Source organism: Athene cunicularia (assembly GCF_003259725.1).
Source record: "Athene cunicularia isolate RWA chromosome 4 unlocalized genomic scaffold, athCun1 chr4_part3, whole genome shotgun sequence".
Classification (NCBI taxonomy): Eukaryota; Metazoa; Chordata; class Aves; order Strigiformes; family Strigidae; genus Athene; species Athene cunicularia.
The window spans coordinates 813,239-920,364 of record NW_020799100.1 but is presented as its reverse complement, the minus strand read 5'-3'; the positions used below and the strand labels follow the sequence as shown (position 1 = coordinate 920,364).

General features: G+C 48.3%; 1 protein-coding gene across 3 annotated transcripts; it reads left to right on the top strand.

Moving 5' to 3' along the window:
* Nucleotides 1-25,233: 25,233 nt before the first annotated feature.
* On the top strand, nt 25,234-92,965 carry GABRA3 (gamma-aminobutyric acid type A receptor alpha3 subunit). 3 transcript variants are annotated; one of them, XM_026848460.1, is made up of 9 exons: nt 25,234-25,361; nt 29,685-29,806; nt 55,638-55,705; nt 59,507-59,727; nt 69,356-69,438; nt 73,063-73,206; nt 74,859-75,011; nt 77,622-77,833; nt 84,571-92,965. In XM_026848460.1, exons 1-9 carry the CDS (start codon nt 25,273-25,275, stop codon nt 84,898-84,900), a joined length of 1,422 nt encoding a protein of 473 aa, XP_026704261.1. In that variant the 5' UTR covers nt 25,234-25,272; the 3' UTR covers nt 84,901-92,965. The 3 variants fall into 3 exon arrangements, with proteins under 3 accessions (XP_026704261.1, XP_026704262.1, XP_026704263.1); XM_026848461.1 differs by lacking the exon at nt 84,571-92,965 and adding an exon at nt 83,199-83,479; XM_026848462.1 differs by lacking the exon at nt 25,234-25,361 and having other exon boundaries at nt 29,721-29,806; nt 55,642-55,705.
* Nucleotides 92,966-107,126: the final 14,161 nt, after the last annotated feature.

Genomic DNA, 107,126 nt, shown 5'->3' with positions numbered 1-107,126 from the left:
TCTGCTGCCCCCCCATCCCCCGCTGCCCCCCACTCTGCTGCCCCGCTCTGCCCCTCTGTCTCCCCCCGGTCCCCCTCAGCTCCCTTGTCACCCACTCTGCTGCCCTGCTCTGTCCCTCCTGTCCCCCTCAGCCCCCCGCGTCCCCCGCCGTCAGCCCGCGGCGGGCCCAGGGACACCTTTCCCCTACGAGCGCGTTGGGGACCGATCAGAACCTGGGGGTGGGCAGCGCCAGGAGCGGTTTTCCAGCCCCCCGGGCTCCCTCCCCGGGCAGCCCTGCGCGGGCCGTGCTGCCCCCAGCCGCCCCTCTGCCGGGATGGAGGTACACGAGAGCAGCAGGACCCGGGCCGGTGCAAATGCGCTTGTCCCCTGCGAGAGGAATCAGCCCCAGAGCAGTGTCGGTCCCCAGCAGGACTGTGGCCTGGCTGTGAGAGAGAAAACCAGGCCTGTGAGAAACAGGGGCTGAGAAAAACAGCCTGAGACAGAGAGAAAAGCGGAGGCCCTCCGAGCTAAGGAATGCCTCAAACACTCGCAAGACAAAACTATAGTCAGGGGGTGGATGGCGTGGAGGTCAAAGCTGATAAGGCTGTCCCAATAAAATTTCGAGGGCCGTCTGCCCGGTGAATGACCTTTGCTTCATTATCCACAAAATGCATGTTAAAGTTAACACCCCCCTGAATATGCTAACAAAGACTAACAACATCATGCTGATTACATCATCCCATGGAGCACCTTACCCCTCCCCATCCATGGGATATGTGGGTATGTGGGTTGACCGAGGGGATGGACCCAAGGAACGTGGGTGTAAATCGAGGGGAGGAAAGAGGGCAGGGGGGACTGGAGAGTGCAGTGAAGCGCAGACGGACGGCTGCCTCCTGCAACCCTTGCTGGTGGGATCAACGCAGGAACCCACACCAGTGATCTCTGTTCCTCTATTCCCTCCTTCTCCCTCCTTTCCCTTTTCTCCTTTCCCTTCACCACCATTAAGGAATGCAAAGCAAACTGTATTGCTTGCTACAACTTGTGTATTCAATAAGTGCATCGTGGGAAATTAATAAATAAATCCAATCATATTGTGGGAAGTTAATAAATGTTTGGACTTTGAGACTTGTCTCACCGTTGTCCACTCTGTTGGGGATTTATGAATCTGAATCACTTGTCTCCCTCATCTGAGCGGGACATGACACCGGCCGGTCCTTCAAACCTCTCTGTTACTGCCATGGCTCCTGACACTACTGCCATTTAGGACGCTTTCCTTGCATTACAAGTAAGTCCGCCTTCCAGCCTCATCTAGGAACTAGGCATGAAGCAGCTGGTTTTGGCAAAACAAACTTCCCAGTGCCTGGCCAGTCTGCGCAGTGATGCCCAGGAGGAGGTCTGTGGCACTCTGGCGGGCAGCACTGCAGCTTGCTGGCCACCAGCTGCCCTGGGACCAAGGCACAGTCCTGCCCCAGGTGTGGGAATGGGAGTGTGGCCAGCAAGGGCTGTGGGCAGAGCCTGGGAAAATAAAGAGGGAGTGCAGGGGGGAAACCTCAGCACACTTGGAGAAGTGGTGCAAACCCCTGGGCTCCCCTTGGCGTGCTGCTCCCTCGCTGTGTGCTAAGCAGGGCTCTGGGACACTTTCCCTTGGTCCAAGGGCAGCACAAAGAGCCTGGCCTGGGCTTGGCTCTGGATGGAGCTTTTTCTCCCCAGAGTAGCTGACTCGCATTGATTTCTGTTTGAGTCAGACACTTCTTAAAAGCCCCAGAGGGAGCTTGCACAGCATCTGTATCTCTGCAGTTTCCAGAGCGAGCAACTTGCCAAGTATCTCGGTGTGTCAATAGCTGAGGGAATCCCTCAGTAACCTCCTTTTTATGGATGCCTCTTTTTAGGTCTCCTGAAACCGGGTATCCTGGTGCTGGTCATTTCCAAAGGACAACAGCCCCTTTTGGGAAGAGCTCCTCACCTGCACAGCCCAGTGCCACCCCAGATGTGGCTTTCCTTCCCTCAGCGCTTTAGGAAAATGTGCAGCTGTTCTCACGCAGGTTATAATCTCCCAATAGCTGGGTGACTTGCACAGGTGTTTAATCCCACTGTAAGGCACCTCTTGCGGATTGCAGTGGTGTTCCTTGGCCCCATCCTCGCAGCCAGGACCAAACCTGGGGCTGTTCCTTGCAGCCCAGCACTGCCTGGCTCTGGAGGCTCAGGGGTTTGCCTGTCAAGGCACTTTAGTGCTTCTACTGTCTCACCACAGAGCTTTGTTTTGCAAATTGGCTGATATTATCAGCCTAGGTTTAAAAAAAAGTACCTTAGCAGCAAGTATTAAACACTTTTTTTTTTTTTAAATAAATGTTTTAGCACAAGAGTTGAAGCTGGTTCAAATGGGTGGTTTCTTGGTGAGAAATAGCCTTCTCTTTCTTTGAATTTTCTCATCCATTTTCACCTGACAAAGCTTTTTTGTTCTGGTTTAATTTTTTATTTTCTAATGGGAAGACTTATCGGGACTTTCCACCTTCCTCAAAGTGATGGAAACCCCTCATTGCTTTTCTAGCTGGTAAAATGGGAATGAAGAAAGGGACTAAAGGCAGTAGCTACTTGCTCAAATATTCTGACATCTTTGTCGCTCAGGTGAAGATAGAAGGATGAAAAAGACAAAAGAACTGAAAGAGATTGTTCTGTTTCCTCTGAAAAATTAATCTTTCTTACTGCTGCTTTATCTGGTAGGGAGCTTAAAGTGGAATTGTAAGACCTTGAAGAAAAATACAGTTTTTCAAGTTTCATTTTACTTTTTTAAAGTCACAGTTGTTGGTTTTTGGGGAAAAAAAAATAAAAGAAGGTAGAAAATCCAGCAGAAAATATTTTAAAATTAAAAAGTGACCAGCATCACATCCTTGTAACTTCTGGTTCTTACTTAGCAGGGCAGTGCTGAAGCCTGTGCAGCTGATGTGCAGCGTGGTCTGTTTAGTTCCTGGCAGTGGCTCCTCAGCTCCATCACACCTTTGCACTGTGTTTTTTCCACTTGATTCCTATCTATCTCCTTCAGGGGGATTTGGAACACCCTCACCTGCTGGTCTTGCCTGCATGCCCCAAAACCAACCGATGAGCTGACCACCTGCTGCAGTGCCGTGCCCCATGGAAGGGCTTTGGAGATGAAATCAAGACAAAATTAAAATTAGTCCAAAAAGATCGTCTAAGTTTTGGTGTGGAAACTCAGTGTGGGGGGTGGGAAAAGGTCAGTTGTGTCTCCCCTCATGCCAGACAGGAAAAAGGCCTCAGGTAATCCTATTTCTAAATGTATCAACCAGTATCCTGAGGGCAAGCTTGAGTTCCCTCATGAGGAAAAGCCTTTGGTGGAAACAGCTGTGGGTTGTGCTGCCATTCCATAAATGTGAATGAGAAGTCTGTTATTAGTTTCCATGGGATGAACTTTTTATATAGGAGACAAAATACTGGAAAAGAAAGTGGGCAAGATCCTCTGGAAGCTGGGACATAAAGTCAGAGCTTCAGCTTGCATCAAACCAAACCACCTGACAAATGACTGGGATGGAAAGAAGTCTGCCTGCCTGCAGGAGGCTCATGTGAGAAAGACTAAATTCACTGAAAAAAACAAGAGCCCAGCCTGTTGCAGTGGTTCAGGGGCTCCCAAGCACAGAAATGCCAAGTCTGGAGCAGAGGCCAACCAGATGGCTACATAGGTGACCACAAGTGTATGTGTCTTACACTTCGAATTAAAAACATCACAAGGAATTCTGTAAAGTAAATTCACATGATGAATTCTTTCTTGGCCAACAGCACTTTGCCATCTGCAGCTGTTCCAGATGTGTTTGCTGTGGGCTGGAGGCCAAGGACAGCTGGCTGCTGATCTGTAAGGCTCGAGACACAGCAGCAAAATGTAAGCCAGCAAAGGCATCAGACAGCTGAAAATTGCTCCCCAGCATCTGTGGTGAGGCCTCATGGGTTTTGCAGTCACAGGAGGGGTTAGCAGTGCTTGCTGAGCGTGCTTTGTACGGCTCTGAGGATGCCTGGAGTCACTCTGATAGCCCTGCTTTCACCTGTGTGCCTTCCCACCAAGAGATACTTGCCCACCTTCCCTGTCCCCTGACCTCTACACTCTAGATAGCTTTTCTTTGACAGCTATAGTTTTTAGAGTAAATTAAGTACTGGCTCTTAAATCAGCCTTTTCAAGAAGCTGTGCTTCCTTGTAAGAAGCCAAGCCTTTATGCAAACCTAGTACTCTCTACCTTGATTTTACTAGTCTTTTTGGCCCAAATTTTTCTTTTTCCCCCCTTAGCTTCATTTTTAACCTTCTGCTCTTTAACAAGCTTGCCTCTATTACGTACTCCGATGTTACTGAAAAGTCCAGGCAGTGAAGCCTGATGTTCAGGAGATGAAAATTGAATCTGTCTCCTTTTACCTTACCCACCCCATGTTGTGCATACGCATCCATACAGCCCAATTACCTGACCCCCATGGATCTTCTCTCAAGCACCTCTGCCTCACTAAGCACACAGGATACCCAGTGCTTGCATTCAATATGGCTCTTAGGTTTTTTTCTTTTGCTGATTGTAGGATCTGCTTCTTTGCTGCATGGTAGTACTCATCACTATTGTATCAGACTGCTTCACACATGGTAATGAATTTAATTTCACACCACCACTACTGGAAGACAGGTTATTTTTATCCTCTCTTTAAATCTGTGAGAATTGACATGCAGAGTTTAAAGCAGAAAAGCAGTGAATGCTTTTGGCTGTCAAGATGAAGATATCAAGGGTCAAGATTTTGGAATACTTAACCCCAGAGGGCTCTCTGCAGTGCAGCTGCTCCTGAGTAACAATAGTGGGTGCCTGGCACATCTGTAAGGCAGAGCCAGGAGATCTCATACACCTCTGGGAACCAAAGTGGTTCCCTATGAAACTTGTGTTTGAGTGGTTCTGTTGGTACACCATAAGAGCCAGGGGCAGCACCTGCTCCCACAATATGCCCTCACAAGTTGAGCATCTTCTACCTTTCTGCAGCTTTATGGCTGTCTGCTATTTGTCCCTCATCATCTGCAACAAATAGCAGTTCCCTGTAAACAGGAACTGCTGCTATTTCATTGTGCTAATTCAGTCTGGGATAGATGCATCTGGCTGGCTGAAAGAGCTGGAGGTCCTGTAGTGAAGTAATAGGATTATATAATTAAACTATGATAATTTGCTGCTCTTCTATCTGTAGGTAAGGGCATCAGGGCTTCTCTGAATTCTGGCACTACAGATTTGGTTGCTTGACTCCACAGCCTTGTGGGTATTGCTGTTGGAGAGGCTTCACAGACTGTTGGCAGCGGACACTTGTGGCCATAGCAGTGTTTATGGACTTTGGTCCCATCCTCACATGCTTTGGCTGATCTTTGTGGCCCAGAATCCAATGTCTTCAGCCCAGCATTTGACCAGTGTGGCCTTGGCACAGTTGTTGCTACCTCCCTAGCCAGTCCCAACATCCCTGACTTGACAGGTTAAAGCTGCCAGCCACTGAACTCCCTCTTGTCCCTTTTAATCTGGAATTCCTACTGTGTATGTTCTGCATGTGCTTATGCCCTTGCTTTTTGAAGGGCATTCAGAAAGGTTGCTTGGGGGCTGAGTGGAGTCCAGATCTCTTCAGCAGTATGGGAGATACGTGTTTCTTTGTCCTTTGCATTTCTGCTTCTGTTAATACTGATGCTGGCCAACAAAATCAGGGATGATGATGAGCAATGCAAATATGGACTTCAAGCAATACCATGATCACATTTTCCTTGTGGGTATATGCTTGGGCTGGCTCAGCAACACAGCCACAGAACATGCGTGTGAGCAAGAAATGAGAGATGAGTGCAAGAGAAAAGGAAGGTGGAAATTCCTGCTGGCTGTGCTTTGAATTCAGGGGATTTGAGAAATGCCCAGGATGGAGGCTGATTAATTAGTGGTGATGTTATTCCATTAGCAATTCCAGGGCAGGCCAACTGAGACATCACCTTTGGAAGTAGGTACTATATTCAACAAAGTAATCTGCATTGAAGAAGTTTATAATGTATAGAAACTTTAAGACAGCCATAGCAAAGCTGGAAATGCTGTCACTATCAGGGCAGGGAAATGGAGTTTGCTCTTTTGTTTTACAACTTGATAGAGGAGTGTGTGTCTGTGCCCCTCTGAGGGTAGTCACATGGGCTCTCTGAGTATATCTCTGTCCTGGAGAGGTTGCTGCTTCATCCAGTTATCCTGCTGCTCAGCAAAAGCTTTTAGGCAGCATGCCACTCCCTGGCTTCCTTGGCACCCGAAGACTGCTTCACTTATAGCTTTTTGTAGCTTTTGAACTTCTCAAAGAACCACGCCCCCCAAAAAAACCCAAACCCAACCAAAAGAAAAAAACAAAAAAACCAAACCAAAAAACCCGAACCAAGCCCAAAGGCCCACGTTTTCCTCCTTAGGAAGGGTGAAGTTTTGCACACATCTTGTGTTTGTCTGGGGGCAAGGCTGCAACGCTGTTCTTTATTGCCATGCCCTGCAGCAAGAGACTTGAATTTGGATGAATATTTGCAGGTTCCCAAAATGGCCCTTTGCTAAAAGTGGGCAAAGTTTCCCATCTTATCCAGGACAAAGCTTCCATCATTGCCTCCTAACAGTACAGAAGTAAAAAACTCTGGAGGATTTGTCTTCCTACAATGGTGTGCCAAAGCCCTTTTTGCCTGGGGGCTGCTTTGGCTTTGTGGAAAAAGGCAGAGATAAGCAAGGGACTTCTGGGGCATTGGGGTGACATAGGGTTGAACCTCCTCCTCTCCCCCCAGCCTCTCTTTAATGTCTTTTCCTTTGCTGATCTTCTCTGCTTTCTTCTCACCTGATTTCTTTTCTCTTCTCTTCATACACTTTTTTTCAGTTTTGTAATTGGCAGCTCCTCTGTTTCAGATCCTCTTCAAAATTAATTAATGTGCTGCTTATTCCCTCTTCCAGATCGATAATTATTATACTTAATAAGACCAGATCTAGTCCTGATCTGTGCATTACATCCTGCTCTCTCAACACTTTTCAGTTTGCCCTGATGTTACAGCTCACAGTACTGCAATTGCACATCAGTTCATGCGAAAAGGGCCCTACCAATCTGGTCAGAATGGCTTTCTTTCCAAGTAAAGAACAAAAATATATCAGACCTAGGAAAAGAGACCTCTGCTTGTGTTGTTAAACAAAAGGTGGAAAGAGAAGCTGCTGTAGTGGTACTTTTCCTGCCGCAGCTCCTGGCACCTTGGATGGCTCCAGATCTGCAATCCACAGAGCAAGGTCTGCTCTGCTGCTCCTGGCAAACCGTGTGAGCCTGCTCCCTCTGTGAAAGCTGATTGTGGGCTCCTGGAATTTAGAAAAGCTCTTTCTTTTCTTTCTGCCTTCCTAATTATCATCTCTGCATCTGCAAATTGTCAGGTTTTCATCAAAATCTTGGGGGTTTGTATGTGAAGAAATTTCCATTTATGAAAGAAAAAAAAATGTCCTATTGAAAACCTCTGGCTGGGGACCTTTCAGATTTGCTCTAGAACATGTGCCCTACTAAACACCACCTCCACAGCCTCCCTCCAGACAAGGGAAGCTATCTGGGGGCTGCATATCTAATGCCTAATGCTTCCCACTGATCACTTACCCTTTTGTATAAGAAATGTAACAAAGTAGCCTGATTAACTGGGATTGAAGGAATTAAGCCTGTGTTTGTGGAGATAACAATCAATGAGGTCTCTTTTAACACACTTGTTACTCTGGGCTTCCTTTGATTGGCATATCAGCAGCTACACACCATAAATTACCTTGATGGATTCCCCTGTGCATCTGAATTTAAAAGAGATGAGGCAGAGGGTTATTTTAGTTAATATTCCAGTGTGTGATTGCCAGGTGCTGTGCAGCTTCTGTCTTGACTCATAACTTCTGTTCTTTCACTTCTAAAGTCCTGTCCACGGAAATAGCACTGCAGCTGCCCTCAAACCTGCCTCTGGGCTTCCTCTAGCTCCCATATTCCTTGACCCAAGAATTCCTTCTGCCTGGACCATTCCTTAAACAGTACATGCTCATGGCACCTGGAGGAGAGAGCAAGTGCTGTGAGACTGAGGCAGTTTAATTACTGACACAAACTCTTGCAGGACCTAGCATCTTCTCCCAGGGGACCAGCTGGGCCTGCTGTCATGGATCCTGGAGAGAATTGGCTAAAAAACTGGTCCTGGGTGCATGTGGGTCCACAGCAGAAATTTTGGTGCTCCTCACTGCAGCCCATTAGCAGTGAAGTGAGAGGCTGCCTTCCTCAGATTAGAAAGCACTTGAGGATGTCAGTTACTCAGGCAGATTTCCCATCTGACTAGTATTCTTATTCTACTAATTACAAATGGAGAGGGTGGCGTGTCAGTGGCTCCCAGACAGGAGGAGCTCTCCTCCCTAATGGTGGGCCTGGCTGGACTGGGAAAAGCAGAATGGATCCTGCTAATTATTATCCTCTCCCCTCATATCAGCTGGAACAAAGTAAAGCTTGCTCTGATAAATCCTACAAAGTGCAACGCTCAGATGCTACAGCTGGTGGCCTTAAACATCTGGGGCCCAAGTCCAGCCCTGCAGGGGCAGCACATCAACACGGGGAGTAACTCAGAGCCAGGACCCTGGCTCACACTGCCCGCTGCTTTGGAGTCACCTGAATAGCCCAGGACCTGGGAGGTATATGAAGGAAATAACTAACCTTATTCTTTGGTAGGTGACAAAACCATTGTAGGACTGTCTTGTTCTGACTGTTTTCAGCTGGTGTGGGAGGGAGAAGACTTAGAAAATGTTGCTCTTTCAAATTTCTCAGTATTGAAGGCTGGTGTGCTTTTGGATATGGGGCTGGATGGAAGCAGTGATGCTCATCAGAGTCCAACCAGCCTCAGGGCTTCCCTCTGTGTAGGGCTGTTCTGGGTTGCACAACTTGGCCTGTTATGAGTATTGCTGGTTTGGGGACAGTTACAGAATCTCTTTACTCATCTTGAGTGTCCTTTGATTCCCTGGGCCTGTGTTTCCCTGTTTGGCGGGGGCTGACTGCATTTCCAGAGGCTCCGTGTCCCGTTGCCAGCTGATAGCAGCAGCAGAACATCTCCCTGTCTCTGTGCCCTGTGGCTCTTCCTCCCGTGCATAGCTGCTCTGCTCTGCTGCGTGCCTTCCTGTCATCAAATACACAACTCCTCTTGCTGCTTGTCGCTGATCTGTTTACTTGAAAAAACCCTCCTGGAGCAGACAGGCCCTGGGAGAGCATTGACTATCAGTGGTACATTTGTAGTCACAACTACAGCTGGATTCTCCATAGCTCTGTGCCAGGAAGGAGAGTCCCAGCTGCCTGCCCTGAGACCCGTAGCCTAATGTCTGTCTACCTCAGTGTGGGCCCAGTTCTGGCAGGAAACTAGTGCAGTAGTTTCCAATGCATATGTCTGAAGGTGTTTCTGAGAGTGGGGTTCACCATCAATCCTAACGAAGTTGGAGATGGACAGGACCTGGACGGATGGATAAGCCAGCCCTCCAGCATGCTTCCACCTGTGGCACCAGCTGTGCATACATGAGCAGATGCATGAGTGACAGGGAGACAGGCTTTGGGCTTTGAACTGCCTGTTTTTTTGTGCTTCACCACATGCCAGGACAAGGCTAACACATGAACCATTTCTGAGCAATTCCTCCTTTCATTAACTACTGAGCTTCTGGCTCAGCCTCAGCTTCCCACACAAAAGCTTCCAGGAATCAGCAGCTGGAGTGTCCTGTCTTTTGCAGCCACCACTCACCTTAATATCATGAAGAGCTCTTATTACCTGGGTATCTGCTGTTTTGTTTGAGCTAATTAGAGCTGATGAGATCCACTCAGTGTTAGGCAGTTGCCTGTCCCTCAGCTTCCTGCGGTCCCTGTAAAGTTTACCAAACACAGCAAGATATGAATCCTTTCAGGGACCATAGTGCAGGCAATATGGTGACATTTAGAGCTCTTGTTGAAGTAGCAGGTTCAGCTGAAGTCTTTAGGAAACTTCTGTTCTCCTGCTGACAGGCTCTATCTACAACCATATTGCGTGGCTAACTATCCTGCTTGATGGAGAGGATCCTAAAATTGCTGTTTCAACGAAAGTACAGTCAGTCTCCAGATGTGGTAGGTTTTCAAGTGTGCCAGGGTTCATACTGCCCTTGGGAATTATTCTCTTAATGGCCTTTGCACCTGAAGCTCAGCAACATCTTTGTGTCAGGAGGCTCATTGTTTTTTGGTGTGCAGCTGTAAACTGAGCTCAGTTTATCAAGCTATGATGAGATGAGATGAGGGTCTCCTCTGAGTTGACAAAGAAAGATAAGGAAGGGATTTGGAGGGGAGGGAAAACCTGGAATAACATGTTCCATGCAATATGAACATAGGCCGTTTTCCAAACACTTTCCTGCAATTTTCAGTGTGAACTTCCTCATATCTGGCCCTGTTTCAAGTTCCAGGTTTTGGCTTCATGCCACTCTCCACTTGCTTCTGAAACAAAAAATGAGTTCACAGCTTTGTGGGTGCAGAGACAAACTCAGAAGAACCCTGGATCAGAAAAGCAAACAAGCAGGACTCTTAAAGCCAGCCTTCCTAAGCACTTGATTTAGGTAAGCATTAGGTACCTAAATTGCCTAAACATATTTGGACTTGACAAGCATGCGCAATGTTAGAAATAGAAGTGCTGAGGCATCTAAAACCTTATGACTCCACAGGGGGATTTTTGAACTGATGCTGCTATTGTAACTGCAGAAGAGAAAAGTAAGAGTATGTGAACAGGTCTTTCTCTCCAGGTTTATTTTTGCTCTTGCCAAGGGACTGCAGGACAAATACAGTCTCAGGCCCATTAGCTTTTATGAATTTGTTCCACTGCCAGCATATAGTTCTTGAAATTCAAGACAGCTATCCCTGCTAAAAGAGCTCTGGTACTTCTCCATGTAGTTGGACCTGGCTTCTGGAGAGTTGGATGGACATGTTTTGTCATAGAAACAAGCCCCCTGATCTTTGCTTTACCAGAATCTGCTGAGACACAGACTGCAAGCTCTGCAGTGTCCCTCAAGAAGGGCTTTTTAGCTCTTTGAGTTGTGGCGCAGCGATACCCCCTGAACATCTATGTAAAATAAAGATATATAGCTCTCCCAGTGCCCACTTCTGTATTTTCTTGGGCATGTCTAAGCTGTGGGTAAAACACCAGATATACTGGAGCCCTCATCTAAAGCAGCAAGGATTATGTGATCTTGTATAGAAACACCATGTTGTGCCTCAGACATCCCTTGGGGTCATATGTGTAGATCAGTACCTCTCAGGGAATGTGGAAAGGTGAGGAAAAATTATCATCCTTTCCATTAGTGCATGTTAGACCTGTCTGTTTTGTCACAGATTGTGTCTGTGACCTCAGGTGAGCCATTTGATGACTTTGCCTTAGCCCGTCCCCTTCCTCCTCCCACCAGCACAGCCCTGCAACACCCAACAGCTTCTAAAGATGATGCAGCTTCTAAAGATGATTCTTCCTTTCTCACTTATTTGCCAGGCTTCTGTAGACTAAACTGCTGATGGTGGGAGACACCTTTGCATCTGTGTTGCCAAGATTTAGCCCCAGCATTAATAGATGCTTGCTAAAGATGTGTGGCTGAAATGACAATCACGTGGGATACAAAGAAAAAGTTCTCTCTAAGTCTCAGGTTTAGAGATGGAGAATTTCAGCAGCGAGAACACTTTTTGCTGTGTGTTTGAGGGTGAAAAGAGCAGCATGTTCTGCAGGCCCCTTCCTGGTGCCACAGGGAAAAAAGTGTGTGGGAAAGTCTGCTCTCGTGGGGACCTGCAGATTCTTACCAGTCACCTACTTTTAACTCACCAGCACGTGTGCGATAATGGCCAGTGGGTTTACTGGGAAGGTGGTGCCCAAAGGTCAGTTCTGATGAGAGAACGCTTTGAAGGGGAGCCTTGCCTTTGAATTGTGCTAGGGGAAAGGTTAGTTTTGAGCTGTTTCTGGATACCAGGGACAGCACAGCATTTTAGGTGGCTCTTTGTTCCCTCCTGGCAGGCTTTGAGGGCTTTACCATGGACAAAGAGGGGAGGCTGCGTTGCCACAGGGGAAAGAGATGCTGCCTGGCTGCCTCAGCCCAGTGCTATGCCTGTTTTCTGGAGGCTGGCCCAGGGCTCTGCTCCCTGCCCAAAGCAGGAGGAGCACCAGCTCATTACTGGTTTGTACGAGTGGCTCCAGTTTGCCTTCAAACTGGGAGAACCACCAGGTTTTTGGTACTCTTTCTTTGGCTGACTATTAGACTTTGCTTGAGAAGTGCAAACATGGGGCCAGGGAGGGCAGACCACAGCCCTGTGGTGCCTGCTGCCCGCATGGGACAGCCCCAGCAGGGAGGCTGTGAGAGCAGTGACTCCCGTCCCCGACCACAGAGGCAGGCGGGTGGCTGATTTATGGCCGAGGCGAGATAGGGGTCTCTCCGAGTTAAGCTGTAGGCGAGTTGCCATGGAGATGGGTTAATAAAGCATCAGGCAGCAGCCGGCTCTGAGGCTGCTACGGTTGCAAGGAGCAGGCGGGTGGGGAGAAGGGGCAGCTGGCCCAGTGGGGATGGAGAGTGAGAACAGGGTAGCACCAGGAGAGCGGGGCCGGAGTTGGGTCCGTCCAGTACTTTCAGAGAGGAAGGGGTGATGGGAGAAGATCCCCCTTCTCCCAGCAATTTGGGAGGGGGGTGTCAGCACGGTGCTTCTTGGGGGTGAGTGGGACCAGCAGCTTTCAGGGATGGGGTTGGACCCCTGTGCAGCCAGAGTATCTTTTGTTCTGGTCTCCTGCCCTCATCAACCACCTGTCTGCTTAGTGACTGTGAGCTGCCTGCTCCCCCTAGCAGCATGAGAGGGCCTCAAAGCCACTCTGAATGTCAGCTTGCAGAGGCCACCTCACACAGGACTGGTGCAAAGGACTCTGCTGTGCTCAAGGTTAGCTTATGTGTGGGGAAAACAGGACCTGCTCCGTGCTGAGGACGGTGCCTGCACCCAGACGCTCAGGACGTTTCTAACCGCAGTTCCCTCCCTGTGCTGATGAGCCTTCAGCCTCGGAGCAGGTCTCCACCACCCAGTGACCCGGGGAGCCGTGTGTTACTGGGGCATATCTCCCTCAGCATGCTGCCCTTCTGCCTTTCAACACTGGGAAGGTCACCTCTTGCCTTCCCTGGTCTTTCATGCCAGCCATTGCAACATAAGTGCAGCCAGCTCCCCTGGATGCCTGGGTGGGATGAATGGTGATGCCATGGACTTGCCTCCAAAGAGGTGGATGTACTGGAGCTGTGCTGCACATCCCTGAGCTCTTGCTCCAGCCTGTACCTTCAGAATGGACCCCCCTGCTTTGCTATAGTCGGGGTTAAGTCTGCAATCCCATTCAGTTCAAGGGCACTGTAGCATGGATCTAAAACTAAACACACTTTTATTCTGGCTAGTTGAGCAGGGTGACGGGAGGGAAAGGCTTAGCTAATTATTAGCAAGATATTCCCAGGCTGCTTTACTTCCATTTTGAGAGATTACTCTTCAATAATATGGCGACAGCCATACTTTAACCCTGATCATCATAAGAAGGGTTTTGCCTCAAAGCTGTCAGCTCCTGGAGTGCACTAGAGTTCAGGTAATTGTTCCAGCAGGTAAAGGAGAGCAGGAGGGGAGGGGCAAGGGGTAGGGAGGGAGGTTATATATTTTAAGAAGGAAATAAAAAACCTTGTGATGGAGTGATGCATTAAAGATAATTGCTTACAGGTTTCACAAGATGTTTTTATGCCTCCTAAATTGATGGATGTATCCTCAGAGACTGATGCTCTTAGTGGAGGGTTACCTTTCCTTCTGAACAAAGCAGAGATCAAGACAATTCCCGATAGCTAATGCCAGCTACTGATAACACTACCCCTACCCCCACAAATTAAAGGTTCTCTAATGCTCGACTTCTTGAGTTAGCTACTGCCTTCTACCCATGCCAAAGCCTCTCCCCATGACAGCATCCCTTGTTGTTCAAAGCCATCCCGTGCTACTGTTGAACAGCCCTTGTGTCCTTAACTCTGTCCTCGTGCTCTACCCAGACGGTAGGAGTACTCCCCTCCCTACGGGTCAGTTGGCTTCCAGCACTGGCTGGGATGAAGGAGGACTTCCACTGCCTCCATCCTTAACAAGGCCTCCCTTGATGTCTCTGCAGGGCTAGCTCGGGGGGGAGCCAGCCAGCCCTTACTGTTGTAGTGAAAACATAAGGGGCACAGACCATGCAAAGCTTTGGAGACTGTCTGGTGCAGCCTCTGTAATCCAGGCGGGATTTGACTAATGGAGATTTTGATTACTGCTGTGGTGCACCATGCCTGCTGTGCCATGGACTTGCATGAGCTGATATGGTGTGGATCAGCACGTCTGGAGGGGCAGAAAGGATCGCAATGTGCATGTCCACTGATCTCATTTAGGGTGATTTTTAGGTGCTGTATCTCTTGGTCTGCTCTTAGCAGCTCACAGTTCATGTGGCTACAGCCTTGTAATTCCTTACCTTGTGCTTTCTTTCCTGTCTGACCCCAACTTCCCTCAACTTTATAAGGAGAACTTGGCATCTGGTGTGGCTACAAGGGGAGGAAATTTAATGTGATTTTTAGATTCTTGGAAAAACTTTTGCAACAAAGGGTCTCATGCCCAAGACTATTTCAGGCTGCTGGCAGTGTCAGGGGAGACCTCTGAGTGGAGGAGGCAGTCTTTCTAGAAGACATCTCAGAGTGGAGTGAGATATGTTGCTACTGGGGAAATCTGTATGGCTGTTGCTCATGGATGAACAGGCCTCGAGAGAACCATGGTTTCCACTGCCTGTGACTATTGTTAGTGCTACTTAAATCTGTAAATCTTGGAATGTTCTTCAATATGAGCCATTTAAAATCCTGAGTCATTTCTGTCTCTGGATATGCTTGTCTCACTGATTCTGTTTCGTGTCTGTTTTCATATCCAAGGCAGTTCCTGCCAATATAGCTGAGTCAGTTTGGAAAGGGGGAAGAGCAAGTATTAGGGCCTCTTCTGCTCTTAGTCTCCAGGCAACCAGTGTTCTTGAGTTAGCCAGGTCCTGTGGGTCCCACCTCTGGGTCCCACCTGTGGGCATGGTCATCTCAGTGATATTCTCCAATGGAATGCCACTTTCCAGTGGGAAGATGGTGGACCAGATCCTTGGGGCTTTTCGCCAAGTGAATGGATGTGCCTTGGGACTCCCTCTGAGTTCCTCACTGTTCCCTTGCCAACGCTCTTGTGTTCACAAGCATATAAATCGGGAACAGAAGATGTGCCTTGGGAGGAAACTTAGATGTAAGCAGAAATTCAGCGTGAATAAGTATGGCCAACTTGTGCTGCTCATAGGGCTCTTCCTTAGCTGACCATGCTTTGAGTAGGAGGTTGGACTAGATGATGTCCTGAAATCTCTTCTAATGTGAATTTTCCTGTGATCCTATGATTTTCCCCAGTTGTGGAGACCAGCAAAAAAGCTCCTCTGTTGGCAAGCACACACAGCTGTCTTCTTGAGTGATGTTTAGGATTATGATAGGAGGAATTCAATGCAGAAACAGACTTTTTAAATGGGAACAGCCCCACACCATGTACCGGTTGCTGTCATTCGTGCATGAGCAGTCTAAGGACAATTAAAATGTGAGCTGTCCACACAAGAACTCAAAAGTAAGGTCCCTGCAGCTCAGGCAAAATGTCTTTCAGAGATCGGAAAATAACAACTTGAAGGCCTGGTTGCTGATGCTTCAGAATTGTCCTGTGAGTATTTAGTCTCCATCAGCTAGGGTTGGATGTGGTGCTGAAGGCTGGAGAAACTTATCCTGATTACATACGGTTTGTGGTAGCCACAAAGTTCCTGTAAGAGAGCCAAGTGTTGCAGTAACACTAAAGACTATTCCTCCTCTGGTCTAAGAGATGCCAGATTTGATTGCGGGGCACTGTGTTGGACTAAGCTCAGGTTTTGCTCAAGATGTTGGTTTTCAGATCTTGTGAGGCTCATCAGATCTTGCCTATGGCCCCTATCCAGCAGAGAAATGTGGAATTTACTGGTATTTGAACCACTGCAAACAAATGTAGTCTGGATACCTGGATTAGACCATCAGATCTAGGGGAGCTGAAATTTTGCTTTGAAAGTCTGTCTGTGTTTTCTTCCTATTGTCCAGAAAGAAGTCATGGTGGATGCTCCTATCTTGCCAAAGTCGGTATGGCTGTGGTCTGTAGGGATAAGGTAGAACCGTGATAGCCTTTAACTTTCTCTTAGATGCAAGAACTGGGTCATTTTCCAATATCAAAATGAAGAGAACTGACAGTTAAACTGAATTTAATCACTCATGCATTGAGGGGCCTTGCCCTGAAGTATGTTTGCATGCTATTTTAAGTATTCAAAAACAAGAGTATTTTGGAGGAATTTTGGGGCGGTCAGTAACGCCTGCAGTCATGATCCTTCATCTCATCGCTCGTCCTCAGCGCTGGAGGAATGGTTATGTACCTTGGAGTCACAGCTGCAGCAGAGTTTTGCAGTGCGTGGTTAACAAGGAGAGCTCTGCAGGGACAATATATTTTGAGTGCGCTTTACTGTCAGCTTTTGCCTTCCCAGCTCCGCTGCCGTGTGGCTCCGCAAAACCTCCAAAGCCCAGCCAGCTCTGCCCAGGGCATCCCGCATCCCCCTTCCTGCGGGATCCCCGCACTGCCACGCTGGAGCTGCCCTGGTCTTCACTGCCTACTCCTACCCCTCGCTGCGTTTTAACCACTCTCCCTCCTCCCCCCTTCTCCGCATGTGTTTTCCGCTGCGTGTTTTATTGAGACAGAAGCCGCAGCAATTCCAACTTGCGGGCCAAACTTCCCGGGATCCGGCCGGGCCTCGCAGGGAGGCGGCGGGTTGGCGGGGGGGAGCTGGGGCGCAGCGCATCTTTTGGGGTGCTGGCCACCTCCTCGCAGGGAGCACCAGCGCCTCGGGGAGCCCCCCCTCCTTCAACCCTTGTGGGGAGCGGGAAGAATTAAAATAACAGGTGGTGAGGCAGGTCCAGCCTACAACGAGAAGATACTACGCGTGGTGCAGGCAAGTGCTCTCCTTTCCGTAGTCTGTCTCTTAACTTTGTCTTTGCCCTGGAGGATAAAGGGTTTCAGGCTGGTTTGAGGTGATGCTGTTGCCGTGGAGTTTGCCATCCTGCCCTTCAGCCTGTTCCTGGGGGTGGTGGGTGCCCTGCAGCACGCACACACACACACACAGAGGCAGGAGTGCACGAACCCAATGCTCTTGCTCTTTTCCGAGAGCTGGGAGCGGCTGGAAGGGTTGCGGCTACACCTGGGCCCCTTGGTACGTGCCTGGCTGGAGGCTGTGTCCTTTTGCCTGGAATCGCCTCCTGGTTCGCAGCACACAGCAGAGCTCAGCGCATGGGGACGTACAGATGCATTGTCTGCACCGCTGTGAGACATGCTCTGCACTGGGAGGCTGCCGCTTTTCCTCGCTTCTGGAGCTTCTTATCACAAGTCTGCATCACACAGCTTTCCTCCTTCTGTTCCTTCTCCTTTCCTCTTTCTTTGTCTGGAGACTGCCACCACCTGTCCCACTTCACTCTCAGCTTCTCCTTCATCTTCTCCTGCTGAATCCATTCCTTCACCTCAGTTTCTTTTTCTCTAAGTAGACCCTGTCCTCTTCAGCCTGCTTCTCAACACTGGAGAAGCAGCCCAACCCCTCATCTCAGTAGGAGTATTCCTGCCAACTGTTTACAAAAAGTAGCACAATACCCAGGCTAAATGCTGACATAATTACATACTCAGCCAGAGAGTGTAGTAAATAATCCTGCCTTTCAAGCTTTTGCCCAGTGGTGAGTCTTTTGCCATCTCCTTTGCCCGTGGGCTAAATGTATTACACTTGGCTTGCATTTACTTGTATTCTGGAAACATAAGCCAGTGCAGTCGGCGCACAGCTATATGGTATCAGAGGGGATGTACGCTGATGCCTTGCGCCATATACACTTACCGTGCCTGTACGCATCGTCTGTCTGAATAGGTGTCACACGGCTCTGCTCCTAGGGTCGGGCTTTGACAGTCCTGCTTGGCAAGTGCAAGTGCTGTCAGGGAAGGAACAATTGCGGAGGTGTGGATATTGTTCCACCGGTGAAGGAAAGATGGCTGTGAGGTGAAGGTCAAGAGTGCCAGCAAAAAGTGCAGGGCTCGGCTAGCCGTGCTTGCGTTGGTTAGGGTGCTAGCTAGTTTTCCAAGGGTTTGTGTGTACATAGGATTGCAAACTGTGGGCACTGTCAGCATGGTTGTATTTCCAGTTGTGCTTGTGAGCCTGAGTCTGTCTGCAGTTGCTTTGGTTGTGAGTCAATCTGTCTGCAGTTGCAGTAGCTGTGAATCAGTGTCTGCCTGTAATTATGTGGGTGAATCAGTGTTGGCTTGTTACACTTTGAGTGCAAACGGTTTCCCATAGTGGTTGTAGGTGTGAATCACTCTACAGTCCCTCTGGATGTGTTTTTGAGTAGAGATGCAATACTGGGATTAATTTTGTTTTAATGAGGAAAAACAGTCAAGCGGCTTCTTGTTTTGAAAAATTAAAGCTGGGTCAGGAGTTGGGCACAGAGCTTGCTTCTCTGTTACCAGCTTTCTATGGAAGAGATCCACTTCAAAGCTTGCTCCCGTTGATCCAAACCTCTAATTTCTTTGTCTTGTGCCTCTGGTTTCGAGTGTCGTCTTCTGCTGGCATCTCTTGCAGAGCTGCAGACAACGCATTCGGTAACCATCACGTGTGCCTCGTGCCTTATGTGTGTGGCAGATTCACGGGAAGGTTGTTTATGGCTTGTGCAGTGTGTGTGTTTGTGGGGACCAGCCAATGTGTGCCCCTCGGGTAGGGAAGCACGCACATTTTCACGCTTGTGAGTCAAAGACTGCGTGGTTCCTCTGCCATGTGCCTCTTGCTGTGAGCCAGTGCTGTTTCTCTAGGTAGATGGTAAACTGCAAGTTTGATTCAGGTAGGTGGAGGTACTGCTGCCAGTTCTCCAGTTCCTATAAAATACTGTAGTAGCTTCTGGCCTTCAGCAGCATCTAAACAAAAGCAGCGGTAAACTGAGAGGCAAGTCGGAGAAATCCGGGCTCTCTCAGCTTTGGAAGCAGAGCAGTCTCTTCAGTGCAGACTAACAAACAGAGCCTTCCCCTGCACTGGCTGGTGCAGGTAGAGCACGATGCTGGCAGGGCTGGACTGTTTCCAGTACGCACTGGTTTGGGTGTCTCTGCCTGCACTGTGCAGTGCACACATCCATCCCACTTAGCTCAGTTGAGAACAAAGGGATGCAGTAGGACAAGGGTCTTGTGAAACACCATGGTCTCTTATTCCATCATTTCCAGGTTTCCAGGTGAACCATGTCTGCTCCTTGCTGCTCCTCAAATAAAAGGGTGGTTTTGTTCCAAGTGACCCTCCTTTTAAGCTGAAGTGATTGAGAACTGAAGCAAAGCCTCCGCAAGAGGAGCATAGGGCAGCATGTGCATTGCCTGCATTTACTGCTGCTGCTGCTGCACTGAACACTCGCTGCCTGCCTGTCTGCATAGAGAGCTTCGAGCTTTACCTGAAGAAGTGCTAGAAGAGGCTGGTGTGCTTGTGGAGGGCTGGGGGTGTTTGGGCAGAGCACAACCTATACAGTTTGAACTATTTTGGAATCCTTGGGAGGTGTTGGAGGGACCTCTCCTGATGCCTGGGACCTGTTTTGCAGAGGCTCCAGTGCAAGGAGGAAGCTTTAAAGAGCTTCTTGTGCTGTGCAAGCACACCTGACTTTGGGGGTAAATATGCAGGTGTTGTGAGGTCACCTATAGTTCTGTGCTTGCCTGTGCTACTGTGCAGGTGTGGTGGATGTGCTTGGCAAACCCCCAGGTCTGTATCACCCTCTTCTCCCTCCATGGAAGTGCTTGTATCTGGGCTTTTGGGCTGTGGCTGCCTCGACTTCCTGGTCTGTTTTCCAGCTGGCTTCCCAGCATCAACTCCTCGTTGCTCTATCTCATATCCCTGAGATACCTGACTTGGCAAGGACATGGAGCAGCTGCAGGTCCTGGGGGCTGGGGGTTGAGTGGGAGCTGGAAGTGCTCAGCACTCCTTCAGCTGGTGCCACTGGTGCAGGTGCCAGGCATGGGGGCACGCTGACCTACTGACACTGCAGGTACACAGCCTCGGGGCACAGCGAGGAGGCAAATGCATCCTTGGGGCTGCTTCGTAAATGCTGCCTGTATGATGCAACTATTGCTAGGGGAATCAGATTGTTCCCTTGGCTGTGCATCTTCCAAGGAGGCAGTAATTTGGGAGAGACTGATGTGACTCTCATAAATGTACCCAGGTGGGTTTATGGGCCTTGCTCTTACCTTTCTGATGCTTGCAGTCTCCCCCTCTCCAGGCTGTTCTCTCAGATTTTTTTGCAAGCTTTACCTTTCAGTCTCCACCTCCAGAGCTCTATCTGTCTTTCCCTTGTCAGCAGTAAGGCTGTGCTAATCACTCTTTCCTAGGAAGGCATTTCGGAATATTTAATAGTTTCTAGAATAGGGATTTCTGAAAAGATCAGGCTCAGTATGCCAAGTCGGGAGATACCCAATGTTAGCATAGTTACTAGGGTACCTTGCTGATCTGTAAGAAATCAGCAGTTTTTTGGTTCCCGAACCCACCTCAGTAGGAGCAGGGGCTGGTGCATGGTGCTGTCTTGGGGAGAAGGAAGCTTTTGCAATTTCTCATTCCAAACCTGCACATCCAACAGGAAGGCTGTATTTCTCAGGGGTGTTGTTATGCTATGATGCTCTGGAGATTGGACAGACTGCATATGTTGGAGAGGAGTCAGTATGTTTATGATGCCTTTAGGTATGTGGTTATAAAGAGACCTGCCAAAATCCAGGGTGCGCAGAACTGTAAACTTCAAGTATTGCTGGATTCCAGCTGCAAAGTGTTAGCAGGGCTCCTTAGAAAATCTGCATTTGATTCAGCTGTGGAGGTTACCAGCAACTACAGAATTAGTGATGAATACATTTGCTAGCTGTGCCATTAAGAAATGAGCAATGGACAGATGGAGGAAGGAAGTGCAGAGCTGCTTTGAACACGTACCATCCCTATAGGCTCCATCTCGTGTAGGCATAGAGGAGAACAGAAGCTATGGGGTGATGTTCTTCAACTTACATGAAAGAGGAGTCAGTCTAAGGAGTTGTACCACTCTTTTCTGAGCTTAGGAATCTTTGCATTCTGCTCTCTTCTTCATAGATACTATGCAGTTTCCCTTCAGCTCCACCTGGTAAGACATTTTGGGGTTTTTTCTTCTTTGAGACCATTACCATACAATTAACATTCCTAAACTCCCAATCAGTTTCATGCAGTTAAGTGCATGTTGCCTGCATCCTCCCTCCCTGCAGTTACTGAGATCGAGGCGTTGATTGTTTCAGTGCCTTCCTGAGTGGGAAGTGACAGCTGACTAGCACCTCTGCAAGGACAGCACCAGTTTGGGCTGGAGGAGCCCCAGTGTTGCTTTTCCTGAGACACATGGGTGTTTCCATTATTTTGCATTGCTTCAGATGGTGCTGAGTGCCAAGGCACCCCTTCCTACTGCTCTGCCGCTAACAGCAACTGCCACGGGGCCAGCAGTCTTCTCCAAGAGTGACTCTTTTGTGCTAAAATCTGAGGAGCTCAGTTGCTGGGCTGTTGAAACCAGGACTGGTTTTACAAACCTGCCAGGCCAGAAGGCCAGGTACCTCATTAGAGAGCCTGTGTGGCCAGTAGCTATTTGGCTTATAAAGCACTTGCAACGGCTGAGATTTTGTGTGGTTCTGTGGTTGGTGCTGGGCCTGGGTAGCAACAGCCCCAGGAAAGGGGAGAGGTGATGCTGAGAGCTGCTGTGCCATGGGGACCACGCTAGGCTTTGACTGTGGGGAGCTTTGGAAGATCCCTTAAACTGTATGAAGGGTGAAACCTCCTCCTCTGCAAAGACTCCTTGCATCCTCCAGAGATACGTTTCTTGCTCAGCAATGGGGTGATGAGCACCAGCGCTGGAAGAGGTTTTTTCCTTCTGCTGTTCCCACAGCACTGCCTGGCCAGTCCCGGCTCAATGTCACAAGGCTACCAGGGTTCATCACCAACAGTTAAAGACTGTTAAATGGGAATGTCAACCACAGTCCTCAGGACCAGGTCTTCTTCTCAATCCATCTCTAAGTGTAAATTAGCCAAAGAACAAGGAAAATGCTGTGCAGCCTCTTCTATCTTGCTCCCCAGGAAAAATACAATATGACAACCAAAGGAAAGTGGTAGAAAACAGTGCCAAGGTATTTTCCATGCTGTGTTGTCCTTCCGGAGTCTGTAAGTGCAGCCCTAGCAAACCAGCCATCCGTGTACTCTCACCCCATTTTGGGGGCATTCTCTGTGCCAGCAAACTGAGCTGTGGCTGGCAATCACTTGGGCCAGTAGTGAAAACAGATTTTTCTCCAAGTGTGGGTATATAGAACTGGTTTTCATGCTTAAAATGAGATTTAAGCATGTATCTAACTTTATTCGAGGAGCCCTGTTATCCTTGGCTAGCACCTTCTTCAACAGAACTATCCAAAGTAAAACATTCGCCCTTCATCTCCATACAATATTGAAGGAAAATTGTATGAACAAAGTTTGGTGGAAATGCAGTTGTTTAGAGCTTCTTGGCACAGACAGGCACATCTTATACACACCTACATGGACGATGTAAGTGCTCCTGGCTTTTGTCGCTGTTCCTGACCCTATCTCTTTCTGAATTACCTTGCTGCCCCATTTTCTGGTCCTCTTTTTTTTAGCTGCGCTGTTCCACCTGGGATGTAGTCTCCCCAGGCCATGGTCTCACCAAATCTAATAAAGATGGTCTAAAAGGTTCTAGAGGAGTCAGAATAGTTCCTGCAGAGGCAGGAGGCACCTGCTGCAAAAACAAAGGGTCCTTGTTTGTGGGTGTCCCTGGTCAAAATCTGCTGGCAGTGCAAATTCTGCCAAAACAAACCATTTATTGAAATCAGCAGTTGAATGGAAAAGTGTTGATTTCAATGAAATTTTTCAATGATGGTGTGAGGAGGGGAGAGGGAAGCCAGCAATTTTTTTTTCCTTTTGACTAGTGTTTGAAATTGCCTTAGGAAAAAAAAAATCAATTAAATCCTGTTGTATAATTTGCAAGTTTAAGTGAAATGAAAGGGAAAAGTTGAAAGGAAATCTGTTGAGGAGCTGCTAATTGAAGGAGTTTTGAATTTGCCTTGTAAGAAACATCAACATTTTAGCTGTCCTTGTTGTGATTTGGAATGAGTCTCCCCTAACTGTTGGAATTTCCCACAGAACAGATGTTCAGACTCTTAATTTGTGCTTCGTCAGCAAATACTTGAATTTCCAAGACTGCATGTCCCTTCTCAGTTGGAGGGTGGCAGGAGCCGGGAGAGCCATCCCAAATCAGGGCTTGTCTCACCCGAGGTGTAGGTGTGCCCTTGCCAGAAGGCTCCTGCAGCCTCTCTAAGTGTGTGTTCCTTGGTGTGAAGGCTGTGCTTCCCTGGGCAGCATCCTGATTAAATAAGGCCCGAGCACACCGGCAAATGCTCACATGCGCTGTAATTAATCCATGTGCTGATATTTGCAAGGATTTTAAGTGAGTGATGGGGAGGAAGATAAAAGTAACACGTCTGAGGGATGCTCTGTGCAAGGCAATGCTGGGGCTCAACGCTGTTTCTTTTTTTCCTGTGCCTGCCATTAGTGAATATCTTGCCAGAACAAAAGCTGAGGTGGGTGGATAAGGACTTGTAGTGTCTGGCTCTTACCTTCTGCCTGCGTGGCAGCTCATGTCCTCCTAGAGCTGTACTGAGCTAAAAAGCAAGGATCAGGCACAGCATCCAGGAAAACTCTAGGGCCAAAGGGGTGTAGGATGAATAGGAGTGGCTAAGTGCAGAATTATGGTGTGAGACACGACTCAGCCTGGCCTTGTGCCCCGTCTCCTCCTCCAACCAGCTGTGGCAGGGCTAGCCAGGTACACATCGCTCTACACCCCCCATACACATCATCTCCAGGCGTTTCTATTCTGCGTGGCTGAGCTCCCTGCTCTCTCTGTGTGGGATTTCTGATGGGGGTTCCCATCTCCAACGTCTGTGTGCAGAAACCCCTGCTCCTTGGTAGCACTTGCATAGCTCACCTGCCCCCTTCACTCTGGGGCACCCTCCACTCGCTGAGAAACGCTGTTCAGGTGGTGGGGTTTGGCTTTCAACCCAGCATCTCCTTCCGGGCTGAAAGGAGCTGCCTGAGGCACTGCGGTGTTGGTCCCTACTGAGCAGGGAAATCCAGAGCTCAGATTAGGCTGGCAACAACGTCTTGCCCTGGTTTCTGCAGTCTGGGATTGAAGTGAGCCTTCACTGACGTCTTTGGGGTCTCACACTGGCCGGTTGTGCCTGGCTGCCACAGCACTGAGCCTCTGCTGGGCTGAATCCTGTGTATGCCAGACGTGAGGTGTGCTGGGGAGACGTCACGACAAGCTGTATTTATACAGGCTGTTGCTTGGCAGTGCTGTTCCAAGGTGCATCAACATAATGAGATACATAAAAATGGAAGGCAGTTAAATGTGCAATAACATCACAATAAAAGTAAAACTGAGCATTAATGAAAAATCTGAGCACACTAATGCAATACAGTTGAACACTCCCACTACCTTGGGCCTCGATGCCCAAACTTAATAATTTCTGGCAGTGTCATTACCAGAATTAAATGAGGGTCTAACTATCCAGGAAAAGATGTTTGGAAAAAGTGGGTGTTGGGACTTTGCAAGTGGTTTTGCTCTGTGGGCGTCCCCAGGACAGCACAGGTAGCAGGGGATCTGAGACCTCTGCACGGGGAGGGCAGTGACTGGGAATATTTGGTGAGGAGGAGGAGGAGGAAGCGATGGGTGGAAGAAGAACCGGTGTGGTCATTTTGGAATTGGAGAGCTCGTTGCCAGGTGCTGAAGCAACCGGGGAACTGCTGTATGCTGTGAAGATGGGATGAGGGTTTGTATGTGTGTGTACACATGCCTGGCTGTGACCCCATGCTGTGACTTCCCAGGGCCAGCAGTGCTGCAGGGGATGCTGCTGCCTTTGGTCCCTGGGGGGCTCTCTGGGACTTCACATACAGGACCCCAGAAATACTGACTGCTGGCTAACATGCATGAACTGCCGGGAAAAACTGAACTAAGCAGATTGCTTTCCTCCTAGTAAATATAATCTCTTTTCTCTTCTCTCCTTCCTCTCTGTGCCTACCCTGGCAGGTTTTGGAGGCTTGCTTGCCAGTCACTGCGTGCTGACGCCATGGCGCTGAGACTCCCGGGAATGGGGTTGCTCTCCCGCTTTAGCCTTGGAGTCCTAGTCCTGGTTTTGGCTCTCCCTGCTGATGCTGGGTAAGGTGGTGAACGCTGAGGCTGTTGGCCAAGGCTGTCGTCCTTTGTTGTGTTTAAATGTCCCGGGGCCAGTACCTGTGTGAAGTAGTCCAGGGCAAAGCACTAAAAAATGTCTCTGCTGTGTTTGACTCTCCCTTTGTCAGCATCCCCATGCCTTTCACCCAGGGACTGTTCAGTCCCTCGTGGCTGAGCTGACTGATTACATTACCATTTTTTGAGGTGCTCTCAGTAAGGACAGTTGTCAGCATTTTTTGCAACAAAACCACTTTTAAAATTTGGCTGCTGCACAGTTCACTCTGAGCAAGGACTTGGCTTGGATGAGTTATTAACCTGGAAGAGAGGCTCCCCCACGCTTTAATTTTTTAATACTCTTTTAAAGAAAAGAAAATGAAACTGCTTCAGCTGTTTGTTTATGTTACAATGGCCAGCCCTGGCTGGGCATGCTGCTTGCCCTCTGCCTGGGTTGGTGTCCCTGGGCATGCAAGCTCCGGCTGTCCCGGCACAGAGCGCAGTGCCACCAGCCCTGCCTTCCCAGCCTCTGGGAGCTGTCAGGAGAAGATGAAAGCCTGTTAGTCTGTGACACGCTCTGTAGCTATCCTCTGCATCCCATCGGAGCCTCTGCAGAGGCTTGGTGAGCTCGGAGAGCCCTTTGTGGAAGGGAGGCAGAAACACCCCCAGCACAGCCTGCCAGCGGCAGGGAGCGAAGAGCCCTGCCCAGAGGGAGAGAAATGCAAATAATACATGACTCCTATAAAAAATTTAGAAATGCCTTTGGAGTGCCAGGTGTGGACACTGAAATGCTATCTGCTGAGTTACAAGTCCAGCAGAAAATCAAGGATTTTCATGCGTGAAAAAATGTCAGCGCTGTCACTCCTCCTTTCCCCGCGCACCCCCCTGTGTGCAGCCCTTTGCCAAGCTGCACGCTCCTGCCCTGTCCTGCCCACGCTGCTTCACCTGCTTGGATCTCACTTTGGTATAATATAAGCAAATGCATCCCGAGCTGACCCTCATATCGACGTAGGGCTGCCTGCTCCTCCCTGCCTGCGTAGGCAGAGGCAGCTCCAGGTGCTGGCTTCTTGACTTCCCCCCAGGCTCGAGGGGACGGGTCCCCATCCCCATGCCATGGGATGTCAGCAGCCCCTGTGCCCTCGGCCCTGCCTCTGCCTTCCTCACCGTTGCCGTTTTGCTTCCCATCACGTTTTCACTGATGCCGCTGCTCCCCCGCTGCCATGCAGCTATCGCTCTGGTCCACGGGAGGATTTGTTTTCCTAAATTGCATACAAGGGACCCTTGTCCGGAGGTCAGCGTGCCGATGTGGCAGCCAGCTCTCTGGAGAGCATGCACACAGGGACAGGTGACGAGGTAATGACTTTTCCTCAAGCCTATCCTAATTAAATTTGCTGTAAACCTCTGTCTTCCCTGCCTAAAGCCTTTAATTATTTTAAAACCATGATACCTCTTTGCAGTTCCTTAGAGTTCTTCACTGGGGCTTTGAGAGATAAATGAGACCTGGTTTTATGCCTTGTTAAAGGGCAAGTTTAGCTTTATGTTGAGGTTAGGCGAGCCAGCCCAGACCTCAGCTGGACTGGGGAATTAGCCCAAATCAGGTGCCAGGCAGAGGTGCTGCTGCCTCTCCCCTGCTTGCCCCTTTTTCTCGCCCTGCCTGCACCGCTTTTTCCCCCAGCGCCTCCTGAGTGAATCCCACGCTGCTCACATTGAAGTCGAAACCTCAAATGTCAGGCTGAGCAAAACAGCTTTGAAATTTGTAAACTAATTTTTCCCATCACCGCTGAGCCTCCACCAGGAGTTCCTTCACAAAAATCTGTCCTCTCACTCTTTATATTACCAGTAATTTTAAAAGATAGCTTATAAAACATTAATGAATGAGCTTTCACGAGCATGCTAGCTATTCATAAGTTATAGACGGTTATATACCCATCAGCAGACACTGGTACAGATTGCTTTTAACCATGACATCTATTGAAATCTGGTACAATTGAAACCTCACTAATTACAGTAAGCATTTGTTAAATTCCTCAAAATTCTACTTACCTGCAGGGAGTTCAGCTATTTCAAATGTTTCAAGTCCAGATGAAAAGCCAAAACCAATGTTTTGATTTGAATGGGAAGTCTTGAAGGCTGTGATGCAGTTTGTAATACCAGGTTGGTGTTTCAGATCTGACAGGTTGCACTAGGGCTGGGACAGGTGTTTTCCCAACCATGCCTCACCCCCCATACCCTATGGGACCTGCAGTTTAAGCACTTTATTACCCTCATTTGGCTCTTGTAGGCTGAACCATTGGCTTGACCATTTCTCCCATGATAGCAGGTATTGGTTTGCTTAAAATCAGAGGCCAAGCGGCCTTGCGAGATGTGGGATCCAATCCCTGAAGAAGCAAACCTCCAGCACTTGAAATGCAATTTCCCCAAGTGTTTGGTCATTGATGCCGACGCACATTAATGTAAAAATTGCCCAAAATGGAATATTTTAATTAGCTGCAGCATGCTGAATAGTATTGATTCAGCCTGACTCTAAAAATACCCATGCCCTGCTCTCAATTTTTTTCTCTTTTGCTAGAAAATACTTTTTCCTCTTCTTTTATCTTACAGAAGCTGGGGTTTCTGTTAGGAGAACATTTTGATAGAAAACTCCAAGCCAGCTCTGCTACTTGTCACCCTACCCACCCTTCACAGGATATTTACAAATGGACCAGTAGTGTCAGGAGTAACTAGACTAACCAGATGTAATGCAGCAGGATTAAGCTTTGAACTCCTCAAATGATCTTCTTTATGTTTTGTGGTTTTTTTTTTCCCTCAATGACTTCTTGATGCGTGCTTAAACCAGTGGCTGCACACATCAACTGGAGCAAGAGAAAATGAGGCTGGGAAGGAGAAGGAAAGGGGCAGAAGTGTTGGCAACAATTCAAGGGCTTCTCTTCCCCCTGCTGTGGGGAGTGGGACCCTGCTACACAGGGTCATAGGTGCAATCCCGGGAACTGTACCCACGTCTTGCACCACCAGTGTCTCTCTAGTTTGCTGCATTCATGGTCTTCACCCAGGCAGTGGCACAGGGCTGATTTGCCAGGCGGGGCTGCCTCGCTCCCGAGGGGTTCCTGGTGCTGCTGCTGAGGATCCCTCTGCTCCAGCAGCCTGTTCTCCCCCTGCCTGCCTGGGCCATATCAGCCATCCCTCTGCCTGTCCATGCCTCTCAGTCTTGTTTTGGCCTCATTGGTGTCTGTTTTATTTCCTCTTCCATCTTCCTTGCAATCTCTGCATCTATAGATTTTTCTTTTGGTTTTCTGTTACTTAATCTTCTGCCTTTCCATTTGTTTTGGTCCTAACAGCTATTTCTGTTGGGGAAAGCTGTGCTTGAAGACACAGCACTGGTGCTCTGTGTTGTCTGAAAACTCTTTTAGAGACAGACAGTTTCAGAAGGTTTCTCAGGCTCCTTTTCTGTTGATTGAAAGGGAGATGCAAAATGCAAATGTATTATTTGAGCCCCTTGGGCTTGCAAAACTGCATTGAAGATTTTGTTTGGTGAGATTAGCTTTGTTTGAGAAATTTACTACTTATTGTATTCCACCTGGGGCAAAAAATGACCTGAGGAAATCATTTTATTTGGGGGCTTCCAGGCTTCTAGCACCGAGCAGAGATAGGAACGTGAAAACTCATTTGATTTTATAAACAGGGAAAGTTCAACAAACTGCAGAAATGGTTCACAAAGAGTTTTAATGATGGACTGGGGCTTCAAGCCTGCTCTACTGAATTCCTACTTTTCTGCCTCTCTTCCTTCTTCCCAGGAACTGAGAATTTGGACATGGCTTGATATGGTAAACAGCTGGCATCACTTCTTCCCTGCTGCCTATAAGGAGATACTGGCCCTGCTGCCTATAAGGAGATACTGGGAGTAACTGAAGCTCCCACACAGCCTCTGTTCATAAATGCCCTTTCTTAGGGGCAGGTGGGGGATGCTGGGGTAGGAGAAGGCTCCCTAAAAAAACAGGACTCTTAAACAGCTACACATGGTGCCCCTGGCCCTGAGCATGGAAAGGTGGGGAGGGAGCAGCAGGGATGCCTCAACTTCCACGACAAGGGCTGTGGTGGAAGAGGCCAGAGGGGAGTTGATCTGAGATGCCCTGTGGGGAGTCCTGCAAGCACATCACCTTATCAACAGGCATGGCCCATCCTGCGGTTCAGGGGCCACTGCAGCACAGGCTGAAAAATGAACCAACATCCCTTCATTTCCAATAACTGATCAGAGCATGTAAAGAGTAGGTTTCTCTTCTGATGACCTTTTTTCCTCTTTTTTACCCCGCATGCCAGGCTTTCCCAGAAACACGTTTCAGACGTTGTTGATGACAGCAAAGATAACATCACCATTTTCACCCGCATCCTGGACAGGCTGTTGGATGGATATGACAACCGCCTGAGACCTGGACTTGGAGGTCAGTTGGTTGGAGAGATGATGTTTTCCACAGCTGTGTAGCTTTAGAAATGAGAGGCTGCATGGATGACTTATTGATAAGTCTGGTGCTGTCAGAAGGAGAGGCTGGTTCAGTGCCAGTCAGTCTGCTGCTGGTTTCCCCATTTTGAGTCTATGCTACCTGGTTTGATATTTTGCGAGATCAGAGGTGCAAGTCTCTGACTGCTGTGGTCCTCTATGACATTACATGGATAGGCCTGTAGATGGAGCAAATATGATTAAAACTTATTTCTGCTACTTTTGTGGGCATCACCATTTCAGAAACGATGATACTACCCGTTTTCAGGACCTTCAACTTGTGTTGGCATTGCTTTTTAGTCAGTGGGCTTTGCTACAGACACTATCTCGCCATCTTCTCTGTTATTTCCTATGTAGATGCCACCTGGCAAGCTCTACTCTGCATGCTGGTCTGGGCACCGGGCAGCCAGCCAGGCTATGCTGCCTCTTGAGATGTTTTTAACACAGCTGCCATTATAGCTACTGCTGCTGAGTTTCTCTCCAAGCACCTACAGATGTTTAAGGTGCTTTAGAAAGCAAAACCATGGTAGTCACCTTCCCCCCCCAAAAGCTTATCGCGTGACGTAAGGAAGCAGAAACAACAGGGAGGTGTGTGGGGAAGACAGATGTGAGCTTTCTTGGTGAGATGAGGGAGATGTGTGGTTTCTTGGGGTGCTGTTGCCAAGGGGCATTGCTGTGGCAGAGAAGATGACCCCTCCCAGGGGCCACAAGGACTGCTGAGGTGATGTCCCTGCACTGCTCTGAGCTCTCCTGCTCGGCTGCAAAGGTGTGCTGCCAGACCACGACTCCTACCCACAGCTGGAGTCGCCGTGTGTGTTCCCTGAAGGTCCCACTGCCAAGAGAGGTTGGGAATGAGCTTTCCTGAGCATGCTGATGGGGCTCCAGTGGTATAGTGCTAGCCTGGAATTGCACTCTGTGTTCCTCAAAGCAGCCTTGTTGTCTCTTCCCAGCCCCATGTCCACCTCTGTGCCATGGCTTTCTGCCCTGCACCTATCCAGGAGTACTTTGATCCCAAGCAAAGACCATGCAAAATCAGGGGAAGAAAGGTTTCTCCAGTGAGCATCCTCACCTCTGATGGGCTGCCATGCTGCAGGACCCAGACAGGAGAGGGTTACTATGTCTGCATAAGCCATCCATCAGTTTTATTGCTTTTGTTGCTTGTTTCTTTCCCCCAGAATTAACTGTGGTCCCACTAATAGCTTTTCTTCTTCAAGTCTCCCCGATGATTGTATTGATTCAACTGAAACGAGTCCTGAAAGGGGACTGAGGGGGCATTTATGTTCACCGTAGGCTCAGTTGCAGACAACCCTGTGCAAAGTATTAACAAGAGGACTCCCAGGAGCCCCTTGCTGGGGAAGTTAAAGCCTTTCTTGGAACATCTCTGCTCTGTTGCTTTAGATCCTTTAATAACGTACTTAACATAATAAATTGCTTTTGCCTGAACCAGACTTGCATGTTTAAATACTGCTTTCACCTCTGATTTCCCCTCTTGGAGCACTCTTGTGGACCCAGATGGGAGGTTTTGACAAGGGCTACAGGTTTTGGGGGCTCACGGCTAGCAATGAGTTATCCTCCATGTGTGTATGTGTGTATGGAGCAGCCTGCTGAGCCAGGCTCTTCTCAATTTTATCTAGGCCTGTTTTCCCCAAGTCTAGGCTTTTGTTTCTTGGAGGTGTGTCAGGGCTGCTATCAGTAAGAACATTAGAGGGAAAGACCTTTCCCACTGCTGCTGGTGGACAGAGAAGCAGAAATGGTCCTGCTGCAGACTCCAGACTTAGGGGTTAACCAAATAGCCTGGGGTGATAGTCAGTAAGAAATGGGTTCCTGCTGTCCAAGGTTATGTGAGACCTGTGAAGGGGATTGCTTTGCTTCAAGGTAGCAGCTGCGCTGCTGGATGATTTCAGTGACTTAGAAGGTACCTTGGTTTTCCTGTGAGACAGTACTGGGCATTCCCTGTTAACCCTGCACTGGCTTGCCCCGTTTCCCTTGGGAATATCTTCCACGGGCTTTTCTGAAGATGTCAGGTGAGAACATCCATTAGTACCATGCAGGCCTGCTTTGGTGCCCATGGAAAGGGCAGATGGGGTGGGACTGTGCCCATGTGCAGGAAAGATGGATTGGCCTAGGTTGTGAGTGAGCAGGAAGCAGGACACACAGGCTCCCTTTCCTGGCCTTGGTTTCCCTGCTCTGTATGAGATGGAGCCCCCTGAAGACGCTGGGTTGCGGTCCAAGCGGGGTGCAGGGCTGCAGCACCTCTCAGGGCTGCGCAGTACCGCCTGTGCCCGGGTGCCTGTCCCCCATCTTCGGCAGAGCCGTTTCTTTGTGTGCCAGGAACCGAGCAATGTTTGTTTAGGCTTTGGGAAGAGAGACTGTGTAAGCAACAGAGTGTTGATGTGGCGACTTCTCCCCTCAAGATAGCCTCTTTGTATTTATTTTCTTATCCCCTCTGTTTTCACCATCTGCTGCCACCCACTCTAATAGCTCCCATGCCAGAGCTCCTCTTCCTACCAGGATGCTGCAAACACAAACTGAAGCAAACCAGTGTTGAGAGGCTTGGGAGTGCCAGGCTCCAGGCAAGGGTGGTCCTGTGCTTTGCTGCTGCTCGTGCTCCCAGGAGGTGGCCCAGGACATCCTTTCCAGCAGTCTTGACAGCTAGTAGAGGTTTGGGAGCATAATCCAGGCTAGCTCAGAAGTGGCTGTCAGACTTCTCCTTCTGCAGGAACACCCCGTAGCACTGGGGACACAACCACTGGTGTCACAAAGAAGTCTTCCGTGGCTGGTAGGAGGTTTCTCCCTGTCTCTGCCAGGTGAGCTGGGGCTGGCTTGCTTTAAAGGACAGAGCTGAGTCTTTTGTTTGACCCCATGACGACTGAAATACAGTCTGGGCTAGGGGAAGGGGTAGCTGCATAAACAGATCACGTTATAGGACTCAGACTGGGAGAGGAGAGGAAGGAACTGTCAGCAGATAACCTGTGTTTCCCTTGGGAAAACACAGGGCAGATTGGTTATTAAGTCAGAAGAGAACCCCAGGGGATGGAGACATCTGTTGTCATGGCCAACCTTGTAGGATAAGCAAATCTCCTGCTGGGAGAGTTTGTGTGGACAGTGCTGGCCTCCACTCCTGGTTTGGAGCTGTGCAGTCATGCAGATCCTCTGCCCAGCCCTGCGGGGGCTGTGGTGAGGGACATCTATTTATAGCTCTCAAATTCTCTTTTCTGGGGCTCCCTGTAGAGCTGCTACATGGAGAGGCCTCAGCTTTGACCCTGGAGCTTCCCTTGCTTGCGAGAGTAGGAGAGAGGAGATGTGGCCAGGAGAAAGAGGTAGAACTGGCTGACAAAGGGAGAGACATCGTATACCCAAAAAGAAGAGATGCTCAGGGAGTGGGATGTGAGCAATGGGAACATGAGCGATCCGCCAAGAATGAGCGATGCACAGAAATACCCACATATCCCTGTGCTGCTTACTGTGAAGAGCGATTGAAGTTCTGTAATTCTGACGCGGCCAGTGTGATGCCCAGCGGTTACCGTGAGAGGGGTTGTGGTGGTTGGGTTGTTTGAGGTTCAGTGATGAAGTGATGTGCTGCAACTGAAACACAGGCATCTTGTGAATGCCTGGGAAGGGGCAGGAGGGCACGTGTCCAGACTTGCCCCAGCCTTTTCCTTTCTTACAGCCTTGAGAATCATTTCAACATGCTTTGGCAATACAAAGCTATTGTGGGGCACTTTACTGCTCAGGGAGGAGGCACGTGGGGCCTTTCTGTAGCTGTTTGCAAAACTGGGTAGGGATTTCTGCCAGCTCAGCCAGAGACTATCTGCTTCACGGGGGCCGAGGTGAGGTGCTACTTGGTGTACAGAGGGCACCTGAAGCAGTGGTGGCTTCTGTATTGGGTGGTCAGGGGAAGCCTGCACTCCAGACAACAGCTGGCCTTTTCCAGAAGACCTGAAGGAGGAAAAGATTCTGCCCCAGGGAAGAGAAAGAGGGAGGAGACTGTTCAGTTTTCTAAAAGATGGGCTTTCCAGATAAGCCTATTTTTCCAGTTGCAATTAAAAAGTCATTTGTACCATGTTAAGCAGCTAGGCTAGGATCAATTGGTGTTATCCCTCCTGGGTGCAGCATTGCTTACAAGGTAACTCACAGTATTTCCTTGAAGCTTCTACTACATGTCTCTGGAGTCCCAAACAGCAGAGTCATCCCTGCTGCGGTAGCGGTGGCTGGTGAGTGTCCTGACAGTCTGCTTCTGGACAGGGGAGGGTTAGGAGCCTGCTGAAGTTTTCAGAGCATGGGGTCTACTGGGACCAGCAACCACATGATTAAAGCAGTGCAGTCCCCTAGGCAGAACAGGCACTTGGCCCCTTCGAGTTCTTTCTCTTTGGGGACAGGGCATGGCACCCATTCCGCATCCTCAGGGCTGGTCCCATCCAGGCAGAGGGGAAGCCCCAGTTCGTACCTTCACAACTGGGTATATCTGGAGAGTAAAAGCAACCCAGGTGCATGGCTGCCGCCCTTCCATATCTCCAGTGAATTGCTCTTTGTGGCTTGGTGTCAGCACCTCCCTGCCCATGTCCTGACACAGATGCCTTTGGACTCGAGCAGGTTTTGGTGTGGTCAGGCTCTGCTGCTCACAATAGCATTCAAATCAGGGATGCCTGACATGAGCCTTTTATCTGGCTTTACCTTCTAATGGTTTTGATCTGTAGCCACTTGCTAATCTTTATCCTGCTGATTTATTTTTTTGTGAGTAAGTGAGGTGCACCTCAGTTGGAGTTTTTCTTGTCTCTTCTTTCTTCGGTGCAGTGTTTCTACCTGCTTATGTAATGATGGTGTAATTTGGCAGGATGGCTTCTGAGCAAGCGAGAAACATCTGTATCCCTGTCTAGCTGCCAGGTGCTGATTGATGGTCAAGAGGTTTTGGTCTTAGGTTCCGAGCAGATCCCTTTATGTTGAGGCATTCTTACGATATGCTTGGTGTGTTACACCTCAGTGCATCTGTCATTTTGTCCTGACCTGCAGGTAAGTGCTTGTCTGTTATTATGTGAGCATTAAGGCAGGGGGGGGCTGGAATAATCAGAATAATTAAATTATAGAACTTCCTTCTCTTGAAAGTACAGAATCACCGAATCAGCTAGGTTGGAAAGGACCTCGAAGATCATCCAGTCCAACCATTAACCCAGCACTGACTGTTCCCAACTACACCATATCCCTCAGTGCTATGTCGACCCTACTCTTAAACCCCTCCAGGATGGGGACTCCAGCACCTCCCTGGGCAGCCCATTCCAACACCCAACAACCCCTTCTGCAAAGAAATACTTTCTAATATCTAGTCTAAAAGTACAGTGCTCCTGAAGATGAAACAGTGAAGGCTTATCTGCCTGGCAAGATCCAAGAAGAAATCTGCTGTGAAAGTAACCTGTAATAGTAGCAGAAATGGATAAATTGTCCAGATTGAAGTTTAGAGAATTTTTATTTCCCCAAATCTTGATATGTTGAAATTGTCCTTTTCTTCTGCAGATAGGTTGCAAAGCCCTGGGGAAGGGACCCTCCCAAGCTCTGGGTGCATGCAGAAGCCCAGGTTTTGGTGCTCAGTGGTGAGCAGAGGGGTGGAGGTCAGTCTGTTCTTGGTCCCTTGGCAGAAGCATCAGGCGCTGCCTGATGTCCCCACAGACACCTTGCCGAGTCCCACTCCCCATTGCAGCAGAGCTGGTCCCAGGCACTGAGCTCTTCTGCAGGTTTTTCACCTGTGCGTCATGAAGCTGCCTGTAGTTTGTCATAAACATTATCTAGATCTACTGTTTGTGCAAGAGAAACATTAGATGACAAACCCAGTGGCCCTTTGTGGTTTGTTATGATTTCCAGGGTTTCAGGACTGTGTTTAATCTGGTTTTTCTGACTTAATGTTCTACCTCTCCCAACTTCTCATCTCTTCTCTCTGATCTGACTTCATGCCTTGTATTGATTACACCAGGGAGGAATTTGATCCTGAGAAAAAATCCATGTCTTATCTCAGATTTTTGTCTTTGTCTGAGATTCCTTGATGAGTTTTAATTTGAAACTGAGACATTGCCTCAACAGCATTTTCTACTATTTACCTTCCTGGACAATGGGGACCCTGCTCTGTCTTGTCAAACTTCTGAAGTTAAGATCTATGAGCAAATTTAAAAAAGGTTGTCTTCCCCTTGGGTGCAGCTCTCCAAAGGCAGCTTTGCCATGGATTTGCACAGCCCTGATGCTCTCCTCTCTCACGCAGAATTCCCAGTTGTGCTGCTGTTTAAACCCACGGCGTACAGGGAGAGGGAGCTCTGTGTGAAAAGGCATGTACACATCAGAAGGCAAGTGAGGAATATGGGCTTGACAGCTATGCCTAAGGGTGAAAGCCTTCTCTTAAATAAGTTATGAATTTGCTTAGGGCAACAAGCCTGAATCAGAGCTTCAGGGATATCACAAACACTCTGCAGGGGTCAGGAACCCATTGTGAAAGGAGGTTCAGAGCTTTTGGTATGAAACTGCACCTGGGCTTTGGGTCAGCACCAGGTATTTGGGAGGATGTGGCAGCTGCCTGTGCCCCTGCAGCACCACCCACCGTGGCGGGTCCCTGCCCTCTCCATGGGGCAGAGCTGATTGACAGTGACCAGGCTGTCCTTGGGCTGCTCCTGGGCTCTCCAGAGAGGCTGCAGTCAAGCCCCTGGCTGCCAGAGGTGTTTCATGCTTCTTTGGATGCCTTTTTTTCGACAGTGCCTTTATTTGCTGTGTGTGGTTCCAATGCGGAGCCTGCCCCAGGCTGCTGAGCCCTCCATATATACATGCACATAGGCAAGAAGTAAGATTTTTTCCCAAAGGGTGAGAAATTTTTCAAGGAAACTGAATCCATTTGGAGGAATTTTTACCCCAGTAATTTGTACTGATAACATCTCAGAGCAGCAATGCTAGATCAGACACCTGCAGTGAACTGGTGTGAATGTTAGGGAGCTGATTCCTGCCCAAGGGGAAGCTCGTGGGTACATGGTGGAGACGGGATGATGCCATTTGTTTATAATGACTTTGGAAGAGGGGATCTGATGTTTAAGCATGTTGAACATGTGTTAGATGGTTTTAAGAACATTAGTAGATGATGTTATAGATGGCTATAAACTGCTTGCAAGGATGTCTTTATTGATCTGTTGGACTATGACAGCTACACATTTATTAGAATTTCCATTCGTTTAGTCCCATATAAAGGATTTATAATGTGTCTTTGATATGGATTGTGAAATAAGGTTTTTTTTTATTAGGTATTGGTAGAGTTTAAAAACCACTTTAATTGGGTTATTCTGGGAAGCTGGTGGTGAAACAACCGGTCAAATATTGAGGAAACAGCAGTTATTTTATTCGTTGAGCTAGAGGATAAAAAGTTTGCAGCAGTTCAGGTACCTATCAAGCACTGATTATGTCTGATGAGGCAAAGTCATTGATCATGTTCGTGGTGAATTTCAGCCCAGTTCCATCTGAAACAAGCAATCAAACCACATCTATCCAGGCCCCCTGCAGTGGGGGGATTAATGCTGCTGATTCAGACCTGTTAGACTGTTAATGCTGTTTCATTTATTTAAAGGTTATTGTTTGGTTAAATAAAAATATTGGAGTGTTTGTGAGGCTCTGAAAAATGCATGGGGCTTTGGGGAGTGAGTTGCTGCAAGACTACAAGGCTGAACTGTGCAGGGTCCCTTAAACAAATACTGTTAAAAGTCAGAGTGAAATTCTCACCCTGTTGCAGTAGATGCTCTCACTGGGTCTGGTGGGGCAAGAATTTCATGTGGTTATTTGTCTATGTGTACTAACCTGTAGCTTACTTTAAAAATCTGCCTCTGAAGGATATACAGCTAATATTTATTAAAAAAAAAAAATCTTTGTGAAAAGTGGCAATTGTAAGCATAGAGTATAGCCTAGAGTTAGTTTTTAATCTTCAATTTGCTTTGTGAGAAAAGGACACCCTGTTCACTCTGTCTTCTGGAAAAACATAATTCAAACCAAAGTTATGAGAACAACAGGCATGTAAAAAGCATATGATTTTTTTTTCCTTCCAAACCTGCTGGAAAATCCTATTGATGACAAAGTTCAGAGTGATTCATGACTGGAGCGAAATAAATTGTGTCTGAAAATTCAAGACACTATTTCAACCTTGCAGAAGTCATTTCAGATGCCTCTTTTTTGAAAGGATCAATTTTGAAACAAGAAGCTTTGTCAAGGAAAGGATCTGATGACCATCAAGTAAAAAGGCCAACACAGAAATTAGCCAAGGGGAATGTGGCAGAGGGAATTGCTGCACCCATCTGAATTCTTTTTGAGGAAGTTGCTGGTATCCATACAGGCCAGATCAAATTTTTGCAGTCCTGCATCCCTACTTACTTCCTACATGTCTTCTGGAGGGATGTGAATGTCACTTTAGCCAGTTAAGGCCACTGTCTTGGAAAAATAAAGTGCAAACTCTCCTTTCCACAAGTTGTGTTTTCTGTAGAGGGTCTATGCATTTGTGGGAATTGAATTACAGGCTTTTGTGCTTAAAAGATTAGAGCTCTTCCCTTTGGAGAGATGCAACTGATCTCACCTGGTATTTGAAAAGGTCTTTTTCTGGAAGAAGACCCTGTCTGCTTGCATAAGGAAGGGTTAAAGAACAAAAGCATGAAATCTCCTTCTTTCCTGATCAATCTAGCCATCATTATGAGAGAGGCTTTCTGATAGTTTCTCTTTGTCATGTAACATTAATACCATTAAGTCCACTTTGGCAAGGAAAGCAACGTATAATTAATTTGCAAATCAGGGAAGTGGATGTGATTTTTATACAAAAGAGAAGGTCTTTAACTGCAGAAGTCACTGTGTGGGCATGGCAGTGCTGCAGATGGGACCTCTCCTCGCCAGCGGGGCAGGGGTCCCTCCTTGAGCATCCCCCTTCCAGCAGTGATGTTGGGACCCTGAGGTCCCAGGCTGGGCTGGTTCCCCTACGTGCCCCCCTCTGTGCACATACCTTCAGTGGGTCCCAGTTTGCTGACAGCCAGAAGAGGGACTGAATCTAACAAATAAGAGTGAGGAACCAGGTGGGGCAGGGAGGAGGTTAGGAGTTAGCAAGTTGGCTGAGCCAGGTGAAAGTATCTTTCACCTCTGCCTCCATCCTCTGTTCTTTGTTTAAGGCCTTAGCTCTATTAGAATTATTATTATTTTGATGCAGAATGCATTAAAAAAGGAAAAGGAAAAAAAGTCCCCAACCCTATCCAGACGGATTTGTTCCCAGAAAGATGTTTAATTTTGTATGTATAATTGAAAGGGGCTAAATATAGTTGTATTAATATTTATGGGCCTTATGTTGGAGTCAATACAAGAGTTGCTGTTCAAGGCAATTAAGCTTTACCTTTTCACATCTAGGATTTCAGCATTTGGAGATGATACTAGTTGTGTGACCTGCATCAAAGAGAGAAAAAAACTAAAAGCATGCCATTTTCTGTCAAATATGATACCCTGTATTTAATGCTGCTTGCTGACAGGCAGTTTGTCTCCAGCAAGGGTGATCTCTCAGAAGCAGTACTGCTATCTTAATAGGGGCAAAACTGGAGGAATCAGGAGGCTCAGAGGCTTGCAGTAGAACTGTCCCCACAAGCCGACTCTCTGTTCTGGGAGGAACTGAGTGTCTAGACTATCTCACAGCATCAGAAAGTGGGCATTGCCCACCACAGCTGCACAGGTGGCTGCTGGGGATGAGGGGAAAATGATTATGTGACTATGCCACTTTGTGGACTCCGTTTGTCTTCATACCACCTCCACCCTGGAGCTGGGGCATAGGAAATAGCTGGGCCATCCTCAGTAGCTCCTCTGCAGAAGCCTGTGGGGCAGGGAGGACTGTTTGCACCCTGTTCCTGGGCTCGGGCTATCTGTGCATGTCTGCGGGGCTAGTGACAATCTTCATGTCATTAAAGCACTGGGAAAGCAGATCCAGTCCAGAGATCTGAGCTGCTGTAGGCAGCGCGTGCACGGGGAATTAGGTCGAGGCTGTAATGATGAAAACAAGTCAGTTTGCGTTAATAACAAAGGCAAAATGATGATGCACTTGATTTCTAAAGCACTGCCTTTCAGGAGAAGGGTATCACTAGGATAACGTGACAAGAGTCCTGGCAGTGGTTGAATTGCCCTGCACTGCTGCTTTTTGGAAGCTGCAGCTCCTCACTGCTCCAGTTAACAAATAAGCTCTTCGACGCTGTAAAATCTCACACTGATAAGGACTGTCTGAGTCCTGCCTTTCTACTAAATTTGATCAGTGTGTCAGATTTTTTCTTTCTTCTGTCTGGACACTATTAGCTGCCTTTGAGAAGGAGGACTGCACCACGGAGCCTTCTCAGGGAGCAAGGGATTAACCTGCCCTTCCGAGGGCAGATGCTCACAGCCGGGGCCGCAGATGGAGGTTGTCCCAGTGAGGGTGGGCTTGGTGCTTGTCCCTTCTCCTAGGACTCATGCGCCCCACACGTTTTGAAGTTTTGTGTGGGTGTGTTTTGGTTCTTTCACTGGTGCGTTGTATATTTTGGTAGCTGGAAGCCTTTTAACTCCCCTTCAATAAGCATCAGGGGAATGTGTTTTCTGATGGCTTTCATTGGCTTTTGCTGTTGGAACACAATAGCTGCTTAAACAGGGAGGAAAAAGCGGAAATCAAATGGCACACCTGCGGAGGTAGAAATGGTGGCCATGCTCTTAGTGGTTGGAAATGAGTTTTCAACTCCAAATGGCCCTTCTGAATTCAGCCTTGGCTCTGGGGATTTGCACCAGGTGACGCTGACCCCAGCAGACCGATATTTCCAATTACAGATGGCAAGATTCTTGCCAAAAGATTTTGGCTTGATGGCGAAGGATTGTTCCTTGGTGTGCCTGAGAGTGAGCCAGAACAGGGCAGAGTCCCACCCCGTCTCCATTCCCGAACAAGGGCAAGCCAAGCTATATATTAAGGAACAAGGAAATTACACCAGTTAAATTAAAAAAACTCATTTAGCTAAAGCAGCACAAGCTTCCATGAATATTTATCTGATGTTATAGAAGCATGTGGACTCCCACCTACTTTATTAAATTGATTTTCAATAAAAATGCCAGTGGAAGACGTTTGATTAATGGCTGGTGGAACGGTGCAATTAATGTGAAGGCTGGAGTCAGCAAGAAGTGTCCCCTATGCCTGTGTGTGTCCCTGCTGGAGGCTGGGCTAAGAAAATGTTCCTGAAATTCTCTGAGGGACAACAGCAATGTTTATCTATGTGGTTTCTGCGACAGGGGGACAGGAGCTGCTGTTTCACTGATGTTTGGCTGGTGCATGGGTTTGCTGTGGGCTGATGTCCTGACCTTGAAGCTGGTGTGTGGCTTTTGCTTCCAGTGCTCTGCCTTTTCTTCTGCTTTTTACACCCCTCCGAGCTGGCTGCACCTGAGAATTAAGCACAGCAGTGATCTTCAGTGATCATGTTGGGTCTGAGTGAAGCTCCCTGGGCCTTTGCATTTAAACATGCCTGGGATTAGCTCCATCGGTGTCCAGATCTGCTCAGCTCCTACCAATTTACCTGCCTGGATTTGTCTCCTGAAGGAAGGCAATTTAAAGCTGTAATGTTACAGCTCTATTAGAGAGCTCTAACGCAGTTTCTCGACGGGGCACCCCTCAGGGCTGGCAGCACATCTTTCCGATGAGCTGTCAGGAGCTCGGGTGGGAGATGCTGAGCGTGATGCAAGTGGGGGTTGCGGGCGCTGCGGTACCCGGGGCCCCACTGAGCCCAGGAGCCTGGAAATCCCTGCGGGGTGAGGGGCCCTCCCTGCCCCTGGAGGGGCTGCCTGCACAGCCTGAAATAGAAAATCTCCCCAGGGGTCTTATGAAAAATCTTTGGAAGCCGCTGTAGGTGGGATGTTACATTTCGCTTTCTCTGCAGGGGGGTTCTGAGCCAGCGGCGTGGGTTGTCCGGGTGCCATGGTTAGGCGAGGGCTGCGTGGGAGCGCAGGCGGGCGGCGTGCCTCCGTGCGGCAGGGGAGGCAGCGTGTTAGGTGAGGAGGCGGCTCCGCCTCAGCACCCCTCGGCTCCATGGAGCCCAGAGCGGTACCACAACTCTGTCAACTGCTGCCGTGGGGGTGCCCGAGTGGCACCAGATAACCAAGACACAGGTACGAGTCCTCCCCCTAGCCAGTGTGGGAGCCCCAAGCCCAGGGGAGCAGGATCGGTGCTCGGACTTGCCCACCCCTTCCCGGAGGACACGTGGTCGAGGTGATGTCGAGGTCTGGAGCGAGGGTAGAGGAAGGCAACGAGGCTGGGGAAGGGCCTGGAGAATCAATCCTGTGAGGAGCCATTGAAGGAGCTGGGAGTGTTCAGTGTGAGGAGGAGGAGGAGGCTGAGGGGAGAGACCTCATCCCTCTCTGCAGCTCCTGACAGGACATTGCAGAGAGGCTGGGGCTGGGCTCTGCTCCCAGGGGATCAGGGACACAACAAGGGGGAACGGCTGGAAACTGCAACAGGGGAGGGTCAGACCGGACATGAGGAGAAAATGTTTCCCAGAAAGAGTGATTGGAGAGTGGAACAGGCTGCCCAGGGAGGGGGGAGTCCCCATCCCTGGGTGTGTTTAAGGGCCGTTTGGATGAGCTGTGGGGGATGTGGGGTAGGGGAGAACTTTGTAGAGTCGGGCTGATGGTTGGACTCGATGATCCCGAGGGGCTTTCCCAACCTGAATGATCCTGTGATTCTGTGGTGCCCAGCAGGCTACAGCCAGATGGCACAGGGAGAGCAGCCGGGGCAGAGATGGCACAGATGCTCCAGATGCTGCCCTCCAAGGCTGAGATGCTCTTGTAGTGGTCTCTGGTTTGCAGTACCTCAGGTTTTTCTCCGTGTGCAAATGTATAATAAGGCCCGTGACAGCTCTCTGCCTGCAGGAGAAGAGGGGGTCCCCGGGCAGCGCCTGTGCCAGCAGGGAATGAGCGGGTGCAGATACTTTCAGCATGTGCTGAGTCGGTTGGGCACTCCCCTGCTGCGCTTGCATTACCAGGGAGCTGGGCCAAGGCTGGGCATGGGGGAGAGTGATGGGAACAGAAAGGAATTTAAAAAAAGGGAGCAGGTGCTGGCTAATATATATGTGGCAGAAAAAGAGAGGAGAGTTCTGGTTGAAAACAGAAGCTGAGAAAAGGCAGATTGGCAGCCAGCATATTTCTGGAGACAGCTTTCTCCTCTGTAGGCTGTGAGTCGCCTTAAAAAACCTGTCAATAAAGCATACTCACAGGCACTGTCTCTAATAAATATATATTTAAAAGAGACATTTCTTCAAAACTTCTGCTAGGAGATGTCTAATTCTGAAGGGATGGCATGAAAAATGACATCTCCAGTGGAAGCAGAGAGTTGCCATGGGAACTGGAACGCTTTGAACACACGTCACTAAAACAAGAAAACATTCTCCCCACCAAAGGAAATTAAAAATTACATCTGGAGGCATCTGCCCTCTGCTTGTCTCTGATGGGAGTATTGGAGTATTATGTAGCATATCATAATTCATGTAGTGGGCAGAGCTGAAAATTCGGTATTTGTTGCTGAATTTTTGTGATTAACTGTGATAAAAAGCCTTCCTGTCCGTGGGACAGACAATGCTGGTGTCTGAACAGTGCTGGGGAGGGGAAGACTTAGAACCATAATGAAATTTCCTCTAAAAGGGTTTTGCTCACCTCTGGATAAAACAACAGCCTGAGTGCACAAATAAGCCCATCTCACCATGTGTGCATCCCCCCATTGCTCCCAGGGTTTGCTGGTCCTGTTTGCTGTCCAGGGGCTTACCTGGGAGGTGCAGGGAAGCCAGGCATGAGGGGTGTGATGGAGGGGCACGGTGCACACCCAGGGATTTACCTTGCGCTTCGGAGGCCCTGTTTATCCTCGCGAGCCCGGGACAGCGAGCACAGGAGGAGTTCTTTCCGCATGGCAGAGGTGGACTCGCAGCTCGTGCTGTCTGATGCATTTCTTGGAGTGGAGATGACATGGGGAGCTGGGTGAGCCCGGGTGTGAGGAGAGCTTGACCATGCTGTCCAACAGGACCCCAGCGTCAGAGGAGATGCTGAATCGACCAGTGCAAGGCAATGTGAATTAAGTAAGTTTATTTCTATGATGTATTGGCATTGCCGTAAAATAAATAAGCAGTGGCCATGCAGCCCAGTGACCCGTGGGGGACAGGAGACCCCTCGGTGGAGACCTTGGCTGGTCAGGCAGCTCCGCGGTCACAAAGCCCACGCTGGGGAGCGTGAGGAAGGGGAGGCGTTTGTCTGCGTGGCCCTGGCTGTGGTGGGGAAGGATGCCAGAAGCGTCATCAGAGGCACACTGTCGCAGGAGCTGATTAAGTTCTCCTGCTGAAGGAAATGCCAGCCAGGAGCTAACGGATAAGGGAACCAGAGTGCAAATTACTGTGTTGCTCCCTGCTATGGTTTTCTTGTATCTTGTCTCAGTACCTGGCATTGGCCTCAGGGGACAGGCTTGAGAATTAAATGGACTCTTCCTCTCAGCTAGCCCCAGGAGCCACTTTATTTATTTATTTATTTTCCCCTTTTTTTGCACACCACAGTCCATCATGTGGTCTGGCAATCCTCAGCCTGCAGAGCAACCTGGAACAAGATACAGCTGGAGGCATGGGAAGGCAGCACTAGAAGGCAGATGGGGAAACTTGGGCACAGCAGAACTGCCCAGTACCCATGGTGGGATTGGAGCTCAGAGCTCAGCCTGAAAACCTCACACACTTGATTTCAGACATCTTCTTTATTTTATGACATAAAATTAATGCAATGCAGTGTGGGTCTCATTTGATTTTTCTTGCATCTCCCTGCTTGCTTCCTAGCTTACCAGTCTTTCCAGTTATTTTCTATGTATCAGTGAGTATCAGGTTAGCATTATCAGTTTTGTATCGCACCCTTGTGCTTATCTTTTTCCTGGGGGTCTGCCTTGAGCTCTGATGAATTACAGATCTCAGTAATTGCTTTACAAATGCTTAAGAATTTTACTGGCACTGACCTGAAGTGTTTGCAGCTCCTCTTCAAGCATATGAGTCTGTTGGGAGGTTATTTCTGTTAAAGAAAGACTTGCTGAGAACGAGTTAACAAAAGGTTCAGTATCTTTAGGACAGACCTTCTGGGGCCAGTCTGTGAGCTCCCTGATGGAAAAGCTTCAGAGGGGCACCATGTCCATGGAGGTTCTGGATAAGCCTGGTCTTATGACTGAGTCTCTCAGCTAAGTTACACACATGTGAAGGGATACAGCAAAGGCAGCAGCCCCGTTGCTGCTTTTTTTTCAGTCTCTTATCTCTCCTGTGTATGTGCAGCTTCAGCCACAGTACTGGGGAATGGGACCTGCTGCAGTGTTTCCCTGAGGGTGCTGTTCACCAAGATCCCTTGATATGGTCAGCAAGAACATTGTCACTGACCCCTCAAGAGGGAAATTAACTGAAGATGAGGTCAGCAAGGCAGGCCCAAAACGAAACACGGGTGTTTTGCAGGTAATGTGGAGAGGTTTGCCAAATGCTGAAGTACCAGTTTGGCATTTTTGCCCGCATCTCAGTGTTCCCTCCAGTGCGTACAGACCTGCATTCACCCTGCAGTACTGTGGTCAGCAAAATTCTTCTGGCTTTGGTTTCATTAGGGTCACAGCAGTGTGTACCAGCTGGCAATAGTGTTGTCTGAATGCTCTTCCCCTAACCACTGGGAGTGGCAGGGATTCCCTTCCCTGAGCTCCTCTGGTGTAACCATCAAGGACAGACTTTAATACTGAATATGTTAAATTATACATGATAATTTATATTCACACATTTTCTCATTGTATTTATAATATATAACAAACAAGTTTATGTAGCATTTCTCTTCCATTACCACAGGGTCTCAAAGCACTGTAGAACCTTTAAAAGCATGCTCATACATACATATTCCTCCTCTGTCTTCACAGCATCTGAGGGTGTCCTAAGTCCTTAAAATAGTAACTACAGTAGCTTTGTTCATTCTGTCTTTTCTGTCTGTAGCAAAAATAGCACAACTAATTTGTAGTTTGTGTTTGTAGTCTGCATGTGTGAGAATGAGGGGTGTGTGTAAAGCCTCCATGACAGCATGTCCTCTAGCAGTTGCTGCTTCTGACTCCCTCCTCTATCAGACTCTCTCTTCTATTCCACCTGGACTTTATATTGGTCAATAACTTGCACCACATCCTGATTCTAACCTCTGGATGTGTATTTTATGTCACTTAATGAAGTAATAAGTATACCTGCGTGTGCATGCCTGCATGGGGCAATGAGTGAAAGTTAAATTAAACTATGTGGCGCCAAATGCATTGTTCTGTTGAGTCCTGCAGTATTTTTTGCCTGGGCTCCTAATGCAGTGAGGCCTACCACATCTTTCTTTCTGCCTTTTCTCTTCTAAAAGCTTTTGAGCCTGTTGGCTGATCTGAACAAAACCTGACAGAAGATATTTCAGAGATTTGAAGCCCCTGCAAGATTTGTGGAATTAATGAAGCTGAGTGTAAAAAAAAGACCTGAAATAGAGAGAGGTAACTGGATGGGATCAACTGGTGTTAGGCATCAGAAAAACAGGCAGGAAAAGCTGATCTGTAGGAAAGCAGCATTTGTTGGCTCCGCTACTGGTAGCATCATCTCTCCTAGGCTGTTCTACTGGATAGAGCTCTAACCTGCATCCCCCACTCTTGGTAAATGTGAGAAAACAGCTTTCTCCATCACGGGAGTGTGTGAAATCCCTATAGCACCTTCTACTGCAATGTGTGGACTTACCCACTGCAGCAGGTGTACCTAGAGCCCCCTCATCCACTGCATGTTGAGACCACAGGGCAGTGTAGCGTGCTCTGTGCAGGGAGTTCAGGCCAGAAAACTGGGCTACCCTGTGCTGTTATTCATGTGGAAGTGCTACAGAGGGGGTGCGGTTTCTTGCCCGAAAGGGACTAGCAGATGCCCTGTGTACCTCCAGCACTGTGCTGGGACACTGGCTCCCTGCTCACTTGGAATCAAGGAGGAACAAGCTGTGCCTGACTCCTCTGCTTTCAGCAGTAGTTATGCCTTGATCCAGACTCTGTAGCCAACATGTTATGTAGGTGCAGAGAGAGCTCAGACCTAGGTCAGAGTCACAAGCACATGTAGAGTGCATTTGGAGACTGCTTAGGGATTTCTCTTTCAAGAACTGAGCTGATCTTCCCTACATAACCCGAGGAGTGCGTGCCCCAGGGACCGCCTAGGAATCAGACATCCATATAGACTTTACAGTGTGCCATAAATCCTAGACAAGCCATGCTCAAGTGGTAACTGGGTCACTTCGTGGTCCTGCATCTAGTTCCTGCAGAGGACACTGGATACAGCCATGTTTGTAAGCTGTGTATCTGGCAGGTAAGACAGAGAACAAATCTCTTCATTGCATGAGCTCTCCTCTGGCCCTGCTAAGAAAGAGAGCCAGGGCAGCAGGCTGTCTCTTTGAAAGCATTTGACAGGCATCATCTCACGTCATCTGGGCTGAAAAATTAAGCACATGTAATCGTAGACCATGCTGATGCCTCTCATCATGTGAGTGGTTTCACTGTTGGCTGTGTCTTGAGAAAGCCCCTGAAATTCTTTTGAACTTCTTGCTCCCCCCATGCTGAAATATCCAAATGGGGGGGAGAAAGGAGGGAGAGCACAGCTGGAAGTGATACTACATGCGTATCTGTGTTTACAGATTTGATGACTTTTCTCTAGTCTGGCTGGAGGACATGCAGTTGTAGACACTGATGTGCCATCACGCCAAGAGAGAAGGTGGTGATTAATCACCCTGGCTCACAGAGCAGCAACTTGGGATCCGGCTGTGCAGCAAAGACTGGCAGTCCCAGGGGGTTCGAGCAGCAGTGGAGAGTGATAACACAACCCCTGTGAAAAGATGCCTCTGCACCCCAGGGTGGGCTGCTTTCATGGAGAGCAGCAGATAGCCTTGTGTCCTGTGTAAATGCAATGCCTTTTTGATCACTGGAAGTGTAACTGAGGGGACCAGATCTGTTACACAGAGTTATTTCAGCTTTACGAGTGAGACGGGGCGACCACTTCTGGAAGCAAACAAATAGGCCAAGCAAAACTGCATTAGACAAATAGTTCATGACACACAGGCAGAGCTAGATATGGATCTGACCCAAAGGTCTCATTGGCAATCCACCCCTGCTTTTGCTAAGACATTTGTTTTAGACATTTACACTGTTTCTTTCCTCACTGCATGGTTTATTCTGTGGGTACAAATTTCCCAGAGGTCAGTCTTTCGCTGACCCTACTTCACAGTGGATGAGTATTCTGTCATCTTTAAGCATGTTGTCCCAAGTGGGAGCATGAGCTAAGGTCAGCCTTCATCCATGGGACCCTGGTCATCCTCATCTCTACACTCAGTAGAGAGAGGCAAATGCCATCAGAGGTGGCGGGCTGACCTACCTCTGGGATTAGCCTCCCCCCATAGACAAAATGGAGCTAATGGAGTCTGTTGTATCTTGATGCTTCTGCCCAAGTGAGTTTTCCTGGAAATGTGTTGATGTTTTAGGTAGGTCAGGGAATTAAACCTGACACCACCGTTATCTCTGTCTGGCCTGCAAAGGACTGGGTGAGCTGCCAGCCCTCCTGGTGACGCTCTTGGCCATGATCACTGCTGTTCAGCATGGACTTCTGTAGGCTGTGTGGTGTGCTACCACAAGTCTTTTCTTCTTACTGACTTCAACTATTTCCATTCTATATAATTCTATATATGGAGGCGGTTACAATTTATTCCTATGTAACGAAGGCTGTTGAGAGGACTGAGATACTCGATGTATGTTCTGGCTTCTTCTTCTTCTGAGAAGAACATGGACATGCTGCCATCCACTTTTGAGAAAGATGCCCAGGCTGAACTTGTCAAACCTGGGTGAATGTGATGTGAGACTTGACTTTTGCTTCTGAACAAGTGATTTTGTCTTCACATATGCTGAAGACAGCCAAGCAACATCTGAAAATATGTATTTTTACTTTGGGACTGGGAGTTTGAAGAGGTTGACTGTGACCTCTCTATGTGTTGTCTAAGATCGCCAAGTCAGAAACAACTGAGGAGAGAAAAGGGGCAGTACTGGGAGCTGCCCAGATCTCTGCACTCCAGCTCATCTCTTCCTTTTGCAGATGCTGGAGGCAATGTTAATACCTTGGGTTTTTTGCTGTCTGTTCCCCAGTCTTCCCCTCCTGACTCCTGCACAGCCTCTGCTCTCGGGATGTGAAAACAACCCAAGTGCAGTAGGGATATTTGTGGTCCTGACTTTAGTAATAGCTCATGCTGCTTTGTGGCCTTTGGGTGGCGGGAGCTCCATCAGTCTATGTCCTTGGAGTCAGCTTTATCCCCTGGCTGGGCTGGACAAGCCTTGGAGGCATTAACAGCACTGCAGTGATGTTCACCAAAATGTTTCCTTCTGTGCTGCTATTCCTGAGCTCCCTAGCAAAAATTGCAAGTAAAGCATCTCTAAAGTATGTGGGAAAGTCTTGCTGGCAGGAGTGCAGCAGTAAAGGCTACGTCAAGGGTTTTTTGTGTGTGGTTGGTGATGTGGAAGATGTCACGTCTCCATTTCTGCAGCTCTTGCAAGGGAGGTTGTGGGGAGAGGCAAGGTTACCCTCTCCCCTCAGGCACCTACCTCTCTGCTCGTGCCTCCCTGCCCTCTCCGAGTACTGGCACAGCAGTCCCAAGGGCAAAGTCAGAGGTACCCTGCACCATACCATCCAGAGATGTGCCCTTCCTTCCTCAGTGCCTCTCTTCTTACTGGAAGGAGACACAACGCAGCTCCTGCTTGCCCAAACAAGGCACCACAAGTCGAAATGCCACCTGGGAAACCAAGGTAGGAACTGGCAAAGTCAGCAGCCCTGTTGCGATGGGACTGAAGCTGTCAGAGAGGGACCTGAGGGTGGAGTTTCTGGCTGGGGGCTGAAGTGTGCCTGGGTTGTGGTGCGGCTCAGCTTCAGCAGGCTCATGGGACTTGTAGCAAAGGTCACCGAAGCCTCTTTTGTTCCAGAGGCTAAAATTGGAAGGAAAATTAAATCCCCCTAGTGAGAGGCTGAGAAAACAAAGAATGAAACACCCAAAAAGCTTCTGTGTGCAGCTGCAAAAATTACCTTCTGCTTATTAATTAGTATGGCAAAGATTTGGGAAAAGGCATGAGGTGGAAGTTTTTTTGTGTTACCCTTCCTGGGGATGCTGGCTTAGATGTAAAGCACCATCCTGCCCTGTGTGCTCACTTTGGGTTACATGATGTGGGAAAGAGCTACGCAGCATCCTCTCTCTCTTCATTTGACACTGTTCTCACCGCAGGCCGATGAGAGTCCTTCCCAAAGGATTTTGTGTATTTGAGGGTTCACTGAACAGGTCCTTGGAAGAGGATCACTGAATAAAGGGGATCTGCTCAAGCTGAGAAACTTTTGAGCTTGTATCAGCACTAGTGTGACCAGCAGAAGCAAGGAGGTGACAGTCCCCCTATGCTCTGCACTGGTGAGGCCACACCTGGAATATTGTGTGCAGTTTTGGGCACCTCAATATGAGAGAGATCTCAAGGGACTGGAGCGAGGGCAGAGGAGGGCAACGAGGCTGGGGAAGGGCCTTGAGAATCAATCCTGTGAGGAGCCATTGAAGGAGCTGGGAGAGTTCAATGTGAGGAGGAGGTGGCTGAGGGGAGAGACCTCATCCCTCTCTGCAGCTCCTGACAGGACATTGCAGAGAGGCTGGGGCTGGGCTCTGCTCCCAGGGGATCAGGGACACAACAAGGGGGAACGGCTGGAAACTGCAACAGGGGAGGGTCAGACCGGACATGAGGAGAAAATGTTTCCCAGAAAGAGTGATTGGAGAGTGGAACAGGCTGCCCAGGGAGGGGTGGAGTCCCCATCCCTGGGTGTGTTTAAGGGCCGTTTGGATGAGCTGTGGGGGATGTGGGGTAGGGGAGAACTTTGTAGAGTCGGGCTGATGGTTGGATTCGATGATCCCGAGGGGCTTTCCCAACCTGAATGATTCTGTGATTCTGTGAGCTGAAGCTAAATGTGGTTGCAGTCTAGGAGGATGTTAAGGGGCTTTATCAGCTTGTTACTGCACTTTGTGGGTTATGACCACAGTTGGAGATGGGATATTGGGTTGTCTGGAGTCCAGAGCATTTTATAGAGAGCCCGGTGCAGAAACATATATTCCTAGGAGTGGTATAGTAGGTGGTATTGAGGGTTTGTACTCCTGGGTGCAGTAGAGCCTGAACAGCACTGTCCTCCTTTCTAGTCTCCTCCATGCCATCACGCACAGAAACACCAGTACAGACAGGCTTGTCATCTCTGAGCTCCTTAAGGTCCCAACACAGCCCTGGGGCAGAGCTGGAGCACAGCCTCATGGAGGTCCCCATCCCTTCGCTCACCCAGTTTATCTCCGAGATAAGGCTGTGCAGCCTCGGTGACGTCAGCGCGGCAGCCAGGAATCCCCAGCACAAAGCTGCAGTGCCTTCTCCCCTGTTTTAATCGTGTACATCGTTTGGGAGCCTCCAGCGCTTGGATGCAGGCACATCATTTCTACTAGCTTGCGGCATAGCCTCTGGGAACCCCCGCCCGGGAAATGTGACTGTGTTCAGCACATCCGCAAACCTCAAGAGCTGAAACACAACCAGCCGAGTCGATTATATTACGGCTGAGATTCTTAAATAAACAGCACTTGATGAGTGCAGCGGGATGTTTAATAAGAGCCTCCTCAGCCCCCCGTGCCCCCCGCCTCCCATAATCACTTGTAGAGGCAGCCCTACAATCTACAGTCGCCGAGGGGAGAGGCAGCGAGGCAGCGTAATTTGTATTCCAGCTCTGCTACTGCTCCTAGTGCTTCCAAGAAGCAAGTAAAAATAGCACTCCGTCATTTTGTAAATAATAGCTATCTCCTCACAGGCCCAGGGAGTCATGAGCACTGAAAAGGGAGATTGTGGGAAGGGGGGGATGTCTGCCCTGAGCCAGGGCCAGGAAGATGTGCCATGCACACTCGGAGGGGGGAACAGAGGAGGCAGAGTGAAATGGAAACCCTGAAGCACCTCAGCAGCAGCCGCTGCTGCTCTACACCTTCAGCGTGCGCAAGGGAAGCAGCCAGCCCTGCGATGGGGGGCTTGGGGTGGCAGGATCCAGCCCTCCACACATCGCTGATAGGAACGTTTGTTGCCTGCACAAGCAGGAAGAGCTGGTGTAGCCAATTCTTAGAGAAGGAGCGGGGTAGCTTTTAAAGAGCAGGCAGGTGTAGGGAGTACCATGGTAACACTGTGGGAAGGGATGTTACAGCTTTTGTTTTACATTTGCATTGCAGATCTGCCCAGCTGTGGGGGATTTCTGCAGGCAGGAGCAAGTCAGCATTGCCTGGGTGGGCAGGGACCAGTCTTTGTACCTGGTGGGAGAAGGGGCAGTTCTGATCGACTTGCAGCACCTTGCTCCTGTCACACACTTGCTCCAGACGGTTTTAGAATCACAGTTGTGCTGAAGCTTGGGAATAAGCTGAGCTGATAAATGGGAACAGCCCCCAGACAAGGGATTCAGCATCAAACAAATGTCTTGGGAACATAGCATGCCGCTCAGGTCTCTAAATTCTGCCCATGTCAAACACTGAAGATGAAAATCTCTTGCTCTTCTAGTTTCGTGACTGCTTCAGGGTCGTTTTTTTCTTTCCTGCTCCCCAGGTAGCAGCAGCTTGGGGCACACTGAGGCTCAGCAATGTGGCTGGAGGCTGCTTGTGTGGCTTGCCAAGAGCAAGACCCACCCTGTGCTGGGCTTAGTTCCCCAGGGCAGCCGGAGCTGGGCTCTGGTCCTTGTGCCACTTCAGCTTCCTACCTGAACCAAGTCTCTCCTTTTTGGTTTCCCCAACTATAAACCAGGACTGGCTGCATCCGCCTGCCACCCCAGCAGGCTTGAAGGCTCAACTCATTTGTGCATGTAAAAAACTTGAGTCATAGGGAAGGATGATGTTAGGAAAGGAAAAATGCCATATAATGTTCTGCAACAGCTCTAGGGAAAGTGCCTAACACTCTACAGTACAGTTCTTAATAATTAAATCTCTGGTGAGAACTGGGCAAGACAGCCAAGCTGCAGTGTGAGCGTGTTGGATTGAAAAGGAGATAAGGATTTCCCTGCCATGTCTCTGGGCGGAGGCAGATGCTCCTCTCTCAGCTTTCACTTGCTGCAAAAGTAGATGCAGTTTCTTCTTGTTCAGGCTCAGGGTGGGTAAGTGTGAGGGTAAGGAGCGGGGAGGCTGTCTGAGTAGCTCCTAATTGCTCTGGAGGAGATCTCAACACAGAGCTGATCAGCTTGGGCAGAGCCACAAGCAGTGCGGATGCTCTTGGGCTGTAGGATCATGAAGGAAGCGAATCCCTGAGGCTGGAGCTCATGCTGTTCTGCTGGTGTTTTACTTATCTCTGGATTTCTCAGCTCTGCTGAAATCCCTGCATGTGTAGCAATGATTTAATTTCAGAAATCCCTCCGGATCCCAGCCAAATCCTGCCCTTAGGAGCACATATTAACAGAGAAAGTTCAGTCTGGCTTTTGCCATGAAAGATGCAGGGAGCCCATTTTTATAAGTGCTGGGGAACATTAGTAAGCCAGCGACAGAGCCAGCCCCCCCAGCTCGTCCCTGCACCGGGTGCTGCCTTGCAGGCACAAAGGGTTCCCACTGAGCTCAGCAGTTTCGCATGATCTGGTCCAGAGCAGTCTGGAAATGGGGGATCCTCTTCAGACCCGAGCTGTAATTAATTATTAATATTGTTTAATTATTAATTGTGTTCATTGATGCCATTACCTTTGTATTTGCCAGTAGATTGAAGGTGTGGGAAGGTGTTTCTGGAGTTCTGTGACAGCCAGGTCACAGCATGATAAAGACGTAAAGGCTCATGTAAAGATAGCAGGATCATATCAAAAGGTGTCCAAAACTAGTTCTGCCTTTTTACCTTCCTCATTGCTTCCTGAATGCCTTCTGTCGTGCTTGGATCACACTGTAAAGCACAGGTCCTTTCATGGACTGTGGTCCCTCTGCACCCTCGGGGTTCAACTCATTCTGCGCCTCCCAAGGACTGGCTTCTCTGGCCACAGTCAGCGTGGATCCTGATCTGATAATCATGGTTGTAAATTTTTATCTTGGGCAAACTCAATGCCAAGAAGGGAGGAGGGGAGAGAGTTTGTGTTTTCTCTAAAACATAATTAGCTTTCTCTCGCCACATGTGTGAGCAGAAAGAGCCTTGCTTCACTAAATGTTCTTCACTAAATGTGTATCTATCTCAGCTGGGTACTTGTTTGGAGGGAGACAGAGAGAATACCCCGAGTGTTAAAGTCTTACAGAAGTAACTCATTTTGTTTAGGACGATGTCTTCTTGGCTTCTGGGTGTTTCAGAAAGTGTACTGCATACATATGTCTCTTTAACCTTCTTTTTATTGCATCAAGACGAGATCAAGGGTTACTTATATAGCACAATAATATCAGCCACAGGCTGCGTCAGAAGCTTTCCAGCCATAATAACTGAAGACATGTATACGTATATTTTAGCCATTAAGGAGAAAACCCTGCCAGAATGCATTATCTTATTTTTGGATACAAAACTTTGAAGCACAAAACTAAGCTTCATAGCTCTGTAAAATAACTGTCAGGGGACAGAAGGATTTCCATAACTGAGTTGAGCAATGGGCAATCCAGGCTACTTGCAAAGCTGCTGCAGTGGCCAAAAAAAAAAAAAAAAGTTTCTTTCATTGGGAAAGCAACTCTGCAACTCTGAACCAGTTAATGCCATCCAAAAGACCACAATGCCATGATCTACCCCTAAAGTAGTGAGGACTTACAGTAACGTAGTGCTAAACTGAAGGCATCTCATCCATCATATTTTTCAGTACAACACAGTGGGCAGAGCATAGGACCGTGAATCTCACAAATCACTGTGCCTTGATTTCCCTACAAAATGGGACAGCAGCAGAAATTTCAATTAGGAAACACACCAAAATCATAATGAATCAAGAATGAGAGCTGTATGTGCTGTTTGGCATATGTGCTGGTGGCTGTGTGACCGAAAAGCACTTCAGTTTATCTGAAGGCAGGCGGTTAAGACTGAGCCTGGGTTTTAGTGCCTGGGGCAGGAACCGTGGCAGTTTTGTGTGGTTTTGCTGGGGCAGTGGGGCTGCTGCTTATCATCCATGAGGGCGATGCAGCCTGGGATGCAGGGGAACATGTGATGCAGTCAAGCAGCAGCTCGCCAGGAGCCAGGCACTTAGGAGAACAGCAAACATGATGACAGTAAAAGGCAATCAGAATATTGATTCTTTTTACATACAGATAAGCCTGAAGCTGTAACAAACCCTGGGTTTCCTAAAACTGGGGAAGATTGCTAGGCTGTTTATCAGGCTGGGAGACACAAAGGGATTTCAGATTAAAAGGAGTTTCAAAGCAGCAGGGCTTACCTCTGTATTGAAAACGTGGATCTGTACCATGTTATGTATTGTGTAGCCACATATATTTTGTAAATACTCATTGTTTGGCTGTGTGGGATGTATTCATCCTTGGTGTAAGTGTGGAAAGCAGCAGAGCTACACCAGAGATGAATTTGCCCAGTTGAGAGTGATAAAGCCAACTGTTGTTCAGGGCACAGCAGGGAGCATGATGCCGACTTGCTGAGGGCTTGGGCTTGCCAGGGAGGCACCTGGCAGGAAAAACCACCATGTAACAAAACCCAAACCCTTCCCTGTACAAACTAATTCACTTCTCTAATTGCTTTTTCCTTTTTTTTTTTTTTTTTGTCCTAGACAGCGTAACTGAAGTGAAGACAGACATTTACGTGACGAGTTTTGGCCCTGTCTCGGACACAGATATGGTAGGTGCCACTGGCTGGTTGCCTCACAGGGAGGGATGGTTTCTGCAGCCCCAGCAGACGTGTCCCACCCTTATTTCCCCAACAACCTGGGCAAAAGCGGGATTTTCCTAAATTACAAGATCACAAGCAAGCATCCCAGCTTTCTGCCCAGGTACAAGTGTGCCTCTTCATCTTCTCTCAGGCCAGGGGGAGCTCAGTGCGGGTGGTAGACAGGGATTGTTTCTCAGGTGCATTTGGGCTTTAGAAACCAATTGATAATGCAGCCTTGGAGGGTCAATGCCTTTGCACTGCTCAAGCATGCTGCAGGCTTTAGGGTCTTCTCTTTCCTGCAGGAGCAACCTAATGAAATGGGGAGGTCTGCCCATGGGACCAAGACCTGTACCTTCACTGTAGCCAGCTTTCCTTGACCTGAGGATGGAGGAAGGAGAGTACTTCCTCTGGAAAATGGAGAAGATGCCAGAATCTGACCTGTTTTGGTGGCAATGCCAGAAGAGAACAGTTCACCATCAAACTGTCCGTAGTGCTTGAACCAGAAGAGAGGAGAAAGAAAAATGAGTGGCAATATTTTGACATGTTCAGGGAAAATTATTAATGAAAAGGCCTGAGGTCTGAATTTAGGCATGTATTCCCACAACAGTTTGTCTTCTAATTAAAACAGGGCTGTGGAGCATAATTAATAGTGAGCTTTCTCAACTGCATTTCTTGCAGCTTGTATTCCACACGCACCCAGGCGCACAGAGAAGAGTTGGCTGTTGATGGTTACTTAACATTGCAAGGGTGCCACATGAGGACAGCCATACATTCGGGATGGAGACCCTTCTGCGCATCCAGTCCCAGAGGTGACCTGGTGCTGGCATAGCCCAGGCCAGCGATGGGCAGTCCTGGCCTCGGAAGGAGAGGGAGCAGACATTGCTCTCACCAGCTGGGTCAGGCAGGAGCAATCTCCTGTCTCTCTCATGGCCTTTCCAGAGCTGGGATGGTTTCATTTTCTGTGCTGACTTGGCCATGAACATTTCTTCAGCTTCCCCACTGACAGTCCTGTGCTAGCAAGTGGAGGAGAACAAAATCTCTGTGTTTCACTGAGGTGCTAGCCCCGTCAGGCTTTGGAAGGACCTCTCACTCCAGGGTTAGAAGTTAACTTGATGTCAGCATTAGCCAAGAGTATTAATCACATCTGAGTTCTCTCTCTATCTCACTTGCTTTCCTACTGCAGCAGAGATCCATAATGTATTCAGCGATCTTAGCCCTTGGGGAGTATCTGATAATTACTTCCAAGGTGGAGCATATTTGATTAAGGGAGTGTGTATAATGAACTGTGAAGAAGAAATATGAGGTATTGAAAAGAGGAAGGTATTCTCTAAAATGTGATTTGACAAAATGAATTTAAAATTAGGAAGACAGTTAAAGAATAATAAATTATTTTCCTTTCGTGTGCTTTAGTTCCGTGTACTTTACAAATGCATAGCGAATGTGTTTTAGCATGGCGTTCTGGTGCTGAATGCACTCAGACGTGTGAGAGGGAGAAACTCTATCTCCTTGGGAAGCGTGGGGAGAGCCTGCTCTTCCGAGGTAATTTCCTTTCATCTCGGGAGTGGGGAAGTCCCTCCTTCCCTGCTCACATCTGCCTGGTGGTCTTGCTCCTGTCCCTCCCACAGCCATTACTCATTGCAGTGGAAAGCCTCTCCTGTGCGTCTTGATGCAGACAGAGACTGTAATTATGATGATGGAGGAGAGACAGGTAAAGCTGCTGTGGAGAGTGGAGGAGAGCAGCTGGTTATGAAGCCTGGAGGAGGATGTGTAGACCTTTTCCCTGAGATGCTTCAAGGGACTTCTAATCTCTCTTTCAGTTTGGTTTGGGAAGTAGAGCCTGATAGGACCTGACATACACCCCAGTCTTCAGCAGTGAGTTCTTGAAGCTTTGCCTCAGTCCCCAGGAAGTTGGAAAAAAAAAAAAAAAAAGCTCAAGGGAGTTTTATGTTTTGGTGGGTGGACTCTGGAGACAGATTCAGTCTTGATGGTTTTGATCACTTCTATAAGGTGGAGAAGAACAAAACACAGAAGTAAGTGTGCTCCTTGGAAGGAGTGATTTGGGAATTATGACCTCATGGAAAGAAGTATAGAAAAGAGGAGAAGATGATGAATATGATTTCTCTTCAGGAATTATTCTTAGCATAAAAGAAGAAAAACAGGGCTTGGGAAGTTGCTATAAAAGTTCTGCTTTTTTTTTCTTTTTTTTTTTTTTTTTTAATAGCTCTTCTCCTGATAAGGACTTTTCCCAAACCTACCTCTTGGGACTGCACACAGGCTCATTCCTTTGGGTTTCTCCCTTTAGTGATCTTCAAGGCACAAAGTGAAGATCGCTCCCATGAAGGGGCAGAGTATCTTGTACAGGGCAAAGCCTGTGGGAATGTAGGTTCTTCTCTTTCTTTCCCCCAGACAGACCAGAAACTTCACATTTGAGCAGGAGTGGCTCTGTGGCCAGGGAGCAGGGATGAGTTTCTTTACTAAGATTTCTTTACCAAGTCAGCTGCCATCTGCTGCAAAACCTGTAGAAATTTCTAAGACCTACAGGAAACTGATGCGTGGCAGCTTTTAAATGCTGCTGAGAAGAGCTGCAGGAAAGAAATCACTCACAATGATAAGTTTAGTTGGTCCTGCAGCCTCCAGGAACCCGTAAATAAAGACTATGAGTCTTCCATGGCGGGGAAAGAACAGCTGGGACAGACAGATTTTTCTGAAGCCCCCATCTCTCTGAAAGCCTCATGAGATAATGAGATCCTTCATTAGCAAGAGGAGGTGTGTGTTGTAGAGGTTAGCAGCAGTGCAGCTCATGCTGACAGGCTGAAGACTTTCCCTCAAGTGAGATGGACCCTCAGAGGATACAGGGGGGCTCAGGTTACAGGGAACAGCAATCCCTTGTGCCAGGCACTGGGCAGATTGGTTTCATGTTGCCTTAGGGTGGCCGTGGAGCTGTAGCACCTTTGCTTCTTGGTCAAGTGATTTCTGAGGCTGCCTTCACTGAGTGAGGAGCTGGCCCTGGCTGTAGGGTTTCAAAGAGATGAGTTCTAATGGCCTCAGATGGAATTTGGTCTAGGACATGGGTTTCTACACTAGCTGAAAGAAGGAAAAAGAAGAAAATTTAAAAAAAAAAAAAAGAAAATCCGGGTATAAATAGGAAAAAGAAGAAAAAGAAAACAAAGTCATAGGGTCTTGTAATGCAAGTTTGTGAAGTCCTTCAATGCTTTTCTAGAGGTGGCCTGGGGAACAAAATTACATTAAGACAATGGCATGAAACTTCATTTATTTGTGGGTTTGTTTTTTGTTTTGTTTTGGTGTTTTGTTTTGGTTTTTTTTATGAGCAGGGGCATAATGACCAGTATCCTAGCCAAATTCCATCTCCAGGAACTTTATTTTTGCCTTTTTAAATTCCTGTGTAGCTGCATACAATGGTTCCCTCCTCTGAAACATCTGGATAAAGGTGGTGGTGCAGCAGGGCTACCCCAGGACTGGCCACTGTAGGCTGTACTGCAGCTTGTCTGCAACGGTCAGAAGCACTGAAACACAAATTTTGGCATCCTATGTAAGTAATTATACAAAATGTGTAAATGCCCTCTATCCTCCACACATTTCTCCACTGCCATTAATGCCTACTTCTTGTTGCACCATGTTTCAGTCAGCCAAGGTGTGCCAAAATACAGTATGCTCAACAACCGAAGATATTTACCATTTCTTGAAGCAGCTTGTTTGCAATGAAGAGCTGAGTAAAACAAGACCTTATTTTTTTCTCCTTTCTCTGCAAAGGAATACACTATTGATGTCTTTTTCCGACAATCCTGGAGAGATGAAAGGCTGAAGTTTGATGGTCCCATGAAAATACTTCCCCTAAACAACCTGCTGGCCAGTAAGATCTGGACTCCTGATACCTTCTTCCACAATGGGAAGAAATCTGTCGCCCATAACATGACAACACCCAACAAGCTGCTGCGCCTGGTGGACAATGGCACTCTCCTGTACACCATGAGGTAAGGTTGTGTCTCCTGAGCCAGGGTCTTCCAGGTCCCTGTACACATGCAGGCAAGGGTGGGACCTCAGGGTACATCACAGCAGGGTTTTTGACGGCTTCCACTGACTCTGTTCACACACTTGAGTTGTACCCTGCTGCTTTCCCTGCTGTCCTTGTTTCCTACCTATGTAGTATCATTGATCCTCAAAGCATGTTTTTAAAGGTAGCGTTTTTCTCATCATTCACGTTGATATTTTTCTTTTATGTGATGATGTAGAAAGTGCTGGAATCTATAGCTTGTGGAGTTGGTGCGCCACCTCACTTATTTTTGTTCCTGACCTCTGATGGGATACAAGGTGGGTCTTCCAGTATTGGTAGGGGAACATGAGGATGGGAGAATTAGTTATTCTCCAGCAGCTTGAGAATAGATCTGGTTTTGTTCAGCATGTTACACTGGAGCCATCTGAAACATTTAAGCCCAAGCTTGCTTGTGGGAACAATGCGTTTTTTTTTTTCCTACTTCATGGAAACAAAAATCCAAATCTCTGTAATCGATACACATCATTAGGGAAGAAAAAAAAGCTTAGTAAAAACTGTGCTTTGGAGGTGCCGGGTTTGGAGAGGCCACTGGAAGTTCCCTGTTTAACCCAGTCCATGTTGTCCCCAACTGAGCTCTCAGTGGGAGCCCTGAACATCAGGTAGCCCTGCAGCATGAGACCCCTGGCAGTGATACAGCCTCTGCAACCCTGCTGTGAGCTCCAGCAACTGGAGCCTTCCTTCTCAAACACAAGTCGCTGTTGGGGAGCCATGCTTGGGCAGTCATCGTCTCTGGATTTCTCAAGAACAGCCCTGGTACATACATTTATCACTAAACTACAGCAGGTGGAGAGCATGAAGAGAAATGCCTTTGGGTTAATTGTACGTTTGTTCCGGAACTATTCAGATATTTTTATATGCTTATAAGCTATTCACCCATGTAAACAATGTTTGCCACCTGAGGTTGATGTACTAATTTGCCTTCCAAGGTAAATGGGCTTATAAACGAAACAACAAGCTACTCATAGATGCACAAGGAAAAGTGTTGAGTTGGTTTTGGAACATGGCAAATCTTTGTTTTCAAGAATTATTTCCTCAGCCTCCATCTTCAAGCCAATCTTAACTAATAATAGGCTTCACTGTGGATTTTGTGTGCTGAGATGCTACCCTTTCACCTCTGTTTTTTGAGGACCAGACAGAATTTCATCTCTTCATAGTTAAGCTGGCTGTGAATCTACATAGCGTCAGCAAGTTTTACAACCTACACTGATAAACAATGCTCTGCTTTTGTGCAGCAGCTCTCAAATATGAGCTAATCCTGCTAGAGCCCCAGGGGTTTAGATCTCCACACATCAGTGACCTCACGTTACTGAGGCAGATGGGGTAAATGAAGAGAGAAGCCCAACTTGAGTTAAGGGCTGGGTTCTGCTCCTGGCTCTCTGACCTGCATGTGGATGACTAACACTCCCCTCATTGGTATCACTGTCTGACTGTAAAGTATTATGGGAGCTACTGGCATAAGACAGCAAAAAAAAGGACTCGATTTCAGCAGTTTTATATCATTTCACTTCTTTATTCAGCAAACAGCTATTAGCTTCGGCAAGTTTTGTGTGACTGAGGAAGTATTGGATTTACTTTTCCATTTAGGCCTGGGCAGGTGCCAGGATGGCAGCATTGAGAGGCTCCTGGAAATGAGATTCTTGAAGAAAATGGACTCATGGGATGTTTTAAATAAATTCAACACATCCTTCAGTTTAGCTGTCTCCCCAAAACAGGGGAGGATAAAGGAGAGTCTGGACCTCCCTTTCCGTGTGCTCCTGCCCACCTTAAATGTACCATTAAGGCTGTGTGAGAGGTGAAGAGCCCACTCAGAGATACCCAAAGGTATGGGTTGGATATTTTGTCATGTGTTGTATTGCACAGTATGAGGAGCTGTAGTGCATGGAGATCTTTTCCTCACCCAGCAGAGATTGCTGCTGTGCAGATGTGTGTGAAGCTATCCTGGTGGGGCTCTGGGCAGTACTGGGCCAGCCTGATGCTGGAGATATGGTTAGAGCCGGCCAGATGGCCACCTGGAAGGCACTGCCCACTGCACAGGACAGGGTGTCCAGGACAAAGCAGGGCTCCTCTGGGTTTGCAGTTCAACATGTCCAGGATGGGACATCTGTCCTGGTGCATCTGATGATTGCCCTTCTCCCTGCTGCTGAAGGAAATGCCTGCTTGGGGCCACACAGGATCTTTTGAGCAGGGGCTCAGAAAGGAAGGACACAGGCTGCATGGTCCAGGACTGTGCACCTGGCTGAGGCTCAGAGACCAAGTCCTACCTGGCACTCACACCCCAGTTCCCCTGTAGAATGATGATGATGGTATCACTCTCCCTTGTTAAGTGCTTTGAAACCTCCTCCGAGGAAAAGGCTGGAAAGAGACTCATGTTTTATATCCAAGTGGCACATTTTCTGTTCTCCCCCATGCCCAGGGGTATGCACATGTGTCCTCAAAGGAAAGAGTAGTATCAAAAAGCCAATCTCAGCCCCACACAGCTGACATCCAGCAAAGTGCAAGTCCCAAAGAGGCACGCTCTGTCCTGCTGACTACAGAGCAAGTTTGGACCTCCACCAGATTTCCCCTAGACTTAGTGGGACTGCCCAGGTCATCCTTTGCAGGCTCAGTCTAGACTGGTACATTGCCATGCAGTTTGACTCCTGAGACATATCCTACTCCTTTACCTTGTACCAGCCAATATCCTTGAGGGATCAGTTCTGCTGATGTGCAATTAGAGGCATGTCTCTTGCTATTTATCCTGCTGTGAAAGCCAACTTCTCTTAGTCAAGGCTTACATTTATAGATGAAGTTGCTCTGGTGGAACAGCAACTCTGACACATGCATCCAGCAAAATTACACCTGTGTGACAGTATTTATAGCTCCTGGAGAGAGCCTCTTTATCACTGACCTGAGCTTCAAGGAGTCACACACCAGCTGTAGCTGAGTGTCCAGAGATTTCCTTTAGTCACGGCACAGCCTCCTCATGGATCAGTGCAACGTCACGGTGCACGCATCAGATCACTGACTCAGGCCCTGGCAGCTGGGTGACAAGATGGCCTTTGCAACCACAGCACAAAATTGCATTTCTCTATTCCCCTCATTCAGAGGAAGGGACAGAATTACTGATGCCTTTGCCTCTTCCCTGCTACTCCAGCTGCCTTAGAGGGCATGAGGAACACAGCTTTATCATGTAGCACTGCCTCTGCAGTCTTGTTTGTGGAGCTCCTACAGGATCAAGCAGTTCAGAAAAGTTGAGCTGGGGCCTCAAAGCTCTGGTGTCAGACCTCAGTACAATGAAGCAGGAACTGTGCACGGATTTACATAAGGCACAGACAAAAACTCAGCTGCTGCAGCAATCTCTGGGTGTACTCTCTGGCTTGAATTGTGTGGCACACATAGATAATGTTATGGTTCTTCCTGGTCTTGCAGCATATGAAAATAGTGAAAGCTTAATGCTGTGCTGATGGGATTCAACTTTGTGAATCCAGGCTTTAAAGAGCTCTCCTGTACTTCACAGGGACTGTCAGAGGGGCATGTTGAAGCTTTGTCGTTATTGTCAGAGTGGTTCCCAGACAATATGTGCTCAAGTTATGCACTTAAAGGATGTTTTCTTTAACTGCCAGGCTGATGCATTCAGCTGCATGCCCAGAGACTTTGCCTCAAGAACCTCTATTGCTAAAGACAACGTGAAGCCCTTTGCAGCAGTGCACAAGCACTTTGGAAGGAGGGTCAGTGAACCCCTGGGTGAGGCAGAGGTAGAACAGAAGGAAAAGCTGAGTACAAAGGCACCCAGGACATGTGCAGTCCTACCGGGGCTGTTGAACCCAAGATAACAAATCTTGTACCTCCTGCAGCATGCTCAGGGTTTGAGGTTCCCAGGCTGCCTTTTGAAATCACAGAACTTCACAGAGTCTCTCCCAGAAAAGGCTTTGTGTTGTCTTCACTGCCTGTTTTTTTTTAAACCCCGGGCAACTTGAGAGAGCTGTAGACTGGAGCTCACAAAACCCTTCCACACAATGGAGGTGCAACCATCATTCTTTCTGCAAGAGCAGCAGCTGGGCCATCCCAGCACCACCTCCTCTGGGTAGTTTGGACTGACAGCTGCATCCCACATCAGGGATGATCCTAGACAGCAGTGTAAATGGACCCGAGCAGACCAAAGCTAGACTGACTACTGAACATGCAAGCAGACAAAATAGATGAGATTTGCATAGCCTGCTTTTCCCTGCCTTACGGATTCCAGAGTGTATCCAAAGATAGAAATTATCTTTCTTCTAGGCTTGGTTTTGTGCAGGCAGACTTCTGTAAGGAAGCTGTCCCAGGAGGGAGAAATCTTCAGAGATCACCTTATTTCGCTGCATTTCTGCCATCATGGGCTGAAATCTCCAGGGGTTGGGGGAGAATGCAAACTGAATTCAGCACTTTCAGATCCAGTACAAGGATCCTAGAAGCAATTTGGCTTTCAATCTCAAACTCCAGCAATTAAACCTAACCTAGATTCTCACACAGCCTAAACGGTAAACACTATTTGGCCTGACTGTGGTTATTAATGAATCTCATAGAGGAGAAATCAGGACAAAACTCAAGCAAATATCCCTGGCATAAACAAAGTCAGTTCTGCCGTGCAGGGTGCTGTCATGTTTTTGTACCACACATACACCAAGGGATTATTACATTTGCGTCCCAGAAATTGGACTGAGACTCTCGCTCATCCTGCAGCAAGACGCAGGTAACGACAGGGGCTCTAATGACACATCAAAGGCTTTGCTAAGCTCCTGGTAACCATGAGAACGCAGATGAAGTGGTTTGTTGTACCGTCAGCCCTGGGAGAGGTATGTTTAGCCTGATTCACGCTTCTTGCCATTGTGTTGAGCAGTTCAAAGGACTTCCCATGACTTTAAAGAGAAAAACATGGTTTCTTTCCTGGATGTTCCACTTTTGGTGCCATTGTGCCAGCAAAGTGAAGAGAAGACATGAGGAGCTTGGGGTGTGATTTCAAGACAGTTCTGTGTAAGTTACTGCTAGTGCCTGGGACAGCTGAGCCAAAGGATACAACAGCTGGATTATGGGATTGCTGGCAGCTTGGCTATTTTTCACATACCGTTTAGGCTTTATAATGACATTTTAGGGCTTGGATGTCTGGACCTGAACATCGGAGCAATGAGCAGACCTCTGTGGCTAGCTGGCCATGAGCTACCTTGCACAGGGTAAGGGGCAAAGTTGAGAATTTCTGTAGCATGCTCTTTTACCTAAATGCTGTAGAGGCAGTGGTAATTGTCTGGGAAGCAAGATACATTCCTCTTAGTTTGACATTTTGACGTTTCATTAGGCAAAGCATATGGTGCTGAGGAGTCCTTTGCCAGCAACAGGAGGTGGCGGGGAAGGCCAGCAGGCGGGGGAGTGGAAGGGGACTGTGAGCACTCTCCTGAGCAGTGATTGATTCCACAGCTCACCTAAATACCTCTCTAATTAGCACCCTGAAAGATGAGTGTGTGCAAGAGAGGCTGCAGGAGGGGGTTGAAGGATGGCTGAGGGATGCGGGGGGCAGAAGGGTGAGCAGGAGCGAGCAGCAGGAGAGCATTGCAGGGAGCCGGCACACCCCGGCATGCATGGGGGGCAAAGCAAAGAGGCTTGAGGCAGGGGAGAGCACTTGGGAGAGGGAATGCCTGTATTGCTTCCCCCCTTGGCAGAGAAGAGATAACTCCCTTCTGAGTTATCTGTGAACGTGCTGACTGGCTGAAGTTGCTGAACCAGACTCATCTCACAGGAATGATGTGGCATTTTCTTTTTGATTTAATTTCAGGAGATTTAAAAGCTCCTTCAGTTGTAGGTGGAGAAGTGGCAGATTAGGTTGCCTTTTCAGTGGTTTGTTGATGGATTTATTGTGTTATTTACTGGATCAGCTAATAAAATACACTTTAGATTTAAAGTGTGACTGTTGCATTCCCACACACCTATGGAGTCATCCAGCATCCATATAAAGTTGTCTCCTTCTCTTGACAATACCTGTTCTTGTTGGCCATGGCCAGAAGAGAGCAGGAGGGTATGGCCAAGGCCATTTTGTGCCCAGCTGGTGTTTGCTGCCATCCTGGTCCCCTCTGACGCTCTTTCTGTCTGCTCTAAATGGCACTCAACCACCGGACCTATAATCTGCAGTCCTTTCCTTATTCATAGTAGCTGTTGATCACATTCAAGACTTGCAAACAGTACAGTGGATGAAGAAGACCTGTTTTTTTGGGGGAGTTCAGGATACATCAGAAGGAAAGCACTGATCAGAGGAGAGGTCCTTTGGAAAAGCCGACTTTGGGAACACCCAGCTAAGAGCCTTTTGAAATAATAAAGTAATTAGTGAAGCCAACAAAGGAATAAGAAGGTAAGAAAATGTCTTGTGTGGCCTGCTGAGGAAGATGGGGGGAATGCATCAACATTTCCTTTACACAAGTGACAGTGACAAATATTAGAAGAAAAAAGTCCATTGCACTTGGAAAGTACACAGAAGGAATAGAGTGGTAAGATTTGTGAGGACATTCTTGACAAGCTTGCTAACCATGAAGCTCCCCCAAGTAAATTCTGAGCTGACAGAAGAAAGCATCACAAAAGAAATAGAACAGGAGGAGCAGGGCTGTTGACTCCACACCTTGCTGCCAGATTTTCATACTGTCTTCTTGAAATCCTCATCTTCAAGCAGATTACAAAAGAGAGGTGTTAGAGCAAATGAACAATTTGTTCATAGTGACCTTTGAGTGTCCAGAAGAAAGTACTTCCAACGATGTGCTTGTAGGCCTGTCAGAATCACTGTCAGTCTTTCTGTTGACTTCAGTGAGTCTTGGTTGAAGACATAAAGATCAAGTCTCTCTCTCTCATGTAAAACAGGTACATTCAGTCCAGAGATGAAGAAGAGATCAGCAAGTCAGAGTGATTTATTCCCAAGGAAGTTCCACTGGCCACACAGTGGTTCTTGGATTGGCTGAGATAGCCAAGCTGGGGCCAGATATATTGCAGGACAGTCATCACCTGTTTGTCAGTAGAATGTTTACTACAGGACATAGTGGTCCCTGTTCATGGACACGGATTCAGAAAGGACTGGCAGACTCTGAGTAGAAAAGGTCCTTGGTCTCTGGTGCACTCAGTCACCTGGATACAGCCTCTGAATCATGGAAGCTGTAAACCACGAGCTGCTGGGAGATGACAGCAAAGTGTGGTTTTCTCTGAATTCACCCATGTTTCGTGCTTCTCTATAAGTGTCTGTAAATATCCACTGGCCTCCTCTACTGGAAGTGGAGTCAGCCTGCATAGACCCAATAAATCTTCTGTGATTAATGTGTTCGGAGTACAGAGCATCTGTGCTGTGAGCCCATGGGACCCAGCAGTGAATGGTGACTCAACAGCCCAAGGACTCCCCATGGGGTGTATGGGGACAACGTTCTGCTGATGCTCAGTAGCTGAGAGCTCTTTATCAGAATCATAGCTGTCCTGATTGTGGGAGCTGCTTTTATAGGATTTTTTCTCCACTGTGGGGTGGCTCTTGGGGCACAGGGGGGTGGATGTGCCCAGTGGAGACAGGACAGGGGTACCTGGCATTGAAAAACTGCAGAAATGAATATGGGCTGCTGTTGCATTAGGGAACAGAGACGTACCACTGAAACACTGTGGGTCTGTGTTCAGAAGGTCTGCAGGAAACTCACCGCTTTCCTTTGCTAGCTGGTGCAACAAGGCGTAGACTTGCCCATGGTGCAGTCTGCTCTGCGGCACTGTGACCCCAGTGACCCCTGCAGAGGAGATATGTGCCTCACCTCCCAGACACTCCCAAAGGCTGGGTTAACTGGGATTTAAATCCCTGCTGTGGGTGCTACAGGGGCTGTGGGTCACGCAGGAGGGTTTTGGCCACCCAGCCCTGCCCCGTCAAAGTTACAGCAGCTTCCAGCTCTGCTCCTCCAGTTCTTGATTTAATGCTTCTGCCTGTCTCTCGCAGGATGCCAGTTTTTCTAGACCCTCTAAAAGAAGCAGATGAGGCTGAATACAGGTCTGAAATCGTGAGGTTCGTTTCCTCACCTGGCAGAGTAAAATTCGCAGCCAGCACAGAGTTTCCAGCGCAGCCTGGGCTGCTCTCACAGCCAACATGGAGCATCTTTGCAGAAATTTGTTGCTGCTCCGTCCGTCGCCTGTGCAGGTGTCCGCCTGTCACAGCACCATCTGCCGCCCGCAGCCACCATCACTGCAGCCTCGGAGATCCTCTGCCACCTCCAAGGGGATTCTGCTTTGTTTCCCCCACAGGAGTTTTTAGAGCGATTTTTGAAGTGCTTGGTTTTGTCCCCCCAATTTTTTAATGCCAAATTTAAAAAAACAGTCCTCTCTTTTTTTTTTTTTTTTTTTTTTTTTTTTTTTTTTTCGATTTTAGCAAACAAATTCTGAACCCTTTATTTTTTTTCAGGGTTTGTTTTGCATTTGACTAAGCCTCAGTATTTTCTGTGAAGAATAACTTAACTGAACATTTTTCCAGCTGAAGGAAAATATCTCAACAGAAGCTTTCCACTGTGCTTCTTGGCTTGAGTTTTCCACAAGGCACCTTCAGCCTTAGGTCTGTGCACTTGCCCTTTGCATCCACATGTTGCTTCTGTCATGGTTTATTTGTTATTTTGCCGAGCCATCAGAAGTGGGTAGTTTTTTTCTACAAATGGTTCCTTCAGAGACGATTGTATTAGACATCTCCTGGGAAGCCCTGTCCTGGCTCCCCCTCCTAGGCTGCAGGCTTTGTGGTACTTCAGGAACATGAGCTTAAAGCTACGTTTTTTAGAGCCTTTCATAACAGATCTTTGTATGTCTGGCCCCATGTTCTGAAACACACTACTTTTATGGTTGTGCCTCTCTCACAAAACCTCTTCCTAACGAGGTATCCTGTTGGGATTTGGTGGATGCGTAGAGCACACAAGTTGTCCTGCACCCCCACCCCCCCCCAAACACCCCCAGGACATGCAGCTCTGCATCTGCGCACAGCATCCTCTGCAGTGCCACCAGCGAGGAGAGAGCCAGGGGAGGTGGGATGAGGCACCCCACATGCCTCATCTATGCTGGTGCAACACCTGCGACTTCATGGCTCTTGCTGACTTTGCTCAGCAAGCCCGGTAGTGCTGTGGCTTCCTGACTGAACAGTGTGCCAGCTCTCAGCTCCTTCCAGTCCACCAGGAAGAACAGGCCGTGTTCCCTGGAAGCCCTTTCCCTCTGCTTCCCAGCATGGTCCCTGAGATGTCCCCATTAATGAGCTCTTTGTGCACAGTGTGTAAGCAAACAGAAGTGTTGGGCTTTGGCAGATTTTCTGATTGCACTGAGCAATTGAAGATGAACTCAGTCAAGAGGGTTGAGTTTATGCAATGGGAAAGGTTGCCAGACCTGTGTGCCTGCTGTTCTCTCCACAGCTGATGGCCTTCTGCCCAGACACCCAGAGGTTAGTGACCACATTGCAGCCTTTGTTGCCTTTGATGTGTGCAAGGCAAAGATGCTGTGGCAGAAGGACCAGGTGGGAGCCTCTCCAGCCGGGCGTTTCTGATCATGCCCTGTGTTTTGTCTTGTAGGCTAACGATTCATGCAGAGTGCCCCATGCACCTGGAGGACTTCCCAATGGATGTGCACGCTTGCCCGCTGAAATTTGGGAGCTGTAAGTACCTTGTTCAGCCTCTGTAAGGAGGTGGGTACAGAGCTGAAGAACAGTCCTTTGTGTGGCTAGTATTTTATTAATACAGTATCTTAGTAATAGTGTTATTAGTTATTACTAATGATAATATGATCAAAAATTTGTTTCTGGTATCTCATACATACAATTCCTACCATCATTAGAAATGGGCAGCAAGCAAATCTGTGGTCAATTCAGGCTCACAGGATGGGTGAGACACCTATGGTTCTGCTGTAAGGTTATTAGAGAAGTGGGAAGAGCAGCTTCCCGTTGACCACCCTGCCTTTTGTGGGCAGTGCTGCCTCTCCAGCGCTGCCTCAGAAGGACCAGCATTGGTGGAAAACTCAGAGATGCTTTTCCTTCACCACAAGGTGATCCTGGGAGGACAGATTTGGGAAGACAGCAGTGGTGTGGGCTGCTAGGTTCAGCTTCCCTACACCACTCCTGCTAATCTGGGGAGAGTCTGAAATCTCTGGTTGCTCTGGCTCCATGCTCCAGTGGAGCTTACAAACCCCTTGCTCCTCTTCAGTCTGCCAGGCAGGCTGCTCTCAAGTTAAAGTCTTGGAAACTCTGGGAAGAGCCGCTCCAAGACCCAAGGGTCCTGGTTTAGGGCAGATTTGCAGGCTGCTGGTGAGCTGAAAGCTGCTCCCAGCCTTCCAGGCTTGCAGCTGCTCATCTGGGCTTCCCATACCCTGCCTAGGAATAATTTCCCTCTTCTCTCCCATACACAAATTAAATTTCTTTTGGTTTTGTTCCTAAAGTGAGTGGGGACCAAATTCCAAGCCACTGGTTCAGGAAGTAAATGTCCTTGTCCCAGTCTGCCTGGAGTCTCCTCCAGGTCCAACGAACTGAGCACCACTCCCAGTCTATGCACTAGATGGAAGAGTTACCCACCTCCAACTAAAGAATGAGCCCCCACCAGTAATGTCCCCTTTTGGACTCTAAGAAAACAGAGAAATCACAACCTTTCTAAACTGATACTTCCTTCCTGTAGCCATTTGGGAGTTAACTAAGGAGAAGCTGAAAAGTTTGATTGATACCAGAAGAAATCATGTTTATCATGTGCATCTACTCCTTTGCCTCATGACAAAATGCATCCATGAAACTGGATTATTCAAAACTACTAAAATAAATTTATTTCTTAGGCAGCACCTAATTAAATGTAGAACTCATTGCCACAAGACATCACTAAGGCCAGTAAAATAGCAAGCCTTAGAAAAGGGTGAATTATTAATGCTAATTGACCTTGTGAGGAGGGATATAAAATCTCATACCTCAGGCCTAAACTCTGGAATTATTACAAGACTTTCAGGAAGGCAGATTACTCCACATCTAATTGTTTAGAAGGTTTCTTGGTGAGGAAAAGACATTAATGTGCATATTTCTGCTGGAACACCCTTTGGGGTTCTTTGGGTATTTTTACTGATCTGGCCTCTGAATGATGGGAGTTTTGATAGAAGCAGCTCAGAGAGCTGTCCCTGGTTGACATTAGTATGGCTTTTTCTAAAGCACCCATCCACATAGCATCTGAGCTCACCTCTCCGGTGTTGGAGCAGCATTAAACTAGTGTTTGCACAAAAAGCTGTTGACAGCTGGAAGCTGCTCATTTGCAAGAAGCTTAGAGTAGATCAGATTTGTAAGTAGGAAGACAATGCCAGGGCCAGACACGTGCTGTTCAGAGGACAGCTGAATTTGCCTCAGTGACCACCTTCCAGTGATCCCCACAACCTGAATGGCTCATCAGTGGCCTCCTGTCCCTGTGCCACGGCAGCTGCCCAGGGAGGGAAGGCAAAGTGCTTGCAGGAGAAGTTAGACACCACTCATTTCAGATAGCTTCAGCTGTCCACCATGAAGGTGATGGCTTTACCTATCACCCTGCTCCCTAGAAGATGGTTGTATGCAGCAGGGAACAACTGTTTCTAAGCCAGTCATAGCACGTTTGTACAGCAGCTGTCTGAGACTAGTCTGGCAGAACATGCTGCTGAAGTTACCAGCTCCACTAAATGTCAGCAAGCTGTCCCCATTTGAGTTGGAGTAGACTGCATTGCAAGTGAGGCATTGAGCAGAACCAAAACAGCTTCGTGGCATTAAATATGTTCCAAACATCCACGCCATGCCTGTGTGACACCAGATACACTTCTGTCCCAGACGACCAGATACGTAGACAACTGTGTTTTCAGGGCTGATGGCAATGAAACTGCGGGCAAGTTTGATTTGTAGACTGAGAGTGGCGGTGGGTGAACCGTGACCTACTGAAGCAGAAGGTGCTGCCCTTCAAGGTGAAAGAGCATTGGCAGAGCTGTACAAACCCAAGCCTGACGGAGGATAGAGGTCTCCAGAAGCATGTTGAGAGCTGGAAGGAAGGGTTGGAAAAGCAGAGCATTCCACATCAGATGAGAGGTGCCAGCCTGCGTCAGAAGTGCTTAGGCAGCACGCTGGTGTGCTGAGAAACATTGGCTGATCATCAAAACCAGCCCCCCCACTTTGCATAGCACTTGCTTAGTATTTAACAGGTTTGCCAAAACCTACAGTGCAGGGATAATGGTGGTTGTTTTAAAAAGATCAGAGAAATCTGTTTGTCTCAGGATATTCTTCCACAAAGAAGGAGCTGAGCCATTTTTGTCGTAGACCTGACCTGTTGCTTGACTTGACCCCAGTCAAAGAACTCTTTAATGTCTTTATATGAGAAGCTGGTGGTAAAAATGAATTAAAAACTTGTTCTAGTGAACTTTGTTCTTGCCAGAGTGGCTCAAAGTGGATATGGACAGGACACTTGGGCATTATGGGGAGAAGTAGCTCCTAGTAGAGTCTGCAGAGCCTCAATTCCTGTGTACCATAGGGCTGGCAAAGCCAAAAGCATGCAGGTCCTGTTGGGAAAGGGAGTGGCTATGAGGACAAGCAGGGGTTTGGCCACAAAGGGTTATGAAGGTGATGGTGACTGTATGTGTTAGAGAGAGGTGTTCGCATATCGGGAGCTGGGCGGGTGGGATGGAGAGGGGACCTTTCAAGCTCCTGGAAGGATGCCCTGGCCCTGAGCCCAGCCCTGCCCCAGGCAGCAGTCCAGAGGCTTCCCTCAGCACTGCCCTCCCTCGCTGTCTGGCAGGTTGGCCTGTAGGCCAGCAAACACAGGGTTGTGCAGGAAAAAAAGCATCTCGGTGGGAGGGCACACCACCTCTAAAGCCAAAAGGCTGGGACAGGGTTGCTTCTGAGCGAGGGTATAGATTTTTAACCTTTTTCCCCTTAACCTAAAATTCAACCCCATTTGCATTTAGCCTTTCTTGCCAGCTAGCTGTCAGCGTGGCTCTCCCAGTCCCTGTCATGGCAGGGCTGTGACTGTCCTGCTGCCCCAGCAGCCAGCTGGTCTGGACAGCGTGTCTCTCAGCGACAGTGCTCTGCCCCTTCTTCCAGCTCCCTTCTGAAAACCCCAGCTCCTTTTTGCTCATTCGATTTAACAGTTGCTGAATTGCCTCGGTCTCTGGCTGTGCTTGGCTGCGCTCAGCCATGTGGCTCTGAGGAATGCACAGAAAGGATTAATTTGGCTACAGGCTAATTTTGGTATATTCTAGGTCAGGCAGAAGCACAAACTTCATTCTTCTTTCTCCTCCACAGATGCCTACACAAAGACAGAGGTGATCTACACCTGGACACTGGGGAAGGATAAATCAGTGGAAGTAGCGAAGGGTGGATCTCGCCTGAACCAGTATGACCTGCTGGGCCATGTTGTTGGGACTGAGATGGTTCGATCCAGCACAGGTACTTGTGGGACCACGATGCGACGCGTGGACCAAGCACACTGTCAGATGAGATGGACCCATGGGCATTGAATGCTGTGATCTGGCATGATTAGAGGCAGTACATGTGGTCAGTGAGCACCACAGTACTTCCCAAGTCACATGCTGTTGGAGAATATGTCTGAGCGTATCTGGAGCAGTCACCAAGAGGCATAAAGGGTTTAGCTTTCAGTGGTTTCCACTGAAAGCCTTATCACACATACCCTCTAGAAAACTCCTTTCTAACATCTAAAAATGATCTGTTGTGTGGAAGATTTGCCCCACCTTGCTCAGCTGGTTCTTGGTACTGTGGGTTCATTTGTCTTGGATCCCTTTACAGTCCCTCAGGAGAGCACTGCAGGCAGGGGAGGTGAATGCACATAATGTTCAGTGTGATTTTCACTGCATCTGCTTACACAAATACTATCACAGCTAATAGAAGATTATCCCAAACAAATGTTTCCGCTGATTAATGACCAATATTAATCATCTTTCTCTCCCATCTGCTGCTCCTCCCTTCTCCTTGGAATCCAGGTATTGATAGCTTCTGTTATCTCATGTGTTTGTCTCATCCTTCTTCTTTTCTTTTATTTTCTTTTTTTTTTTCCCTCTGTATGCACCAGTAGTTCTCCCATTTGAGGATATTTCCTCTCTGGTGCACTTGATTTTAATAGTGTCTGTCTGTAACAAGTCATATCACCTCCCTTGGGGAAATGTGGGGAGTCCAGGGAACTAAATGTCATAATATCTGGCCCATCTCTCTACTTAAGTTATAGTAAAATGTTCAGATGAATAACCTGAGGTGGCAAGAAAGCTGCTAAAGGCTCCTCTGTGTAATGATTTACCAAAGTCACGTTCACAACAAAAAGGCACAATAATCCAACAAAATATCCAAAGCTTTGAGGGGAGGAATAGGTCAGTGAGGCAAAATAGGGACAACTGGTTTGCAGCCCAGACTTTAACAACAGAACTTGCCCTGATTTTTGAGATGGTTACAGAGAGGAAAGGTGGAATATTTTCAGGATCGTCAGAGCAAATAAAATCTTTTGTCCTGAAATCCTACTGAAGCACTGTTAGTATCTCTAGGCTTAAGGGATCTTACCCACAACTTGGCTTCCTAGGCTGGAGCAGCAAAGGAATAGGAGCTGGATCAGGAGAGACCCCCAGAGGCATCTTGTGCCTGGGATGAAACAGGAAAAGTCTATTGCCTGGCTGCTTATTGGTGCTGATTTGCCTTTGTCCCACAGCAGTTTTCTAGTGAATTAATGAGGCCTCCAGAGAAGTGTTGTGAAAGGACAAATACTATGTGGAAGTCACCCCAGCTGCACTGGGGCACGCTTCTGGCATGGCCCAGCAGTTGTGTGCATGTGAGTGCAGGATGTGCAAAGTCAGTGCTCACAGTGTGCTGCAGCATGCACCCCTCCTTCACACAGCTTTAGGGTGGCCTGCAGCACTGTCAGATGCCAAGGCATGCCAGCCAGCAGCAATATCAGACACACACACTGCAATTCCATCTAAGGACTTGAAAGTTTGCTCAGGACAGATCTTTAGTGGTTTAGAGATGGATTGGTGGTCAGCTGGCCCCATCCTGGAAAGCACTGGTGGCTCAGCATCTCTAACGGGCTGTCTCTGCAGGGGAGTATGTCGTCATGACCACACACTTCCACCTCAAGAGGAAGATTGGGTACTTTGTGATCCAGACCTACCTACCCTGCATCATGACGGTCATCCTGTCCCAGGTCTCCTTCTGGCTTAACAGGGAGTCTGTTCCTGCCCGAACGGTTTTTGGTGAGTCTGGGAGTATGGGGCATCCTCTCAGGTTGGGGGAGGAAGGCACCACAAATGACAGCAAATAGACTGAGCATCAGAGCTGGTCTGCTCCAGGCCTTGACCAGAATCAGTGAAGCTGGCCATTTCCCAGAATAGCTCTCACTGTCTTCCCAGTGCCCCTGCTTCCACTGAATCACTGCACAAATACTTCTGTCCATGTTTCTGCTAAGCCAAGCCATAAATATTAACTGTAATCAAGGTATTGATCATCTAATTATATGCATTTGGCTGTGTCTGCTTATCTATATTGGCTTTTGAGTGGAGGAGAGGACCAGTACATGGGGAGGCATTTAAATCTCTACCTTTGAAATTGCTGATGTGCCCCTGGTCAGAGCTCCACATAACTGGGCTGAGGCACTATAACTGCGTGGTAAATATATTGTTATTATTTTCTTCAGCTGGCTTCAGATGCTCTCTCCAAGGCAAAGTGTCAGACTGGAATTGCACGTATATTAATAGCTTTTACAAACATTTAATAACAGAATTGCTTTCTGCTTTCCTGCCAAGACCTTTAGTTCACACACACACACACACTCACAGACAAGGTGTGATGCTGCAGGATTGTATTTCCTGGAAATAACAGTGCTCAGCAGACACCACTTAACAAAGAGTATACTGGACAAAAGAAACCAAGCAGAGAGGGGATACATGGTACCACCTGCTCGTGTTTTTGAATAAGACAGAAAGTGGTGTGGTTTCAAAGATCATGAAGCATTTTCTCTGTAGCGAGAGTCCTGATGGAAATAATCCCACAAACCCAGCAAGGCTGATGTCCTCCTTTCCAGACCCTCTCTGCAGGCCTGGATCTTGTTCCTGTGCTGTGGACTGGAATGGGATGCAGGGATGGTCACAGGTAGTTCTGCATCCTTCTAAATGAGCTAGAAGGGAATCATTATGGTTTTTATGTTCACTGTGACTTGTGAAATGTAGGTCATGAATAAGCTTTCAAATTTACAGTTGACCCCAGCTTCTCCCAGTTAGGATCAGGTTGTCTTCCCTTCCCTGGTGAGGCAAATCCTACAGTGATCCCCGGAGCAGAGTGCGGCTGCGGGGAGCTGGGCAGCTAGTGTGACCAAACTGGTTTGTGTGATCCAGCCTGCCGTTGCTGCATTGAACAGTGATAACAGTGAGGAAGAGGGGGTGCAGCCCCTTAGCACCCACTTTTTGGTGTTTGCATCCAACAGAATGGAAAAGCGGGGGCTCAGACAGAAATCATGTGGAAAATAGGACCAGCTCAGGCATACAGTCACTGGTGAACTTTCCTCACTCGTCTGTCTGTGAATAATTTGCAACTAAACCCCAGAGTGCGCAGCTGAACCCGGTGTCTGTCCACGCCCCAGGTGGGCTCTTACATCTGTAGTGGTTCTGGAGTATCTCTGCATCCCTGACACCGGCAGTGAGCCCTTCTCTGAGGGTATTTGATTCCCTCCTATGTTGTCCTGAGATTTGCAATTAGACAGGTTTCCTCGAGTAGCAGCTCTGATTGAGAAGGAAAGAGCTGACTGAAAAATTAAAACCTACCTTTGTGAAAAATGTCTTTACTCACAAATTGCCTTGCTTTCCTATTAAGAAAATAATGAGAACTTCAATTGTTTATTCCTTTTTTTTTCCCCTCAGAAAGTGTTGTCAACAATATTGTTGAAACTCTTCAATTACCAGGAGTATGGCTTAAGGGAAGTGAAAATTAGTCAATATTTTTATAAAGTTTTTAATGCATTTTTAATTGAAAAGCAGATTATTGGGGAAAATGGATAGCAAGGGTTGCTTGCCTTAATGAAAAAAGCTTTAAAAGGCATTTTGCAACAGATCATTTTATAAAGATAAATCATTGTGACATTCATTCTGGCAGTTTGGGCCACTGCCGGGTGCTTGGCCATGCCAGCAGGACCCAGGATCCCAGGTGTCCATCCAGGCAGGTCACGACACTATTTCCAAAATGTTGAGAGAACCACATTGAATGAGTGACCAGTTTCTGGTCCCCCATGAAGTTCCCAACCATCTAGCTGTTCTTTTTACTGCTATTTTATTATTTTTTACTGTTATTACTATTTTTTATTGCAAAAGCAACCAGAGGCTTTTCCATGGCATATTCTATGTGAGGGAGGTGGGTCTAGCATCACACAACTTATCCTGCTAGCAGATGAGGAGCTGAATGCGGGTGCCTACCTGTGAGCTAGGACTCATAGTGAGCAGAGATCTAGTTGATGGAGTTTGGGAAAGATTAATCTCATCCAGATGCAGATGTTTACCATTGATTATATGAATTGGAGATACTCAAAACTGAACCAGAGAAGGCCCTGAGCAACCTGAAGTTGGCCCAGACTTGAGCAGGGGTTGGACAAGCTGACTTTCCTTCCAACCTGGACTGTTAAGTCATTCTATGAATTGCACCACGGACTTGTACTGGGTAAGGGTCCCTTAATTATACTGGGAATGTGGGCCACTTGGCTGAGAGGATGGCTCCTAAATTTGCATGATGGAAATGCCAACTGTGTGGTTCGAGAAGAAACTGGGTGGGTGTGAGCTTATAGTCTCAGAGCATCCTTGTCTCCTGCTGTGTTTCCACAGGTGTCACCACTGTCCTCACCATGACCACACTAAGCATCAGCGCAAGAAACTCGTTACCTAAAGTGGCGTACGCGACGGCCATGGACTGGTTCATAGCCGTCTGTTACGCCTTTGTGTTTTCTGCGCTGATCGAATTTGCCACCGTCAACTACTTTACCAAGCGCAGCTGGGCTTGGGATGGCAAGAAGGTGCTGGAGGCCCAAGAGATGAAGGTCAGCCCTGTGGCCAAGGCCAGGGAGGAGGGGTGGTGAAGAAACGCTGCACGAGAGAGCTGCGCTGGGGCCAGGAGTGGGTAACATGCAGCCCCGCAGCACTCCAGGAGGCTGGATGCTACTTACTGGGGTCCCCAGCTCAGGTCTCGACTGGAGCGGTTCTTGAGGGTCGAGGGAGGAAGGGCTTGGAGGGCTGGTTGCTGTGCTTAGCTGGAGGACACCCAAGCATGACTGCTCACTTCTCCCTCTGTCCTTCTGCATGACCATTTGCCGGTGGAAATGTGAACGCCTGCCTGTTTTGGTCTTGATCTGCTGGTGGTCTCTTCTCTCTTTTCCCTCCAACCCATAAATGCCCCGCTCCATGTTGCTGGCATGCCACACAAACCCAAATATGCCCCACCAGTGGAGACGGTCCCACTCTGCTGCATCCCCTGCGGCTCGTAACCCCGACTGTGGCTCTGCCCTGGCACGGGTAAGCGTGGTGCAGCAGTGGGGAGCTCTAACGCTTGTGCTGTTGCCCACAGCTGCCGGCAGCTGCTGCTTTGTAAGCTCGGGCAAAGAGGGTGGGTGGGAAGCAAGCAATCAGAAACAGCAACTGGCAGTAAATTAGGGCCTTGGCATCACCCACATTTTCCCTTCTCACTCAGGATCAGCCTCTCTGGCAGCTTCCTTCCTGACAGCTACCGCTACCCCTGCCTGTGCCCCCTCCCTCCTGACTGATTTAATCTCGTCTGTGCAGAGAAATCGCTTACTGTAGCATGCTGCTCCTTGTTTATATTTATTGAATCAATTTGAAAATCAGCTTTGTCCTTGTTCTTGCTTCTGGAGCCTTTATATTTTTCTCCTTTGCATTTTAATGTGTTGTTTAAAATTGTTGTGGGGCTGTGTGCAAATACGTGGCAGAATTGCAGTAACTTTTGGGAAGACAACAGCCAGTCATCTCTCTGGTATGGAGGTCAAAGCAGGAGAAAGAGGCCTTATGGAGAGCCACAGCCATCACTGGGTGTTGAATGCCTCTCTCTTGTGTTTCCTAGACTCTCTATCTGTTTGCTTTTGCAGCTGTGGTCTGAACGACAGACTCATGGCAGAAAGGCTCCACAGGAGGCCAGTTGGTGGTCTTCTACTTCCATCGTGAACAATAATGCTAATCTCACCTCTAGAGATGAGAGAGGCCTTTCCTGGGTCATTGGCATGAGCAAAGGATCAAAACAGGTCCTCAAAGCAACCATGTCCCTTTCAGGGTTGGACAAATCAGCACAAAGTCAGGATTCACACAGCCTTGGGCAATTATGTGACCTGGGCACAGCTGAAAAAGCAGCAAAGGCTCAAGAGCTTCAGTTTGTCATAGAAGAAGCATGCTCCTTAATTTATTCATTGATCCAGCACTGCAAGGCTAACAGTGCTGAAACAATAGGGTAAGAGCATTCACAGTGTTTGCACATGTGGTAACCAAACCAGAAAACAAATCAGGACCAGGAATATTTCAGAGGCAGTGCTCTTTGTGAGTTCACTGCAATTGGTATCAGGCTGGAGAATCAGGAAGGACTCCAACTTTGTGGATGGTTTTTCAAGCTAAGCCTGATCTGTATCATAGAAGGCTAACCCACTCCTGGCCTCTGTGTCTCAGAGAGCTCCCTCAAGAGTGGTGGGCTTTCAGGGAGCTTGGGGTTACAACGTGTCGCCAGATTTGCTTTTACATCTTTGTTCCATTGAATATTTACAAGCAGTGAATTTGCCACTCAATGAAGGTACCTCATTGGCTCAGTTTCAGCTTTTAATTAGCTCTTCTTGAAACAATTGACAAGCCAGGTGGTTGAAACCACAAAAGAAAGAGGAGACAGAAGAGTAACTATTGGCATTTTAAAGTGTTTATACCAGGAGTAAAACTACCAGTGACAAGCCCAGGCTGAGCCCTGGTCTCTGGAGAGCCTTCCTCACATCCAAAAAGAATGCTTTTTATTGATGTGATGGCAAGGATCCTCACTCCAGGTTTGATTGTTTCCTTGCATGGACGTGAAAAAAAAATCAATAAGCATCAGCCCTTCCCTCACCTCAAATGTAGGCAGCAGCAATGCTTCCCATCCCATTTGAAAGAAATCACTACCTTGCAAAAGCTGCTGGGTGCTGACAGGAACTCAGCATGTTCACTCCCTCAGGGCTGGTTCCATTCTTCCTTTCTCCTCTTCAGCCAACCCATCAGTTCAGATGGGAGCAGAGCATTTTTTAAGGTAGAATCTAACATGATGGGCTGACCTTGGTGAATGGCTGATCTCTGCATTGTCAGTGATCATGATGATGTTCTGGCTATAGCCACAGTTGGGTTCTGGTTCTAGCCAGGAGCCACTCTGCATGTTCTCTGAGTTCTCCTCTAATAAAAGGTAGGCAGATTTACCATAGATGTACTAAAACCTGCCTTTAGCACGGGCTCTGATAAGGTTTGACTAATGCTTCTCAGACCCAAAGATTTTCCAAGTCTTCCCTTGCCTGCCACCAGTAGTCACTAATTGTGGATGAAGGATTTCCTCTCTTTTTGTATGGCAGAGTGGCTGCAACCAACCTAGAGGTGTAATTCAAATTGGAGAGACGTATCTGGATCCAATGTGGAAAACTTGTTAGTAAAGATGGTTTTTAAAAAAAACATCAGGAGGAGAAAAGTGGGAGATGGCAGTAGTTCGAGCCAGCAAAGTTCCCTATCTCCAGCATCTTCAAAATATCTTGTTCAAAGGATCCACTTCAGGACAGAAGGGCTGTGTCTGAACGTTGATATCCATCCGTCCCATCCCATCCATCCATCCACCCATCCATCCATCATCCATCCATCCATCCATCCATCCATCCATCCATCCCATCCATCCCAACCGTAGGGGTGGCCATCTCTGGAGCCAACAAGGTCATTTCCTGAGGATCCGGGGAGACAGCCATTAACAGTGACTTCACCACCAGGAAATTCATGAAGTCTGCAAGGATGACATTTACCAGGGAGTTCCCTGCAAAAAAGTGTTGCCTGTTCCTCAGGGTGCAAGATGCTTTGGATCTTTGGAATACACTTACTTAAACTCGCTTTGGCCTCCAACATCATGTCTCTGCATGAGATCATGGGCTCAGTCCCACATGATCCGAATGAAGAGATGGGAGGGACAAGTGATGCCAAAGGTTATGCCAGCAGCTGACAGTAACCTGGGACTGATGTAGGTTATCTGTTAACGCAAGATTGCATCATTCAGAGCATCTGGCTGAGCTCAGGGTACAGGCATCTCAGTGTAAAATGCTTTGCTGCTATTCTCTGGTAGGATCAAGTCTCTGGCACACTGCAGAGGGGAACACTGGCTGGCATGAAGAAGGAGTGACATGTTTGCTGGAACCACAACTGCAGTTGCTGGGCTTTGAATTATAGGATACAAGTGTGTTGGAGACTAGAGCTGCTTGGAGGTCATTAACGTGAGTTTTCTCTAGACTGGCAAGTGGCAGTTACCTTGCATTTCTCAAGTACTGCAGATATTAGTGATGGTGACTTTCAGAGTGGCCTGTCAGAGGGATAGTGCTTCCAACCCAAATTTCTATCCAAGGAGCGGGTGCAGAGAACTAAATCTCCAACAGATCACAGGCAGAACCAATAGTTCCCATAATTTAGAGGTTCAGCCATTAGGTCCTCAACAGAGAGGCTTGAAGGCAAGAGTATTTAACAAAAATGCTATTATTTTCCAGTATGTGTGTTGTGGAAGAACTTGTCAGACTGCAATATCCAGGGAACATATGTATCTCTAGACCAGCTTTCACAGTTTTTCCCTCAGGAGAGCAGCACAGGGACAGCTTTGTGCAGTGGTTCAATCTCTCTGTGCCCAAACTGGGCCATAAATGCAGGAATTTCTTTGCAACGTAGACATTCTAAATAGGACAAGATTTCAAAGCAAATGTTGGGGGTTTCCTCCTGTTTTTCCACTCTTTCCTTCTGTTTCAGTAGGACATGGAACTACTCACAGAGTAGGAGGAAGGCAGAAAGCTACTCTGCAGCTGACAGCAATAAGCACATTTTGTTTTGTTTGATTGTCAAAATCTTGCTTGAAACACTTATTTGTAAAGCACAGCCCAGTAAACTTCAGGCTGAACCATTTTTTCTGACATCTTGGGAGCAGAGCACGTAGAGGGCATAAGCCTCTGCATTGCCTGAACAGCCTGGTCTGAGCGCCAGAGAAGCCCTAGCTGATGCTTGAGGGCTCTGGATCACACTAATAAGAGCAGTAGCTTGCTCCCACCACCCACAGCATTCATACTTGCCTGAATTTACTCAATTTCAGCCTGCTATTTTCAGAGGCGTTTGGCCAGGCAAGACAGATCCACTTTCCAAACTCTGGGGCAGAAAAGCTAGCCAGGTTAAAAATGTCATGCCACTTGGAGTCATCTTATTCCTGTAACAAATAATGTGGCTGATTAATACTAAAATAATCACAGGGCACTTCAAATTACATTCTGTGAACGACAATCTGGTTTTCATTTCATTACTGATTATTAATTATTTTATTACCTCCCGTAGCTGTGTTAGTAAGTAATCATACTTAAGCATATTTAAATGCTTTAGAAGGTGAAACATCTTTAGTCCTTTATTTGCTTCTTGTCAGCTCTTTAGCAGGAAAAGTTCACCTGCTGTGCTGGGGATACAAGTTAACATGGCTCTAATGATTGAAGAAATCAGTCGCTCAGTTAATTGTTAAAGATCATAACACCCTCTCCCATAAAAGACTATGAGTATGATCTGATCAGTGGTTTAGCCTGATCTGGAGTCTGAAGACTTTTAGACCTCCTTCTAACAGCAAGTTAATTTCTGTAATTGATGGCATTATTATGAGACTGCAGGCCTGGCTATGATGTTACTGGAGAGGAGTTTCAAGATTGCACAGAAGTATGCTTTTAGTGTCCCTCTGAAAATCACTGTGGAAAATTCATTTCCTAAGGTAACCAGAAATATCCGTAGTGTTTGTAGAAACATTTAAAATGGGAGTATAGCATGAAAGCTAAAGCCTTTGGAATAGCTCTGCAGAGCAGACTGGGCAAATCTGGCCTTTCTAACTCCCAGTGCTACCCAGCTGGCTGTTACCAATTCCCAGGCTTGGGTGGGGAGATGAACAGGACCCGCTGGCTGTACACTTGCCCCTTCTCCTGATGATCACTTTATACATGGTTCCCTCACACATACATTCAAGACTGTGCCAAGCACCCCTGAGAAATGCCTGGATGAGCCTTACCTTGTGTTTTGGTTGCTTTTTAATAGAAAAGGAAATCCGAAGGCACACCTTGTTCTGAGTTTAGATACTAGATTCCCACCATGAGTCATTACTGTGTCTAATGCTAGCTCTTGGTGTAATTACAGTGGACACTGCATGGAATGCGAGTGCTGGGACGTGTAGAGTGCCTGATGTCTGCACGTGAATAGATTTCATTCAGTGGGCTTCTCCTGGTAGACCTGGATTGCTTTATACCATATGGTGCAGCTGGTCTCAGGTCCCTGACAGCAGCAGGAAGATCCCCAGAGTGGGGGCAACACCTGTCATCACTTCCTAGCTCTGTTTTCCTGTCTGCTCATGACCATTAACATCTGAACTGTCTCTCTTCATCATCTTCCATCGTCCTTCAGTACATCATGTCTGACACGTAAGTGCCTCTTTTGCCGTTCGCTATGCAAGCTCTCTTCCCTTCAGCATGGGCAGCATGGCTGTCCCTGGAGCCTTGTGGGAGGGGTGCACTTATCTCCTTTGATTTGCAGCAACCCTTAGATATGAAGGCAAGATAAAAGGCTTACCTCTGCCCTATAGTGCTGTGTTGAGCAATCCTGAAATGCAGGGTTAGTGCAAATGCCTTCAATCCGTTCTGTAGCTTACCTGAGTAGGCCATGAGGTGTTCTAAAGGGTCCCATTTTGTACATCATGATGGTAGATTGTGAGGTATTCAGGGCACTGAGGAAGTGCGTGATATGGCAAAAAAATATTGCAATGCTCTCACCCACATCCTTAAAGCCACTGGCTTTCTGCTACAAAAAAAAAACTATAATCCTCTGTGATGTCTCCTCCTCTCCCCTGACCCAGGAAGCAGAAAATCAAGTTTGTCCCCCAGGATGACCACAAAGGATGTCATTCTTTTCTAAAGACTACATTCCTGCATTGTCTCTCCATGGCTGAACCTTACATGCAACAGAAAACACAGTCCAGTTGAGAGATAGAACAAGGAGTCTGTGCAGTTTGAGCCTGCATTCACTTACACTGACCTGGCAACACGCAGCATAGACCCGACAGCACTCAGGCAACCAAGGAGTTGCCCATCTGGGGCAGCTACTGCTCAAGTGCAGCTGCACACATCTTTTTATACCACTACTCTGATCTAAGGGGCTGCAAGGAGGCTACAAACCCAGCTGTGTGGCTTCAGTTCTTTGACTTGCAGCAGGACCTAGCTGCCAGGCCAGGACTTCTTTGTGCTACATGCTACATGCCAGGCTTACCTGGAGAGGCTGGTCCACCCCAGCCCAGCATGTCCTTATGCTCCAGCAGCCCTCGAGTGGCAGATGTCATGGGTTCTTCTCACCACATCTCCCTTCCCTGCCACAATGCCGCCTTCTTGGTCTCTTGCTCCTCGCACCCTTTTCCATCTTCTCATCCAGGCAAGCAGGTAAACTCAGAGGACAAAATGTTCTCCATGCAATTCTATGGTCACTTCATCTCTATATTGTTTTTTTCTTCCACCTTCCCTAGAAAAAAGAGCCAGTGGCATTAGCGAAGAAAACCAACAATACCTACAACATCGTTGGCACCACATATGCTCTCAACATTGCCAAGGACCCCGGCCTGCCCACCATCTCCAAGAGTGCTGCTGCCACTGCTACTGCCACCAACGTACCCCCCAAGATGACCCGCATAGAGGAGAAGCTCCCAGATAGTAAGAAGACATACAACAGTGTCAGCAAGGTAGACAAGATGTCCCGCATCGTCTTTCCAGTCCTCTTTGCCATTTTCAACTTAGTCTACTGGGCCACATATGTAAACCGGGAGTCAGCTATCAAGGGAATGATCCCCAAACAATAAAACCGGTCACACAAACCTTCCATCAGTGAGCACCATCCAGGCAGGAATTCTCCAGGGCTTTCTTCTTTCCCTTTTTCTTTAATTATTATTGTTCATTTGATATTATTATTATTATTATTATTATTACTATTAGATCATTCTTTTATAATGTAAACAAAACTGATTTTAATTTAATCCTGTGTACTTCAGTTTCACTTTACTTTGTCTCTGATGGTGAAAGGGGGGAAAAAAAAAGGATCATAACAAGTTGTGCCTCTAACATTGTGAGTCTAATGTCCCCCATTTGTCCAAGTCACCCCGTGCTTCCATCTCACCTCCTCCACCTCCTGCTGTTTCCATGGTCTGCATGCCACTGCCATTCCACTGTCCACCCTGCTGGGGGCTGCTGCTGTGGTCCACCCCCCTCTTCCTCTTCTGCAGTGGACTGCCCTAGCATGGTGGGTGCTCCTGGTGGCCTGGGCTCAAGGATGGGGAGGCCTCCAGAGTCAGTCAGCCAGCCAGCCTGCCCTTCAGTGCCTGATGCTCTGTGCTCAGTGGCTGTGGATGCAGGGCGAGCTGGTCCATTGAGGGAGCAGCGTGGCATGGGCCAGCTCATAGCCCAGTGCCTGCTGAGGGCAAACCCACCACTGCCATGGTCCATGGAACCACTGCAGGGCTGGAACAGGGTGGCAGCATCTTATAGGTATCTACAGGGCTTCTTCCTCTCTGTCTTCATCAAATCCAGCTGCTGGTTCCCTCCATGTCTCTCCCCAGACAAGAACAGGCAAGAAAAGTCTTGTCCATCTGCCATCCTGCACTCTTGGGGCAACTCATTTTAGAGGGTGGGATGGTTCCAACCAGAGAAATAATTCTTCTCAGGGCCAGTCAGGAAGTCAAGACAGGAGCTTTATAATGTCTTGGAGGAGATAGAAGTTGTGAAGCCACGTGCATTCAGCATCAGGACTGGAAGCCATAGAGTTTGTGTTCAGATGGGTGGTTTACCACTTTGTCTTGGCCCCATCCACTTATCCTTCTTGGCACCTCCTCTGCCCGAGTCCCTTCTTCCAGATCCCCATTCATCTTCCTTTGGCTATTCAGCACCCCTCAGTCCTATCTTGTCGTTCATGGGTAAATTTAGGAAGAGAATCCCCTACCTCTTGGGTAAGCCACGCTGACTAGGAGGAGCACAGCCCAGGGAATTCCAGCTCATGGAGCAGCAGCAATGTTGATCCAGGCCAGCTCAGGTGCAGACTGTCTCCTGTGGGACACACCAGTGGGTCAGGAGACAGTCAGTCCCCAGGTACCTCCCTGTCCCTGGGGAACAGATGCAGCTGAGCATCCTCAGCACTATGGGACAACAGAAGGGGATCTTTGAAACAGCAGGGTGATACTTCTGTCCCAGAGAGCCATGAGAGCCAGCTGCCATCCCACAAAGCCACTGAGATCTAAGACCCAACTCTTAACACCTGCACACTCTTCCCAGGAAGGCTCTCCAGTGCCTTGGAAAGAGGGTTTTTTCTCCCTTCCCAGCCACCACAGTCAAGAACCGAAAAGATGGTGGCGTTCAAGCCATCTGTCCCCTTTCCCTGGTGCCTGGAGCCATGGACACACTGTCCTGCTACAAGGAAGGACATCCAGTGCCTGGTGAGTTCTTGTCCCCAGCACTGATCCTGCCATTGGCCCTGCTCCCAGGGTACAATGCAGCCCCTCTTTGCTGGGCCTCCCTCCGACCATCTGGCTGCCCCCCCTGAGCTGCCCCCATGCATGTTTCAGGTGCACGCAGCCAGGCCAAGGCCCCAGCACCCCCAAGATGATGTCTTCAGCATTGCTTCGAGCCACTGTGCCAAGCTCAGTTTACCCCTGCCTGCACAGAAGCGGGGCTGAGCACAAGGCACAGGATTTGTCCCACCTGGAATATCCATGGGGATGGCAGGACAGAGCGGGGAAGGCCAGGACACTTTGTCCTTCAGCGTGAGTGGCATTTGTGCATGTCCTGCCCATCCCTTACCAATCTTGCTGGCTCAACAGCAGTGCAGTCCTTCCCCCTGCCTATAGCTGTGGCGAGGAGAGGGGCAAGGAGACATTTAGCTCAGTCCCTGGTGCATTCAGTCCAGGACTGCATCCGCACCAGCAGGCAGCATCTGGCAAGAGATGACAACTTCCCCCCCTGTGGGGCGATGCTGAGGAAACCAGCTCGCTCCCCATCCTCCCCCACAGCATCTGCACCCCAAACTGCGCATGATATTTCTACAGTGCCTTTCATCCCCGAGGGCTCCCCGCTGGGTAACAAGGAAGGGAAAGCCCACCCAGCGTTGGGTTGGAGGAGCAGAGGGAGAGTGCGCTGTCTCCAGCCCTTCCTCTGGGCAGGGGGGGCATCCCAGCTGCTTTTGCACCTGGGGCACCTTGTTCCTCCTGGCACTGACCTCCTGGTTCTGCTGCAGCCCTCCGGCCCTGACAGCCCGGCCACCCCAGCACTGCCCTGCCGCAGCCCCCTGCCCCTTGGCCACCGAGGCACCCTGCGCTCCCTCCATGCCAGCAGCATCCCCTCCAGGAGCCAGTGCCACTGCTGCCGCCCTCCTGCTCCCTGGGCTTTCTGTCGGGGAGTGCTACACTAACTGGCCGTGACGCTATTTGTTTTGGAAACTACATGGATGTCATTTTCTTAAACAAGCTATATGAAGTGTATCTTATAAAACATTCATGTCACTATAATACTCAGGCCAAAGTGAATGGAATAGAAACCCTATAAAAAGCAAAACAAACACAATAAAATTGTAACAAAGAGTATATTGTGTTTACTAGCAGAATCACATTAAAGGCAAGCTTAAATACTGGATCCAGTGACTTGAGCTAGCCCTGGTGCAGAGGTGGTCTCCTCTGCTTGCCTGAGCATTCCCCAAAATCTCTACCCCAAGGGCCAGCTCCTGTCGCGCATCACCTTGCTACATGTTCCTGTGTCTGTTGGTGCCTGCTCCATAGAACTTTCCATAAATTTTCAGGTCTTACCATCGGCTTCTCAGCAGCCCGAGCACCTGCAGATGCTGCCTTTGCTGCCCCCCTAGAGCCACCCAGGCTCACTGGGGCAAGGTGATGCTCAAAGTGCCAGGGCTGGACCTCTCTGTGGTGCCGGGCATAGCATTGGGGCATCATCTGAGCCTCCTCCCTTCCTGCAGGTGATCCGATCTGGCTCAGTTACCTGTCAAGGTGAATCTCCTGCCTGTTTCTTCCCCTAGTTCTTCCCTCCCTTCGACACTGAGACTCTTGCCCCTCCCTAGGACACAGCCCACCAATCTGGATTGCTGGTGACGCCCATCTGCTGGCTCATCTTTGCTCTTCCTGGCTCAAAAAACTTTGCTCTCTGCCTGATAAAAGGCTGCCTTCCTGGATCTGTGTTAGCACGCCTTGAAAGCCAAGTCTATTCCCACCAAAGCCTGGCACTCGCTCCAAGTCTTTTTGCCAGCTGGAAGCAGAAATACCGGCATCCTTTGGTTAAAGACAACAAACCAAACAGAATTTGTAGTTTGGCTTCCAAGCAGGGAAGCATTTCGGGAAGATAGTTATAAATAAGTGGTTTAACATCTCCTGCCAGCAGACATCACAGAGAAGATAATGTTCTTTTTTTTTTTAAATCTGTCAGCAGCTCAAATTGGGACGTTTTCTTCCCAGCTAACCCGAGGTTGCTGATAGGGGCTTCTTCTAAGGGCACGCTGGGCCAGAGTTAACCTAGCATCAATTACTGGGGTTTACTGCTTGCTGTGATAGCATCTAAGGGCTCCATTTTTATAGTTGGTCCTGTATAGGAATAGATCTGTACGTGGCTATTGATAGTCTAATCCACACTTGTGCACAGAGTGGGCACTTCATTTCACTGTGAGCCTCAATACTCTAATATTCTTTTTTTCTGGCAAGGTCCAAAGCCTCCCTGCCTTTATGAGAGTCTCCCAGGAAGAAATTTGAGGGTGATAAAAATGATCTGTTCAGTCTGCACTCCTGTTTTGTAGCTTGCACCACCTGGGACACACACAGCGCAGTCCAAGCCTGCAGTTGCATTCCTTCTGAAAATGTCAGAGGGACATTTTGGTGCTGGCAGCTTGCCTCTTCCCTCCTCTGAAACCGCACATGGGCCAAAGCAGTGCGGCTTTCAGGAGCTCTGCGCCCCGGGGAGGCAGAGGATGGTTCGGCTGAGGTCCTCCAAGCAAGCACGGCAGGCAGCATGTGGTGGCTGCCAGTGCCATGTTAGTGCTGTGACATTTCTGCGGGGGAATAGGAGAGGGATGGGGCAGAAGAGGTCCCTCAGTCCCACCCGTTCTTCTAAAGGGCTGATGGAGTCACCCCCACACAACGTCTCAAAAGCTTCTGGAACGTCACTGAGCAGGACTGTGACACCCGAGGCAGAGCTTCCCATCTCTCCTCTGTGCACAGAGCTCAACATAAGCAAAGCTGGCTGTGCCACTCCCTGGGTTTTACAGACAAGTGCTGTGGCCAGCACAGCTCACCCCCATCCTAATCCTCGCCATCACAGTGACACCGGGTCCTACTTTGTTTGCTGTAGGACACCCCTTGTGCAAGCAGACCCTATGCTTGCTGTTCCCAGACACAAGCCATGCATGCACACAAGGTCAGGACCAACCTTTTTTCTGCAAGCCTATCCTATGGACAGGTGCAAGTGCGGTCATTTCTTTTCCGCTGCCTTGATTTCTTCTGTCCATATCTTGTATTTCTTTCAGCCATCCCTTGGTGAGGGTTATAGGGCTGCATCACATACGAGGAAGGGGTTTCTCTTGCTCCAAATCACCTCACATAGGAAGACCCTCTGTTCTACTCTCTGAGACCTTTAGAAACCTGGAGCAGTTGCCCCCCCGGAGGGTGCTGCAGTAACAGCCTCCTTGCAGTATTCTTTACAGCTGTTGGAGGAACAGAGCAGTTAAACACACGCTGCTGTTAAAGGAAGGATCATGGTCAAAGGCAAGTGGCTACTGAGGACAGGTACTGTGCTCTCCCAGCTTGACAGGGCATGCCATGAGTAGGAGAGGACCAGGCAGCTCTCAATGGGCTCACTTAGGGAACGGTTTGGCAGGGACATGCTAGTGCCCCCCCACTTCCACATGCTTGGACCTGGGGGTGGCGGAGAGCCAGCGTGGGGCCGTGGGACTGCACCATCACAGCAGGCAGCATCAGGCCAGCCCTCATTCCAGGCCCTCTTCCCCAAATTTTATGTTTGTCTGGGGCCACTATAACCTACCCAATTAAATAAATGTGTGGATTTTGCAGAACCGAGAGAAGCAACATTTCCCTGACTCCTTGGTGGCTGTTGGGGGTGGGGAGAGCTCAGCCAGGGTGAGGGGCACATTCATAAAAACATAAACGCTCTATTAATGTCAAAGTAGAGAGAAAGCCCCCTGAACAATTCATCAATCCTCTTTCCATATCAAGCTGAACTACTCCTGAAGGCATTTTTGGCAAGAGGCCACAATACAAATGAAATTGATGGCTTCCAGGTATAAATATTTACTTTTTGACCTTGTTATTGTTCAGTCAGCCAAAGGTTTTTACATATATCTATATCTATATCTATATATATGCATGTGTGTGTGTATCTTTATGCTCACAAACTCTTTATAGCTAAAAATCAAACCTCTCTCTCTTTGAAAGAGAAAATGGCCATTTTCAATTATTTTACTTCCCCCTCATTCTCTTTGGTAAATCTTCTGGAAGGAGGTGCGTCCCTCTCTGCTAGTCTTCAGATGGCTTTGGGAGGAACAGGGAGCAAAGTGAGCCTCTCTCCATGCTGGGGTCTCAGTGCAGGCTTGCTGCCTGGACCAAGGACACTGCTGGCAGTGCTGTTTAGCACCTTTCAGGAGAACTTAGTCCCAGATGTCACAACTTCTCCAACACACCGGGATGTTCCCAGGAGGGCATCATGGCTTTTCAACAGCTGTATGCCATAAGCAGTTAGTCCTTATGCCAGAGCAAAACCAGGGAATGTGTAGCTGAGCGTTGTAAAGGGGTGTGAGGTATCTACCTGCTTCAGGAGGGAGCACCAAACCTGATGGGATCCATTCCAGCTTTCCCTAGCCAGGGGAACGCCGCAGGGAGGGGCTGTACTTCAGCCTGGGCTGTTCTGCAAAGCAAAGGGAGGTGCTGGCAGTTGGTCAGTGCTGGCTGCTCATCCAGGTGGGTCGTGCTAATGGTGGGAGGCGTCAGCAAAAGCATAGGCCTTATCACACCTTATCTCACCTCAGCACAAGCAGGACCAAAGACAGATACTGGCCAGCCCATGAGCAGTGAGGCCGTGGTAAGTGAGCAGTGTGCTGCCCCTAGCAATGGTACCCAGCATCAGCTCCTTCCCCTCCCCGCCCCTCCCCTGCCCTCCCCTTCATCTCCCCCTGTCTTAGGAGAACCATTTAGGCACCGATCCTGCAACTGCACTCGTAGCTCCTATCTTCCCTCCTCTGCTGCTGGAGAAGGGTTCTCGCAGTCAGCGGCAATTGCTGATCAGTGTCTTGTGGTGTCCCAGCTATGAGAATGAAGGATGGCACCTCCCATAAGCAAAGCTGGTTCTCTTTCTAGGTCTATGCCTGCCTCCCACCACAGGAATCTGTGCTTCGTTAAATAGCAGAGAGTCTTAGGCTTGGATTAGTCCTAACATTAGGCCTGTCATCCTTCACCACAGGCTCGTGAAGCTCTAGGACAAAATACAATCTTCTAGCCACTCCTTCCTATTCTGCACTGTCCCCAGTGCCCACCAGTGCAGATCTCTCTGTACACAGCTTTAATGATCCCATCTGCCTAGGGAGGGAGGCCTGGTCTCAGGTTTGCTACATGAGCCAGGATGCTCCCACACTCTTCAAAGGCTCTTGGTTCTTTGCTTCACCACTGCTTGAAAGTCCTGCCAACTTGATAAGTCCATTGGCTCATGTTACACTGCTGTCGGCACTGTGTTTCCCCTGGAAAGTCTGTTGATTCCTCCTGTCCTTTTGCAGGGCACCCAGCAACCATAACGACAGTCATACATTGAACGATTCCATTCTTGCAACGACAAAAAAGTAGGGGCAGAGTTGGGAAACCTGAGTCATTGCTACATTGCCTTTTCCAGGCTGTATTTAGAGTTGAAGGGCTCATCTCGGTTGTCACAAGGGAGTTTCTCAGCCCACCAAATCTAGTCAGGTGACCACAAGTATCCCTTCATGAACTAGATTTTCACTGTCGACTGACTTGGGGATAGCCACAGGCAAAAGTCCTATCTGAAGGTGAGGGCACCTGCTGCTTCTTTCACTGTAGCACTGGTGCCCAGGGTGGAGAAAGTGGCATTAGCATCAGGCTAGGGCAGCCCATCATGGGGAAGAGCACACCACAAGTCGCCAGAGAATACGCTTATTTTCACTGCCTCAGGTTCAGTCTGTGCCCCGGTATGTCTTCTGCTTTGTTTTCCATCTTGTGAGACTCTCTTTACTCCACTATAAGAAAGAATCTAGCCAGCAGCAGTTTAATGCATGACAATCCTGTTATTACAGCTGTAAATAATTAACAACTAGGAAAAAAAGCTTTTTTAAAAAATTTTTTGTTGACTTTCTTTTCTCTCTTGACTAGCTGGTAGCCACTTTCTTAAGGGATTTCTCACGGAAACTGTGACCTTTCTTCTCTCTATTTCTCTCTCTTTCTTTCTGAGATTTGTGTTTCAAATGCTTTTTGGTGCAATGTTCAATGCCTGTTTGTATTTTTGAATCGTATTTTTCAACCTTTGCCGGAAAAAAAAAAAATTTGCCCATTCTAATTGGCAGGATTTTGAGTCCTGCAATTTTTTTCAGCTTTTAGCTTTTTCAATAAGTTAAAGCAACAGAAAAATGTCTCAAAAATTACAGTGAAGTTCTGAAGAGAGATTAGAAAACATCAGAAACAAGAACTACGTGAATAAGATTAGCAAGCTGAGTGGAGGAGGAGGACTCTTCTGACCACCTACTAACCTCGTGATCTAACACACAAGGCGGGACTAGACCTCTTCACTGATTTAAATCACTCTGCTTTTCCACTCTACCCACTCTCTCGAACTCCAATCAAAACAAATAAAAATTCATATTTTAAAAAATCTGTGTCATTGTTTTTTCCATGGTCTGCTTCTCAAAACTAAATGATGTTGACATACAAAGGGATGGGGAGCCCCAGGAGCCAGTCCTCTGGGTTTGAGGCTACCTGCTCATCTGAGGAGTTTGTTGCAGTGGTGAACAGACAAGCTACCCATGAAAAAATAAATATTCCAGGGGAGAATAAGAGCTTGAAAATATCCCACTGTTCCCATTGTGTTGTGTTTAAAATGCTTTTCCTTCCAGTGTCAGGGGAGTGAAGGGCACAAGGTACATTCAAGGCAGATGGACTGGGGAGTTTGGAAAGATGGGATGGTGGTAGTGTGATGGGTGGGCAAGAAGGAGGCCCTGAGGTGTGCCCTTTCCCCTCAGTGTGTGACCCATGATTAGACTTTGCTTTTCCAGTAGAGCTTTTTGGCATTTCTCTATGTACAACATGAACTGAGCTTTCTGCTGCTCTAGGGAAAACCAGAAGAGGCCTTGGCCAAGGCACTGGTTTATCCAACCCACTACATACACTTCAGCTGAGTCATGCCTTAAAGAGACCCTGGTGGGCATGGAGGCCCTTACCCCAAGTATCTTTGGCCATGTGGTAAACCAAACGTGTGCCAAGGAAAGGTTGTGGGCAGTTCAACCCTCCCTGCTGTGTTATTCAGCAATGACCTCCACTGTCACTTTGGCCCACCCAAACAGCTTCCAGGCATGACTTGGGATTTACCATGGTACAGAGACCTTTGCTGCAGCAAGTTTTGGTTGTAGCCACCCTCAATTTGGAGATCTAATAGCAAATAGCTGGCCATGCCGTGCCACTCAGTCAATGTGACATGTGTCCAGGTGACTGTGTGGGCTGCTGGAAAGGAAGTTCAAGGTGTAAGGGCTTATTAGGACACTTCATTGCATCTCCCTGGATGCATGAAAAGTTATATTTAGCAACTAATAGAAGGATTTTTCTTACTAGATCTGAAATGAAGTAAATCTCTTCAAATGCAAAACCAGAAGAAAAATCACCTGCAAGAAATGCTGAAGTTCTTCCTAATGCACTGAGTTTGAAACATCCTATGTTCCCCTGTGATTTTTTCTTCTGCAATTTTGGCTATGTTTTAGATGATTTAGTCAAATCCCACATATTCAATGAGGACTTTTTTCCCTCTCAGTTGACCACTGGGAAATAGCAGGAGAAGCAAATAACTCCGGTGACATCGTCAGTTGTTTTCCACGCCTGAAGAAGGAATGAAACCTCCCCCCTTCTCCGGATTCCCTGAGCACCATCTGGATGCTGCACCCGGGACTTGCTGGCAGGACAATATCTCCAAACATATTGCAACCTTGAACAAAAAAGTTACGCCTTTGAATTTGCTGCGTTCAGCTGAATCCTCCTTCTTGCTCAGAGATTCGAATGACAGAAGAGGCTTGGGAGTGCCGGAGCTCGCAGATGCTGTGGCAGATGGATAGTTTACCATGGGTCTTAGCAATACAGACTGCATGCTTATGTCTTCCCAACGAGGGAGCATAGCTTGTGACCTCGGCAAAAGCCAGAAAGAAAGGACCCCCCCACTGGTTTAAACTATAAAAGCTGGAACCTGAAGTTTTCACCCCTTTCCCCACCCCCACCCCCGCCCAAGTCCTTCCTCAAATCAAAACCGAACAGGGTTGGTCCCAGCCTGAAAAGATCTTCCTGACTCAGAAGACAAAAATAAACAGCGATGTGAAAAGCTTCCCTGCATTATCACTTCTCTATTTGAACCTGGAACAAGGGCTCTGAAGAGGAACAGAGTGTAATTGCAGTGTCCACAGAAAAGAAATACTAATGAAAACAGGCAGAGCCAGGAGAATTGGCAGAGAAGAGGCATAGCTGAGCAAGTATTTATTAACCCAGCACTTAGTACTCAGGCTGACAGGTGTCTTAGGAACACAATAGCTGGGTTTTATTATTAGGTGCTTATACTATAGCAGTGCTTGGGGAGGGGAACCGTTGATGTGTGGCTCCTGAGGTACCAGATGTTGGGGAGCAGATAAATGTGTCCCCTATGCCAGGCTGTAATGTGGCTGGCGAGGACAGCTCAGGCCCACAGCCCCATGAGGGAAGGGTCCCCTGGGGTGCAGGGGTCATCTCCTGCCTTTGAGGGGGCTGTTCCAGAAACCTCTTCTGCAAACTGCCTCCTCATGAGGTGGGGTGGGCACCCCAAAGCCAGCCCTGCTCAGCCGCCTTCACGCATTTGGGTGGTATGATCAGAAACCCCAGCATCAAGGTAGGGCTCCCTCTGCAGAACAAACTCTCTTCTCTGGTTTCTCCACTGTGTCAGATGAGTAGGTCTAATGCTGTGTGACCCTGGTTCATGAGTCTCTTCCAAGGACCATTGCCATGCTGGCTGCCTTGTAAGCAAACAGTGCTTTCTTTGCAAAGAAAGAAAAAATTCTTCCTGACTAAACTCGTCCATCCGCAGCTTGTCAGCAGGAACATGGTTTGAGACTTTGCGGTCACCCTACTCCACAGAGAACACCCTCGTTTGGCAGATCTGTGGTTTGCTGGGATTCATTCTCCCTTATGTTTTCATGTGTTGGCAAGCCGCAGGCTGCAGGGGCCTCGCGGAGGATCCCAGGCTTCACCACCACAAGCACACGCTCACTGCAATCGGACGTGGGAGAAAGTGGCTGTGACTTTCCTCCTGCCCCCACCAGCTTCCCTTTTCACGCTCAGTGGATAGATGATGTGTTAACAGCAGCCAGAGCAGCAAATGAGGCTGCTTCCCAGCATGGATGCGCTCAGCTCCTTTCACAGATCCTCAGTGTCCTTCATGGGGATGAAGATGTCCTTTTGTCCCCCTCCCCTAAGCAGGCAGCAAGTGATGGGCTGTGGAGGGGATGGGGCGATGTGCCTGGAGCAGTGGGTGTGGGTGTCAGCCACAGCAAAGTTCCTTCACCCCACCTCAGGGAATGTCTCCTTGAGCCTCCTGGTCAGGGGAAGCAGAAGGAGCCTGCTCCAGCCCTGCTCTGAACCCAGGGCAGGGGAGACACCTCCAGTGTGGGAGCTGTGGGGCTCCTTGGGTCTCACTCTTGGACAATCCTGCAGTCTCACCAACAAAGCAGGTGTCTACCCCATGTACTGCTGTGGTCCGTGCTCCAGGGGAGAAGTTCTGCAGGCGGGATTCAGGTCTCCCCCTACATCCCACCCTGGGGCTACAATGGGTGTTTTGCAGTGGGGGGTGTGGAAGACACGGCCGTCGGGCACTGGGGTGGGACAGAGGAATCAGCAGGCCCAGGGACAGCAGGGACCATGCACTGAACAGGGCTGCACCACCTCCATCCCCATGGACGCCCAGCAGAAAGAAAATGTCCCCAAAACACAGCACCACATGATTTTCTTCAGAAGGAGAGAGGTGTAAGGGCTAGCTGAGCATTAGGCATTTTATAAAAGCCCTTTGAGATCCCTGGTAAATGGCAATCTAGGAATTGGCAGCAGTGGTTTCAGCAGAAGCAGTATTGCGGCCATGATAGTCTAAGGACGTAAATCAGGCAAGGCTGGTAGGAAAAATCAACATTTTTTATTACTCAGATAGCACAGCTGGGGAAAAGAAGCCAAGCTTTCAAACTCTTCTTCAGATGTGGTACTGTAAACTTCAGGTTTAGGCCTGGGTAGGGCTGCTCTGGGCTAGTTTCATTAAGGAGGCAATCAGAAAGCAAAAGGTCCTAGCTGCTATACAGAGTGGCAAGTAGCTTATAGAGAGAAAGGTACTTCTTAGGCTTTTGTGAAAAATGGGGGAGTAAAAGAGACAAAATAGTATTGCTGAGTTTATTCAGAGAAGGCAAGAAAAGCATGCAGTGATATGGATTTAAAAAAATATATATAAAAATGCATGCAATACAGACAAAAACCTTCTCTAAAGTCAATGCACAGGTTTTTTTCAGCACATGCAAGTTTTACACTTGCTCAAGAAGTCTGGGAGTAGTAAGTCTCCAGTCTGACCCCAGCTCAGCTATACATCAGCCCAGCCCAGTTGTGGAAATGACCGTAACTCATCAGCACATCCCCTGGCGTTTGAGGGAAGGTGGTTAGGCTCCTCTTACAATTTCTCTTTGTTATTGTGAATCTTAAAATATCTGTGCCAGACTGTAATCCCCAGTTTGACTGTAAAGCTAGCCGTTGCCTTCATCCTGCCTTATTACACCCAGTTTAAATTACAAGGGGTAGCAAGACAGGGTTGATAAGGAGGATTTATTATGCTTGAATGACCATCCATAGCAACTCATTGCTGAGTGACTCTATCTCACTTCCCTGGAGAACAGCTCCTGCCAGAATACATTCATTTTCAAGTGTGAACCCTCAATCAAGTAGGATCAGAGGATCTTGTTCACATCCTCATTGGTTACAAAGGGAAACAACTCTAAGCAACGGGCTTGTGAGGGCCCTGGCCCAGAGGAGATGTGGAGTTTGAGCTGCAGGTGGTCTGGGGCAGGGCAAGCGATGAGGTGGGGGTCTGTCATCACATGGCAGTGTTGTGGTGTCCTAGGTAAGGAGCAGAGATGTGTGGAGTTACTTACCTTGGGGTGAGGATGCTTCAGGTGCTGGGGGGAAGGAGCCCTGGGTGCACCATGCGATGGCCATGGGGAGCTCAAGGTGGCGAGAAGCTGCATTTCACCCAAGGCAGCAACTCCTCTCCCTCTTTGGGTTTCCATGTAGATAACATAAGCAAACCAGCTTCCTGGGAGTGTGCTGGGAGGCAGCATCCCCACTGGGCACACTAGCAGTTGTCTGCTGGGATGTGCAGGCAATTATGCCACCTCCCAGGGTGGAAATCATGTCCAACTTGTGACAGGGCAGAGCTGATCTACTTCCATAGCCCTGCAAGGGTACTGGGAGGAGGTCAGCTTTTTTGGTATGTTTTTTAAAGAAATATTGCTGGGGAGTTGGGTGACATTTTCTTTCCTTTGCTAAGTTTAGAGTGTAATTGTTATGCTGCTTGTTTGGGCTTTTTGCAGTCCTGCTGTCTGGGGATCTCATTTGTGTAATTTTGTTGGGCCCCGGCTAATAATGAAGTCATGTGAAAACAATTCATTCTGCTGGACCAAGAGTGGGCTTTGTTGTCATGGTAACCTTTGATTCAGAGACTTGTGGGAAGGAGACAGGTAAGTGCTTGAAATTGCCATATTTCAGTATGGTTTCAAATGCCTTGGAAATCTGAGGCCCATTTTCCATAAATGAAGTTTCAAGTCTTGTTGAAGTACTTTGTAAACAAAATTCATGTATTGCCTGAAGAAAATGGAGTGGAATTTAGTTGAAAAAAATACTTTTAGAAAAAAACTAAGGTTTTGCGAAGCACTCTACAAAATAATGTGAGTTAAACACAATCAGGATGTGCTAATGCTGCTTTGTTCCCCAAAATTTAGCCCTGGATAGAAGAGATCCCTTCCCTGCGAGGGGTCATAGTCCAGTGGCCCTCAGGGCTGGCCCAGTAAGGAGACCTATGTGCTGGAGGGGTATGAAGAGGGACAGAAGCAGGTCTGATGGGAGCAATCTTTAATTTGAAATGTGTCTCCTGCAAGTGTGCTGGTTTTTACCTAGTCTGAATCAATGAGCCTCTCTGTTCCCAAAATTTTGGTTAATGTGTACTACGTTAGTCAAAATACTCTGGAAGCCAAGATATTCACTCAGAGCTAGATACACGCTTATTTGGAGATCTAATTATGAATGCTTGGGGCTTCTCTGAAAATCAAACTGAGGTGATGTTAGCCCCTCTGGATATGAGTTAGTCTGAACTGGGGTTGTAGGGAGACATTTCCAGCTGGAAAGTCCTGGGCTTCTGAGGAGAGATTCACAGTTTGGAGACACTGCATAAAATCAGCAAAAGGTATACCGTGCTGACTTCCTTTCAAAGTGACGAGCAGCCTGAACCAAAAGGCATGCCACAAAAGGCAAAACTCCACATTCGGCATCTGGATCCACCCAACGCTTTGGTCAGAGGTCTTCGATTCCGTAGCCCCATAAATGTTCTCACAAAGGGGACATCCAAGGGTCCGCAAGTCGTTTGGCCAGACCACAGTGTGAAAGGAGGACCTTTGCTGTTCCCAGGATATGGGTTGCAGCATTTATCCAAAACCCTCATCAGCATAACTTTTACCAGCCCCTGCCCCGTGAAATGATGTGTGTCTTCCTCTGCCTGCAGTAGGGTGGCCATTTTGGGGAACTTTCCTCCAAAGCTAAAAGAATACCTTGGCACTTTAACTCTTGCATAGAATATGTCATTTTCTTCAAGGCATGTCGGAAAGGAACCTGTTTCTGCTCAGCTCCAACCGATGGCCTGGGGAGGGAGGGGGATAATGAGATGATTTCTACAGGCCCACCTGGGTTTCAGCTGCCCAGCACCAGCTTGTTGAGCCCCACAACTGCTGCAGGAAGAAGAGGCACCATGTGGAGAGGGTTTAGGACACGGCTCAAGCAAAGGGGGTCTCTGGGGCCTGGCACGCAGGCTGGAGAGGGCTGCAGGTGGTGCAGGGGCTGTGCCAGAGCTGGGACTGCCTGTTCAGAGTCCTGCTCCAGCCCCATGGATGTTCAAAGCAACTTCTGTGATTTGCACTAGCCCTGACAGAGTGAGAGCAGGGTCCCGTGGTAGGATGGAGCATGGCGGTGAGGAGGGAGCTCTGTGGGGATGTAACCCCAGGGGAGAGCAGCAAATTGGATCTGTGTTTCTTGAGCTTGCAAGGAGCCTATCCCTGGAGTATATGGGAAGTGTCTGAAATAGAAGCATTTTGGAAATAGCAAAAAAGGAGTATTTCCAAAGGACTCCAACCCTTCTCCATGTGATTTGCTCAACCCTTCAGAGCGTTTGTTGCTTTTTTTGGTGGCAGAAGCTATTCAGGGAACTTGACCTGAATTTTTGCATCACTTTGGATGCTTAGAAATTGCATTTATTTAAAGCAAATAAAGTCATTTGCTGAAAAAATATTGCCAGGAAAAGGCAGGTGTTCCTAAAATTAACTCCACGTTAGTGCAAGTGTTTGCCTGGCTCACAGTCTGCAGGTACAGAAGAGCTGCTATACAGGGAGAGACACAGTCTCGTCTAAAGAGTGTCCGATTTCTGATACCAGTCAAACAGCAGATGTTTCCTATAGTCTTAGGCTCTCTTTCACTCTCATGCATCTTGCAGAGCTTCACCAGCCTCTCCCAGCTTCCAGCAATCTGTGGCTCAAGGACTTGCCTGTAAAAGCCACATCCTTATGCTTAATTATGTTACCCTTATGTTAAGGAGGCTGAGGGGTGACGACATTGTTCTCTACAGCTTCCTGAGGAGGGAAAGTGGAGAAGGAGGTGCTGATCTCTTTTCCCTTGTACCTAGTGATTCGATGTGTGGGAATGGTTCAAAGCTGCACCAGGGGAGGCTTAGAATGTCATTAGGAAACATTTTTTTACAGAGGGGGTGGTCAAACCTGCAACAGGCTTCCTAGAGAGGTGGTCGATGCCCCAAGCCTATCAGTGTTTAGGAGGCATTTAGACAAGGCCCTTTATTTGTTTTAACTTTTGGTGAGCCCCAAAGTTGTCAGGCAGTTGGACTAGATGATCATTGTAGGTCCCTTCCAACTAAAAATATTTTATTCTAATAACTTGATGGATTGTTGTTCTGTGAGTTGGTCCAGCTGCTTCTTGAGCTCGTATCAGCTGTGTCCACAACAGCTTGCAGAAAGCAGTTTCCTGGTTTAATTGTGGTATAAACAACCACTTCATTTAGGTTTGGGGACTATGATTTTCCCCTTCCATTTGATGTCTCCTTGTGCATTAGATTTTGGGGTGATGTTTCACCCAAGCAGAACCCCCAAGTTCCTGTGCCCATGTGCCAGGATCTCCCCATGGCCAGTGGGATGTGCAGTGCTCCTGCAGCACCACACCAGAGGATGGTTTCTAGGACAGCTTCAAAAAATAGGTTCACATCAGCCTGGGAAATCCCAGAACATACTAGGACTTCTCATGTGGTGTACAGACTTGATGCCCTTTGCTCCATTACTTTCCCATTGCCTGAAAAGGCTGCAGCTCTGTAACAGTCTTGCTCAGGTTGTGATATTCACACTGTGCAAAGTGGCTTCCCAGACAAAATTTCAGTAGCAGGAGTTGGCTGTAGCCCTCCCCTCTGGGGAGTGGTCACCTCTCCCCTCTGGTCTTACAGGTTGCAGTGGCACAACCTGTCAGAAGGAGTTATGGAAGAGCAGAGCCTGTTTTGCAAAGTGCTGCATTTTGCAGGAGCCAACTGAATGAGTATTGTCATGCTGCTGCTCCTTCCTCTTTGCAACACGTGAGGTAAATGAGGTTTATGGAAATGGGGGACAGATGAGAGCTACATGGGGGCAGCAGTGGTGTGAGGAGATGCTGCCTTGGAGACTCCCTCTGCAGCACCAGCAGTGGCCCTTTGCCTTGACCCCAGCTTCCCTGCTATTCTGGCTCAGGCTGCTAATGATGCTGTCACAGTTCTGACGAGGCGCCTCCACCCCCAGCGGTACCCCCTTGCTATTCCGACCCTCTCTTTGCCCTCGCTCTGCTCAGCGGGGGCACTTCAAGCTCAGGCTGAAGGGCTTCTACAGTTTTGCTCCGGGCTGCTGGCTGCCAGTCATGCCCAACAATAGCAGGGAGTGTTAACAGTGTAGATAAATATTTCTTGAGAGCACAGAGTTCACTTTATTAGTGACCAGAACAGCTTTTCAGGGACAAAACATAGATTTAGAGCTCAATCCCTGGCTCCTGCTGTGTTGCAAGCACTCCTAAAACCTTTGTGGACACCAAGGCCATCTTAGAGTTTCAAAGTTAAACAATCCCTCTCTCCCCCTCCTTGTAAACACCAGGAGGATTGGAGGTTGAAAGCCTCAGTTGTGAATATATTCTAGTTCTTGGGTGTCTCCCTGCCTTGAACCTGCTGTGTGGCATGACTCCAAATCTTCCTAGCTTATTTGCTGTGCTCAGGGCTAGAACTGGTCACAAAAGTTCAAAATAACCACAATCCCCCTGATGCACAGGTATGCTGCAAACAAAACAGATAGTGAGTTTTAACATAAATAGATATTAATTTGTTGGTTTGAGACTTTTCATTTATTTACCATTTGTGACTCTTCTGATTAACAGAAAAAAATCATCATCCAATCAAAGACAGTAAAGGGCTGGCTGTCCCTGTGGCACAGAGATCACCTTGCAAACAGATGAACCCAACAGTTAATCTGTGCCTGACAGGCTGAAAATGGGCTAAGAGTTAAAAATTTGCTAGGGTGAGTTCAACTGATGCAGTCAGACTCCAGTGCAGCATTAATATCCCCTTTAGAAGTGGAGGTACAGCTCAATGAAGCCCTTGCTTTGAATTACACTTTCCCAGCCACCCCTAAACTTCTGGAAATATCCTCCAAATGACATAATATGAAGAGAGAGGGGAAACAAAAGGTAACCAATAAAGTAGTCTGCAAGGAAAAAAAAATAAATCAGTGGACAAAAGGCTTTGCTTTGCCAGCAGCCAAACCATTCAGCCAGCCACAATAGCATGCTCCCTTCCCATTCTTTGCACCCCAGCCTTGTGCATTTGTGGTTATTATCTCGCCTGGACCAGATTGGTGTTGACAAACAAAAACCCAGGTAGCTTTGATTTTCCTTGTGTGCACGGTCAAAGGGAAGGAGTCATCTGCCCCTCGGTGTCTGATTTTTCATTGTCCTCACTCTGCTTTATTCCCTCTACATCATGGTGTGGAACAAAGACTTGAATTATGGCAGGAGATGAATGAAGTCTTTGAAAAACTATTAGAACAATTAGGCACTGAGGCATGGTGCAGGGGGAGAGTAAAGGGTCATGACTTTGAGGCCTGAATGCTCTGAGTTTTGGGAAAGTTTGGGCTAGCTGTGGTGGTGGTTCTCCGGAGAATAAGCAGAAGGAGAGAAATACAGAGAAAAGTCAGGAGTGGTGATGGTGGCAGCTGCTGCTATCAGCTCTCCTGTGACTGGCTACCTACATAAGGTAGCCTGACAGCAGTCAAAGCTGGTTTTGGCTCTGCTTCTCCACCCTGAGCTGGTGTGGGAAGAAATTCCCAGCCCTGCCAAGGGAGAGGGGGGAGCAAGAGCCTCGAAAAGCAAGGAGACAACAGGACAATGGCAACGCATGAGAGATGACTGGCTGAAACATGGAACAAGCTCCTGGAAAAGGAAGAACCATCTGTATACCTGCCCCTTTCCTTAGCATCACCTCTGGGCAGACACTGGGAGATGGGACAAGAGACACAACAAGGACTTGACATTACCTACTGTGGCCTCTTCTAAAATGTGCTATTACTGTGAAGATCTCCTTCCATATGTACTTGGAAAGAAAATTTCTAACAAGGTGTTGTAGTTTGAGCCTAGAGGGCGACTGAGCACCAGGAAGCCACTCACTCACCCCTTTCCTCTCAGGGATGGGAAGGAGAAAATAAAGTAAAAGGCTTGGGAATTGAGATAAGGACAGAGAGGGATGACTCACCCATTACAGTCATGGGCAAAAAGACAGACTTATTAGGTGAATTAAAAAAGAACATCAATTTAATCCAAACACTAACAACACACCACTTAACAGACAGAGCAGGACAGTGAGAAGCATTACCACATCTTAACAACACCTTCCTCCCAGCCGTCCCTTCTTCCTGTGCTCAGCTTTTCTCCCAATTTCTCTATCTCCTCCCCACCAGGGGCACAGGGATCAGTCCTGCTTCCCCTTCCTCCTCAGGGGGAAGACTCTTCACCCTCTTCCCCTGCTCCATCGTGGGGTCCGTCTCATGGGAGACATGAACTTTCTCTGGTGTGAGACCTTCCCATGGGCTGCAGCCTTTCCTGTGCTGCTCTGGCATGGGTCACCCCCACGTGTTTCAATCCTCCCAGCGACAAACTACAACAGAGTTGGGGCTGCTTCTTCCCACAGAGTCCTGCCCTTCTTTGGGAACAGTCACCTGCCCCAGCATGGAGTCCTCCACAGGCTGCATCTGCTCTACTGTGGACCTCCACAGGTGCAGACCTCCACAGGCCTGCCCTCTCAACACGGGCTGCAGGGGGGCTGCACTTCCCCCCACTTCCTCCTCCTTTCTTTCAATGACCTCAGTGTTCACACAGACGTCCTTCTCACAACTCTCCCTCCTCCTCCCAGCTTTCCCTTCTTAAACACATTATGCAGCCACCATCACTAGTGGACTGCACCTTGGCCAGAGGTGGGTCCAACTTGGAGCCGGGGGGAATGTCGAGAAGCTTCTCACAGGGGCCACCCACCACTATAGCCCCCTGCCCCGCTACCAAAACCCACCACACACTCAAACCCAGCACAGGGAGCACTGACAAAGACCCACTGAGTAAATGACTGCTGGAGAAAATGTCCTGAGGGTGAAAAGTTAGAAAAAGGAATAATCCTAGCATAGCACTGCCATTAATTTAATGTTCATCAGGTGGGATGGGAGGTTGGGTGGTGTTTGGGTTTCCGTCCTGTGCTACCGTCCCCAGAGCACTCCCTTTATCCTTTAGTTCTGGCTTGGAGGAAAGTGTTTACACCCCCCAAAATTAGACTTTGTGGCAATGGAAAATGAGATCACGATTCTCTTGCTGGCGGAATGGTGTGAAACAATGGTGGTAGAAAAAAAATAGTAATCTCTTTAGAAGGCCTGGTCTCGCTTGGCAGGTGTTTTTTTTCTAGCAGAGGGAGCAAGAAACTGCAGCTGGAATCTTCAGTTGGCTTCCCAAGGTACTACTGTGACATTTTAATGATCTAATTCCCCTCAAAGGTGGCATTTTCAGTTGTTCCTCTGACCTATTGCTGTACACTCACTGTGAAACAAACTATCTGCTATCAGCCCTGACATCTCAGGCTCAGAGAAAAAAAAAACATGCTGTGATACTAATGGACTCTTCACCCTGCTATGAGGATGTAGCTGCCTGTCTTCCCCCCATGCTCTAGGGCCATGGGCTCTCCAGGAGCACGTCAGCATAACAGCATTCACTTCTGCAGCTCCCACTGGCAGAAGTTGTGACTCAGGGTACACCTGCATGATGTTTCCTGGCCCATTTATACACTCTTCCTGCACAGCTAAAGGTGATGTTCAGGCTGGTGAGACCCTTTTCTTGCTTTGTAGTGTGGCTCTGCCCTGTTCGGAGGAGTCGCACCAGGCTGAAGTGTTGTTTGTGATAGGCATGTCTTGGACAAGGTGACCTGCAGAGGATGTGGCTTGCAGGATGCCCTGCCCCACAGATGGGCTCTGGTTTCCATTCTCTGGAGATAAACTAGTTCACGCTGGTGTAAAATGTGTGCAATGAATAACACAACTACAGCAAAATAGTTTATGTAAAGCACTGATGTGGGAGAAGTTTCATAAGAGGTTTCATACCTCAAAAAGGCCTTTTGTCAAAAATAGAAGCATTTTCTCTAAGAAAAAAAATCAAGTTTCTTGCACAGTCTTACTGTCATGCTAGTGCTGTTCCTAGCTGCCATGGAGACCCTCTTTTCTCCCAGAGTGAGAGATGCTGTTATGGTCCTTTTCTGAGCAGGACAGAAAGCAGAAGCAGCCCTTTCAGGATTGCCTGGGCTGGGGACACTGGCTGCCATCCACAGGGGCAACTGGCCCTACAGCAAAGACCGCTGGGGTCTGAGAGGTTTTGAGGGGGCAGGTTGGTTAGGAGGCACCGACAGGGGCTGCTGGGTGAGCTGGCTGGGTAGGAAACAGAGCCCAAAGACAGGCGAGCTGCTGATGGGACCTGTGAGGGAGCAGCGTTGGGAAAGCTGGTTGGGAAACAGTATGAAGAGAAACATCTCAAGTCCACCTTGAGACTGGGTCAAGGAAAAGCAGCTCAGTGTGTGTGCTGCTAAACCTGCAGGTAAACACTGTCGTCCAGCACCAATATTTTGTTTTCTTCCTCTGGGAAGGCAACAGAGATACAGCAAAACCCCAGATAGGCAAGACACTGGTGCTCCTGCTCCAAAGGGGCAGGGCGGCTACAGGGACAGGGAGAATCCAGGCAGAGAAACCAGGCCATGGAAATCAATGCAAATGACTTTGATCGCAGAGTTTCAAGCCCATTTGCTCCGTAGGAAGCACGGCTGTCAGCAGGGATAGGCAGTGAGAGGGGTGGGATCTCACATCTTGCAAGATGAAATGGAGAATGTGGCAGATGCTTTTTTTTTTCTTTCTCGCTTCAGAGGGCCCTTAGCAAGAAGCCCTTAGCATCACTGTAACGGACCAAAGGGGGAGGACGCCAAGCTCCAGCCCCTGACCCCTCCCTTTCTGCTGGCGGAAGGGGCAGCACGATGGGCAGCGTCGGTGCTGTGCCTGCACGGTGATGGGCACTAGGTGGGACTGGTGATGGGGAGGCAGCAGGGCCCCAACAGAGCACCTCTCGCTGGGGCAGAGGGAGGCTCGGGGCACCAGAGCCCTGCGGGGATGCCCTGGGAGCCACCCAGCCAAGCGGCAGAGACCCTCTGCGAGCAACAGCGGGCAATGTGGGAAGAGAAAGGGCCCTTCGAAGCGAGTTCCACGCCCTGCAAACTGCCCCGGGGAGTGCTCGCATGGGGAAAAGCTCCAGTTGTGTCAGTTCATCATTTCTAGGCAATTTTAAAAAGAAATCCCTTTGGGGCAGGAGATCTGTTTTCATTCAGAGCTGCATGTGATGGGACATGTGTCTCTGCTCTAGTTTCTGAGTGCCACTGTTAGGTTAATTATCATTAGTTATTAATCATCACCACTCACAGAAAGGCTTCTCCCTGCTGGTCAGGAGTCACACAGAGCATTAACAGCTTTTTTTTCCCCTGCAAACACAGCTCCAGTTTGGCCCAGAGACTCCTCTGGCCCCCAGCAGCTGCCTCAGAGGCGGCAGTCCTTGGAAAGTGGTTGGGGGGGGTCTGGGTCGACCTGCCTGGTGACTTTTTTTTTAAATAAAATTTAAATACAGCTAGCTAAAATCTTTCCATGCTCATGTGAAGCTCTGCATAGGGTCTCCTAGACTAAGTCTTGTTGACTCTTTGCTTCTTTAAATAAGTTTCTGATGCAGTGAGGCAGCTGGAACAAATCCGGTGATACGTCCACATCAGTCTTCAAAGATGTAGCTGAAAAAAACCTAATAACCATAGTCATTGCTTTCACTCTATTTAAAAAATAAAAGAGAAGGAAGGCATCATCAGGATGTTTCTGTTAGGGTCACTCCAGGGA

What these genes read in the sequence shown, in the direction of transcription:
- GABRA3 (XM_026848460.1), top strand. Translation starts at nt 25,273, where the DNA reads ATGGCGCTGAGACTCCCGGGAATGGGGTTGCTCTCCCGCTTTAGCCTT. An exon ending in GCTCTCCCTGCTGATGCTGG is followed by an intron (nt 25,362 to 29,684) that starts GTAAGGTGGTGA and finishes CCCGCATGCCAG; the next exon opens with GCTTTCCCAGAAACACGTTT. An exon ending in CCTGAGACCTGGACTTGGAG is followed by an intron (nt 29,807 to 55,637) that starts GTCAGTTGGTTG and finishes TTTTTGTCCTAG; the next exon opens with ACAGCGTAACTGAAGTGAAG.